This window comes from Hyla sarda, chromosome 2, assembly GCF_029499605.1.
Source record: "Hyla sarda isolate aHylSar1 chromosome 2, aHylSar1.hap1, whole genome shotgun sequence".
Lineage (NCBI taxonomy): Eukaryota > Metazoa > Chordata > Amphibia > Anura > Hylidae > Hyla > Hyla sarda.
This window is the reverse complement of record NC_079190.1, coordinates 283,492,199-283,613,385: the sequence shown is the minus strand read 5'-3', so window position 1 is coordinate 283,613,385 and position 121,187 is coordinate 283,492,199. Positions and strand designations below refer to the sequence as shown.

General features: G+C 43.9%; 2 protein-coding genes across 2 annotated transcripts; one reads left to right on the top strand and one right to left on the bottom strand.

Moving 5' to 3' along the window:
- Positions 1-22,353: 22,353 nt before the first annotated feature.
- LOC130357893 (uncharacterized) lies at positions 22,354-25,516 on the top strand. The gene is made up of 2 exons (XM_056560635.1): positions 22,354-23,203; positions 24,987-25,516. Exons 1-2 carry the CDS (start codon positions 22,616-22,618, stop codon positions 25,017-25,019), a joined length of 621 nt encoding a protein of 206 aa, XP_056416610.1. The 5' UTR covers positions 22,354-22,615; the 3' UTR covers positions 25,020-25,516.
- A 3,933-nt stretch (positions 25,517-29,449) lies between these two features.
- Positions 29,450-84,927, bottom strand: SMPDL3B (sphingomyelin phosphodiesterase acid like 3B). The gene is made up of 8 exons (XM_056560135.1): positions 84,831-84,927; positions 84,500-84,713; positions 73,497-73,594; positions 53,163-53,306; positions 52,911-53,083; positions 51,279-51,459; positions 31,476-31,609; positions 29,450-29,803 (listed from the first exon to the last, which is right to left on the bottom strand). The coding sequence occupies exons 1-8, from the start codon at positions 84,889-84,891 to the stop codon at positions 29,450-29,452; spliced, it is 1,359 nt and encodes a 452-aa protein (XP_056416110.1). The 5' UTR covers positions 84,892-84,927.
- Positions 84,928-121,187: the final 36,260 nt, after the last annotated feature.

The following is a 121,187-nucleotide window of genomic DNA, read 5'->3' as shown; positions in this document are numbered from 1 at the left end:
AGGCACAGAGGACCCCCGGTACCACAGTTTTGTACACCGAGGACCACCACAGTGGCCATGAAAAAGTCCAGACCAGCATTTCACCACACAACATCGTACTTGAATATATAATGGACAGAAACCACAAACAAGGGAGGGGGAACTAACAGTAGACACACAAAAACAAACACAACAACTATTATAACTATGATAACACCACAAAAGATGGGAAGGGAAGGGGGGGGGGGAGAAGAAAAAAAGAAATAGGAAAAGGGGAAGAAAAGAAAAATAGAAAGAAAGAAAGTCAAGGCGGTTGCCTATCAGTGAAACGATCCCAGGGCTCCCAGACCGACAGGAAGAAAGGGATGGTGTTATTAAAGGGGTTCTCCACTGCCTTAACCTACTTTTGGCAGTTAGTCGGCTCTGTGGCTATATGTTATTATGGCTTTTTTTCATGTTGCTAACGGTTCTGTATGTGGTGTTTTACTTACCTTTTTTCCAGACCCGGAAGCTGGTTTCTTCATTTGCTTCCAGCCTAGCCTCGACCACTTTTTTTCTTTTCTTCCGCCGCCATCTTGCCATTGGGACGTCACCGTGGAGGGTGGTGTGTTGGAGGCCGGCCTGCCCCTCGCTCCGTACGTGCCCGCCTCCTGCGCGACGGAATCCTCTGTCGTCATCAGCGCGTACCCTCCTTAGTTTCAGCTTCTTCTAAGCTGAATGCAGATTGGGCTGCTTTCGGCGAATCAGATGCCATGATGGGCGCATGCGCAGTTGGTCCTCGCTCCGGAGGATCATCTGCGCATGTGCCATAGTGATGTCAGCATCGGGCCTGACGCGCTGGAGGATTGTTAACCCTAACCTGGCCAGAGGTGAGTCCCGGAGCGCTGGACAGCTCCTGAAGGTTTGCTATGGCAGTGTTTCCCAACCAGGGTGCCTCCAGCGGTTGTGAAACTACAACTCCCAGCATGCCCAGACACCTGAAGGCTGCCGGCCTCCAACACACCACCCTCCACGGTGACGTCCCTGTGGCAAGATTGCGGCGGAAGAAAAGAAAAAAAGTGGCCGAGGCTAGGCAGGAAGCAAATGTAGGAAAAAAGGTAAGTAAAACACCACATACAGAACCGTTAGCAACATGAAAAAAGCCATAATAACATATAGCCACAGAGCTAACTAACTGCCAAAAGTAGGTTAAGGCAGTGGAGAACCCCTTTAAGGGAGGCTTTTAGGTGTTCCAGAGAGCGAATCTCCCTGATACAGGCCAGGAGAACCGGCTCAGAGGGAGGGAGAGTGTTCTTCCAATATTTGGCTATAAGGGTCTTAGCAGCCAAGACAATATGTTGAAAAAATTTGAAGGGCTTTTTAGATAGGGAAGGATGAGAAAGATGGAGGAGATAGACTAAGGGATCCAAGGGAACCATGACACTCAAAACATCACCCAGCAACTTCTGTACCCTAGTCCAATATTCTGACAAAAGGGGACAGGACCAAAAGGTATGAAATAGGTTACCCAGGCCCACCCCACACCGCCAGCACTGAGGGGGGATATCCGGGTTCAGCCTATTCAACAACTCAGGAGTGTGGTACCAGCCCATAATCAATTTATATTGGGTTTCTTTATGGACATATGGACGCCTTAGAGGCCCTCTTCCAGATAACCTGCCACTGAGGAAGGGTGATAGTAGTGTTGAGAGCAGACTCCCAGCGTCCCATGTACCGGTGAGAAGGAGGGGACCCCCAGGCGGGGGGAGAAGCAGGGAGTAAATATCAGAAAGGAGTCCTCGCACCTGAGGCCCACCTCTGCATAGTCGTTCAAAGCCAGTAGGCAGAGAAACCACCGTTGAGCCAGTTGAGGACAACAGGTAATGCCTGAACTGTAGGTAGTGTAAGCGCTCAGAGGAGGGGAGATCCCATCAAGCCATTAATTGGTCAAAGGGCAGAAGAGACCGAGAAAGGATCCACTACATCCGCCCAACAGAAAAGGCCCCGAGATCCCCATTCCCGCACCATAGCAGAAGACAGTCCAGAAGGAAAATCAGGATGGTAGAGAAAAGAACGGAGGGGAGAGGAGGGGGAGAACAGTTTGAACTTCACAGAACAGTAACCCCAGACGTACTTAGAGAAAGTCATGGGACCTAGCAGAGGGGAAAGAGAGACAGTGGAGGCAGGAAGAGACCAGAGGAGAGTATTGGGGTGTACAGGGGCTAGCCAGAGCTTTTCCAGCTCCATCCAGGGGCTATAAGCATGATAAGAACACCACGCAGCCAGATGGCGCAAGTGCGCAACCCAATAATATTTAATGAAATCCGGGACTGCCAAACCTTCCCCGCCCTACTAGCCATCATAACAGTCATAGGAAGGCGATGTCTCTTCCCATCCCAAATGAAACGAAAAACTGTCGATTGAAAGGAACGAAGAACAGACAATGGTACCCGAATCGGCAACGTTTCGAAAAAATAAAGGTGCTTCGGTAGAATCGTCATCTTAACCGCCGCTATTCGCCCAAAAAAGGAAATGTACTGTGTACACCACTTCTCCAAGAGAGCACGAAGTTCCAGAAAAAGAGGAAGGTAGTTAGTGGAGTAAAAGGATGAGTAACCCGGGGTAATATAAATCCCTAAATATTTAAGAGCAGAGGGAGACCACTTGAAAGAATAGTCAGAGCGCAAAAGAGTGGTGGTGGAGACAGGAAGATTGAGAGGGAGGGCTTCAGATTTAGAGAGGTTCACCTTGTAACCAGAAACCACCCCATAGTCATGCAAGGCTCTGTACAGATTAAGAAGCGAGAGCAGGGGGCGGGAAAGCGTGAGAAGAACATCGTCAGCAAACAAGCAGATCTTAAATTCTCTGTCATGCAAGGAGACGCCAGCAATGTCCGGGTTCCCCCTAATCATGGCAGCCAGAGATTCTATACATAGGACAAAAACCAAGGGAGATAAAGGACAGCCCTGCCGGGTGCCATTAGACAAGGGGAAAGTCAGAGAAGGAGCATGGGGTAGCTTAAGAGAGGCGGTGGGAGAGGAGTAGAGTCCCTGCAGAGAAGTAAAAAAATTACCCGTTATACCAAATTTTTGGAGGGTTGCAAAAAGGAATGGCCATCCCAGTCTATCAAATGCCTTTTCGGCATCCAGGCTAAGCAGCAATGCCTGCTCAGATCTCCGATTGACCAGGTCCACCAGATCTATTATCCTCCTGGTGTTGTCGCCACCCTGGGAGAAAGGCACAAAGCCTAATCGCCAACACCTTGGAGAACAGTTTCAAGTCAGAGTTAAGAAGGGCAATAGGTCGGTAACTAGAACAATCATGCGGATCTTTACCGGGTTTGGGTATCAAGGTAATCAAGGAATGTAAAAAGGACTGCGGGATCACCTCCCCCCCCCCCCCCCCATAAAAGAGTTAAAAAGTGGGACAAGCTGTGGCAAAAGGACATAGGAGAAGGTCTTATAATATAAATACGTGAAACCATCCGGGCCAGGGGAATGACCAGCAGGCAGAGATTTGAGGATCTCGGAGAGTTCTTCCTTTGTGAAAGGTGCATTGAGTCAAGCACTGCCGCACGTTCCACCGGATTGGACGGAAGCTGAGAAGGGAGCGAATAAAGCTTAGTATAATAATCAACAAAAAGACGGGAAATATCAGCAGGGTGATAGTGAAGAGTACCAGAAGAGTCTTTCAAAGCAGCAGGGGACTGAGTAACTGCACGGTCACGCAGGCATCTGGCCAACATAGTATGGGCCTTATTGCCCTTTTCATAAAAACGTTGCTTAGCAAACAGCAGCTGCCGCTCTACTTTGTGCAAGGCCAGATCGCCCAACTGTGCCCGAGCGGCCACCAGGCGCCGTAACAAAGGGAGAGAAGGGGTAGAAAGCAGGAGTGCCTCAAGGCGAGAAATTTCCGCACAGAGTTCTCGGGAGAGAGTCAGAGCATCCTGCTTGAGTCGAGCACCTAACGCAATACAGTGTCCACATACCACAGATTTATGGGCTTCCCATAGGACAGCCTGGGAGGAAACCGAACCTTCATTAGTGGCAAAATACTCAGTCAAACACCTCTGTATCGACTCCCGAGAAGGCAGCGATTTAAGGAGAGAATCATTCAGACGCCAATGGCAAGCCCGCAAAGAAGAGGGAAAGGGAGAAAAGGAGAGGAGAATGGGACAGTGATCAGACCAGGAGATGGGTTCAAGAGAGGAGGCAGTGAGCATGCGTACCATAGGGAGGTTGCCAAAGAAGTAGTCTAAGTGCGTATGCAGATTATGAGGGTGTGAGTAAAAACTAAAGGAGCGCTCCGTGGGGTGATTGATCCTCCATAAATCATACAATGAGGAGGCACGTATAACCCGAGGCTAAGCGCAATTGGTCGGGGGTAGGAGGAGCAGCCGAAAGAGAGTGGTGATCCAAAGAAGGAGAAAAGATCAAATTAAAGTCACCCCCCCCCCCCCAACAACCAAGCAGAGGAGGAGTATTTGTGAAGTTTGGCCAGCACCCTACGCAGAAAGGGGATCTGAGTAGTATTGGGGGCATATATATTACAGAGTAAATGTGGGACCCCGCCCATCACCCCCTCTAGCACCACACACCACCCCAGAGGGTCCAGAAATGAGGAAGAGACTTGCAGGGGACAGGACCGAGAGATCAAGATAGCCGCCCCTGCCGTATTCCTATCAGAGACAGCAGAGTACGTTTGCGGAAAAACATGAGTAAGAAATTGAAAGGAACCAGAATGGTCAAAATGTGTCTCCTGAAGGAAGACTATATCAGCCCGGAGGGCAACCAGCTCCTTTGTAACAAGCGTCTCTTAGACGGGGAGTTCAGTCCCTTAACGTTCAAGGAGACACACTTAACCATAATGGATAAAGGAGAGAACAAGAAGGCTTATGAGGAACCATACTCACAGAATAGTCCAGGGGGGTCCCGACTAAGCAAGACATCAGCATGCAGGGAGCCCGGGTCCAGAAAAGGAAAGGCGAGGAGAAGCAACCTAGATCCAAAAGAAAAAAGGAAGAGAAAGGGAACAAGGGAGGTAGGGCAAACTGACAACAAGTAGACAGGACAACAAAAACTACACACAAGTCAATACCAAACACATAAGAGAACCATTGACCAAAAAGCCAGTGCGGAGGCCAGTACCACCAGAGGAGGCCAAGGACCAAGGCATGGGCAGTCCATCGCCTCGGTGGGGAGATGGAAGGACACTAACAAAGAACAACCACCATAAATAAGGCTTCCAAATCTGAGGCCACAGCAAAAGACGACAGGTGAAAAAAGAAACCATTAGTGACCAAAACATGCAATATCAGAGTAGCAAGAAAAATATGCAAAAATAAAAACAAAACCAGCAAAGGGAGGCAGTCCCGTAGCAAGTAGAGCCCAACGAAAAATATCAGGAAGACTGTGGGCAAGTCCAAGCACCCTCTCAAGGGGGAGCCCGCTGAGGCGCCCCTAGGACAGGAGGGGAGGTCTTCTTCTGGGAGCCAGACCGGCGAGACTGGACAGGCTGCCAGATGGACGGCAGAGGAGGAGGTGGTAGGGATAGGTTACAATCTTCCAGCTGCAGTACAGGAATCTCCAGAGCAGAGCAGAAGGGTATAAGGTCAGAGTAGGAACGCAGAACAGCAGAGCATCCATCCCTTCTGGCAGGCAGAGCAAATGGAAAGTTCCAACGGTAGGGCACATTGTGGGAACGGAGGACCCCCAGGAGAGGCTGCAGCATCCGTCTTTTCCTGAGAGTAAGCCAAGATAAGTCCTGGAAAAGCTGTAAAAGGGCCCCATCAAAATCAAAGTTCCGCAGGGACCTGGCTTTAGCCATGATAGCCTCCTTGACTTGAAAATTATGGACACAACAGATAACATCCCGAGGAGTTCCGACAGTAGATTTAGGGCGTAGTGCTTGGTGCGCTCTGTCCAGCTTAATCTTGCGAGAGGCAGGTTCCCCCAAAATATTGTTGAAGATAGCTTCCAGAGTGAGAAAGAGGTCCTCATCCCGGGTAGCCTCCGGCAAACCTCGCACCCTGATATTGTTACGCCTCCCCCTATTGTCCAAGTCCTCAACATGAGCATGGAGATCACTCAGAAAGTCAGTTTGAGAGGCAATAGTAGATTAGAGCTGAGCAACATATTCCCTGGTAGCATCGTGCGCTTCTTCCAAACCGTCCACACGGTCAGAGACATGCTAGAGATCCTGGCGTATGGAGGCTATTTCAGCCCGGCAGGTGTCCTTAACCTCAGCTACAAGCACCCGGAAATCCTCTTTTAATGGAATTTGGGAAAACAATTGGCTCAGATCCGGCATAGCTGAGGGAGAAAGGGAATGGCCGGAGCAGGGAACATCAGAGTCCATAAGGGCCTCCCAGGACTGTAAGGCCACAACTGGAGCAGCCAGTGAAGCAGATCCAGGCTGGGGACAAGGCAGCCCCTGAGGAGATAGGCGAGGGACCACTGAGGACATCACGGCACTCCGCTGCAACCTCTGCGGCTGAGGAGAACAGGCCGAAGTATAGCAGGCAGCCAGGGGATTCAGCTGAGCAGAGTGGGGGGACACAGTTGAGGGCAATGCAGCACCAATTCAGGGAGGTTGTGTGGGAGAGCGAGGCCCTGAACTGCCTTCCTTGGAACCAGAGGAGGGGGAGGCTGAGCAAGGGGCAGCAGCTGGCAGCTGAGAGTGTGCTGGTGGGGAAGGCAAACCCCGCACCAGTGAGACCCAGGATGGCGTCCCCAGGTCTGGAGGAGAGGAGGTGAGGGGACCCTCAGTAGGAAGGGGTGGCGGAGCAGGCTTGCTGGGGTCCTCTAGGGAAGCTGAGGGGCTCAAGCAGGCACTCACCGCCAAATCCAGTGAAGCAGGTACAGGAGCAGGAGGCTCCGTCCGGAGGGGAGAAGCCGGTGGGGGTCCCAGGGGCTGCGCTGTAGTTGTCGGCAGAGACGGCCGGACCGGGTCCCCAGGGAAAGCAGTGGCAGGCAGCAGAAGAGGCGAGGGCGTCCCCGGCGTCTCCACCGGCAGGAGCCAGAAAGCAGAGGGATCGCCGCCGGTCAGCGACACCCGGCCTCTGAAACGTGAGCTCAGGCCCAGCAATGGTGGAGGGGGAGTAAAGTGCCGGAGCCTGAGGCAGCTGTAGAAATCGCAGGATGCCTCCGGGAGCTGCGAGGATCAGCCGGGTAGGTGCCGGGGACTGTTTAGCCCGACGGGAGGTCCTCCCCATGAATGAACAGGGTCACAAAGAGGGTGTCTGGCAGGTTTATGTGGCCACAGGAGCGGGAGCTGCCTCAATGTGCGGCCATTCCTGTGCGCGCCAAGCCACGCCCCTAAATTTTTCATTTTCACAAGGGAAAATAGGGGGGAAAAAAGCTAAATCAGAATTTGTCAAGGACCAGTTCAGTTTTGAAGTGGATATTAGGAAGCCCCTATGGTGCCAGAACAGCAACAAAAAAAAACATATGGCATACTATTTTGGAAACTACACCCCTCAGGGAACATCACAAGGGGTCCAGTGAGCCTTAAAACCTCACAGGTGTTTGACGACTTTTTTTTTTAAGTTGGATGTGTAAATAAACAAAAAAAATTCCCAGAATTTTACATTTTTACAAGGGGTAATAGGAGAAAATGTCCCCCAAAATTTGTAATCCCAACTCTTCTGAGTATGAAAATACCCCATGTGTGGACGTCAAGTGCTCTGCTGGTGTACTACAATGCTCAGAACAGAAGGAGTCACATTTGGCTTTTGGAAAGCAAATTTAGCTGTAATGGTTTTTGGGGGGCATGTCACATTTAGGAAGCCCCTATGGTGCCAGAGCAGCAAAAAAGAAAAACACATGGCACACTATTTTGGAAACTACACCCCTCAAGGAACGTAACAAGGGGTACAGTGAGCCTTAACACCCCACAGGTGTTTCGTTAAAGTTGGATGTGTAAATGAAATTATTTTTTTTTTACAAAAATGCTGGCTTTTCCCCAAATTTTACATTTTTACAAGGGGTAATAGGAGAAAATGCCCCCCAAAATTTGTAACGCCATTTCTTCTGAGTATGGAAATACCCCATGTGTGGACATCAAGTGCTCTGCTGGTGCACTACAATGCTCAGAAGGGAATGGGCGCTATTGATCTTTTGGAGAGAGAATTTTTTTGGAATAGAAGTCAGAGGCCTTGTGCGTTTACAAAGCCCCCCATGGTGCCAAAACAGTGGAACCCCCCCCCCCCCCACATATGACCACATTTTGGAAACTACACCCCTCACAGAATTTAATAAGGTGTGCAGTGAGTATTTACACCCCACTGGTGTTTGACAGATCTTTGGAACAGTGGGCTGAGCAAATGAAAAATTTAATTTTTCATTTTCACAGACCACTGTTCCAAAAATCTGTCAGACACCTGTGGGGCGTAAATGTTCACTGTAACCCTTATAACATTCCATGAGGGGTGTGGTTTCCAAAATGGGGTAACGTGGGGGGGGGGGGGTCCATTGTTCTGGCACTATGGGGGCTTTGTAAACACACTTGGCCTTCAATTCCAGACAACTTTTCTTGCCAAAAGCCCAATGGCGCTCCCTCTCTACTGAGCCTTGTAGTTCACCCACAGAGCACTTTACATCCACATATGGGGTATGTTCTTACTCAGAAGAAATGGGGTTACAAATTTTGGGGGGCTTTTTTCCTATTTTCCCTTGTGAAAATGAAAAAATTTAGGGTAACACCAGCATTTTAGTAACAAAATTATTTTTTTTTCGTTTTCTCATCCAACTTTAACAAAAATTCGTCAAACACCTGTGGGGTGTTAAGGCTCACTATACCCCTTGTCACTTTCCGTGAGGGATGTAGTTTCCAAAATGGGGTCACATGTGGGTATAAATTTTTTTGCATTTATGTCAGAACCGCTGTAAAATCATCCACCCCTGGGCAAATCACCATTTTAGGCCTCAAATGTACATAGTGCGCTCTCACTCCTGAGCCTTGTGCGCCCGTAGAGCATTTTACGCCCACATATGGGGTATTTCCGTACTCAGGAGAAATTGTGGTACACATTTAGGGGGTCTTTTTTCCTTTACCTCTTGTGAAAATAAAAAGTATGGGGCAACACCAGCATGTTAGTGTAAATAATTTTTTTTTTTTTACACTAACAGGCTGGTGTAGACCCCAACTTTTCCTTTTCATAAGGGGTAAAAGGAGAAAATGCCCCCCAAAATTTGTAATGCAAATACCCCATATGTGGCCCTGAACTGTTTCCTTGAAATACGACAGGGCTCCAAAGTGAGAAGGCACCATGCGCATTTGAGGACTAAATTAGGGGTATTTGAGGACATAGGGGTATTCTACTCCAGTGATTCCCAAACAGGGTGCCTCCAACTGTTGCTGAACTCCAAGCATGCCTGGACAGTCAGTGGCTGTGAGTTGTTGGTTTGCCACAGCTGGAGGCTCAGTTTTGGAAACACTGCCGTACGATACGTTTTCATTTTTACTGGGGGGACAGTGTAAGGGGGTGTATATGTAGTGTTTTACACTTTATTATGTGTTAGTGTAGTGTAGTGTAGTGTTTTTAGGGTACATTCATACGGGGGGTTTACGGTGAGTTTCCCACTAGGAGTTTGCGCTGCGGCGGAAAATCTGCCGCAGCTCAAACTTGGAGCAGGAAACTCACTGTAAACCCACCCGTGTGAATGTACCCTGTACATTCACATGGGGGGGGGGGGGGGGGACAAGCTTCCAGCTGTTGCAAAACTACAACTCCCAACATGCACTGACAGACCGTGCATGCTGGGAGTTGTACTTTTGCAACAGCTAGAGGCACACTGGTTGGGAAACCTTCAGTTAGGTTCTGTTATCTAACTCAGTATTTTCCAACCAGTGTGTCTCCAGCTGTTGCAAAACTACAACTCCCAGCATGTACTGATCGCTGAAAGGTATGCTGGGAGATGTAGTTATGCAACAGCTGGAGGTACGCAACTACAACTCCCAGCATGGCGAAAAAGCCGTTTACTGTTCGTGCATGCTGGGAGTTGGAGTTTTGCAAGATATAGAGGGCCACGGTTTAGAAACCACAGCACAGTGATCTCCAAACTGTGGCCCTCCAGATGTTGCAAAACTACAAATCCCAGCATGCACAGACAGCAAACTGCTGTGTGGGTATGCTGGGAGTTGTAGTTTTGCAAGATATAGAGGGCCACAGTTTAGAGATCACTGCACAGTGATCTCCAAACTGTAGCTCTCCAGCTGTTGCAAAACTACAAATCCCAGCATGCCCAAACAGCTGTCTTAGCATGCTGAGAGTTGTAGTTTTGCAACATCTGGAGGGTTACAGTTTAGAGACCACTGTATAGTGGTCTCCAAACTGTAGTCCTCCAGATGTTGCTAGGCAACTCACCGGCTTCCGTAGTCTGCAGCACGCCGCACCAGGGAGCCAGCCGCACGTCATCGCCGCCCACCGATCACCACCGCCGATGGTAAGTCGACCTTCGGTGCCGGTCACCGACGGTTCCCCCGTTCTGCCTGCACTACTGTGGGTGGGCAGAACGGGCGAACTGAACTTTAACCCCCTCCACCCCCGATCTGCTAATGGTCGGTCGCTTCTGACCGAACAATAGCAGAGATAGGAGGGGTGGCACCCCTGCCACCTCACTCCTTTCCCTTCAGGGGGATCATGGGTGTCTTGGACAACCCCGATCCCCCTTATTTTCCGGGTCACTGGGTCACCGGAGACCCGTATGACCCGGATTCACCGCAAATCGCCGGTGTGAATTCATGGGGGGGGGGGGGGATTTGCACGAGATGCCTGCTGATAGATATCAGCAGTCAGCCTGGTCCGGTCCCCGCCTGGCTTGTGGCAGGGACCGGAGCCAGGGCTTACCCATACACCCTTGGTCCTTAAGGGGTTAAGGGGAAAATGGGCTCTGTCCTTAAGGTTAAGACTTCCTTGTATGTATTTTTAATAAACTCCTTTACCCATAAAGGACACAGGTGGTGCACCAGAACGTACATGAGCGTCATGAGCCTTATCCGGACTATAATGTTAATGCAGGCGCTGTGCTTGCTTCATAGAACATGGGTCCGTTCTGCTGTCAGTAGACGGGAAATCATGTTGATGCCCGCTAATAACCCTGCTATTATCAATACTAATCACGGGTGCAATGCGATCACATTGTTCCAATGAGTCAAAATGGCTTCCATAGCTTTGTTCACCTGCTCCAGAGCCAAACCAGGGACCTTCTGGCAGACCAGACAAGTATATTGCCGATATCACTGATCAGCGCTCAGTCTGGCTCCCGTCTGGCCTGATTTCCCAGTGACTCATCTCCATGTGACCTGATCATGTGGTTTTACATGTGATGGTCACAGGACACGAAGTCGGACGCTCAGGGAAGCTGTGGGGACACACGCAAATGTAAGTCCAGGTGCAGTCTAACAACATTTTGTGGCCATCTGTTGAATGGTCCTGTGACATGTATATATGGTTAGAACATTTGGGATGCAGCCACCCCCGGTCGAAGGTCATGCAAACCAAAATACGTGTTGGGCATCCCGGGATTCTTGCTGTTACCTATTTCACTGTGGTTGGTAATGTTAGGAGCGTTTCTTGTACTTGCATGTATGTTTTGCTTTGCAGCTGCTACATTCCTCTTCTATCCTCATGTCAGCCCTTAGTGGTGATAATTTATACGCTTTATTTTAGTGTGGTTATCCGATCTGCCACCCTTTTTTTGCTTATTCCACCTTTTTAATATATATGATTTTATCTTATGGTATGTCAGTATGAATTAATAGTTTTGATATTTTTTGTGCAAATCATTTTTAGTGGCTCCATTTTCCTTTGTGTATTCTATGTACATGGGAGCATTCACATAGGCTAGTCCTACATATAGGGGTTATAGATTTTATATTGCTACATAGTTTGACATCTATACTTTTTGTCCTCTTTTTGCATGTTTGTGATTTCTCTATTAATCGCTTTTGTTTTATTTACAGATATCTTTCAAGCATGTATTACTTTACCAACATTTTAACGTTTTTTTTAAACTGATGATGACGGATTTGTATCTCGGGGGGAAGACGCATCTAATACAGTCTTGTGCAGGTTTACAGAACATTTGTTTGGCCTTAAAAGTTCTCTGGAAAATTTGTAATCAGAGATTGAAAATACACAGGCGCAATTGAAAAATAAATTGTCTTGTGTAGAAATGGATGCATTTAATCAATCTGATGCCTGGGAGAAAGAAATCTCTGATTGTAAAAGTAAAAAGAGATCTTCATGATGTGCAAATTATATGGGAGGTGCAAGACAAAGCATGGCATCATGGGCAGAAATGGAAGAAATGTTATCCACACCTGAGGAGCAAGCAATCTTATGTAAGTTGGACAAACTACTTCTGGAGCAGGATGTACCATCTGAGCAACTGGTACCTCAGTGTATTAGAAATTTCCTAACCTATGTACCTGCCCTCCTGTTAAATTAGTCTACAGAGAAATTGAAAAATGGCCAAATTTTGTGACTAATGACAATCTAACAAAAGAACAACGTATCAGCCTTAGGAAGTTAAGAAATTTCACTGACAGTGTATAAACCCGACGACAAAGGTGGGAATGTCGTAGTATGGCAAACATAAATGTCTGAAGCAGAGGCATACAAACAATTGTGGGATCAGGCTTGTTACAGGTAACTAACTTTCAATCCTCTTTCCAATTTTCAATCCAGGTTACATACTATATTGGAGATGGCTACATCATCTCAAGAGGCCTTGAGAGTACCACATCTCAACACTGTACTTCTTACCTAAAGTATACAAGAATCAAATTTGACCCCCATGTAGGCTGATTATTTCGGGCAGTGGCAATTTGACAGAACACAAACACATTTATTGTAAACCTAAACCCTTGCAGTGCCTCCCTTTTTAAAGGGGTACTCCACTGCCCCAGTGTCAGGAAGATTTTGTTCCCAACGCTGGGTGCGGGCTGCCGGGTCGTGACATCACCCCACACCCCCTCAATGCAAGTCTATGGGAGGGGGCGTGGTGGCTGCATTTAGGGGGCATGGCATGACATCACGAGGGGTGTGGCCGTAATGTCACGACCCCACAGTCTGCACCCAGCATTCGGAACAAAATGTTCTGGACACTGGGACACTGGAGTACTTCTTTATAAGATACCAGATTTACTCCATAGGATTGAATGGATGCATTTAGAACCAGGTACTCTGTTTATTGAGGCGTTATACACAAATATTAGCTATGTGTATGGCTTGGCACTAGTGGAATTTTTTTCTAAATTCCAGTAATCACAAACCTGAGATAGCACAATTTATTACAACTTTTAGATCTTACGTTAATACACAACTTCTTTACATTCAATGGGTCTCTGTTCCTGCAGCTCTGGGTAACAGCCACGGGAATGGCATGTGCACCTTCCTATTCTAATCTGTTGCTGGGGCTGTAGAAGAGGGACCTGTTCATGTCAGATTATGGGGACGTCACAATGGATCTTGTCCAGCTTTGGATACGCTTTATTGATGATGGCCTTATGATCTGGAAGGGGGATGATTCCCAACTTTCTACTTTTATCTAACAGTTTAATGAGAACACCAAAAATATTAAGTTAACGTGTCCATTAGTGTCTGGCAGGTATGAACTAAAATCCCCTTATGGTGGATAACCCCTTTAAGATTTTCTCTGTACTATTACCTTAATTAGGACTTTTTCCATGGGTCTGTTAATGGGTCTTTTCCTGATTTGGACTTTTGTGGACTAACAGACCTGGACTCTAACCTTCCTTTTATTCTTGTTACTTGGTCCGGCTCAGCTGAGTATGGTTGTATAATTGTGCATACATTTCTGTCTTTCCCAGCAGTAATGGCTGGCCTAGTTGACACAGTATTGAAGCACTGGGTCAGTAGTTAATACTGTCCAATATTTCTCCATACAGTCCCTAATGTGTGACCACTGTGTTTTGATATTGGTTACAAAATAAACCTTATCATTTGGCACACATAACTTTTTGGGTTGTCGAAGTTGCGGACGTGGGATCTGTTTAGCTATATTAAATGCTTCTTTAAAGTTGTGAAAGCTGTAAAATCTCCTGCAGAAGTGTTCGCGTACGTCGTCCACTCAATGTTTAAATATTGAATAGCTTTTCTGATGAACAGAATCGTCTAGTCCATAGGTACTGTCCATACTAAATGGCCTTGATGGAATGATGATACATATAGGTATGTACTGACCAAGGTCTGTTTATGGTGCAAATCAGTCTGAGTAAATCCCTGAGGATCATGCTGTATAGAGACATTGAGAAAATCCTCTTGGTTAGGATAACAAATGCTGTCTTAGAAAGGATCTGCGCTTGTCTTGGAGCTAAATGGCTGTGTTGTGAGATTACCATAACACTGGCTAGCTTTTTGTGAACTGGTATTTCCTGTTTGAGTTTTTCTTTTTTGACTATGCAGAAAGTAGTACAAGAAAAAACTTTTTTTGGGAGCGGTGTACTAATCCTTCCGTTGGTAACACTTTTGAACGAATAAAATTCACACTTACACTTGGTGAGTGGTTACTAGAACCACTCACACACTTTCAAAAGCCCGTAGATACAACCAGTGATCTCTTATATCAGTCCTTTCTCGTCACTCCGAATAATATAATGAAGAAACACAAAAACAAATATAGGAGAGCGGACAGGATCGATATTCATATGCAGCCACTTTACAACTTTCCAAGTGCAATTTTACTTACTTCGGTGGGAGTTTTTTTTTTCGTCCTTAAAACCCCCTCAATCCGGCTAGCCTTCGAACAAGTTTGTTTCCACCACGCCGTCCAGGTATACGACACACCGTCAATCGATCACTTCTTTTTCAGATCCGTCCGAAATTTTTCTTTAAAATCACTGCAATGCACTTCACTTCATTCAAAATAATAATTTATTTCATAATCCATACAATCCGACGCGTTGCGGGGAGAAAATTCCCCTTCCTCAGGGATACCTACTCCTAACACAATTACTACTTTTATATGGATCTATGACCCCATGTTCACCCGGAAACAATTGTCCATTGGACGAAACATTAAAATACCAAAAATTTCTATTTTCTTTATACTCGCTCAATACATTCATTAAAACCATTCGGAATCAATGTATTTAGTTTAAAAATATAAAAACTTTCTCTCCTACATAAAGTGGAGAATCTACGTAAACTTTCCGCTATCTGCTCCACGGGAATCACCCGTAGCAACCCTGGGTCTGCATTATGATGTGTTAAAAAATGATGGGAAACACTATGCTTTAAATATTTATGCTTGATATTAAATCTATGCGAGTTTATTCTTTTTCGAAGTGTTTGAGATGTGCGGCCCACATATTGGGTCCCACACGGACATTCGAGCACATAAATGACAAAATTGCTAGCACAATTTAATCTGGATTTTATAGGGATTTCCTCACCAGTGGACGCACTTTTTATTTTCTGTTTCCCGTTTTCTATATGTGAACAGGTACCACATCTCTTTTCGTTACATCTAAACGATCCTTTCAGTGTTTCTTGTTCTTTTTTTGTTTTTTTACTCATTATATTTGTATTTAATCTAGGGTATGAAGGTGCAATTTCTTGTGCAACTGTTTTTGCTCGCCTATAAATGAACTTTGGCCTGAATTTATTAGTTCCTAGAGCTTCTTTTAAAAAAGGGTCTTGTTGTAATATATCCCAATTTAAAAAAAAATGATTTCTATTTTTTTGGCATCTCTAGAATAACGAGATACAAATGCTGTACAATAATTTATTTTTTTCTCCTTTTTATCTTTTTTCTTATAGTTTAGACTTTGTTTTTTTATTTGATCTGTTCTTACGATAAGATCTGCTTTTTTTCTAGCGCCTTCAACAATTGATACGGGATAACCCTTATCTAGAAATCTATTCTCTATTAATTTAGCTTGATTTTCATAACTTTTATTTTCAGAACAGTTTCTTTTTATTCTGTTTAATTGTCCGAACGGAATATTCACCTTCCAATTTTTTTGATGACAGCTTTTAAAATGCAGATAGCCATTCGAGTAAATAGATTTAAAGTGCGTGCGAGTATTAATTTTATTTTCTTTTATATATATTTCTAAATCCAAAAAAGTAATATTTTCTTTATCTATATGTTCAGTAAATTTAAGGCCCCATTGATTATTATTTAATTCATTAAAAAACTCATAGAAACTATTTTTACTCCCTTTCCAAATTAAAATCAAATCGTCTATATATCTTTTGTAAAATTTTATATGTTTATAGTAAGGACTGTTCTCTATGCACATTTCTTCTACTTTTCCCATATAAAGATTTGCGAAAACTGGTGCGCATTTCGCGCCCATCGCAGTTCCGTGATGTTGAATAAAAAACTGATCCTCAAATGTAAAATAATTATGACTTAAAATAAAACTCAAACTTTTTACTATAAAATCCTTCTGACCATCCGGCATTAAGATATCCATATCCAACATTTCTTTGATGACTCTCACTCCTAGTCCCTGTGGGATATTCGAATAGAGAGATACTACATCCATTGTAATTATCCACAAATTTTCACTCCAATCATATTCCTGTAAATATCCCAATAATTGTCCTGAATCTCTCAGGTACGATGGGAGAGATGTGACATAATTTTGTAAGATGCGATCCACATATTCTTCCAACCTACTTGTGAGGGAATTTACTCCCGCAATTATAGGTCTTCCAGGGGGGAAAAGGGGATTTTTTTGCAATTTTGGGAGAAAGTGAAAATAGGGGGTAGCTGGATTTTGAATCAATATATAATCTTTATAGTTTTTATTCAGTACTCCCTTCTCTGTACCTTCCTGTATTAATATTTCTAATTCTTTTCTAAATTTTGGTAACGGATCTGAGGGTAATTTTTTATAATACATTTCATCTTCAATAATTCTTAGAGATTCATCGCAATAGTAATTTTTGTTCATTATAACAATTCCCCCCCCCCTTATCCGCTTTTTTTATTACTATTTCTCGATTTTCTTTGAGCGATCTTATTATTTTTCTCTCTTTTTCTAACATTTTATGTTCTTTCTCCCATCTGATCGTTGCACGAGAACCCTCATTTTCTACCTCCAATTTTCGTAAATCATTGAGCACCATCTCATAAAAAGTTTCAATAAAATTCCCTCTACTCTGTGTGGGAAAAAAATTTGATCTGTTTTTTAATCCAGACTCTAACGGCTCATTAAGAAGAGATTCTGTCAGAATCTCATAATCTTCTTTATATTGTTCTGTAAATTTGTCCCTATCTACTGAAAAAATTGGTATTGGATCCTTATTTCCTCTATTTTTTATTTGAAAAAACCTCTTTAAAGTCAATTTTCTTATAAATTAATTTAAATCCAAATAGACTTCAAATAAGTTCATTTTTTCTCCGGGACAGTAACTCAATCCTTTCTTTAACATATCTAATTCTTCCCACGTAACTATATACGTCGATAGATTAAAAACCCCACCTTTTTGTAAAATATCCTTATCTGGGACTAAAAGTTCCTCTCGTTGTTTTCTCCTCTTAATCTTTTGGACTTTTTTAAAAGAAGCTCTAGGAACTAATGAATTCAGGTCAAAGTTCATTTATAGGCGAGCAAAAACAGTTGCACAAGAAATTGCACCTTCATACCCTAGATTAAATACAAATATAATGAATAAAAAAACAAAAAAAGAACAAGAAACACTGAAAGGATTGTTTAGATGTAACGAAAAGAGATGTACCTGTTCACATATAGAAAACGGGAAACAGAAAATAAAAAGTGCGTCCACTGGTGAGGAAATCCCTATAAAATCCAGATTAAATTGTGCTAGCAATTTTGTCATTTATGTGCTCGAATGTCCGTGTGGGACCCAATATGTGGGCCGCACATCTCAAACACTTCGAAAAAGAATAAACTCGCATAGATTTAATATCAAGCATAAATATTTAAAGCATAGTGTTTCCCGTCATTTTTTAACACATCATAATGCAGACCCAGGGTTGCTACGGGTGATTCCCGTGGAGCAGATAGCGGAAAGTTTACGTAGATTCTCCACTTTATGTAGGAGAGAAAGTTTTTATATTTTTAAACGAAATACATTGATTCCGAATGGTTTTAATGAATGTATTGAGCGAGTATAAAGAAAATAGAAATTTTTGGTATTTTAATGTTTCGTCCAATGGACAATTGTTTCCGGGTGAACATGGGGTCATAGATCCATATAAAAGTAGTAATTGTGTTAGGAATAGGTATCCCTGAGGAAGGGGAATTTTCTCCCCGCAACGCGTCGGATTGTATGGATTATGAAATAAATTATTATTTTGAATGAAGTGAAGTGCATTGCAGTGATTTTAAAGAAAAATTTCGGACGGATCCGAAAAAGAAGTGATCGATTGACGGTGTGTCGTATACCTGGACGGCGTGGTGGAAACAAACTTGTTCGAAGGCTAGCCGGATTGAGGGGGGTTTAAGGACGAAAAAAACCCTCTCGCCGAAGTAAGTAAAATTGCACTTGGAAAGTTGTAAAGTGGCTGCATATGAATATCGATCCTGTCCGCTCTCCTATATTTGTTTTTGTGTTTCTTCTTTTTTGACTACAAATTCCATAATTCCATTTTCCTCCTTCCCACACACCAGCCACCCCACCCATTGAGACATAAATGAGCTGCATCCATTCAAAAGACCTGTGGTTTTCAATCAGGGTGCTCACAGCTGTTGCATTAGTTGCAGATTGACCTCTCCCACCAAACGATCCCTCCACCCATTGAAGCAGACAGGCTCCCTGTCATCAGCTTACTAGTGAGTCAGGTCTCGGCCGCATTGCAACCTGGGAACAATCTGAGATAAACAGTCATTTTGCATGCTGTTAAAAATAAATATTGGGGTGGAAATCACAGAAGAGTTGTGAGAAAACCGTCACACACAGGTACAGACACTATATTATGAACTACACTAACTTTACTGCCCCTGTAGCATAGTCAAATAAAAAAAAATTCTGGAATACCCCTTTAAGAAACTAAGAGGTAGCAAAGAAGACAATAAACAAGAAAGGAGGGCAAGACAGAGACAAAAAGAGAAAGAGGTTTAGAGTTTCTACAAACTACACCTTTGAAGATGGCATTGTGGATTTTCTAGTGCCACGGGATAACAGTCTTGGTAGCAAAAATGCCTCAATAAACCTATATTAGCCTTCAAGATGGAACCCGGGTAATGGGACAGTAGCGCATTCTTAGGAGAAGGGATGATGGAGTCTAAGCAAACCTGATGAAATAAGTCTAAGACAGATGTACAGAAAGGGTGAATCAAGGAACAATCCCACCAAATATGTAAGTAGGAATAGACCGTGTTGCCCCAACACCAACAAATATCCCATGCACCCATTCCGGATCCCTGTACCACCACCTTCTTCCCAGAACAAACAGAAGTTTAAGGCTAAGATGAAACATTCTAGAGAGGTCAGCTTCCACAAAGGACCTACCAGGAAAACATATGTGGCTTGGCATCAGTCTTTATCTCAAAAACAGCATGGGGGGGGACAAAAGGACACACTTCCCAAACAAAATACGCTGTCTATGAAGGTGGAAATAAGGAGAAAGAGAATAGTAGAAGTGCCGGAGTCTTCCATAGATGAACCATGATCCTGGTATCGAGGGTGAGAGGGCAGAAAGAGGGACCAGATCAGACCCCAAAAGGATCTGATGTAACTGAGGACTAGAGTCCGGAGGCAGACCTAACGAAGAACACAGGCGAGAGTCCATGGAGAATTGCTGATTACTAAATAGAGTTGTTAAGGGACTCTGCCTGGAGAAGAGAACCTTTTCTTTCAATAACAGAATGTCATAATAAATATGAAGGGGGGGGGGAGTGATATAAAACTTAGCTTTTAATTTGCTCAGTTAAAATAATACCACACATATAGTAAATGAAAATAGGGAAACCAAGATGATGGTTCCCTGAAGGACATCAAGGAAAGATGCAAAATACCATATAACACACTGTTAAATATGCAAAATATAATTAGCACCGCATATAATGCAATATCGGTCACACCAAACCTCTCCTTTCCCTGCGTGTTTCGGTACACAAGTGTTCGACCACATCAGGGGCTGAACAAGGGTGCTGCCAATACAGTCACAGCCCCCAAGTTATATGTCGTAGCAATCCTGGCACCTAAGCTCCAGATATGTAAGGAGCAGGTACCTATAACCAAAGATTCAACAAATGGAGCCATCCAGACCATGGTCTGTTATGGCAGTCAGAGTACCTCCTGTTTGCATCCACTGTGGCGGGGAGCTGTACGATACTGCCGGCTGCAATAATATTTATTCTTTGATTTGACTTGGAACTCTTCTTTATCTAGATGGGTAGACATTAGGGGAAGGTGAGAGAAAAGCGCTGGAGCGTTTAAAAAGATGGACGACATAGTCATTAAAAAAACGACAAAGGCGGCAATATTGTTATTATGACTTCCGAATATTATGCTTCTGAAGCATCTAGACATTTAAGTAATCCTCTCACGTACCAAAAATTGCAGAGTAATCCTGTGCCAAGAACAAAACAAAAATTGCACGGTTAGTTAAGGAAGGCAGTTGAGCATAATGTAATCTATAAAAAAAAAATGAGCAGAAAAACTAATTCCCCCGTTTCCATCAAGCCTGCGATGGTACTTCTTGCCGAAGGTTCATAAGACCCCCCCCGGGAGACCCATCATCTCGGGGAGGGGCTCAGTCACAGAGCCCCTCTCCCAATATCTGGAGTGGCTACTGCGACCCCTTCTGCAAGAAGTGCCATCGCTGCTAAAGGACACTAATCAATTTCTCCTGTTTTTACAGGACTTAGCCTGGTCAGAAAACATGCTATTAGCCTCAATTGATATCGAGAACTTATACACTAGCATTCCACAGGACAAAGGTGTAGAATGTATAAAATAAATTTTGTCACACTCAGGAAAATCAGAGAATGTCATCCAATTTATCTGTGAATCCCTAGCCTTTGTATTAAACAATAATTCCTTTACTCATCGAGCTAATAGTAGAATTTGAGGAAAACCTGTTGCAAGACATCACAACTGATATAAAAACAACTCAAGATAGCCTCAGACCGTTTATTTCAACTCATGAATTTATGGACTTTGACAAAAAATTAAAAGAAAAAAATTACTAAATTAGAAGATATCATCAAACAGGCCAAAAAAATCTAAATTCCAACGTGATATTCATGATTTTTGTACTAAAACTGAGTATAACTGGGGCCAGTGGGAGAATATTTTTTAAAAACCCAAAATCTATATTGAAAAAGGGCCAAAATAAATACCACAAAAAAAGAAGAAGCAATCATGTCAGTTTTACATCCACTGATCAAAGTTCTTCAGATAATACTACTAATATGTCCAAATTGTCGGATACCGGTGCGAAATCTGAATCCAATGTGAATACCTCCCAAAGAAATGACCGAAAAAAAGTGGTCAAAAAACGAATCCGGAGGGCCGGGAGAAAACATAAAAACAAGAACATCAGAACGTACCAAGACCAAAAAGAAAACATAAATGAAGATAATTACCAAGTGGTTAATATTTCATCTTGCATCATCTCAGAACATGAATTAAAATTATTGTCCAAAGGCTTAGGTTTTTCACCGACCATACAATTTGATGTCTATAAAACTATTCTCGACATTAATAAATTTGTTCAATTATTGACTGTCAAAAAGCATTTTTTGTCTGATAACAGCATGGATGAACAAGTCATGAATATGGATCAATTAGAGCTTAATCCACATGGTGTGGTTTCATCTGACCCGATTTTGAAGCCTTTGCAAGAACAAATGGCATTTCGAGATTTGCATATGCTTGAGTCTGATAGTAGGACTATCTCCATTAGTAAATCTTTTGACTTTAAAACATCTAACCCAGACTTTTATCCAATCCATGCTCGTCCACCTGTTTTGGACCGCTTTCAAGATCTAGTTATGAAAGATTTAATAACCCTAAAAAGTGAAAATGCATCTCACATCAAAGATAATTTGAGTAAGGGTGAAAGACATGCACTGTCTAATCTTCAAAAAAACACAGACCTGACAATAAGGTCTGCTGATAAAGGCGGTTCAGTTGTCTGCATGGACACAGGGTTATACATTAAATTATGTAAAGAATTGCTGTCTGATATAAATACATATCAGCCACTTTCAAATGATCCTACTGTCTCTTTTCAAAAGTCTTTGTTGGAGTTGCTAAGAGGTGCTTCTGGTTCTATTCTCAGTCAAAAAGAAATTGACTACATGTTCGTGGAGCAGCCAATTACTCCTATATTTCATGCTTTACCCAAGCTCCATAAGAACCGATTCCCGCCGCCGATGCGTCCCATCGTCGCGGGAATCGGTTCTTTGAACGAGCATGTATGTCAATGGCTTGATTCAGTTCTTCATCCTTTAGTTTCTAAATGTCCTAGTTTCATTAAAGATACAAAGCACCTCTTGGCAATCCTGAATTCATTTTCATGGTGTGAACAATACTCATGGCTAACATGCGATATTGAATCTCTTTATTCTTGCATCCCTCACCATCTAGCCATAACAGCTCTTACATATATTATTGAGAATTTTGCCAGTTATGATTTAGAATTAAAACAATTTATTTTGGATGTTACTACCTATGTTCTAAAACACAATTATTTTTTGTTTAATGGTGTTTTTTTATTTGCAAAAAATCGGAGCTTCTATGGGTGCGAAATCTTCACCTGCCCTTGCTAATTTATTTGTGTTCTGGTGGGAGAATTTTTTTATTTTTTCTGAACATAACCCTTATCGAGACAATATCGCATGGTTTGGCAGATACGTCGATGACGTCATTGTAATATGGAAAAATAATGAAAGCTCTGCAAATGTATTCATGTCTTACCTTAATGATAACCATTGCAATTTGCGATTCACCCACACTTGGTCTAAAACGTGTACACCCTTTTTGGATGTGCTCTTGGTTGATAACGGTGACAGCATAGAGGTGCGTCCTTTTCGTAAAGCCATTTCTGGCAACACATTACTTAGGGCCGATTCTTGTCATCCAGAGCACACCATCAAGGGCGTTCCTGTTGGTAAACTAATCCGTGGGAAACGGAACAGTTCTGAGGAGTCTGTGTATCAGGCGGAAGCTAATGCTATGTGCACACGCTTTAGGCAGCGCGGCTATCCAAACTGGATTCTTGACAAAGCCCGTAAGCGAGTGGACGTTATACAAAGATCAGATCTTCTCACCAACAAAGAACACACTCAGGTTAGTGATCCCATTACTTTTGTCACCACCTATAGTCCTCAGTTTAATAGAATCAGGAATATTATTCTAAAACATCTCCCCATATTGCATTTGGATTCGGGTTTGAGTACAATATTACACAAAGGTGTCAGGTTTTCCACCCGTAAAGCACCAACACTAGCTAGCTCCCTATCACCTAGTACAGTTGCTGATCGTGATACTCACAGCACTTGGCTTAAAACCAAAAGTTTTTTTTTTTTAAATGTTCAGAAACAAGATGTGTGGTCTGTAAATACGCTGTTAGATGTACCACCATTGAGGGCACCGTAGATAATAGAAAACATTGTATTGATAGTTTCATCAATTGTAACTCCCAACTAGTTATATACAAAATTGTATGTTCTGCTTGCTATTTGGTTTATATTGGTAGTACTATGCGCCCATTGAAAAAACGTATTCAGGAGCACATCCGTCATTCTAGTGGTCCCCTCGATGGTGGTATGTCTAATGTATCAAAACATTTCTTTTCAGTTCACAATGGTGATGTCTCGAGCTTTCAATTTAGTGCTGTTGAAAAAATCACACCCAGTAAAAGGGGAGGTGACAATATTAGACATCTTCGTAATAGAGAAGCTATGTGGATTTATTTATTCAATAGTATTTTCCCTCATGGCCTGAACAACAGGACTGATTTAATTCTCCATTATTGATGTGGATAATGCATAGGAATTTTTATATATATTTTTTTCCTTTTTTGCGAAAAAAGTAAATAACATGTATGGGAAATGTATACATTGATAATAACACTTTCATGCTTTTCTTGTACGGTATTTTTGTAATTTGCCCCTTTTTGTTTAGATTTGACTTATCCCTTGGTGCGCATATATATATATATATATATATATATATATATATATATATATATATATATACTTATACCAAATTTACTTTATTTTTCTTCTCTTCTACCATCTTCCTTATTTGTAATTGTTCCTCATTTTTATATGTTTTCTTTTAATGCACAATGGACAATAAAGTTTGTTGTCCCAGGTGATCAGTTCCGGTGTTCCCTCCCCTTGTGGGAGGTGAACACCTGAGCTATCTCAGTATATAAGAAAGTGCTGAAGTGACTATATGTATGCCATGATTAAGGGCTACATGGCCTGAAACGCGTTGGCGTTTGGGGACTCCTAGCTATACTCCATTGCACTTTTTGTCCTTGTTTACATTTTTTGCCTGCCATGGAATCTTAACCTTGGATTTCAATAAAGGATTACACTTTTTACTCAGTGCTGGCTCCACCCTTCGTTTGTACTTGAATAATTCCTTCTTGATTGATGAGGTTTGGTACAGACAAATCGGGGGTGTGGCCATGGGCACCCCCGTGGCCTGTACATTCGCAAACCTCTATGTCGCCGCTTTTGAACAAAAATATGTTTTTACATCTAAAAATCCCTTCCTGAAGTTCGTCCGGTGCTATCTCAGATTTGTCAATGACGTGTTCATCGCCTGGGATGGCACTGAGACGGACTTCAGGGAATTTGTTAAATTTCTCAACAAGCACAATTAAATGAATTTAAAATATACCCACAAAATTGATGCTGAAAAGCTCGAATTCCTTGATGTAATGGTAGAGGCAAAAAATGGTGCTCTTCAAACGTCTGGGTTTAGAAAGCCCACAGCTTCCAATTCTCTGCTTCAGTTTTCAAACTACCATCCTTTACATACAAAAGTGGCACTGCCCTATGGGCAGTTCTTACTTCTTAGATGTATAAATGATTCAGATGAAAAATTTCTTTTACAGCCTGGTGAACTGAGGCAGAGATTGGTGGCATGAGGGTATCCAGAAATCATTCTAAATGAGGCTCTCAATCAAGCGATTGCGCAAGAAAGACAAAATCTTTTGAAGTCCAATAGAAGAAAAAGAGAAAAAGAAAGAAAAATAGAAAATTTGTCTGATACGAGTCCATCTAGATTCTCTTTTTCCTTTAAATTCAGCCCCCTAGAAAAAGTGATTAAAACTGCAGTCCTTAACAACTGGCCCTTGATAAAAAATGATGTTGAACTAGGAAAACTAGTACATGACAGACCGTTAGTAACATTCAAGCGCAGCAAAAACCTTAGAGATGTGGTTACCAGTAGCAACTTCTGTTTAAAATAAAAAATGAATGATTGGCTAACAAGATGAGGCCCCACAGGGAACCATAAGTGTGGAACTTGTACCTGGTGCCCCAATATGAAAATAGGAAAGACTACATATATTGGAGGTGAATTCATACATATCAACACTTTAATCACCTGTAGAACCCAGTGGGTTGTTTATGCCATGATATGTTCTTGCGGCAGATTTTACATTGGCAGCACAAAACGCACTTTATGTACACGGTTCAGAGAACATGTCTACTCAGTTAGAACGAAAAAAGGCGCACCACGTTTCATTGAACATATGAATGCTACACATGGAGGTATCTGTAGTGATCTGTTCTTTCAGGGACTCGAGGTTGTCCACAGTAGAGAAAATGTAGATAAAAAGAAACTTTTGTTGCAAACTGAAGCAAAATGGATTATAAAATTAAATGCTGCGGGCAGCCTCGGACTCAATGAGAGAGTAGACTATAGTGTGTTCCTTAAGTTCACTGTTCATTTTTCATGTTTTGTATCCTAAGTAACATTATTATAATACTTGGTAGTCATCTTTATCGTGTCCTTTGCTTTATGGTATTGTTTTTATATTCACCTGATTAATTAAGCACGCACCTGTCCCGTGTGCGTCACTCGAGGGAGGATTCTTAAGGTTGCTGCATTACGGAACAGGTAGGGTCTGAAAAAGCGTGATACGCACGCGCAACAGCTGTAACCCAGTCTTTCGCTGATGAGCTTAGTCCTACCTGCTACGTCCGTGCTCCATGTTACTGCACCATTGAATAAAAGAAATTGCACAGTATCCTGGTGAGTGACGTCCCTGCTTTTTCTTATCTTTGTTTATTTTTTTTATGTTTGCATGTTTTTATATAGGAAAAGGGGGTGATTTGAACTTTTAGCATGGAAGGGTTAATGTGTTTATTTTAAACTTTTATTAAAATCTGATACAGATCAGTTCTATTGAACTCATTGATCTGTGTTCTCTGTGATCCATTGATAGAGCCTGGTCCAGACAGGCTCTAACAATGACAGAGCCATGGGATGGCAGGGAACAGAGGTAAGCCCTCCGGCTACCTCTATAGTGGATCCCCCCCCCCCCCTGCGATCACGCTGCAGGGGGGCGATCCACCCCACTAAACCAACAGGGAGCATTCACATGTCCCTTTAGACGCCGCTGTCAGCTTTGACAGCGGCGATCTAAAGGGTTAATAGCCAGCCTCGGCGATTGCCACATGCTGGCTATTAGCGGCGGCTCCCGGCTACTGAAAACAGCCAGGGGCTGCAAAGTATGGAGCGGGCAAGGAGTCCGGAGCCCTCTCCATACACCCCTCTGAGCGCCGCATGCTAGCTATTAGCGGCGGTGTGAAACTTGCACCCCGTGCAGACGTGCGACCGCTCCTCCCCTCAGCTCTCTGAAGCTAGAGCTGGGAAGAGGGAAGGCAGAGGACGTAGGTCTGCACGGGGAGCAAGAAGCCACGCCGCCTCATCTCCCCCTCGCACCGTCTGCATGGCATAAGAAGGCAGAGCAGGGGAGAGACAGCTTCTCATCTCCACTGCTCTGCTTCAGAGGACGCAAGTTTCCACAGCTGGGGGCTGCAGAGTATGGAGTGGGCACGAGTGTGGAGCCCGCTCCATACAGACTGCAGAGCGCTGCAGCGCTTGTCAGGTCCGGCCCTGCTTGCCCGAAGCCGGGCTAAGGGCCGGAAGAATTCACCTGCCCGGTGCCCGGAACTGCATGTATTTTTATTGCCACCATTTTGAAGTTCATATAACTTACTGTTTCATAAAAATATTTTACTGCATTGTCAATTAAAGATAAAACTTATGCCTCTCTCTTCACAGAACATGCAGGAATTTGCCAGGTATTTTTAATCCTTATATTCCACTCTCTCTTCTATAAAGTAAGAGGAGTGAGGATGAGGTTACTCACTGTATTTCGTCTGCAATTTGGCGCTCTAGGAAGGGCTGTGATTTCAGGGAAGGCACAGATGGCAGCGAGGTAACACCAATGGGTTTATTTCCAAGACATATAAACATAAAACAAGTAGGCAGACAACATGTTTTTCTGGAGGGGACCCTCGCTTCATCAGGTCTGCTTCTCCCAGACCTGATGAAGCGAGGGTCCCCTCGCGAAGCATGTTGTCTGCCTACTTGTTTTATGTTTTTATGTCTTGGAAATAAACCCATTGGTTTTACCTCGCTGTCATCTGTGCCTTCCCTGAAACCACAGCCCTCCCGAGAGCGCCGAATTGCAGACGAAATATAGTAAGTAACCTCATCCTCACTCCTCTTACTTTATGAATCGCAGCCCCATCATTTGATGACCGGGAATGGATGCAAGGCTGCCACGGGATATGATTGAGTATTGATTCATATGTGATAGGTGAGTGACTGTCTCACTATTGTTTCCACCACTGACCAAACTAATAGATCTGAAACAGAACACCTATTATATTGATTTAAGGGCACTTAGATAGTGCCTGTGTCTCTGTTCTCTCTCTCTGCATATTATCTCTCTCCCATAAGTCATGATGAGATGTCTATCTTTCTTACCAACGCAAACTTGCCCTCCCAGACTTGATTGGCCAACAACTCTGGTCCGGATGGCTTTGGAGCTCTCTATATAAATATATTTTGCCTCAAAAACTACCAGAGCAAGCACTATTGAGTGCCCTAATACCGGAGATGTCTAGGGGGAAACGAAAGCTAATTTTATCTTATCTCCTTGGCTGCCAAGATTGCCATCACCACAAGTTAATTGTTACGCCTAGCGCTCCGGGTCCCCGCTCCTCCCCGGAGCGCGTACGGCGTCTCTCTCTCCGCAGCGCCCCGGTCGGTCCCGCTGACCGGGAGCGCTGCCCTGTCCTGGCCGTTGGGGATGCGATTCGCACAGTGGGACGCGCCCGCTCGCGAATCGCATCCCAGGTCACTTACCCGTTCCCGTCTCCTGCTGTCATGTGCTGGCGCGCGCGGCTCCGCTCTCTAGGGCGCGCGCGCGCCAGCTCCCTGAGATTTAAAGGGCCAGTGCACCAATGATTGGTGCCTGGCCCAATTAGCTTAATTGGCTTCCACCTGGTCCCTGACTATATCTATCCCCCTCCCTTGCACTTCCTTGCCGGATCTTGTTGCACTTGTGCCTAGAGAAAGCGTTTTGTGTGTTTAAAGCCTGTGTACCAGAACTTCTGCTATTTCCCCTGACTACGAACCTTGCCGCCTGCCCCCGACCTTCTGCTACGTCCGACTCTGCTTCTGCCTACTCCCTTGTACCTCGCCTATCTTCAGCAGCCAGAGAGGTGAGCCGTTGCTAGTGGTTACGACCTGGTCACTACCGCCGCAGCAAGACCATCCCGCTTTGCGGCGGGCTCTGGTGAAAACCAGTAGTGTCTTAGAACCGGTCCACTAGCACGGTCCTCGCTATCCCTCTCTGGCACAGAGGATCCACCTCCTGCCAGCCGGCATCGTGACATTAATTATCTTAATCTATCCCTTGCAGGTCAGATAAATTTGATAAAGGTCAATAATAAATTAACTAGTATCCTTCAGGATTCTCAAAAACTTTTGATGCCACTTGTCAACAGTTTTTTTGTTTTCATTGTTGTCATGTAGTTTTTTTGTTTTCATTCTTCTTTCATATATATATATATATATATATATATATATATATATATATGTAGGGTTTTTCATTGACAGCCTCTTTGTATTACAACATTTTTATAGAATTATATGAAAGTACAATGTCAAGATTCATGACAGGTAATATTTTACTATTTTTTCAAATTAATGGCCAGTTTTACATAGCATAAAAACATTCAACAGCAACATTCATAATACGGCTGATAGCGTGAAACAATTGTTGCCCTCCAACTGTGTTCTCCTCCACCTCCTGTCCATGACCCGCTAGCCTGTACCTGTCCTGTGTTTGTCTATGTGCATCTAAGTTCACTGGAATAAAGACTATAAGAAGATAATTGTGGTGAGTGCTCCATCTTTGCTTTTCTCTATTTTTATGCAATAAACATTGATAATACATTTACCCCTAAAATTTTCTTATTTTAGCATAGATTTTTTGAATATATATATATATATATATATATATATATATATATATATATATATCTTGTGGGTTTAATTTAGAAATAGGCAGGTAAGTATCATCACCACCAAGGTGACATGAGGCTTTGAAGATGAACTTTCATTCTTCACACATTCATCATACTTTGTAAAATCTACTTCACGAATAGCACACACATGATCAATTTTACAAGACTCCCCACAGGTTTCCAAGTCATAGCTGACTGAGTTATATTCATAGTACTTTTGTAGAAAGCAGTGGTTGGTAGATATTTTCTCCAATACTTTATGCATAGACTGGGGAGATCCATCTGGTACTAAAAATGCTTCTGTTAGACGATACTCCTTCTCCCATCTGGGAGACTCTAAATTTGCAAATGTGAGGTTCAAGTAGTAAGTGACCATATCCTGTGAAAATAATTTTTAGGATATATAAATGGAATTTCAACATCTTTAGATAATAGGGTTATGATAATGACTTGTTATTATTGACACTGGTCCTAACCTTCATTTTATGCACTTTACATTACTAGATACTGCTAAAAAGTTCATCTGATTCAAAGGGCTGTGTTTTTAAAATACACTAATAAATGCTCATACAATAATATGTACAACATTCAAAATATTTTCAGATCATTTTGTTTCACATCAATCTGCACTCAGTTTCCCATAATGACAAAAGAAAAAAATGAAATCTTGCATTGACATAAGTATTCAGACCCTTTACTCACTACTTAGTTAAAACACCTTTGGCAGCTATTACAGCCTCATGTTTTCTTTGGGAAGATGCCAAAAGATTCTGCAGATCCTCTCAAGTTCTGCCAGGTTGGATGTGAAAGGTCGGTGGACAGACATTTTCAGGTCTCTCGAGAGTGGGTTCAAGTCAGGGCTCTGTCTGGGCCACTGAAGGACATAGTTTGTCCTAAGCCACTCCTGTGTTTTCATGGTAGTTTGCTAAGTGTCATTGTCATTTCCCTCAACCCTGACCAGTCTTCCTGTCACAGCTGCTGAAAAACACCCCATAGAATTATACTGCCACCACATGCTTCGCCATAGGGATGGTAATAGGCAGGTGATAAATAGTGCCTGGTTTCCTCCAGATATGACGCTTAGAATTGAGGCCAAAAAGTTGAATCTTGTTTTCATCAGACCAGAGATTTCTCGCAGTCTTAGAGTTCTTTAGGTGCTTTTTTTTTCTAAACTCCAGGTGAGCTTTAATGTATCTTTTACTGAGGAGAAGATTTAGCCATAAGGCCCAGATTGGTGGAGTGCTGTGGTGATGGTTAACCTTCTGGAAATTTCTCATATCTTTAAATTAGATCTTTAGAGCTCAGCCAGAGTGACCATAGATTTCTCTTACCTAGGCCCTTCTTCCATGATTTCTTGGTTTGGCAGGGTGGCCAGCTCTAGGAAGAGTCCTGGTTGTTCCAAATTTCCATTAGGGAGTCCACAGTGCTTTTGGGAACTTTTAGTGCAGCAGATATTCTTTGCATCCTTTTCCAAATCTGTGCCTCTGTTTGATTCTGTCTCTGAGCTATGAAAGTTGTTCTTTCCACCTCATGGCTTGGTTTTTGCTCTGATTCACTGCATTGTTTGTCTTTCTGAGCTGCAGTGTGACTGTTGCGCCTGGGAAGCACCCAGCCCTGTGTGTCACACTGCCTCTCAGCAGATTGCTGGCTGAGGCGGGACATCACCAGCGATTTGCTAAGGGGCAGTGTGATACACTGAGCCAGGGTGCTTCCAGGGCCTGACACCGCACGGTGCAGGTCAGGAAGATCACCATTGGGAGTGGAGCAAGACACTAAAGGCATCGTAGAGCTGGAGGTGTTTATTTTGTTATACTCCACACAATGGGCATACTTTTAAACCCCACCCCCAGCCGCTGGATAACCCATTTAATAGGAAAACAAGAGTTGTTTTATGCTGGGTCAGCTTTATGCTAGATAATATATTTCACAGGCCAGACCATTGACGGAAGGAGTGGTTATTTGCATAGATTTTCTAATATGTATGGTATTGAATAATTCAATGTTATTAATGTTAGGCTTGTATGCCATTTTTTAATATCAAGACTACTTACTAGAATTTTAAGGCTTTTCCGGTCATACTCAAACACTCTGATCCCAGGATTGTTAGCTCCATTATTTACCCCTGGTAGAGTGGTTTTCCAAGGAGATACTCCCGGTGCAATAAACATGCTTCCAATAGGATTACCTTGAACAAAAAAGTTATACACAGATGTGAACAGGGCTTATTTCCCAGAGCATTGCCTAGACTGCATACAGTTGTACTGACTTCTCAGCCAAGTGCTGGACTAGCCACAGTCATGAAGAAAAATTTAATTCTTAGAACTTCCTTAGAACATCTTAAAATTACATAAATACAAATTTTATGAACAATAATACATGACAAATTACACTGTGTCATTATTTATTTAACCACTTACGGATACAGCCCATTTTGGCATTGAGAACATAGCCAATTTCTTTTTTGCATTTTATTTTTTTCTTCCTTCCTGAATGGATGTCTGCATACGCCAGGGTAATTATTTCAGAAGACTTAAAGGTAGGCAGACAATGTAATAGAGCAGCAGGAAATGCTAGCAGACTGCTTGGGTGTATAGAGAGAGGTATAAGCAGTAGAGAGGGAAGTGCTCATGCTGCTGTACAGAGCACTGGTAAAACTTCACGTGGAGTATTGTGCACAGTACTGGAGACCGTATCTCCAGAACAATATGGATACTTTAAACAGAGTTCAGAGAGTTCAGAGCTACTAAACTAGTACATCGATTACAGGATAAAACTTATGAGGAAAGGTTAAAGGACCTTAACATGTATAGCTAGGAAGAAAGACAAGACAGGTGATATGATATAAACTTTTGAATACATAAAGGGAATCAACACAGTAAAAGAGGAGACATTTAAAAGAAGAAAAACAACCACAAGAGGACAGTTTTAAATTAGAGGGTCAAAAGTTGACGCAGTAATATCAGGAATTATTCCCTTACTGAAAGAGTAGTGGATGCAGAGAATAGCCTTCCTGCAGAAGTGGTAGGTGCAAATACAGTAAAAGAGTTTAAGCTTGCATTGGGATAGACAGAAGACTATCCTTTATATAAGATGATAATAGGCATAAGGCTATTTATTCTTCAAATGAGATAGGGCCAGGGACTATTGATAGTATTCAAAATATTGGGCAGACTAGATGGGCCAAATGATTCTTATCTGCCCACACATTCTATGCTTCTATGTCCTGCTGCTCCTTTACCTTGCGTGGTGCACTGCAGGTGATGGGCGGTGGAAACCGGTTCTCAATCACAGACGCGATCCTGCTGCAGTTGTGGAGATCGCGCTGGTCTCTGCATTTTTAACTCCATAGATGCCATAGTCAGTAGTGATCTGATAACAGCATCTATAGGATTCACAGGGAGGGGGCTGCCTCTGTCTTCCATCGGTGACCCCGCTATGCAATCTCAGGGTTTTGTTGGCAAAAGAAAGTCAGTTGATTGCCTCCTGTCTACCAAATATGGTAGCCTATGTAGATCCAGCCATAGGCTGGATCTCACAGGCAAACTGTCAGTATAATACTAACTGTTATACTATGTACTGCAGGATAGTATAACAGGTAAAATAAAAAATTTCCAGTAAATAAATTGTAAAAAATATATATAAATAAATGCTCCTTTCCCAATAAAGCCCTATATTATCTCAAAAACAAACATAATAGATATTGACAAGTTTGTAATGACTTGTATTATAAAATGATAAAAACTATAATTGTTAATTATCCTGCAGGGTGAACACCGTGAAAAAAAAAATGCAAGAAAGGTCTACCAAATATGGAATAAAATGGTGGAATAAAAATAATCAAAAGATAGCATATATCCCAAAAATATACCTGCCCCACAAAAAATAAGTCCTCACACAATGGAGTCGGACAAAAAAGAAAAAAGTTATGAACATGACAACACAAAAAAGGGGAAAAAACTATTTTGATGTAAAAAGAAAAAATAACTTAAAAAGCTATATAAATTTGGTATAGCTATAATTGTACCAACCCACAGAATAAAGATAACGTCATATTTACCACACAGTCAATGCCATTAAAAAAGACAGAAATTTCCAATTTTTTTACAATATTTTACCGTCACGCCCCCTCCCATAGACTTGCAATGAAGGGGCGGGGCTATGACGTCACGAGCTCCCGCCTCCAGCTTTCGGAACAGTTTGTTCTGAATGCTGACCAGCGGAGTACTTAACCCCTTACATTTACGTCCTAAGCATAACCGCGGGCATCGGAGCGATTCCCGTGTCATGCGCGGCTGATCCCGGCTGCTGATCGCAGCCAGGGACCCGCCAGCAATGGCCGACGCCCGCGATCTCGCGGGCGTCCGCCATTAACCCCTCAGGTGCCGGGATCAATACAGATCCCGGCATCTGCGGCAGTTCGCGATTTAAATGAGCGATCGGATCGCCCGCAGCGCTGCTGCGGGGATCCGATCATTCATAACGCCGCACGGAGGTCCCCTCTCCTTCCTCCGTGCGTCTCCCGGCGTCTCCTGCTCTGGTCTGTGATCGAGCAGACCAGAGCAGGAGATGGCCGATAATACTGATCTGTTCTATGTCCTATACATAGAACAGATCAGTATTAGCAATCATGGTATTGCTATGAATAGTCCCCTATGGGGACTATTCAAGTGTAAAAAAAAATGTAAAAAAATCTAAAAGTAAAAAAAAAGTGAAAAATCCCCTCCCCCAATAAAAAAGTAAAACGTCCGTTTTTTACTATTTTACCCCCAAAAAGCATAAAAAACATTTTTTATAGACATATTTGGTATCGCCGCGTGCGTAAATGTCCGAACTATTAAAATAAAATGTTAATGATCCAGTACGGTGAACGGCGTGCACGAAAAAAAAAAAAAAGTCCAAAATTCCTACTTTTTTAATACATTTTATTAAAAAAAATTATAAAAAATGTATTAAAAGTTTTTTATATGCAAATGTGGTATCAAAAAAAAGTACAGATCATGGCGCAAAAAATGAGCCCCCATACCGCCACTTATACGGAAAAATAAAAAAGTTAGAGGTCATCAAAATAAAGGGATTATAAACGTACTAATTTGGTTAAAAAGTTTGTGATTTTTTTTAAGCGCAACAATAATATAAAAGTATATAATAATGGTATCATTTAAATCGTATTGACCCTCAGAATAAAGAACAAATGTAATTTTTTCCATAAATTGTAGGCCTTAAAAAAAAAAACTTCCAAAATTAGCAAAATTGCGTTTTTCGTTTTAATTTCCACAAAAAAATAGTGTTTTTTGGTTGCGCCATACATTTTATGATATAATGAGTGATGTCATTACAAAGGACAACTGGTCGCGCAAAAAACAAGCCCACATACTAGTCTGTGGATGAAAATATAAAAGAGTTATGATTTTTAGAAGGCAAGGAGGAAAAAATGAAAACGTAAAAATTAAATTGTCTGAGTCCTTAAGGCCAAAATGGGCTGAGTCCTTAAGGGGTTAAAGGGGTTCTCCCTTGTTTATACTGTTTTTTGTTATTATGTTTGTGTGTTATGTGTGTATAAGTATGTGTTTTTTTATGTGTGTTGTGATTACCGTATATACTCGAGTATAAGCCGACCCGAGTATAAGCCGAGACCCCTAATTTCAACCCAAAATCTCAGGAAAAGTTATTGACTAGAGTATAAGCCTAGGGTGGGAAATACATCATCCCCCCCCTGTCATCATCCAGACCCCCGTCATTAACATCCTCATCATCATCACCGCCTGTCATCATCCAGACCCTCATCATCATCACCTGTCATTATCCCCTTGTCATCATCCCACACCCTCCCTTCATCATCCCCTTGTCATCATCCCCACCCCCATTCATCATCATCCCACACACCCCCCTTCATCATCCCCACCCCCCTTCATCATCCCCTTGTAATCATCCCACCCCCCCCCTTCATCATCCCCTTGTCATCATCCCACACACCCCCCTTCATCATCCCACACCCCCCCTTCATCATCCTCTTGTCATCATCCGCCCGCAGTGGTCTTCAACCTGCGGACCTCCAGAGGTTTCAAAACTACAACTCCCAGCAAGCCCGGGCAGCCATCGGCTGTCCGGGCTTGCTGGGAGTTGTAGTTTTGAAACCTCCGGAGGTCCGCAGGTTGAAGACCACTGCGGCCTTCGACATCATCCAGCCCCCTCTCGCCCCCCTTTAGTTCTGTACAGTACTCACCTCCGCTCGGCGCTGGTCCGGTCCTGCAGGACTGTCCGGTGAGGAGGTCGTCCGGTGGGATAGTGGTTCCGGGCTGCTATCTTCACTGGGGGCGCCTCTTCTCCGCGCTTCGGGCCCAGAATAGAGGCGTTGCCTTGACGATGACGCAGAAGTACGTTGGCAATGAACGTACCTCTGCGTCGTTGTCAAGGCAACGTGACTATTCTGGGGCCGGACCCGAAGCGCTTAGAAGAGGCCTCCCCGGTGAAGATAGCAGCCCGGAACCACTATCCCACCGGACAACCTCCCCAGCGGACAGTCCTGCAGCACCGGACCAGCGCCGAACGGAGGTGAGTACTGTACAGAACTAAAGGGGGTGAGAGGGGGCTGGATGATGTCGAAGGCCGCAGTGGTCTTCAACCTGCGGACCTCCGGAGGTTTCAAAACTACAACTCCCAGCAAGCCCGGACAGCCGATGGCTGCCCGGGCTTGCTGGGAGTTGTAGTTTTGAAACCTCTGGAGGTCCGCAGGTTGAAGACCACTGCGGGTGGAGAGTTCACTCGAGTATAAGCCGAGGGGGGTGTTTTCAGCATGAAAAATCGTGCTGAAAAACTCGGCTTATACTCGAGTATATACGGTATGTATATATGTAATTTCTTACCTTTTGTGAAGATCCGGAAGCTGGCCCCTTTTTCTTCCAGTGGCTTGCAGTGCACCTCGGCCTCCGCCATGTTGTGTTCGGTAAGTGGGATGTCGGGGGGTGTGTTCTTGCTTCTGTTCTTCCTATCTTCTGACGTCTTAGGCAAATCTTTTCTTCCTGTTTCTTCCGTGCCTCAGCGACGAATCTGCGACCTCTTCCGGCGCATACGCAGGTAGTTTTTTTGTTTTTTTTTTACCAATGAAGTTTTTTTTATCTAATTGACAAACTCTGCGCATGCGCGAGTACGCAAGTGCTACGCTAACAGCGTAGTGTACGTTAGGTCTACGCTAATAGGGTAGCTTCGCTCAAGCGCAGACAGTTTGTCAATTAGACAATAAAGTTTTTTTGTCTAATTGTAAAACTGTCTGTGCTTGCGCGAAGCTACGCTATTAGCGTAGACCTAACGTACGCTACGCTGTTAGCGTAGCACTTGCGTACTAGCGCATGCGCAGTTTGTCAATTAGACAAAAAAAATTTGGTAAAAAAAACAAACAAACTACCTGCGCATGCGCCGGAAGAGGTCGCAGATTCGTCGCTGAGCCACGGAAGAAACAGGAAGAAAAGATTTGCCTCGGACGTCAGAAGATAGGAAGGACAGAAGCAAGAACACACCCCCCGACATCCCACTTACCGAACACAACATGGCGGAGGCCGAGGTGCACTGCAAGCCACTGGAAGAAAAAGGGGCCAGCTTCCGGATCTTCACAAAAGGTAAGAAAATACATATATACATAATCACAACACACATAAAAAAAACACATACTTATACACACATAACACACAAACATAATAACAAAAAACAGTATAAACAAGGGAGAACCCCTTTAAGGACTCAGCAAATTTTCGTATTAGCATTTTAGTTTTTTCCTCCTTCCCTTCTAAAAACCATAGCGCTTTTTTTCTGCATACAGGGCTGTATGAGGGATCATCTATTGCGTCATCATCTGTAGTTTTTATTTGTACCATTTTTGTTTTGATGGGACTTTTTGATCGCTTTTTATTTTTTATTTTTTGCGGGATATGAAGCGACCAAAAATGCACAATTTTGGACTTTGATATTTTTTTACGTGTACGCCATTGCCCATGAGGTTTAGCTCACCTTATATTTTAATAGTTTGGGCATTTACGCACGCGGCAATACCACATATGATTATTTTTATTCTTTATTACATTATTTTAGTTAAAAGAATGGAAAAATGAGGGTGATTTAAACTTTTAAAGATTACCTCTCATCAACTAAACTGTTCCTAATCCCCCCATCTGTTCCTGACACTTAAAAATGACTATAAATACCTTTTTCTACCTCATTTAGGCTGCTTGTTTCTTACATTGTGTGCAGGGAGGAAGGGGGAGTGAACCGGCAGGCGCGACATCATCTGCAGCCTGGTCCGGCTCACTTCCGCCCCTCTTGCTGCGATCCCTTTCCTGAGGTATATTCACACACACATATATATATATATATATATATATATATATATATATATGTTCAAGATCAAGGCAAATCTGGTATTTACTATTAGCAGAGTAGCATTCCAGTGACTCAGAGCGTGCTCTGATGAAGTATGAGCACAACGCTCGCTCCGGCCTGTCTAATTGACAGGCGGGGAGCTGCGCTGAGCTCATACCTGTCCTGGCTGCAGTGCGATTTAGGACTCATGCTGTGAGTCTGAAATGCTTGCAGCCAGGACTGATAGGGAGACCCCTAGTGGTTAAGTTTTTAAAGTTAAAATACACATAAAAGGAGGCAACATTTTTAATTAAGAGCAATTACAAAGTTGTTCATTAGGGATTTATCTTTAATATTTGAAAAGTTTTTTTTTTATGAGAGGTACACTTTAATAGGGAAGGGGTTAATAAACTTATTAAACTTTTTAAGGGGGCTAAAACATGCAATCTATTGATTGCTTAGACTGATCAATGCTATGCCATAGAATAGCATTGATCAGTGTTCTCAGCGCTATGCTGCTCCTGCCTGCTGAGCAGACATGGAGCAGTAGATCGCCGATCGGGCGACAGAGGCAGGTAAGTACCCTCCCGTCGTCCGGTAAGCTGATCGGGACATCGCGATTTTGTCGTGATAGTCCCGATCCGCTCCGCTGAGCTGCCGAGAATCTTTCACTTTCGCTTTAGAAGCCGCAATCAACTTTGATAGCGGCTTCTAAATGGTTAATGCCAGGCATTGGCCCAATCATGGGTCCTGGCTGCCAGGGACCCACCGGGTTTAACCCATTCTCCGCTGGGGAGAACGGTTTAAACCCGGTAAACGGGAGAACTTCCTCCCTTACTCTGCAACCAACAGCAAACGGCAGTTAAGTGTGCGATGAGCTATGATTGGATAAGGCTGGACACACACCCCTCAGCACTCCAGACTGCATTTCCTGTGTTTGGACTTCTGCCAGGCCAGCAAGAGTCCAAATTCTGAGGAAAAGATGGGGGGAAATATGCTCTGGACAAGTAGGGAGACACCTAGTGGCATATTTTTTAACACAAATAAAACTTCATTTTTTTTAAACACAGTATATTAAAAAGATTTTTTATTTACCATAAGGAGTGCAATAACAAAAAGAATAGCAGAAGGAAAGAATTGCAGAAGGAAAGGACAGGGACTTTTAAAACAAGATCGTAAGCATGGAGACTAGAGGATGCTGCAATTAGATTTACAATATAGTAGACTTGCCCTAAATTACTAATATAGTAGTGAAATTGTTTTTAGTCCTTCATGAAGTTGAAGGTATAGCTGAAGTATGTTACCAAATGTATTCAGAATAGCATCAATAAGGGCTACCATTTTATGAATTATAATATCCTGTAACTTATATACACAGGATAACGACAGTCTAGATCATGTTTAAAAGTAACACACAGATAAAAGTGGTGCTCATCTTTTAGGCCGCAGACAGCTTCTTCCTGCAGCCCCTAGAGGCCTGGAGTGTCTCCATCCTTGGGGTGCACACACGTATGATGATATCACTCATTGTACATCTGTCCCCCCTCCCCCCCTCTAGTGACTGCAGGCATAAATGTCCCTGTGGCCTACATGCGAACCTATGACTATGGGGAAGCCAGAATTTCTTAGCCTACTGGGGGTCTGTCTACAGGGGGGGGGGGATACCTACTAGTGGCATATCTACAAGGGGGAACTGACCTAATGAGAACCTATTTGCAAAGGGAAACTGAAGAGGATCAAGAAATAAATTGGATATGAGTAATTAGTAATGGAGGAAGGTTTACATCTGGCTTATAGCAGGAGCGGGCCCTATATACTGGGAAAAACATAACTACCACAGGCCTATACACTTGGAGAAACTACCTAATGGGGCCTATAAACTAAGAAAACTGCCTACTGGGGGCCTATATACAGTACAGACCAAAAGTTTGGACACACCTTCTCATTCAAAGAGTTTTCTTTATTTTCATGACTATGAAAATTGTAGATTCACACTGAAGGCATCAAACTATGAATTAACACATGTGGAATTATAGACATAACAAAAAAGTGTGAAACAACTGAAAATATGTCATATTCTAGGTGGAAAGTGTCCCCAAGTGCAGTCACAAAAAAACACCAAGAGCTACAAAGAAACTGGCTCACATGCGGACCGCCCCAGGAAAAGAAGACCAAGAGTCACCTCTGCTGTGGAGGATAAGTTCATCCGAGTCACCAGCCTCAGAAATCGCATGTTAACAGCAGCTCAGATTAGAGACCAGGTCAATGCAACACAGAGTTCTAGCAGCAGACACATCTCTAGAACAACTGTTAAGAGGAGACTGTGTGAATCAAGCCTTCGTGGTGGAATATCTGCTAGGAAACCACTGCTAAGGACAGGCAACAAGCAGAAGAGACTTGTTTGGGCTAAAGAACACATGGAATGGACATTAGACCAGTTGAAATCTGTGCTTTGGTCTGATGAGTCCAAATTTGAGATCTTTGGTTCCAGGACCCCCACGGCAGGACCCCCACGATCAGACATCTTATCCCCTTAATGGCATCATCATGCTGTGGGGATGTTTTTCAATGGCTAGGACAGGAAGACTAGTCAGGATGCAAAGTACAGAGATCTTCTTAATGAAAACCTGACCAAGAATGCTCTGGTTCTCAGATTGGGCCAATGGTTCAACAAAACAATGACCTTAAAAGGGGTTTATCCAGTAGCTGGGGGGTTCAAAGGTATGCCCATTGGGTTGGGTGTACTTAAATAAACCTTATCTTACCTTTAGCACTCCAGCAATGCCTCCAGTGTCCTGCTCCAGTTCCACATAGCAATTGTCTTTTTGAGCAGCAGAGTGTCTGTCGGGCCCAGGAAGCACCTAAGCCCAATGTGTCACATCGCTGTGGTCAGCGATTTGCTGAGCAGCAGTGTGACACACTGGGCCCGGGTGCTTCCGAGCCCAATACGTCATGCAGCTCAAGAGAACTATAGCTGCGGGGACCAAAGCAGGACATCTGAGGCATCGTGGGAGCATTGGAGGTACGTAGAGGTCTATTTTGTTATACCCCACACAAGGGTCATACTTTTGAACCACCCCCTACCTGCTGGATAGCCCCTTTAAGCACAAATCCAAGACAACACAGGGGTGGCTTAGGGGCAACTTTGTTAATGTCCTTGAGTAGCCCAGCCTTAGCCCTGACTCTAATTGCTGCCAAAAGTGATTCAGCTGAGAACTGAGAAAAGGTACTTAATGCATATGGGACTGCAATATTTTAAATATTCCTTTTCAATAAATTAGCAAAGATTTTTAGCAATCTGTTTTACAACTATGAAGAGCACTAGTGTTAAGAGTGTAATCTAACACATCTGGACGTGGCCATTAACCCCATCCCGCTTCGTTATTATGGGGTATTGAGCACAGATTGACTGGGAAAAACCAACATTTATTTTTATTAGGGGCCACTACTGCAGCAGGCTCTACCAAATGATCGCAGAACACACAGATCAAGGAAGTTCTATGGATCTACTGATTCTTCCGAAAAGAACCCTAAGGGACCAATATAGTGTAAAAAAGTTTAATAAAGATAAAAAAACACACATTAACCCCTTTTAAAAGTTCAAATCACCCCCTTTTCCCATTTTCCATATAAAAAAACATGTAAACTTGCATAATTGTCCAAACTATTGGGCCAAATGGTTCTTATCTGCTGACACATTTTATGTTTCTTTGTAAATTCAAAGTAGAACAGATGTCCAGCTCTCCCTTTGTTGCCCAGAGCGTCTTGGAACGGAATAGGCCAATTCCATGCAATCTTGTAGAACAAACAAAATGGTCCAGCGCAGGTTCGGTGAAATAGCGAGGATTTTATTAAATAGAAACAGGTGTCACGATGCCGGCTGGCAAGTAGTGGATCCTCTGTGCCAGAGAGGGATGGGCGAGGACCGCGCTAGTGGACCGGTTCTAAGTCACTACTGGTTTTCACCAGAGCCCGCCGCAAAGCGGGATGGTCTTGCTGCGGCGGTAGTGACCAGGTCGTATCCACTAGCAACGGCTCACCTCTCTGACTGCTGAAGATAGGCGAGGTACAAGGGAGTAGGCAGAAGCAAGGTCGGACGTAGCAGAAGGTCGGGGGCAGGCGGCAAGGTTCGTAGTCAGGGTGGATAGCAGAAGTTCTGGTACACAGGCTTTAAACACACAAAACGCTTTCACTAGGCACAAGGGCAACAAGATCCGGCAAGGGAGTGCAAGGGAGGAGACTAGATATAGCCAGGGAACAGGTGGGAGCCAATTAAGCTAATTGGGCCAGGCACCAATCATTGGTGCACTGGCCCTTTAAGTCTCAGGGAGCTGGCGCGCGCGCGCCCTAGAGAGCGGAGCCGCGCGCGCCAGCACACGACAGCAGGGGACGGGAACGGGTAAGTGACCTGGGATGCGATTCGCGAGCGGGCGCGTCCCGCTGTGCGAATCGCATCCCCAACGGCCATGACAGAGCAGCGCTCCCGGTCAGCGGGACTGACCGGGGAGCTGCAGGGAGAAAGACGCCGTGAGCGCTCCGGGGAGGAGCGGGGACCCGGAGCGCTAGGCGTAACAACAGGTACAATCATGGTGACGCGTTTCAGCTGCTAGTTCAAAGCCTTAGTCATACAAAGATTAAAGCACACTGGAGATTATTATTATTATTATTGTATTTTTAGTAGAAGTATCACACAGATAGTAGAGAAGTGATAGAGGTAGGCAGTCTATCTCAGGTGTGATGTGTTACCTGATTGGTGACTCTTCTTCCTTCCCTATTTAAAGGGGTACTCCCATTGAAAACTTTTTTTTTTTTAAATCAACTGGTGCCAAAAAGTTAGATAGATTTGTAAATTACTTCTATTAAAAAATCTTAATCCTTCCAGTACTTTTTAGGGGCTATATACTACAGAGGAAATGCTTTACTTTTTAGATTTCTCTGATGTCATGACCACAGTGCTCTCTGCACACCTCTGCTGTCCATTTTAGGAACTGCCCAGAGCAGGAGAAATTCCCCATAGCAAACATATGCTGCTCTGGACAGTTCCTTAAATGGACAGCAGAGGTCAGCAGAGAGCACTGTGGTCGTTACATCAGAGAAATCTAAAAAGTAAAGGTAAGAATCAGTAAGAATCAGTCTAAGTCCAATTTGTTTAGCCTCCTGCTCAAAATCCTCCTGTCGGCTACAGTTCCTGTAGGGTGAGAATTTCGCACCCATCGATGCCCCAGTGACTTGCAGGAAAAACTTCCCATTGAACATGAAGAAGTTATGCGAGAGTAAAAACTCAATCGCTAAGATGATAAATTCCTGCAAGTCACTGGGGTAAGAGGAGTATGAATTCAAGAACCACTTAGTAGCAAGGATGGCCTGATCATGTGGGATCACTGAATAAAGCCGCGTCATGTTAGCCCTCCATTTTAACCCTTGCATCACTGCTAGAACACTCCTGGTTTCTTTAACCCCTTAAAGGCCAAGCCCATTTTCACCTTAAGGACCAGGCCAATGTTATTTTTGCGTTTTCGTTTTTTCCTCCTCGCCTTCTAAAATCTAACTCTTTTATATTTCCATCTACAGACCCATATAAGGGCCTGTTTATTGCATGACCAAGTGTACTTTGTAATGAAACCTCTCATTTTACCATAAAATGTACAGTGAACCCAAAAAAAAAAAATTTTAGGGAGGAAATTTAAATGAAAACCCAAATTTTGCACATTTTGGAGGGTTTTGATTTCACACTGTACAATTTATGGTAAAAATGATATGTGCTCTTTATCAATACAATACAATTAAAATGATATCCATGGCTAGATACTTTTATATTTTGTACCGCTAAAAAAAATCTAAAACTTTTTGTACAAAATCAGTAATTTAAAATTGCCTTATTTTGACCACCTATAACTTTTTCATTTTTCCGTATATAGGGCAGTATGAGGGCTCATTTTTTGCGCCGTCATCTGTTCTTTTTTTAGATACCCCATTTGCATGTATAAAACTTTTAAATAATTTTTTAGACATTTTTGTTTTTAATAAAATGTGACAAAAAAATCAGCATTGTGACAGGTATACCCTGACAGTTAACCCTATAGATGCCATGTTCAGTAAGACCCCCACATCTACAGTGCGGTCACCCATCAGATAGCCAGCAATGCAATTGTGGAATTCCGATGTCTGCCATAGCAACCGGAGGCCGAATCACAGCCTTTGGGATTGCCAGCTATGGTGGCCTGTAAGGCTCAGCCTCACAGGCTACATGTCAGTGTAACACTGACAGTTAGTTATGCTATGTTGCAGTATAGTTGTACGGCAGTATAACATAACAGCGAAGAGAAAGTAAAAGTGTAAAAATAAAAAGTTTTTCAATAAGTAAATAAAGTGTAAAAAAGATAGAAATTGTTCCTTTCCCAATAAAGACCTGTTAGTAAAACATATTTAAAAGAAATATAAATTGGGCATTGCCATAATCGTACTGACCCACACAATACAAATAGCATGTAATTCATACTGCATTAAAAAAAATTTTTTTTAACACTAAGAATATTTTTCTCATCTTGCCTTGTACAAAACAATTACCGTGTATACTCGAGTATAAGCCGAGTTTTTCAGCAGGATTTTTCGTGCTGAAAACACCCCCCTCGGCTTATACTCGAGTGAACTCTCCGCCCTCAGTGGTCTTCAACCTGCGGACCTCCAGAGGTTTCAAAACTACAACTCCCAGCAAAGCCCGGGCAGCCGATGGCTGCCCGGGCTTGCTGGGAGTTGTAGTTTTGAAACCTCTGGAGGTCCGCAAGTTGAAGACCACTGAGGGCTTCGACATAATCCAGCCCCCCCTCTCACCCCCTTTAGTTCTGTACTCACCTCCGCTCGGCGGAACGTTAGGGTGCGCTGGTCCGGTGCTGCAGGACTGTCCGGTGGGGAGGTCGTCCGGTGGGAGAGTGGTTCCGGGCTGCCATCTTCACCAGGGGGCCTCTTCTCCGCGCTTCGGGCCCGGCCCTGGAATAGTCACGTTGCCTTGACGACGACGCAGAGAGACGTTCATTACCAACGTCCCTATGCGTCGTCGTCAAGGCAACGCCTCTATTCCGGGCCCGAAGCACGGAGAAGAGGCCCCCCGGTGAAAATAGCAGCCCGGAACCACTATCCCAACGGACAACCTCCCCATCGGACAGTCCTGCAGCACCGGACCAGCGCACCATAACGTCCCGCCGAGCGGAGGTGAGTACAAGACTAAAGGGGGTGAGAGGGGGGGGGGGGCTGGATGATGTCGAAGGCCGCAGTGGTCTTCAACCTGCGGACCTCCAGAGGTTTCAAAACTACAACTCCCAGCAAGCCCGGACAGCCAATGGCTGCCCGGGCTTGCTGGGAGTTGTAGTTTTGAAACCTCTGGAGGTCCGCAGGTTGAAGACCACTGTATCAGACATTGACAAGCGGTGATGATGAAGGTGGGGGGGCTGATGACATGTGGTGATGATGAAGGGGGGGATGATGATGACAAGGGGATGATGAAGGGGGGGTGGGAATGATGACAAGGGGATGATGAAGGGGGGGTGTGGGATGATGACAAGGGGATGATGAAGGGGGGGAGGGGATGATGACAAGGGGATGATGAAGGGGGGGAGGGGATGATGACAAGGGGATGATGAAGGGGGGGTGTGGGATGATGACAAAGGGGATGATGACAGGCGGTGATGATGAAGGGGGGATGATGACAGGCGGTGATGATGAAGAGGGGAGGATGACAGGGTGATGATGATGAGGGTGTTAATGACGTGGGTCTGGACTTATGCTTATACTGTGTGAGCTCTGAACATTTCTTAAAGGACTGTCCTCTTCGTCCTCAGCGTCAGGGAAACGCTCGCACCTAGTGAACGTGGGAGAGGTGTCACTGGGTGTAAATGCTTCTTCTCCATGCCTGACTATTCCAGTACGGATTTCTCCAGCTGCTAAAGCCTCCTTCTCTGCGGAGGCCTTCTTGGACTCTGGTTCAGAAGGAAATTTCATTAAATCCTCCTTCATTAACCAGTTTAACATCCCTGTTATCTGTCTGGTCAAGCCCTTCTTCATTTCTTCGGTTAACGGAGAAAACCTGAATTGCACCGTGCGTTACCGCACAGAACCCGTGCACATGACAGTGGGGGTTCTCCATCAAGAAACGATTGAATTTTTTGCTCTGCCAAACTGCACCTCTGACATCCTTCTAGGCTTGCCCTGGCTCCAGCTACACTCTCCTACCCTCGACTGGACCACTGGGGACATTAAATCCTGGGGCTCTTCCTGCCACACACGTTGCCTTAAGTCGGTACCTACTAGCCAAGTCTCCATCGCTTCTCCATTGCTCGGCCTTCCGAAGGCCTATCAGGACTTTTCTGACGTCTTTTGCGAGAAGCAGGCAGAGGCCTTACCACCACATAGGCCCTACGACTGTCCTATTGACTTGCTCCCTGGTACCACACCGCCCCATGGCAGGATTTACCCTCTCTCTGCTCCAGAGACTAAGGCCATGAAGGAGTACATTCTGGAGAATCTCAAGAAAGGTTTCATCAGAAAGTCTTCTTCTCCTGCCGGAGCAGGATTCTTCTTTGTTGCCAAGAAGGACGGGTCACTACGCCCCTGTATTGACTACCGTGGCCTCAATAAAATCACTGTAAAGAATCGCTACCCTCTGCCTCTCATCTAGGAACTCTTTGACCGTCTGCGCGGAGCAAAGATTTTTACTAAGCTTGACCTCAGAAGCGCGTATAACCTCATCAGAATTCGTGAAGGAGATGAGTGGAAAACCGCTTTTAACACCAGAGATGGCCACTTCGAATACCTCGTCATGCCATTTGGTCTTTGCAACGCCCCTGCAGTCTTTCAAGACTTTATCAATGAAATCTTCCGGGACTTATTGTATACCTGCGTAGTGGTCTATCTTGATGACATACTAATGTTCTCCTCCAACCTAGAGGAACACCGCCTCCATGTTTGTCAAGTGCTCCAGCGCCTCCGTGTTAACCATCTCTACGCCAAAATTGAAAAGTGCCTCTTTGAACGTAGCTGTCTTCCTTTCCTGGGATACCTGGTCTCAGGACAAAGTCTTTAAATGGACCCCGACAAGCTCTCCGTGGTCTTGGATTTGCCACGCCCCTCAGGACTTCGCTCTATCCAGCGCTTCCTCGGATTCGCTAATTACTACCGTCAGTTCATCCCCCACTTCTCCACTATCATGGCTCCTATAGTGGCACTAACAAAGAAAGATGCGAATCCGAGATCCTGGCCTCCCCAAGCGGAAGAAGCTTTTACTCGCCTTAAGGCCGCCTTCGCCTCGGCCCCAGTCTTGACTGGGCCCGATCCTCTGAAACCGTTCTTCCTTGAGGTAGACGCCTCTTCGGTAGGAGCCGGGGCGGTCCTTCTTCAAAAAACCGCTAAAGGAAAAAACGTCACTTGCGTTTTTTTCTCTAAAACTTTTTCTCCTCCTGAAAGGAACTACGCTATTGGTGACCGTGAATTGTTGGCCATTAAGTTGGCACTAGAGGAGTGGAGACATCTCCTGGAAGGATCCCTTCACCCTATCATCATCTACACTGACCACAAAAATCTGTCCTACCTACAGTCCGCCCAGCGCTTAAATCCTCGCCAGGCCAGGTGGTCGTTGTTCTTTGCCCGCTTCAATTTCCAGATCCATTTTCGTCCTGCAGACAAGAATGTCAGGGCGGATGCCCTATCACGTTCCACCGATGCCAAAGAAGCTGAAGCCTCTCCTCAACACATCACAGACACCCTCCTGAGTGTCTGATCTCTGCTGCTCCTGCTTCTCTAGTGCCAGTTCCTCCAGGAAAAACTTATGTCCCTCCACGTCTGCGCCTCCGGACTCTCAAATGGGGTCATTCCTCCCACTTGGCGGGTAACACTGGAATCAAAAAATCCATTCAGTTGATTGCCAGACACTATTGGTGGCCTGCCTTTGAAAAGGATGTGACTGAGTTCGTACGGTACTGTACTGTCTGTGTACGTGACAAAACTCCTCGCCAAAGGCCTGCGGGTCTTCTCCTTCCTCTGCCAGTGCCTGAACAGCCTTGGTCCCACATAGCGATGGACTTCGTCACTGACCTTCCTGTATCCCATGGCAACACTGTCATTTGGGTGGTCATTGATTGATTCTCCAAAATGGCTCATTTTGTCCCGCTTCCTGGTCTCCCTTCTGCGCCACAGTTGGCGAAGGAATTCTTTTTGCACATTTTTCGTCTCCACGGACTTCCCACGCATATCGTCTCTGATAGAGGCGTTCAATTCATAGAGCACTCTGCACCCAATTGAAAATTAAATTGAATTTTTCTTCCGCCTACCACCCGCAGTCCAATGGACAAGTGGAGAGAGTGAACCAGATCCTTGGTGACTACCTGCGACTTTTTGTCTCCTCCCGCCAAGACGATTGGGTCGACCTGTTACCCTGGGCTGAATTCTTGTACAATTTCAAAAACTCGGAGTCATCCGCCAAGTCTCCATTCTTTGTGGTGTACGGCCGTCACCCGCTTCCCCCCCTCCCCATTCCCACTTCATCTGGAGTTCCTGCCGTAGATTAATTGACCCTGGACTTCTCTATCTGGAAAGAGACTCAAAAGTCGCTCTCCTCCTGTCTTTGCCCCTGCTGACAAAGTGTGGCTCTCTGCCAAATATATTCGGTTTCGTGTCCCTAGCTACAAGCTGGGTCCTCGTTACCTCGGGCCATTTAGAGTCAAAAGTCAAATCAACTCTGTCTCCTGCAAGCTCCAGCTTCCTCCTTCTCTTCGTATACCTAACTTCTTTCATGTATCACTTCTCAAATCTCTCATTCTTAACCGCTTCCCCCAAGGTCACCGTTCCTGCTCCTGTCACTGGGTCCTCTGACGTCGGTAAAAGAAATCCTCGCCTCCAAGTTCGTCAAAGGTAAAAAAAAAATTCTTGTTGACTGGGAGAATTGTGGCCCCGAAGAGAGGTCTTGGGAGCCCAAGGACAATATCCTCGACAAGGAGCTCATCCATAGGTTCCTGGGCTCCAAAAAGAGGGGGAGACCTAAGGGGGGGGGTACTGTAACGCCGAGCGCTCCGGGTCCCGCAGCTTCCCCTCAGCGCTCGCGGCGTTCGGCTTGTAGCAGCGCTCCGGTCACTGTCCCTGACCAGGAGCGCTGTCCCCCTGCCTGCGGCGGGGATGCGATCCGCGTGGCGGGCTGTCCCCGACCGCGGGTCGCATCCCAAGTCATTTACCAGTCCTGCTGTGTCTTCCTCCCGGCGCGCGGCCCCGCTCCCTCCCGCTCACTGAAGTTTAAAGGGCCAGTGCACCACTAATTGGTGCCTGGCCCAATTAAGTTAAAATGCATAAATACTCACTTCCTCTTCCTCCCCTTGCCAGATCTTGTTGCCTTGTGCCCTGAGAAAGCATTTGTATATTTGCCTAGCCTGTGTATCTGACCTTCTGCCGTTGCCCCTGACTACGAACCATTGCCGCCTGCCCTGACCTTCTGCTACGTCTGACCTTGCCTTAGCCTTGTCCTTTTGTACCACGCTTGTCTCAGAGGCCAGAGGGGTCGAGTCACTACTGGGGGATACGACCTGGTAGTTACCGCCGCAGCAAATCCATCCCGCTTTGCGGCGGGCTCTGGTGAAGACCAGTAACTACTTAGAACCGATCCCCCAGTACGACCCGCGCCATCGCCTCCCTGGCACAGAGGATCCACCTCCAGTGTCCTCACCAGCCGCTAGTCCGGATCCTGACAGGTCATATGTACCCCACTATAGTATCAATAAAATCTACAGCTCATCTAACAAAAAAATAAGCCCCCACACAACACAAAAAAAAGTTTCATTTTTTTAAATGATTTTGTTGTGCAAAGGAAGAAAAAGATTAAAAAAAACTATATAAATTGGGTTTCACCATAATTGTACCTACACGCAGAGTAAAGATAACATGTCATTTATACCACACAGTGAATGCTATAAAGAAAATATATTAAACACAATGACAGAATTTTTTTTATATCTTCTTCCCCACCCAAAAAAAAATAAAATAAAAATAAACACCCTGATAAAAAGAAGGCCCTAAAATCCATGTGTTGCTCCTTTATTTTTGAGGCCTGTGTCAGAGCGCACTAGGGCAACCCATGGGATATTTCTAGAAACTGCAGATTTGGAGTAATAAATATTCAGTTGAATATTTTCAGTTAATAAATTTGCTGTATTGCAAAAATAAAATTGAAAATTTGCAAGAAAGTTGAAATTTTTTAATTTCACCTTCACTTTGTCTTAATTCCTGTGAACCACCTAAAGGGTTAACAACATTTCTAAATCCTGTTATAAATTCTTCAAGGGGTGCAGATTGTAAAATAGGGTGACATGAGGAAGTTTCTAACATTCAGGCCTCCCAGATTCACTTCAGAATGGAACTGGTCCCATGAAAAATAGATTTTGGAAATTTTCATGAAAATGGTCCTCTGACATCCTTAAAAGTAGGACATTCAACAAATAACTAACATAAAGTAGACATATTGTAAATGTAAATTATTATCCACTAATGTGGAATGACTATGTTTCTGGGGCATCCGTGATTGTGACATCACGCCATGCCCCCTCTATTCATGTCTATGGGAGGGGGCATGACGGCTAGTAAACAGCCGTTATGCCTCCTTCAATAGACATGAATGGAGGGGGCGTGGTGGCTTTGATCGCCTGGGGGGCCTCAGCAGAGATCATGGGGGTCTCCTTTGGATAGGGGATAACATGTGTAGCGGCAGAGTACCCCTTTAAGTCAAAGTAGGCTTTTATTAAAAAGTACCTGTCACCAAATAAACTGTTCTAAACTAACTCAGGCTCATGTTCCCTAACTACCCCTAACACCCCTCCAGTGCTTAAAAAAAATTCATAGCTTTAAAAAGCTCTGTATCTTACCTTTCTTCTTGCTCACATAGTGCAATTTCCCATCAGGAGAAAGTGGGCATTTCCCAGCAGGTATGACATCAATGAAACCTGCTGGGGGGACCACTTCTGCCCTCACATGGTTGCAGTGTTATGATGAATAGAAGACCTCAGGCTCTGTGCATGTTTCAGTCTTGTTGCTATCAGTGAGGCTCTCCTGCAGCTTTCAGTCTGTGCAGCTCTCTGTGGAATCTGTGGAGCTTTCACTTTCTGTGTAGCTGTCAATGAAGCTCAGGGCAGAGAAGCTCTTCCTGAATTTGGACTCCTGCCAGGCCGGGAGGAGACCAAACTCACTGTATTAATTGTGACAGGGAACAGAACAGAGCAACCTAGTGGCCGTTTTGTATATTACATTTTAAACATATTTATGTTGATAATTTTAAAAGCAAGTGAATGGGAAAGTGTCTGCTAATTACACAAGGAACACTATATTATAATTTTTATTTGATGACACGTACTCTAAGGGGTTAAAGACCATATCTCCTAGGGATAAAAATAAACGCCTTATCAATTATACTGTAATACTGTAATTATATATGTAAATATATAAGACAATATAATATTCAGTTAAAATACTATAACTACCTGATTTATTGTAGAACATTCTGAAAGAATCTGTGTGGTGATGTCCAAAGAACTGTCCCTTTATCACTTCGTGATGTTTCTGAACTATCTCTATATAACGTTTGTTGAACCTCTCTCTAAACCAAGGCTTTCCACGTTTCTTTTCAAAATATCCTGGAGGCACATGTCCCACTATGTAAACCTGCAAAGCATTGATTATGTAATTATGTATAGTAAGTATACTGTATAAGTTTATTATGTCCAATTTTAACATATCTCATCCACATGCAATTTTTTTTTTTTATTAACTGGTGCCAGAAAGTTAAACAGATTTGTAAATTACTTCTATTTAAAAATCTTAACCCTTCCAGTACTTATCAGCTGCTGTATGATCCACAGGAAGTTCTTTTCTTTTTGAATTTCCTTTCAGTCTGACCACAGTGTTCTCTGCTGACACATCTGTCCATGTCAGGAACTGTCCAGAGCAGGAGCATATCCCTATAGCAAACCTATCCTGCTCTGGACAGTTCCTAAAATGGTCAGAGGTGTCAGCAGAGAGCAGTGTGATCAGGCAAAAAAGAAATTCAAAAAGAGTAGAACTTCCCGTGGAACATACAGCATCTGATAAGTACTGGAAGGATTGAGATTTTTTAATACAGTGATCCCCCGACCTGCGATGTCCCCGACATCCGATAATTTCAATATGCGATGGTCTTTCAGAGGCCATTGCATGTTGATGGCAGCATTAACATACGATGCTTTTGTATGTCGGAGCCATCGCATAAACGGCTATCCGGCAGCGCAGACTGCTTCAGCAGCTGCCAGGTAGCCGTTTAATGTGCCCCGTGTGTCACTCACCTGTCCCCGACATTCCGGACCATCCTTTTTGGGCTCCGCTGCATGGCTGTCTCTCTCCTTCGTTGTCATCATGTCGCCGCGCACACCGTCCCGTCATCCAATAGGAGCGGCGTGCTTAGCGACGTGATGACGGTGATGGCGAGTGATGATCCAGGGCAGCGGTGACGGTCCAGAGCGGCAGGGACACCCTGGGGACATGATGGCAGCGATGGAGAGTGACAATCCAGGGCAGCGGTGATGGTCTGGAGCGGCGGGGACACGTGAGTATAACTTTCTATATTATTATTGCACGGATCCCTAAACATCGTTACTTCAATGTTATGAAGTAACGATGGTTCATTTGGAACAAATTACATTGAGGGATCAATGTATAAGTAATTTACAAATCTGTATAACTTTCTGGCACCAGTTGATTTAAAAACATTTTTTTTTCCAGTGGAGTACCCCTTCAATTTTAGTGCTGATACTGCTGTAATTGAGCCCCTGAGAGTCCCCTCCATATAGTGGCTGTCAGTCAAACAGGGTAGGGGGATGCAAGTAAGCTGGAGGGCTGTGATAAAGAGGGGATGGGCTACCTGGGTTCTTGCTGAGAATGGCCCTTGGGCACTTGAGCCTCATTTGCAAAATAACAAAGAAGTTTATCTTGCAAACAGAAATAAAAAGGGATGCCTGGAATCCAGATGACTAGCCCTATCTAGCTATGTGCTCATTTACATTCCTGTTTTCCTGCTGACAGGTCCACTTTAAAGCAAATCTAAACACAAATCTTTTCCACTACATTTTGTATATAGTTACCTTTTCTCCCTTTTGATAAGCATTTGATAATTGGCTTTCTAACCATGCAAATTGGTCTCCAGGATCCTCCATATTGGCTGTGATATTGTTGGAATCATAGTATAAATTTGTATTTAGAACAATAATACGTCCCACATTTCCTATGCTCTCTAGCTGTTCACTGTAAAACGCTCCTAGAGGGATAAGGAGGGAAAGAAAATTTCAGTTTTTCTGTATGTAAGTTACTATTAATAAACACGCAAAATATATTACCTTTTTGAAAAGTCGGTATGGATTCTTCATTTAGCCAAGTCCTCCAAAGTTCTGACACTCCATAATAAATAGAATTATTCTGTGTCGGTAGTTGGTTTTTAGGGTGAAAATCATGATTTCCAAAAGCAGCATATACTTTGGTTGCTGAATTGGAAAAAATACAAACAGTGTAGTTAAAGACATAATTATCTGGAAAAAAAAATGTGTGTGTAATAAATTACTATCCTGTCTTGTCTGGGTTTGAAAACAGGAGATATTTGCTGTGCAGAGTGAATCTCTGGAGTTGGAGTGACTTGTGTGAGTATTTACAGCTGCACATAGAGGGATCACTGATAGAATTTTATACAACCTTTTCACTTTTGTTTTTCACTACTCTGCCTAGGGGAGGGTAGATTGGTCTCAGGTGAATAAATGTTAGTTTGGGACTCATTTCTGAGTGTGCTCTCTCTGAGTGTTGCTTTGGAAGAGAGGCAGCTGAAAAAGAGTTTTAAAAACAGGTGTTTGAGATCGCTGTGAGTGTTACTTTCCTTACACTGTAGGGACTTTGAACTCACATGGTCTACAGAGAATATAATTGTAATATTTACTGTCTGTTTTTGGCTGTTAATCTGTGAAATCCCCATAACTAGATAGCCTCCATGTTGGAAAATGCAGTCCGGTGTACATCTTGCGCGATGTATGCAATCCTTGAACAGCAGTTTGAGGGTACATATTGTTGTGCGAGATGTGTGCGAGTTGTTCATTTGGAAGCACAAATTCTGGATCTAGAGGAGCAACTGGTAACACTGAGACACATTGACAACTTGGAGAGGAGTCTCCTGCTCACTGAGCAAGTACTCTCTGGGGTAGAGGTGGGGGAGGATAGTGGAACTGTCAGTCAGCTAGCTGGGTTACAGTTAGAAAATGGGGTAAAGGGAAAAGGGTCAGGGAGGCTAGTCCTGAACTGGCACACCCCAACAAGTTGGCTGGTTGGCAGATGAGGGGGATGCCATTTCAGAGCTAGCAGTACTGCAGCAAGATACTGCCTCTGACCGCCAGGGGGGTGTCTGCTCCAGTAAGGAGGGAAGGAGGAGTGCAGGGAAGGCCAGACAGGTACTGGTAGTGGGGGACTCTATTATTAGGGGGACAGACAGGGCTATCTGTCATAAAGACCGGGATCGCCGAACAGTGTGTTGTCTACCTGGTGCTCGAGTTTGGCACATTGTGGGTGCAGCTGTGCTTGGGGAGAAGATGGCTAGAAGGGTGGAGGAGTGTTTAAACTAGGGACTTCGGGCGAGGGAACCTACAACATAGAGGGGAAGATAGTGTAGATAGAGAAGTGGGACTTATTAATGTACTTGGGGGTGGAGTGGAGGAAGGGGTTAGAATAGTTAATAGGGATAGGCTTCATCGAAAAAAAAAAAAAACATACACCTTTGAATTGCATTTTGACTAATGCCAGAAGTCTGACCAATAAAACTGCAGAACTGGAGTTTATAATGTCTGAGGAAAATTATGAGATGGGTATAACAGAGACATGGTTGAACGATAGCTATGACTGGGCGGTCAACATACAGGGCTATAGTCTGTTCAGGAAGGATTGGACAAAATGGAAAGGGGGAGGAGTTTGTCTTTATGTAAAGTCCAGTCTGAAGGCCGTACTGCGGGAGGAAAACGATAATGTGGAGTCATTATGGGTAGAATTATATGGAGATAAAAATAAAAAAAATGCTGATAGAGGTTTGCTATAAGACACCAAATATAATGGAAGAGGCAGAAAATCAATTACTGAGGCAAATAAACAAGGCAGCAAATCAGAATGATGTAATAATAATAATGGGGGACTTTAACTATCCTAATATAAACTGGGAGAGACAATAGCTAAAGACAATTTTCTGTCCCAAATGGTGCAGGGCCCGACCAGAGGGGGCGCACTACAAGACTTAATATTAACCAACAGACCTGACAGAGTAACTAATGGGCAGGTAGATGGATACCTAGGGAATAGTGATCATAATATAAAACAATTAACCTTAGGAAGGCAAAGTTTGATCAACTCAGAGAAGCCCTTAACAATATAAAATGGGATAATGTCCTCAAAAACAAAACTACTGACACTAAATGGGAGACTTAAGAATATTTTAAATTCTCACAGTAAGAGGTATATACCTTATGGGAATAAAAGAGTCAGGGATAAAAGAAAACCAATGTGAATGAATAAAAATGTTAAAAGGGCAATAAATGACAAAAATAAAGCATTTAAACTACTAAAACAGGAGGGCAGTAAAGAAGCATTAAAAAGCTATAGAGAAAAATGTAAAATATGTCAAAAACAGATAAAAGCCGCAAAAATAGAGACAGAAAGACTCATTGCCAAAAAGAGTAAAACTAACCCCAAAATGTTCTTTAACTATATAAACAAAAAGGTATGAAAAGGAAAGTGTAGGCCCTTTAAAAAATTATGAGGAAGAAATTATAGAGGGGGATCAGGAAAAAGCAAATATATTAAACACATTATTGCCCACTGTATTCACCGAGGAAAATGAAATTCCAGGTGAAATACAGCAAGATAAGATAAACTCCCCAGTACCGGTCACCTGTCTAACCCAGGAAGAAGTACAGTTCCGCCTACAAAAAATCTAAATAGACAAATTGCCAGGTCCAGATGGCATTCAAGTGATATAATAGACAGAACCCTAGATTTAATTTTCAGGGACTTTATAGTAACAGGAACTGTTCCCCAGGACTGGGACATAGCATTTGTGGTGCCAATATTTAAAAATGGCTCAAAAGGTGACCACGGGAATTATAGACCTGTTAGTTTAACCTCCGTTGTATGTAAATTGTTTGAGGGTTTTCTAAAAGATGCTATTTTGGAGTACCTTGATAAAAATAAATGTATGACATTTCAGCATGGGTTTATGAGGGATCGGTCCTGTCAAACTAACCTGATCAGCTTTTATGAGGAAGTGAGCTCTAGACTGGTCCAGGGGGGATTGCTCGATGTCGTATATCTGGATTTTTCCAATGCATTTTATACGGTGCCACATAAAAGATTGGTACATAAAACGAGAAGGATTGGGCTGGGGGAGAATGTGTGTAAGTGGGTAAGTAACTGGCTCAGTGATAGGAAACAGAGGGTGGTTATTAATGGTACTTATTCTGATTGCGTGACTGTTACTAGTGAGGTACCACAGGGGTCAGTCTTGGTCCTATTATATTTCATATATTCATTAATGACCTTGTAGAGGGGTTAAATAGTAAAGTAGCAATCTTTGCAGATGATACTAAACTCTGTAAAGTGGTCAACACAATAGAGGACAGTGAACTTCTACAAATCGATCTGGATAGGTCACAAGTTTGGGCTAGGAAGTGGCAGATGAGGTTCAACACTGATAAATGTAAGGTAATGCACATGGGGAAGAAAAATCTGGGCTGGGATTATGTATTAAATAGGAGCACGCTTGGGTCGACTGACATGGAAAAGGACTTGGGAGTCTTAGTTAACAGTAAATTTAGCGGTGATCAGTGTTGGGCAGCTGCTGCCAAGGCAAATAAAATCATGAAATGCATCAATAGGGGCATAGATGCCCACGACAAGGAAATAATTCTATCACTGTACAAATCACTAGTCAGACCACACATAGAATACTGTGTACAGTACTGGGCACCATTGTACAAGAAAGATATAGTGGAGCTGGAGAGGGTTCAAAGACAGGCAACCAGGGTAATACAGGGAATGGGAGGACTACAGTACCCAGAAAGATTATCAGAATTAGGGTTATTTAGTTTAGAAAAAAAAGGCTTAGGGGCGACCTAATAACTATGTATAAATATATCAGGGTACAGTACAGTGATCTCTCCCATGATCTATTTATACCTAGGACTGTATCCATAACAAGCGGGCATCCTATACGTTTAGAGGAAAGAAGATTTCTACACCAGCACAGACTGGGGTTCTTTACTGTAAGAGCAGTGAGACTATGGCACTCTTCCAGAGGAGGTGTGTCACGATGCCGGCTGGCAGGAGGTGGATCCTCTGTGCCAGAGAGGGATTGGCGTGGAACGTGCTAGTGGACCGGTTCTAAGTTACTACTGGTGTTCACCAGAGCCCGCCGCAAAGCGGGATGGTCTTGCTGCGGCGGTAGTAACCAGGTCGTATCCACTAGCAACGGCTCAACCTCTCTGACTGCTGAAGATAGGCGCGGTACAAGGGAGTAGACAAAAGCAAGGTCGGATGTAGCAGAAGGTCGGGGCAGGCAGCAAGGATCGTAGTCAGGGGCAACGGCAGGAGGTCTGGAACACAGGCTAGGAACACACAAGGGAACGCTTTCACTAGGCACAAGGGCAACAAGATCCGGCGAGGGAGTGCAGGGGAAGTGAGGTATACATAGGGAGTGCACAGGTGAAAACACTAATTGGAACCACTGCGCCAATCAGTGGCGCAGTGGCCCTTTAAATCGCAGAGACCCGGCGCGCGCGCGCCCTAGGGAGCGGGGCCGCGTGCGCCGGGACAGGACCGAGGGAGAGCGAGTCAGGTACGGAAGCCGGGGTGCGCATCGCGAGCGGGCGCCACCCGCATCGCGAATCGCATCCCGGCTGGAGGCGGTATCGCAGCGCACCCGGTCAGTGGATCTGACCGGGGCGCTGCCGTAGCGAGGATGTTGCGAGCGCTCCGGGGAGGAGCGGGGACCCGGAGCGCTCGGCGTAACAGTACCCCCCCCCCCCTTGGGTCTCCCCCTCTTCTTAGAGCCTGAGAACCTGAGGACCGGACTTTTATCTAGGATATTGTCCTCAGGTTCCCAGGATCTCTCTTCAGGACCACAGCCCTCCCAGTCCACTAAAAAAAAAGTTTTCCCTCTGACCTTCTTGGAGGCCAGTATCTCCTTTACGGTGAAGATGTCTGAAGAACCGGAGACAGGAGTAGGAGAAATGAGTTTGGGAGAGAAGCGGTTGATGATGAGTGGTTTAAGAAGAGAGACATGAAAGGCATTAGGAATACGAAGAGAAGGAGGAAGAAGAAGTTTGTAAGAGACAGGATTAATTTGGCACAAGATTTTGAAAGGACTAAGATAGCGTGGTCCCAATTTGTAGCTGGGAACACGGAAGCGGACATATTTAGCGGAGAGCCATACCTTGTCTCCGGGAGAAAAAATGGGGGGAGCTCTTCTTTTCTTATCAGCAAACTTCTTCATGCGTGATGAAGCCTGTAAGAGAGAATTTTGGGTCTCTTTCCATATGGTGGAAAGATCACGAGTTATTTCATCCACAGCGGGCAAACCAGAGGGCAAGGGAGTAGGGAGGGGGGGAAGAGGGTGACGGCCGTACACCACGAAAAATGGGGATTTGGAAGAAGATTCAGAGACTCTGAAGTTGTACGAGAATTCGGCCCATGGTAGAAGATCTGCCCAGTCATCCTGGCGGGAGGAAACAAAATGTCGTAAATAATCACCCAAGACCTGGTTAATTCTTTCTACTTGTCCATTGGACTGAGGATGATAAGCAGAAGAAAAGTTTAATTTAATCTTGAGTTGTTTACAGAGAGCCCTCCAGAATTTTGACACGAATTGGACGCCTCTATCCGAGACGATCTGCGTAGGCAACCCGTGAAGACGAAAAATGTGTACAAAAATTGTTTTGCCAACTGAGGCGCTGAAGGAAGACCAGGAAGAGGAATAAAATGTGCCATCTTGGAAAATCGATCAACGACCACCCAAACAACAGTGTTGCCACGGGATGGGGGTAAGTCAGTAATAAAGTCCATACCAATCAGAGACCAAGGCTGTTCGGGGACAGGCAGAGGATGAAGAAGACCAGCAGGCTTCTGGCGAGGAGTTTTATCCCGGGCACAGACAGTGCAGGCCCGCACAAAATCAACAACATCCGTTTCCAGAGTCGGCCACCAATAGAAACGAGAGATAAGTTGCAAGGATTTCTTGATGCCCGCATGGCCTGCGAGATGGGAGGAGTGACCCCATTTGAGGATTCCGAGGCGTTGGCGTGGAGAGACGAAGGTCTTCCCTGGAGGAGTTTGCCTGATGGAGGCTGGAGAAGTGGAGATCAGGCAGTCAGGAGGAATGATGTGTTGCGGAGAGAGCTCTACTTCCGAGGCATCCGAGGAACGAGAGAGAGCATCGGCCCTAATGTTCTTATCGGCAGGGCGAAAGTGAATTTCAAAATTAAACCGGGCAAAGAACAGAGACCACCTGGCCTGGCGAGGGTTCAGCCGTTGGGCAGACTGGAGATAGGAGAGATTCTTGTGATCGGTGTAAATAATAACCGGAAATTTTGATCCCTCCAGCAGATGCCTCCATTCCTCAAGTGCTAATTTAATGGCCAGTAGCTCTCGATCCGCGATGGAGTAGTTCCTCTCCGCCGGAGAGAAGGTCCTAGAAAAGAAACCACAAGTAACAGCATGCCCAGAAGAATTTTTTTGTAGAAGAACCGCTCCCGCTCCTACTGAGGAGGCATCTACCTCTAATAGGAAGGGTTTAGATGGGTCAGGTCTGGAGAGCACGGGAGCAGAAGAAAAGGCAGACTTGAGCCGTTTAAAGGCGTCTTCCGCTTGAGGAGGCCATGACTTAGGATTGGCATTCTTCTTGGTTAAAGCCACGATAGGAGCCACAATGGTGGAAAAATGTGGAATAAATTGTCTATAATAATTGGCGAACCCCAAAAAACGTTGGATGGCACGGAGTCCGGAGGGGCGTGGCCAATCTAAGACGGCAGAGAGTTTGTCAGGATCCATTTGTAGTCCCTGGCCAGAGACCAAGTATCCTAGGAAAGGAAGAGATTGACATTCAAACAGACATTTCTCCATTTTGGCATAAAGTTGATTGTCTCGAAGTCTCTGAAGAACCATGCGGACATGCTGGCGGTGTTCTTCTAGGTTGGCAGAAAAAATCAGAATATCGTCCAGATACACAACAACACAGGAATATAAGAGATCACGAAAAATTTCATTGACAAAGTCTTGGAAGACGGCAGGGGCGTTGCACAGGCCAAAGGGCATGACCAGATACTCAAAGTGTCCATCTCTAGTGTTAAATGCCGTTTTCCATTCGTCCCCCTCCCTGATGCGGATGAGATTGTAAGCACCTCTTAAGTCCAGTTTGGTAAAGATGTGGGCACCTTGGAGGCGATCAAAGAGTTCCGAGATAAGAGGTAGAGGGTAGCGGTTCTTTACCGTGATTTTATTAAGTCCGCGGTAATCAATGCAAGGATGTAGGGAGCCATCTTTTTTGGATACAAAGAAAAATCCAGCTCCGGCAGGAGAGGAGGATTTGCGGATAAACCCCTTTTTTAAATTTTTGTGGATGTACTCGGACATAGCAAGAGTCTCTGGGGCGGACAGAGGATAAATTCTGCCCCGGGGTGGAGTAGTGCCCGGGAGGGGGTCAATAGGACAGTCATAAGGCCTGTGAGGAGGTAGAGTCTCAGCTTGTTTCTTGCAAAATACGTCAGCATAGTCCATATAGGCCTTAGGGAGACCGGTTACAGGGGGAACCACAGGGTCACGGCAGGGAGTACTGGGAACCGGTTTAAGGCAGTCCTTGAATCAAGAGGTACCCCAGCTCTTGATCTCCCCTGTGGACCAATCCAGGGTTGGGGAATGGCGTTGGAGCCACGGTAGTCCAAGGAGAATTTCGGAAGTGCAATTGGGGAGGACCAAGAACTCAATTTTTTCATGATGAGGTCCGATGCACATTAGAAGGGGCTCCGTGCGGTAACGTATGGTACAGTCCAATCTTTCATTGTTAACACAATTGATGTAGAGGGGTCTGGCGAGACTGGTTACCGGGATGTTGAACCTGTTGATGAGAGAGGCCAAAATAAAGTTTCCTGCAGATCCGGAATCCAAGAAGGCCATAGTAGAGAAGGAGAAGGTAGATGCAGATATCCGCACAGGCACAGTAAGACGTGGAGAAGCAGAGTTGACATCAAGGACTGTTTCACCTTTGTGCGGAGTCAGCGTGCGTCTTTCCAGGCGGGGAGGACGGATAGGACAATCCTTCAGGAAGTGTTCGGTACTGGCACAGTACAGGCAGAGATTCTCCATGCGGCGTCGTGTCCTCTCTTGAGGTGTCAGGCGAGACCGGTCAACTTGCATAGCCTCCACGGCGGGAGGCACAGGAACGGATTGCAGAGGACCAGAGGAGAGAGGAGCCGGGGAGAAAAAATGCCTCGTGCGAACAAAGTCCATATCCTGGCGGAGCTCCTGACGCCTTTCGGAAAAACGCATGTCAATGCGAGTGGCAAGATGAATGAGTTCATGTAGATTAGCAGGAATTTCTCGTGCGGCCAGAACATCTTTAATGTTGCTGGATAGGCCTTTTTTAAAGGTCGAGCAGAGGGCCTCATTATTCCAGGATAGTTCAGAAGCCAGAGTACGGAATTGTATGGCGTACTCGCCAACGGAAGAATTACCCTGGACCAGGTTCAGCAGGGCAGTCTCAGCAGAAGAGGCTCGGGCAGGTTCCTCAAAGACACTACGAATTTCCGAGAAGAAGGAGTGTACAGAGGCAGTGACGGGGTCATTGCGGTCCCAGAGCGGTGTGGCCCATGACAGAGCTTTTCCAGACAGAAGGCTGACTACGAAAGCCACCTTAGACCTTTCAGTAGGAAACTGGTCCGACATCATCTCCAAGTGCAGGGAACATTGTGAAAGAAAGCCACGGCAAAACTTAGAGTCCCCATCAAATTTATCCGGCAAGGATAGTCGTAGGCCTGAAGCGGCCACTCGCTGCGGAGGAGGTGCAGGAGCTGGCGGAGGAGATGATTGCTGAAGCTGTGGTAGTAGCTGCTGTAGCATCAGGGTCAGTTGAGACAGCTGGTGGCCTTGTTGCGCTATCTGTTGTGACTGCTGGGCGACCACCGTGGTGAGGTCAGCGACAACTGGCAGAGGTACTTCAGCGGGATCCATGGCCGGATCTACTGTCACGATGCCGGCTGGCAGGAGGTGGATCCTCTGTGCCAGAGAGGGATTGGCGTGGACCGTGCTAGTGGACCGGTTCTAAGTTACTACTGGTGTTCACCAGAGCCCGCCGCAAAGCGGGATGGTCTTGCTGCGGCGGTAGTAACCAGGTCGTATCCACTAGCAACGGCTCAACCTCTCTGACTGCTGAAGATAGGCGCGGTACAAGGGAGTAGACAAAAGCAAGGTCGGACGTAGCAGAAGGTCGGGGCAGGCAGCAAGGATCGTAGTCAGGGGCAACGGCAGGAGGTCTGGAACACAGGCTAGGAACACACAAGGGAACGCTTTCACTAGGCACAAGGGCAACAAGATCCGGCGAGGGAGCGCAGGGGAAGTGAGGTATACATAGGGAGTGCACAGGTGAAAACACTAATTGGAACCACTGCGCCAATCAGTGGCGCAGTGGCCCTTTAAATCGCAGAGACCCGGCGCGCGCGCGCCCTAGGGAGCGGGGCCGCGCGCGCCGGGACAGGACCGAGGGAGAGCGAGTCAGGTACGGAAGCCGGGGTGCGCATCGCGAGCGGGCGCCACCCGCATCGCGAATCGCATCCCGGCTGGAGGCGGTATCGCAGCGTACCCGGTCAGTGGATCTGACCGGGGCGCTGCCGTAGCGAGGATGTTGCGAGCGCTCCGGGGAGGAGCGGGGACCCGGAGCGCTCGGCGTAACAAGGTGGTCATGAAGAACTCTGTAAAAGAGTTCAAAAGGGGTCTGGATGCATTTTTGGAGAAAAACAACATCGCTGGTTATGGATACTACATTTATAGGGACAGATCGTTGATCCAGGGATTCATTCTGACTGCCATATTTGGAGTCGGGAAGGAATTCTTACCTCTAGTATGAGTTTTTTTTTTGCCTTCCTCTAGATCAACTCAATAGGGACTCATTAGGGATATAGGTTGAACTTGATGGACTCTGGTCTTTTTTTCAACCTTATTAAAGGGGTACTACCACAGTGCTCTCTACTGACCTCTGCTGTCCATTTTAAGAACAGGAGAAAATCCTCATAGCAAACATATGCTGCTCCAGACAGTACCTAAATTAGACAGCAGAGGTCAGCAGAGAGCACTGTGGTCATGACATCAGAGAAATCTAAAAAGATAAGCATTTCCTCTGTAGTATATAGCCCCTAAAAAGTACTGGAAGGATTAAGATTTTTAAATAGAAGTAATTTACTAATCTGTTTAACTTTCTGGCACCAGTTGATTAAAACAAAAATAAAGTTTTCCACGGTAATACCCCTTTAACTATGTTACTAATAAAGCAGAGTGAAGAGAACCAAGAGACCGGGCTAAGAACCATGTTTTGAATTGTTGTTAAACCAAAATCAGGAGACACATAAATAATATTTGTATTATTCAAATTCATACAGTAATGGGGAAGATTTATCAAAACTGCCTAAGAATAAAACTATTTTATTTGCAACCAATCAAAGCTGTGCTTTCATTTTACCAGAACAATTTGAGAAATTAAAGCAGAGTTGTGATTTATTGCTATGGGCAAATCAGACAGTTTTTGTCTCAAGCAGTTTGATTAAATTTGCTTTAGGCTATGTTCACATGCCAGAATCTTCATGCAGAATTCTGCACAAAGATTCCACAGCTATAGAGTCCCATTGATTTCAATAGGATTCTGCTGCTCTGTTCACATAGCAGAATTTCTGCGCCGGAAATTAAAATTTCAGTGTCCGCAGAAAGAATGGACATGTCCATTCTTTCTGAGGACTCTGCAGGGAATACATTTCCGTCTATGTGCACAACTAGTGCAGGACCCAACAAGGGGGGAGGGTCACTTCTTGACCTTATACTAACTGATAGACGAGACATAGTGACCACAACATTATGGGGGATATTTATCAAAACCTGTGCAGAGAAAAAAAGGTTTAGTTGCCCACAGCAACCAATCAGATTGCTTCTTTGATTTTTCACAAGGCCTCTTAAAAAATAAAAGAAGCGCTCTGATGGGCTGCTATGCCAGCCACCACGCCCCCTCCATTCACATCTATGGGAAGAGGTGTGACAGCTATGTACTAGCCATCACGTTCCCTCCCATAGACATGAATGGAGGGGGTGTGGTGTGATGTCACGAACGTGGATGGTGCATGCTTCCGTGTTCCGGACCCGGACATTTCTGGAACCACGGGATCCCTGTGATCTAACATCTTATCCCCCTATCCTTTGTATAGGGAATAAGATGTTTTCAGCAAAGTAACCCTTTAAGGGGTTAGGTAATTAAGACATTAAGCTAGTGCATTAGAGGTTGTCTATGAAAGCAGCATTCAATCCAAGATACAGTGATTAGTATTGTTCGAATCTTCATAAATATATATATATATATATATATATATATATATACAGTCATGGCCGTAAATGTTGGCACCCCTGAAATTTTTCAAGAAAATGAAGTATTTCTCACAGAAAAGGATTGCAGTAACACATGTTTTGCTATACACATGTTTATTCCCTTTGTGTGTATTGAAACTAAACCAAAAAAGGGAGGAAAAAAAGCAAATTGGACATAATGTCAGACCAAACTACAAAAATGGGCTGGACAAAATTATTGGCACCCTTAACTTAATATTTGGTTGCACGCCCTTTGGAAAAAATAACTGAAATCAGTCGCTTCCTATAACCATCAATAAGCTTCTTACACCTAGGCTACTCTTCTTTTGCAAACTGCACCAGGTTTCTCTTATTGAAAGGGTGCCTTTTCCCAACAGCAATTTTAAGATCTCTCTACAGGTGTTCAATGGGATTTAGATCTGGACCCATTGATGGCCACTTCAGAACTCTCCAGCGCTTTGTTGCCATCCATTTCTGGGTGCGTTTTGACGTATGTTTGGGGTCATTGTCCTGCTGGAAGACCCAAGATCTTGGATGCAAACCCAGCTTTCTGACACTGGGCTCTACAGTGCGACCCAAAATCTGTTGGTAATCCTCAGATTTCATGATGCCTTGCACACATTCAAGGCACCCAGTGCCAGAGGCAGCTAAACAACCACAAAATATAATTGAACCTCCTCCACCATATTTCACTGGAGTTACTGTGTTCTTTTCTTTGTAGGCCTCATTCCATTTTCGGTAAACAGTAGAATGATGTGCTTTACCAAAAAGTTCTATCTTGGTCTCATCTGTCCACAAGACTTTTTCCCAGAAGGATTTTGGCTTACTCAAGTTCATTTTGGCAAAATGTGGTCTTGCTTTTTTATGTTTCTGTGTCAGCAGTGGGATCCTCTTGGGTCTCCTGCCATAGCATTTCATTTCATTTAAATATCGACGGATAATTTGCGCTGACACTGATGCTCCCTGAGCCTGCAGGACAGCTTGAATATCTTTGGAACTTGTTTGGGGCTGCTTATCCACCATCCGGACTATCCTGCGTTGACACCTTTCCTCAATTTTTCTCTTCCGTCCATGCCCAGGGAGATTAGCTACAGTGCCATGGGTTGCAAACTTCTTGATAATGTTGCGCACTGTGGACAAAGGAAAATCTAGATCTCTGGAGATGGACTTGTAACCTTGAGATTGTTGATATTTTTCCAAAATTTTGGTTCTCATGTCCTCAGATAGTTCTCTTCTCCTCTTTCTGTTGTCCATGCTTAATGTGGCACACACTGACACACAATGCAAAGACTAAGTCAACTTCTCTCCTTTTTATCTGCTTTCAGATGTGATTTTTATATTGCCCACACCTACAGTGGGGATCAAAAGTTTGGGCACCCCAGGTAAACATTTGTATTAATGTGCATAAAGAAGCCAAGGAAAGATGGAAAAATCTCCAAAATGCATCAAATTACAGATTAGACATTCTTATAATATGTCAACAAAAGTTAGATTTTATTTCCATCATTTACACTTTCAAAATAACAGAAAACAAAAAAATGGCGTATGCAAAAGTTTGGGCACCTTGCAGAGTTAATATCTTGTACTGCCCCCTTTGGCAAGTATCACAGCTTGTAAACGATTTTTGTAGCCAGCCAAGAGTCTTTCAATTCTTGTTTGAGGTATCTTTGCCCATTCTTCCTTACAAAAGTCTTCCAGTTCTTTGAGATCTCTGGCCTATCTGTCACGCACTGCTCTTTTAAGGTCTATCCATAGATTTTCAATTATGTTGAGGTCAGGGGATTGTGAAGGCCATGGCAAAACCTTCAATTTACGCCTCTTGATGTAATCCCCCATGGATTTCCATTTGTAGAAGCCATCCTCTCTTTAACTTCAGCTTTTTCACAGATGGCATCAAGTTAGCATCCAAAATTTGCTGAAATTTTATTGAATCCATTTTTTCCTTCTACTCGTGAGATGTTCCCTGTGCCACTGGCTGCAATACAACCCCAAAGCATGATTGATCCACCCCCATGCTTAACAGTTAGACAGAGGTTCTTTTCATTAAATTCTGTTCCCCTTTTTCTCCAAACATACCTTTGCTCATTCCGGCCAAAAAGTTAAATTTTAACCTCATCGTCCACAGAACTTTTTTTCAAAATGCATTAGGCTTGTCTATATGTTTATTTGCATATTTCAAATGCTGATTTTTGTGGTGAGGACGTAGAAGAGGTTTTCTTCTGATGACTCTTCCATGAAGACCATATTTGTACAAGTATCTCTTTAAAATGAAATAGTGTACCACAACTCCAGTGTCTGCCAGATCTTTCTGGAGGGATTGTGCAGTCAAACATGGGTTTTGAATTATTTTTCTCACAATCCTGCAAACTGTTCTGTCTGATATTTTTGGTCTTCCAGATCTTGCTTTAACTTTCACTGTTCCTGATGACTGCCATTTCTTAATTACATTCCGAACAGAGGATGTTGACATCTGAAAACTTTTTGCTATCTTCTTATAGCCTTCTCCAGCTTTGTGAGCATCAACTACTTTCTGTTTCAGATTTCTAGACAACTGCTTAGAAGAACCCATGGTGCTGATTGTTGGGGCAAGGTCAGATGAGTCTGGGCATTTAAAACCAGATGATGATTGAGAACTAACCATGACACTGGCAAGTCTCAGCTTTGCAAAGGGGGCAGTGCATGCTATAAATTCTGTAGGGTGCCCAAACTTTTCCAGATGCCATTTTTTTGTTTTCTGTCATTTTGAAAGTGTAAATGATGGAAATAAAATCTAACTTTTTTTGACATATTATAAGAATGTCTAATCTGTAATTTGATGCCTTTTGGAGATTTTTCCATCTTTCCTTGGCTTCTTTATGCACATTAATACAAATTTGTACCTTGGGGTGCCCAAACTTTTGATCCCCACTGTATTACTTGCCCCAGGTGAGTTTAAAGGAGCATCACATGCTTGAAACAATCTTATTTTTCCACAATTTTGAAAGGGTGCCAATAATTTTGTCCAGCCCATTTTTGGAGTTTGGTGTGACATTATGTCCAATTTGCTTTTTTTCCTCCCTTTTTTGGTTTTGTTCCAATACACACAAAGGGAATAAACACATGTATAGCAAAACATGTGTTACTGCAATCCTTTTCTCTGAGAAATACTTCATTTTCTTGAAAAATTTCCAGGGTGCCGACATTTATGGCCATGACGGTATATTTTTCATGCAATACGTGAAGAGATAAGGTTACACGTTAACCGGTCACAACCACTTTAGCGGATCATAGACAATTGTAAGTTAGAAAAATAAGGTGCCGTAATACTTAACTTTTGATAGTGATCAATATAAAATACACCCAAAAATTGTGTTCAATTATAGATCTATACAGATCTATATCAATATAGAACCAAATTATATATAACATAATAATATAGTTAACCCCTGTGCACATTTCCCAACGCGTTTCTGTTGCGGCCTGATTATTAACAGTGGCCGAACGTCCTCAGGGGTGTAACTAGCATAGGGGTATTATATAACGAAAACATTCAGAGAGCAAGTGTAAGTAAAGAGCAGCCGAAGGTCAGGTGAAAGGATAGCTACAGTCGTGCACTCAGTTACTAGTTGGGTAATGATAACCCATACTGAGATAGATACACATTATTATAGCAAACTTATCCTACATATTACAAAGTGGGTTCCCGGATAGAGTCAGTCTGCAGATTTCAGCAATGCCTACAATGTAAAACAGGCAGAGCACAAAATTTATGAAAAGAGACGCTTACCCCCTTCTGTCGTTAATGAATGAGGGCTGAAATCACTATGGGGAGCCACTGACTATATTCCGTCTGCCTAGTAAATCCAGATTCTTGGAGCGAGGATATCCTGATTACACACTTACCGTTGAGCTTACGGATTTGCTTTAGAACAAGATCGATCACAACTCTTGGTACCAAAAGTTAAGGGGGTATTCCAGGAAAAAACTTATTTTTTTAATATCAACTGGCTCCAGAAAGTTAAACAGATTTGTAAATTACTTCTAAGAAAAAATCTTAATCCTTTCAATAATTATTAGTTGCTTGTCTCTGCTTGTCCCGGGAACTGCACAGAGTAGAAGGGGTTTGCTATTGGGATTTGCTTCTAAACTGGGCGGTTCCCGAGACACGTGTCATCAGAGAGCACTGTCACGTGTCATCAGAGAGACAGAAAAGAACAACTCAACTTCAGCAGCTCATAAGTACTGAAAGGATTAAGATTTTTTAATAGAAGTAATTCAGCCAGAATTCTTGAAACTTTTGACGCCCACTCCAGTACAGTGAGGGAGATCATTAACCAACACTGGAATATTTTGAGATTGGATCCTGATCTGTCTGATGTTGTAGGTGATAGGCCGGCGATCACATTCCGAAGGGGAAGAATAACACTCCCATCTAGCAGTGAAACAAAATAAAACGTGGTTACATACTCTCTCCTCTTTGGGATGTTATCGCTGTGGCCACTGTAAGGCTTGTGACAACATAAAGAAAATAAAGTACTTTGTGAATAATGAAAGGGCAGCAAATATGAGAGAAGGAGTTTCATCAATTGCAGCTCTAAGGGTATTGTATATGTAGCTTCAAGGAGATGTAGTTTGGCTTATGTGGGCAAAATACTGCGGGAGTTTAGATGCAGAGTTTTGGAAAATCTAGGAGATGTTAGGCACAGGAGGGACCCCTTTGTGGGGTTGGAGCAAGTACACCCCTATCCAAGAGGAGGCGACCTAAATAAACTTTTACTCCAACATGAAAGCCGTTGGACATTTAAATTATCCACCTGGTCCCCCTCTGGCCTAAATGAGCAACTGTCGTTTGCTCCATTCCTATGATATAGCCAATTTTTTACTGCATCCACATACCCAATTTTTTCTTCCCTCCCTATGGCAGAGAAGTCCCCCCGCCCCCTTTTTTTCTATGGGTGGGTTTTATTAGGTAGATAGGGATGGTAGTAGTGGACCAATTGTCTAGCTCCACCCCTTGATTAGGGTACAGCAGGGACCGTCAGGAGGTTCCAGATCTACGGTACCGCCCTTATAAGGGCGTCCATGCCGTTTAGGCTTAGTGGGTGTTTTAGGGAATTTTAGGGTTATCTAGGTTCCTAGGCCCATGTATTTATATTTCCCTATTCCTGATTGGTGGGGACTCTCTGCCTAATATAAGGGAGAGTTTTTAGCATTAACCCCGTATGTTGGGGTGATGTTCCCCTTGTCCCATAATTTGCTTAAATTTTTGCCATGCATATACAAGATTGTATCTCTACACTCCAAATAGTGGGTGGTGTGTCACATCTTTCTTTTTACATCTTTATTATCACCATACCTGTTTGTATTATTTATGGATATACTATTGCCCATCCTTTTTTCAATTCCTTCCCACTGAATGTCATTATTTCCATTTTGTATAAAATTAATTTGTACCCCATTACATCTATAGATTCTAAAATCAGGGTTTGGTATAGTCCGTGTCGTCAATACCTGACCTGTTACTTTAACAAACTGGCTGGGCACTTGTTTTCATTAATTCTCTTATTTCCCTGTAAGCCTACCTAGAAACCAGCTTTGTTTTCTTAGTAATACTAAACTGTCAGCGATTCACGTCATGGTTTCAGTATCCGGAGCTCTACAGCTCCATTCTGTGGCCGCGCCCCCGTTAGTGTCATGTGGGACGTGGTCACATGACGGGTCCTGGAAGCGCTGCGCAGTTATAGGAGACGCTGGCGTGCACATGTGGCATGCGTCTCCCGGGATCAGACGGGTCTCCTGCCACTGCGGGACCAGCGTTTTCTTCATTTAACCTACAACTAACTAGTACTAGTTATCTGCTATCAGCAGCATTGTATCATAGCTGCATGTATGAGCCATTAGGGCTATATTTATTCTGTATGTACCCTTGTTTATTTACTAGGCAGCCAGAATATGGTCAGTGGCTCCCCATAGTGAGTATTTCAGCCCTCATTTATTTACGACAGAAGGGGGTAAGCATCTTTTTTTATTAAAGGGGTATTCCAGGCAAAAACTTTTTTTTATATATCAACTGGCTCCAGAAAGTTAAACAGATTTGTAAATGACTTCTATTAAAAAATCTTAATCCTTCCCTTACTTATCAGCTGCTGAAGTTGAGTTGCTCTTTTCTGTCTAACTGCTCTCTGATGATACCTCCGGAACTGTCCAGAGTAGGAGCGAATCCCCATAGCAAACCTCTTATGCTCCGGACAGTTCCTGAGACAGACAGAGGTGTCAGCAGAGAGCATTGCTGTCAGACAGAAAAGATCAACTCAACTTCAGAAGCTGATAACTATTGGAAGGATTAAGATTTTTTTAATAGAAATAATTTACAAATCTGCTTTCTGTAGCCAGTTGATCTAAAAAATAAAAAAAAGATTTTTCCTGGAATACCCCTTTAACCCCTTGAGGACGCAGCCCATTTTGGCCTTAAGGACGCAGAAAATTTTATTTTTACGTTTTCATTTTTTCCTCCTCGCCTTCAAAAAATCATAACTATTTTATATTTTCATCCACAGACTAGAATGAGGGCTTATTTTTTGCGCGACCAGTTGTCCGTTGTAATGCCATCACTCACTTTACCATAAAATGTATGGCGCAACCAAAAAAGTACTATTTGTGTGGAGAAATTAAAAAGAAAACCGCAATTTTGCTAATTTTGGAAGGTTTCGTTTTCACGCCATACAATTTATGGTAAAAGTGACATGTGTTCTTTATTCTTTGGGTCAATACGATTAAAATGATACCCGTGATAACACACTTTTCTATTACTGTTGCGCTTAAAAAAAATCACAAACTTTTTAACCAAACTAGTACGTTTAAGATCCCCCTATTTTGAAGACCTATAACTTTTTCATTTTTCCGTATAAGCAGTGGTATGAGGGCTCATTTTTTGCGCCCTGATCTGTACTTTTTATTGATACCATATTTGCTTATATAAAACTTTTAATACATTTTTTATACATTTTTTTGGGAATAAAATGTTATAAAAAAGCAGCTATTTTGGACTTTTTTTTTTTTACGTTCACAGTACGGTATCATTAACATTTTATTTTAATAGTTCAGATATTTATGTACGCGGCGATACCAAATATGTATATAAAAAATTTTTTAACACTTTTTGGGGGTGAAATAGGGAAAATGGGGCAATTTACGTTTTTATTGGGGGAGGGGGGTTTTCACATTTTTTTTACTTAATTTTTTTTACTTTTTTTACTTTTATTTTTACACTTTAATAGTCCCCATAGGGATTGCTAATCCTGTTCAGTGCTATGTATAGGACATAGCACTGATCAGAGTTATCGGTCATCTTCTGCTCTGGTCTGTGGGAAGGCAGATCAGAGCAGAAGACTCCCGGAAGACAGCGGAGGCAGGTGAGGGGACCTCCGGCTGCCGTGCTGGATGATCGGATCGCCGCGGCAGCGCTGCGGCCGATCCGATCATCCAATTAAGTGACCGCGATGCTGCAGATGCCGTGATCAGTATCGGGATCGCGGATGTCCGCCATTACCGGTGGGTCCCTGGCTGCGATCAACAGCCGGGACCTGCCGCCCATGATCCGGGCATCGCTCGGATGCCCGCAGTTATGCTTAGGATGTAAATGTACGTCCTGGTGCGTTAAGTACCGCATCACCAGGACGTATATTTACGTCCTTCGTCGTTAAGGGGTTAATTTAGTGCTCTGTCTGCTTTACATTGTAGGCATCGCTGAATGCTGCAGACTGACTCTATTGAAAAGTTGATTAAAAAGATTCTGACTGCCGATCAATATATATCTTAATACTTATATATTTATATGTCATTTCTAATGCTGAAAAAAGATATTTGTTACCTACTCTTAACCTATATAATCCAGCTTGCTATGTGCTTGCAACTAAGATAGAGAGCTCTGAATGTCGCCAGGAGGCCCAAGAGGAGACGTCAGAAGACAAAACATTTGAGGAAGATACAGATTGTATGGAAGGACAGCGATCTGGGTTTTTCCAGTTCTGAGTATAAATGAACTTTGGCCAAGAAAGAAATAAATGCTTAAATATGCTAATATATACAGAGATAAAGCTCAACTAACCAATCAAAATGTAACATGCTTTATACAGCAGCAGTCATGCACATTTAAAGGCCTCTTCCTCAACCATCCTTGACAGTTAGTGTCAGAAGTGGGATTCTCGTTCCCTGGACCACACTCGAGGGAAGAGCCAAGTCTGGTGGGCCGACACCTCTAGCCATCCAGGGCAATCTAGGGCTGCTCAGGCACGGGGCCTGATCAACTCCACGAAATGCGGTAAGTCTGCTGATTTCTTTATAATTCTGTAGCCTATCTGTGTTCAATGACCGGCTCTACAAGCCTGGAGGATGGTTTATGTCGACCCCCTAGGACTAGCCCAAGCGACCGGGTATCTCCCCGCTTTGTGTGGTCTCAATTTCTGAGAGTTCTGAGAATATTTGGTCGTCAGTGACTGACTGCAGCTGTTAAATCTAGTTTAGCAGGGAAAATTTTTCTGCAGCCTTGTGTACACGACCCCCTCTTTCTCTGGCTCGCTGTGAACTTATCAGTATCACAAGGCTAAGCATACCAAAACAAAGTGAAATGCACGGTTTAATAAGATTTCTTTGGATTTTTGACCTTTAGGAAATCTAACAGACATTCTAGATTCAGAGAATGTCTTGATTGGATTTTGATTTTAGATTTTTGACATTTTTAGAACAGCACTCAGCGTCCCAGGCCATGGAGTGCCGATGAGGTTAGTGTTATATTCAATCAACAGTTTTATATGTATTAACAGCAAGGACTTTTTTAGTGAGTTGCTACCTTTTCTTCGGATCTGCTTAACATATCAGGGACTACTACTCACATCATACCAACCCACTCATCACCCCCTGGGTCCCACGTGAACATACCCTAAAGGGCTTCTTGTGCCCATACCACCTTAGAATATTAAAATTAAATGCATGGAAAGCTTCAGAGTTTGTCAGTATCAGTGTTAAAACCTGCACACATTTAATAAGTATTCTTGGCATCTTACCTGGAAATGCTTGGAGGATTAGTGTTGTCAACCATTTCATTATATCTAATACAGCATTCTCACTAAGTTTTTCATTAGGTACATGTGGGGTGTCATCCCTGAAACCAAAAGGTGAAATGACATTAGGATATAATGTCTGTGACTTTCTTCTGCTGAAGCCGTCTGCTGCATGATCATTAGAGCAGGGTGCCTAAAATATCCTCAAGTACAGATATATTTGTTATTGTAATTTTGGCCATCCGACAACTTTGAAGTCACAATATTCAATGCTAAAAATCATAAGGGGTCTGAAGGGGGCAGGTTCTGAGAAATATGTTGCATATCACATTTTAATTTCTGGTTTGATTTCTTTTACAATCTCTGCTTGCATCCAAAGAATACAAATGTTCTTGTTTACCGGTACAGGCTACAAACCCATACAGACCTAATACTTTTTAGAATTGTTTGCTAAATTTGTATTCATCTGAGGAAATTGTAGACAATTTATTATAATTTAGAATTAAATATAGGCTGTTCAGCTTGCAGAATATTGCCAGCATTGCATACAGGTGTAGTAAACTCTGATCTTTTAAACCTGTCATATTACAAAAATAATGTTTGTATATGGTTACTCACTAGGGCATGCTGATCCTTTACATATCTCTGTTAGGTGTCTAGCTTCTGAACTTGGCTCACATATCCCTCTGTTCTGCTGCTTACTTACTCTGCCATCCACTGCTCAGGAAGGGGCATGCCCAAGGCAAGCACTGAGCCCGCCATGGGTCTGCTGTTCTGTGCTAGGTCTCTTCATCCAATCACTGCAGGCTGCTCTGTAACCCCCTCCTCTCTGTTTTCAGACTGCAGTCTGATAGACAGTACAGGAGTGAGCATAGGGGAATGGTAGTCCCACCCTCTCTTACTGAAATTTGTCCCAGCCTGTGCTTTAGCTGGGACAAAGATGATGCTGTAACCGGACAGGATTATGTTCTGGACAGTATGGGGACCACTAGTGGTCCTTTTTGCAAGCCATGATTTCTATAAAAAGGAGATACATTTTTTTATGAAGTATATAAGAAGGGTTAATGTTTTGTCAAGGTATGAAACATCCAAAAAGTTTTTGATTGACAGTGCCCATTTAAATGTATTAGGGTCTGTATGGCTTATGGGAGGAATTTATCAAAGATCAGCATATTACATGACAATCTTAAAGGAGTTATCCAGCATTATTCTTTTAATAATTATTATTCAACCGGGGCTGCCGCAATAAAGAGAAACTCTGGGTAACTGGGTAACTGTTTGTGCACCACACGCTAAAATCTACATCAGTTGACACAAATGTATGGCAGATTTTGATGCAATGGGGGAGATTTGCGAATTAGCCTGAGGTGTGGTGGGACAAAGATGATGCTGGTGCCACACAGGATTATGTTCTAGACGGTATGGTGAGATTGGTTGCTATGGGAAAAACCAGACAGGGTTTCAGGCTGATTGATAAATGTGGGCCAATATCTTCCTTCTCCTCCTGCTTTCTAAAAGTAAACATGGAGAAAACTATTATCTTTCATCTTTCCCCCATCTCGCTCCCCCCTCCCCCCAGTCTAGCAATCACATTTAGTGGTCTTGTATATCTTCTAACAATTGCTCCCACAGTTGCTTTCTTCACACCAAGCTGCTTGCCTATTGCAGATTCAGTCTTCCCAGCCTAGTGCAGGTCTACAATTTTGGTTTTGGTGTCCTTCGACAGCTCTTTGGTCTTGGCCATAGTGGAGTTTGTAGTGTGACTGTTTGATGTTATGGACAGGTGTCTTTTATACTGATAACAAGTTTAAACAGGGGCCATTAATACACGTAACGAGTGGAGGACAGAGGAGACTCTTAAAGAAGTTACAGGTCTGTGAGAGTCAGAAATCTTGCTTGTTTGTAGGTGTCCAAATACTTATTTTCCACCATAATTTGCAAATAAATTCTTTAAAAATCAGACAATGTTATTTTATGGATTTTTTTTCTCATTATGTCTCTCATAGTTGAGGTACACCTATGATGAAAATTACAGACCTCTCATCTTTTTAAGTGGGAGAACTTGCACAATTGGTGGCTGACTAAATACGTTTTGCCCCACTGTATATTTAAATGTTCCATAATTCTTGTTTTCAATTTTCTGGAGGTACAACCTATGCACTGTAAATCACATTCTCGGCAAACGACTGAGTAGAACACATGTGTGGACTGACAGTTAATGTAACTTATTATTTTATATTTCTTGCCAGTATTATTAGATTTACTTATAGAACCATTGGACATATATTTACATAGTTTGCACCTCAGCCAACCACATTTTTAATTCCCTTTGGGGTTGGCAGATGAGAGAAGCAAAGTGATATGTGGATTAATGAGGAAGCAGAGTTGAGAATGGATTGGATGGGAGCCAGAGTGTTTGATAGAAGGCCATAGTGGAAGATGTTTTAGTAGTCCAAACAGGAGATAAGGGCATGTACCAGTAGTGTAGTTGAGTCAAAGTTGAGGAATAAGCAGATTTGATAAATCTTTCTTTAGGGTGAAAGCGAAGGTGGTAAGGGACAGGATGTGTGGTTTAAAAGATAGCACAGAATCGAAGGTGACCCCAAAGCAATGGACTTGTGGGACTGAGGCGAGAGTGAAGCCACTAATAATCTCCCTCGATCTGGGGCTCCATGAAAGATCTCACCCCGTGATGTCAAAATGATCACAAGAACAGTGAGCAAAAATCCCAGAACCACACGGGAGGACCTAGTGAATGACCTGCAGAGAGCTGGGACCAAAGTAACAAAGGCTACCATCAGTAACACACTACGTCGCCAGGGACTCAAATCATGCAGTGCCAGACGTGTCCCCCTGCTTAAGCCAGTACATGTTGGGGGCCCATATGAAGTTTGCTAGAGAGCATTTGGATGATTCCAGAAGAGGATTGGGAGAATGTCATATGGTCAGATGAAACCAAAGTAGAACTTTTTGGTAAAAACTCAACATGTCGTGTTTGGAGGCGAAAGAATGCTGAGTTGCATTCAAAGAACACCATACCTACTGTGAAGCATGGTGGTGGAAACAACATGCTTTGGGGCTGTTTTTCTGCCAAGAGACCAGGATGACTGATCAATGTAAAGGAAAGAATGAATGGGGCCATGTATCATGAGATTTGGAGTGAAAACCTCCTTCCATCAGCAAGGGCATTAAAGATGAAATGTGGCTGGGTCTTTCAGCATGACAATGATCCCAAACACACTGCCCAGGCAACAAAGGAGTGGCTTCGTTAGAAGCATTTTCAAGGTCCTGGTGTGGCATAGCCAGTCTCTAGATCTCAACCCCATAGAAAACCTTTGGAGGGAGTTGAAAGTCTGTGTTGCCCAGTGACAGCCCCCAAACCATCACTGCTCTAGAAGAGATCTGCATGGGGGAATGGGCCAAAATACCAGCAACAGTGTGTGAAAACCTTGTGAAGACTTACAGAAAACATTTGACCTCTGTCATTGGCAACAAAGGTATATAACAAAGTATTGAGATGAACTTTTGTTATTGACCAAATACTAATTTTCCACCATAATTTGCAAATAAATTCTTTAACCCCCTCAAGGACGCAGGGTTTTCCGATTTTGCATTTTCATTTTTTCCTCATCACCTTCTAAAAATCATAACGCTTTAAATTTTGCACATAAAATTCCATATGATGGCTTATTTTTTGCGACACCAATTGTACTTTGCCGTGACATTAGTCATTTTACCAAAAAATCCACAGCGAAACGGAAAAGAAATTCATTGTGCGACAAAATTGAAGAAAAAAATTTAATTTTGAAATTTTTGGGGGCTTCCGTTTCTATGCAGTGCATTTTTTGGTAAAAATAACACCGTATCTTTATTCTGTAGGTCCATACGGTTAAAATGATACCCTATTTATATAGGTTGGATATTGTCGTACTTCGGCAAAAAATCATAACTACATACATGAAAATTTATATGTTAAAAAATTCTCATCTTCTAACCCCTATAACTTTTTTATTTTTCCGCGTACGGGCCGGTATGAGGACTCAATTTTTGCACCATGTTCTGAAGTTTTTATCGGTACCATTTTTGTATTGATTGGACTTTTTGATCACTTTTTATTCATTTTTTCATGATATAAAAAGTGACCAAAAATACGCTATGTTGGACTTTGGAATTTCTTTGTGCGTACGCCATTGACCGTGCAGTTTAATTAACGATATATTTTTATAGTTAGGACATTTCCGCACATGGCAATACCACATATGTTTATTTTTATTTACACAGTTCATTTTTTTATGGGAAAAGGGGGGTGATTCAAACTTTTATTAGGGAAGGGGTTAAATGACCTTTGTTAACTTTTTTTTTCCACTCCGATAGGGATCTATAACACTGCACACACTGATCTCTTATGCTGATCCCTGCAAAGCCACAGCTTTGCATGGATCAGCGAGATAGGGGCTCGATTGCTCAAGCCTGTAGCTCAGGCTTGGAGCAATCAAACGCCAATCGGACGCGACGGAACAAGGTAAGGGGGTCTCCGCTCGCGTCCTAGCTGATCGGGACATCGCGATTTTATCGCGATGTCCCGATCAGCCCGACTAAGCTGCCTGAAAGCATTTACTTTCATTTTTAGATGTGGCGATCAACTTTGATCGCCTCATCTAAAGGGTTAATAGCGCGCGGCACAACGATCGGTGCCGCACGCTATTAGCCCAGGGTCCCGGCTATCGTTAGCAGCCGGGACCGACCCGGTGTGATGTGGGTCACAGTGTGACCCCGTTTTAAACCCTGGGACCGGGCAAGGGGCATACAGGTATGCCCTTTGTCCTGAAGGAGTTAAAGAATCAGACAGAATGTGATTTTATGGATTTTTTTTCTCATTATGTCTCACATAGTCTCATTTTTAAGTGGGAGAACTTGCATAATTGGTTGCTGACTAAATACTTTTTTGCCCCACTGTACCTGATACATTTAATCCATCACAAATTGAATCAATTTCTTTCCTCTGTGTAATTCTAACCATTGATTTTGTGGGATAATGTACAATGAGTAAGTGAGTAATCAAGTATGCATATGCGCGTACGTAGATATAAATCAATAATAGCACTAAAATATGGAGGGGCTCAGCCTAAAAAATGTAATGCTTTGTAATGTATTTGTTTACAATAAAGATTGTCAATATTTTTCATTATAGGTGTGTGCTCCCTTTCAGTAATTACTTTTTTCTTTTGTTGTGGTAGACATAAATCTTGGGTGTTATGCTGTATGTTTAAGCCATGACTAAGATCTGTTAGATTGAAACGTGTTGGAGTTTTGTGCACATGTTTTTTCATCTGATATGGTCCATTTTATGCTTTTAACTTTTTTGGAATAAAAATACAATATTTTTACAGGAGCTGGAACCATTTATTCTGTTTTTCTGGCTTATCTATGGCGGCACAAGGCCAAGCAGTTTCTCTTTGGGCTTTCGATCCAGACACAAGTGCTCTGCTATTTGCATTGAAGGCATCGTGAGGTGGTGAGGTGACGTTGCATCTTTGTATATAATACATATATTTAAGGCCAAGCCCCCTCCCACAAATTCAGGTTAATTAGCCTTCATTTAACCTTCCACCCATACACTCACTGGCCACATTACTAGGTGCACCTTACTAGTACCAAGTACCAGGTAATACCCCCTTTTGCCTTCAGAACTTGCTTAATTTTGCACAGCATACTTTCTACATGGTGCTGGAAACATTCTTCAGAGATTTTGGTCCATATGTACATGATGGCAGCACACACAGTTGCTGCAGATTTGTCATCTGCACATCCATGAATGCAAATCTCCAGCTTCACAACATCCCAATGGTTCTCTACTGGATTGAGATCTGGTGATTGTAGAGGTCATTGGAGTACAGTGAATTTATTGTCATGTTAAAGAAACCCAGTTTGAGATGCTAATTTAAAGTGACCATGGGCCTGTCATTGACGCGCCGTGTGTGCCCAGTCTGGGGCAGAGCAGCCAAACAGAAGGACATCAGGGCCGGCCAGTGAGTGAAGCGCTAGGCCTGAGCTTTCCAAACTTTTCATGTTGGTGACACCTTTCTTACATACAGGTCAAGTTTATTGAAACGAAATATAGCATCTAATGAAACATTTTACCTGGGTCACAGCCCAGAGTGGACAAAGAAAACATACAGGTAACAAACAAGAACCAAAACAGGCATACAGTGTGATGCATGAAAGACAGGTAATGGTAGGGCAAACAACCATAGAAAAAAAAAAACAGTAAACCAATTTAAGTATAAGGAGAGGGAATATCTAATATCAGGGCAAAGGGCGAAGGACATCTAGGGAGCCCAGAACCTCTCGAAGTGATCAACATCTCTGATGGCATTCATTTTTTCAGAGAGCATAATTAGATTGACTCTAGCAATAACCCTCTCTAGGGAGAGGGAAGTTTGCTTTCAATTGGTGGCAATATGTATACGGGCAGCTAACAAAATGAATTGCACTAGACGGAATATTCTACTTGGCATGGTGACATTTCTTCGTCGTGCATAGTTTGGTGACAGACCCCTTGCCACACCTCCAATTGCACGTATCATGTTGCGTGTCCAACAATGTGAAACCAGTATCAGCATTACAAATGTGGCTGTTGAATTTCATTACCCTGTAATTACCCCCTGTGCCATTTCATTCCCCCCCTTATAACCCCCCCGATCCCCCTGTGCCACATAATTTGCCCCCCTCTGATCTCCCCTATGTCATTTTATTTCCCCCCCTTTCATCCCCTATGCCATTTTATTCCCTCCCCTGATCCCCCATTTCATTTTATTCCCCCCTTTGCTATATCATTCCCTCCCTCCTCTCCTTCCTCTGACCCACTGCTACACGCTTCTTACCTGTCCCCCGTGCACTCCGGCAGGCTCAGGTGCAGGGACTCAGTGTCTTTAAAAGTTGGATGTCCTCTGCGCTGAGAAGTAACGTCCCAATCTTATTGCCTAGCAATGCCACTGCATGCAATTGAACAGTAAACCTAATAAAGTGGCCAGCATGTGTGGTGTGTGTGTGAAATAATATATATTAAAACACATAACCAATATTGAGCGCCCCCTTGAATAGAGAACATAATACAGCATAAAAAAAACATTTATATTGTAAACAAGAGAACTCATAACACCTCAATTTGTCCAATCAACATTCATGAAGAACCAACCCAATTGCATAATTAATAGTAGCATACTTATTCAAAGTGGTGACTTCATAAAGACCAGCAATTTATACACAACTAAACAAACCTGTATTAACAGGCACACTGGTCCGGTGCTCGCATCATGTATAGGACATAAATGTACATCCTGGTGGGCTAAGTACCAAGGCGTCAGAACGTACATATATTTGTAAATGACTTCTATTAAAAAATCTTAATCCTTCCAGTACTTATTAGCTGCTGAACACTACAGAGGAAATTCCTTTCGTTTTGGAACACTGATGTCATCACGAACACAGTGCTCTCTGCTGACATCTCTGTCCATTTTAGCAACCATGCATAGCAAATGCATAGCAGATGTATGCTAAGGGCAGCATGGTGGCTCAGTGGTTAGCACTGCTGCCTTGCAGTGCTGGGGACTTGGGTTCAAATCCCACTAAGTACAACAATAAATAAAGTGTTATTATTATTATAATAACGTCAGCAGAGAGAACTGTGGTCGTGATGTCATCAGAGAGCATTCCAAAAAGAAAATAATTTCCTCTATAGTATTCAGCAGCTAATAAGTACAGGAAGGATTAAGATTTTTTAATAGAAGTAATTCACAAATATGTTTGACTTTCTGCCACCAGTTGATTTAAAAGAAAAAAGGTTTTCACCGGAGTACCCCTTTAACCCCTTAACGACGCAGGACGTATATTTACGTCCTGCGCCGGCTCCCGCGATATGAAGCGGGATCGCGCCGCGATCCCGCATCATATCGCGTCGGTCCCGGCGCTAATCAACGGCCGGGACCCGCGGCTAATACCACACATCGCCAATCGCGGCGATGTGCGGTATTAACCCTTTAGAAGCGGCGCTCAAAGCTGACCGCCGCTTCTAAAGTGAAACTGAAAGTGACCCGGCTGCTGAGTCGGGCTGTTCGGGACCGCCGCGGTGAAATCGCGGCGTCCCGAACAGCTGACCGGACACCGGGAGGGCCCTTACCTGCCTCCCCGGTGTCCGATCGGCGAATGACTGCTCCGTGCCTGAGATCCAGGCAGGAGCAGTCAAGCGCCGATAACACTGATCTGTTAATACACGCCTTTGATCTGTATAAAAGATCAGTGTGTGCAGTGTTATAGGTCCCTATGGGACCTATAACACTGCAAAAAAAAAGTAAAAAAAAAGTGTTAATAAAGGTCATTTAACCCCTTCCCTAATAAAAGTTTGAATCACCCCCCTTTTCCCATAAAAAAAATAAAACAGTGTGCATGCGTAAATGTCCGAACTATAAAAATATATAATTAATTAAGCCGTACGGTCAATGGCGTACGCGCAAAAAAATTCCAAAGTCCAAAAAAGCGTATTTTGGTCACTTTTTATACCATTAAAAAATGAATAAAAAGTGATCAAAAAGTCTGATCAAAACAAAAATCATACCGATAAAAACTTCAGATCACGGCGCAAAAAATTAGTCCTCATACCGCCCCGTACCCGTGGGGTCAGAAGATGACATTTTTAAACGTATAAATTTTCCTGCATGTAGTTATGATTTTTTCCAGAAGTGCGACAAAATCAAACCTATATAAGTAGGGTATCATTTTAACCGTACGGACCTACAGAATAATGATAAGGTGTAATTTTTACTGAAATATGCACTGCGTAGAAACGGAAGCCCCCAAAAGTTACAAAATGGCGGGTTTTTTTCGATTTTGTCGCACAATGATTTTTTTTTTCCGTTTTGCCGTGCATTTTTGGGTAAAATGACTAATGTCACTGCAAAGTAGAATTGGCGACGCAAAAAATAAGCCATAATATGGATTTTTAGGTGGAAAATTGAAAGGGTTATGATTTTTAAAAGGTAAGGAGGAAAAAACGAAAGAGCAAAAATGGAAAAACCCTGAGTCCTTAAGGGGTTAAGGACCAGGCGGTTTTCCGTTTTTGCACTTTCGTTTTTTTCCTCCTTACCTTTAAAAAAATCATAACCCTTTCAATTTTGCACCTAAAAATCCATATGATGGCTTATTTTTTGCGCCACCAATTATACTTTGTAATGACATGAGTCATTTTACCCAAAAATCTACGGCGAAACGGGAAAAAAAATCATTGTGAGACAAAATTGAAAAAAAAACGCCATTTTGTAAATTTTGGGGGGTTCTGTTTCTACACAGTAAATTTTTCGGTAAAAATGACACATTCCCTTTATTCTGTAGGTCCATACGATTAAAATGATACCCTACTTATATAGGTTTTATTTTGTCGTACTTCTGAAAAAAATAATAACTACATGCAGGAAAATTTATACCTTAAAAATTGTCATATTCTGACCCCTATATCTTTTTTATTTTACCGAGTATGGGGTGATATAAGGGCTCATTGTTTGCGCCGTGATCTGAAGTTTTTAGTGGTACCCTTTTTGTATTGATCAGACTTGTTGATCGCTTTTTATTCATTTTTTCATGATATAAACAGTGACCAAAAATGCACTATTTTGGACTTTGGAATTTTTTTTGCGCGTACGCCATTGACCGTGCGGTTCAATTAACGATATATTTTTATAAATCGGACATTTACGCATGCGGTGATATCACATATGTTTATTTTTATTTACACTGTTTTTTTTTTTTAAAGGGAAAAGGGGGGTGATTCAAACTTTTATTAGGGGAGGTGTTAAATGATCTTTATTCACTTTTTTTTTTCACTTTTGTTTTGCAATGTTATAACTCCCATAGGGGCCTATAACACTACACACACTGATCTTTTACATTGATCACTGATTTCTCATAGGAAACCAGTGATCGATGATTCTGCCGCTTGACTGCTCATGCCTGGATCTCAGGCACTGAGCAGTCATTTGGCGATCGGACACCAGGAGGCAAGGTAGGAGACCCTCCTCGTGTCCCAAAGCTGTTCGGGATGCCACGATTTTGCCACTGACATCCCGAACAGCCCTCTGAGCTAACCGGCATGGTTTTACTTTCATTTTAGAAGCGGCGTTCAACTTTGAACGCAGCATCTAAAGGGTTAATAGTGCGCTGCACCGCGATCATTGCCGCGCGCTATTAGCCGGGCCCGACTCGCTACGTTATAGAAAGGGAAAGGACTTAGAATGTACCGGTACGTCCTTGGTCCTTAACAGGTTAAAAAAAAACTCTCTCTGTATCTTTAATTTTTCAAACAAACTCTGGCAACCAAGTCTTTTTGGTCAATCAACTAGATATTTTGGGGGTTCTCTCCCTGCTGTGCCTCAGAGCAGAGTAGAGTCCAACTATCATCAGTATGAGCTGTACACCTATGAGATCCAGCCAAGATCCAGACAGCTTGCAGTCTTTTCAGAAGAGGGCACAGACAAGCAGATACAAGGTGCTAAATTATTAGTTATATGCAAAATGGTTTCTCTCTGGTCATTTTATGACCTTATTTCTTGTGTATTTTTACCATATAGGTTCACATGGCTGCTTTAGAGTTATTAAAAGCATGTACTTTAGGCACAAAGCTTTGCAAATGTAAAAATGTTTGTGTAGACACTGTCCCTGGCAAGGGACAGGGTGGGGGAGGAAAGGAGCTAATCATGCTCCTGAAGAAATGCTCCCAGCCTTCAAGAGGTGTGCAAGCAGAGTGAGCATAGTAATACATAGATGAGAAGGTATTTTTTTTTTATATAACATGCATATTATTATGCATACAGGTCTTAAGGCACCATTGGCTTGAGCATTTTTTTCTTCTTAGAACTCTTATCCCACAGATAACAGATATAGAAGTGAGTACTATCATAAATAGAACACTGAAAAGGGAATGTAAAATATTAAGACTGCATGCACTTTGTACTCACCCAGTCCACAGTATGAAATCTGGATCAGGCAAAATAGTTTTCATTGCATATATAGATGAGTTAATAAGAGAACCTGGAGAGTCGCATAAATAACTCCCCCATTTCCCTGCATCTGTAACCAGCTGGTCGCCTGCAGATGGACATACTTTGCCTGGGTCAGTGGTCACTGTGTAGTTAGGGTCTAGGTGCAAGTCTGTCAAGTGCCAAAAATATCCTAAGAAAAAGGCAAATCAATCAGATTTCGACATGCTTGAAGTTCAGTTTCAAATAATCCCAGTTTATTCCTTAAAGTTATTGGTCAACCTTACTGTATATCTGTTACACTGCTTACCTCTATCTGAGGAGGTGAAAACCGTGTAGGCTGCAAGAAGCTGAAAGATGATAGATCTCATGGCAGAAGAAAGTTGGCACAAGCTTGATTCTGAGCTTCCTCCTTCACTCTGCCCTCACTGCCTTTTTCAGGAAGTGTTAAACATTAGTTATGAAAAACTAACTATTCTGTCATTTACAACCTAAAGGTTTGTACCAAAGGACAATAGATATGGCAAGTTATGTTATACCATTTACAGCTTTATTAGCTATAAAAGAAGAACTGTTTATCAGATAGCTTGTTTGTCGATCAACTTCTTTACATCATACATTTGGTCAGCAGAGAACCTCACACTAATGGTGCCCATACAAATAGTAACTATAAATAGTACAGTGTAATCCATACTAAAGCTGCATGCCAAACTAACAGGACGTTAACTAATGTTCTTATTTCCGAGTGCTTATTTACAGGACATACTTTGGATATAGCTTTACTAATGGGAGGGCCTGAAAGGGTACATTCAGTACAATGTGGTCTTTTTTGCTGCATGTTATTTATTGGATTACATTTATAGCTTTTAACAAACAACACAATTGAAAGTAAAAATAACATTAGAATTAAGTTTTACAAGCACAAGAAACATAACTATATACCTTAAGTCCTAACAACCCCTTCAGCCCCAAAATTAGACCAGTTTCGTTTTTGTTAAACATTTTCAACAAATTCACAAAGAAAGTAAAGGACAAACTTTCCCAGTCAGGAAACAATTCACTAAGGTACAGAACTGCCACCTAGGAACAAAAAAGAACATTACTGAAACATAAAATGTATGGAACAACTATAAACAATTACAAACAAGTATGTCAAACATAGTCCAATCTAGTTACCCTTGCGCTTAAAGGGGTACTCCAGCCCTGAGACATCTTATCCCCTATCCAAAGATGTCTCAAGATGCCGCTGGGGACCCCCGCAAACTTGTATTTGCCACCCATCTGTTTGAGCTGCATGCCGTGGTGCCAGCTCACAAACAGCCGGGTGGTGACCACGGGGCCGGAGTATCATGACGTCACAACTCTGCCGCCAGGGGTGACTTCTCATGGAGACGTCACGATACTCCGGCCCTGTGGTCGCCACCCTGATGTTTGTGAGCTGGCACCGTGGCGTGCAGCTCAAACAGATTGTTGGCGAATACAAGATTGCGGGGGGGGGTCGTCATGGCCGGATGCTGAAGAGAGCAGATGCAGGGCTAAGGCTCTCTCCCCAGCACCGTGAACACAGCGGCTCACACTGGCTTTCTGCCCGACATTTCATGCTCCCACCCCCAGAATCTAAGGAGCAGTTTGGTGCCTCTCCCAACCAGATTCGGGACCCAGGAAGCCAGAAGAGACCGCCTGGAGCTCTGCAGCACCACGAGGGAGCGGGCACCATCTTACCTCCTTCTTCTTGCAGCGGTCCCTGCCTCTGAGCACTATGCCACACGGCTCCTCCATTGCAGCACTACTTGTATCGGAGGGTATACAACCTTACCCTCAGTGATCTCCTGCTACCCTGAGGTAGGAACGGGACAGGGACTCTTTTCTGGCCCCTGCTACCATACAGGGGCTGAACCTGGAAACTCCCTCACAGACCGGGATGACAAACGGCCGTCAGCCCTGCTTACTACAGCCTCCCCTAGTCATCCCGCTCCCTGCTTGCAACCTGCAGCAGGAATTGATTCGGCTGTATTTTTGCTCTCACTAGCTGGGTGCCATTTGCTATTAAGACTACCTCAACCGTTCATATAACATACCAGGTGTCTGCCACAAAGTATACAGCCGCTCTCTCCATACTCTGCAGAGTACACCATATAAAGGCATCTCTGCTGCTGAAAAACAATGCCAGTGGAACCCTTAGACATAGCTCAGCAACTATCTACAAGGACTCTCATTTTTTCTACTGCTTTTATACTTTTATTAAGAGTACTCCCTAACAGAAACAAAGTTTTACTACTATACTCACAGTGTACTTTCCTGCATATATCTATATACTCCAGTGAACACTGAAACCTGATTTTTCCACAAGAGGGCGACATTGCTCTACTGTTCCTTCTCTTCTCACCATATCAGAGTTGGTTCTCTACCTTATCAAACTTTTCAGTGCAAGTTAATATCTTTATGCTTCAAAAAAGCCGCCTATATATTACTTCATTATTTGGAGTCCCGAATTATGTCCAATAGACACTCCAAAAGACAACAACCTCTTAAACTTATTCCGCTGACATACCATCTGAGGAGGACTTTCCCACCCCAAACAATTCTGCTGAGTTAAGTGACGACTTACCTGTTCGTTCCTCTTTCATTGACTCTCATTCTTACTCTGAGTGCTTGAAGGACTCTTCTACTACAATACAATTTTCTATTCCTGCCGTGATATCCTCACAAAGCACTGACAAGCTCAATCCTGTCGATAAAGCTGAAGCCTCCTCCAGAATGGAAACAACACTCAGGTCATTTTTTCAGGAAATCAGGGAGTCCTTACAAAATTATTTTATGTCCTCTCTAAGTGCTATAACAAAAGAGGTGACAAAACGGCCCACTTGGAGGACAAAATGGAGAAGTTCACGGTGGCCCACAAAGCCCTTGTTGACCGCCAAAATGAAACCACAGATGATCTTTGCTCTATCCAATTAAAACTAGCTGACCTGGAAGACAGGTCAAGAAGAAACATTAATTTAAGAGGCATACCCGAAACAGTGACTAATTCAGACCTTAGAGAATTCCTAACAGATTATTTCAGTGTACTCCCACCTGATGCTGACCATCGAGACCTGCTAATGGACAGAGTCCACAGACTCACAAAACCATCTCAACTCCCCTGCAAAGTACCTAGAGATGTCCTAGCAAGGCTTCACTTCTACCATATTAAGGAAGACATTTTTAGAGTGGCAAAAAAACCTCCAAAGCATGGTTTTCTAAGATATCCCTCTATGCTGATTTATCAGCCGCAACCCTGCGGAGGCGAAAAACTTTTTCTACTTCCACGATCATCTTAAGGGACGAAGGAATCCCATACAGGTGCGGATTTCCCGTCAAATTGCTAGTGACCAAAAATGGAACCACTCATGCTTTTCTTACACCTAAAGAAGCTCTTCATGCAATTAACAAGTGGTTCCCTGACTTTATCAAATCTTCCATGTTGGACTCACCCAAAGACAAGTGTCCTCTCACCATGCACCAGGAATGGACAACCGTGGGAGCCAAACCACCAAGATCCTCCACTCATACCTCGAACGGATCTCAGCATCAATCAAGATCTCCGACCTGAAAGTCCTCGCTGTCAGGGTATAAAGCAAACGCGCTTTATACGGGAAAAGAAGGACCAAATAAAGATATCAACAGGGTTGATCCTATAAGGTGGACATAAAAAAAACACCTCAAAAAGAGTACATTTGTAGGTAATTTATGTCGTACAATAGTAAAACCCACTACTAACGGTTAGATAAAATATAACAATTATTTATTAGATTCACAATATTAAAACAGTTGAAATTATTGACACAAAACAATATAATTATCTATAAGTATGCAATATTCAGATTTGGCCACAAGATAACTCTATACTAAACACCAAGTACCTTATCAACTAAACAACACTGGAGGGCAGCAGAATCACCCTGAATACGGCAAGAAATATTTATAACTTCAATCAATTGCACCCAAGGAGACAATAGTAATTTTATGCACACAACTATTTGCTCTGCACGGATTATAACCAATTTTTAGATATCGGGTAATATAGTATCCCCAACTTACCTGCCTTGATATTAACTCCCCAGAATATGGATTCTAGGGCAGAGATTTTCCTCTGAGTCAATTTAGTAACAATAGTCGGTAAGATGCATTTTTACCGAATAGTACTATATATATTGACTTAACAACTCTAACAGTACACCTCCGCAATAAAGCAAGGCACGACTAAATTTCAAGCCAGTAAATGTATTCATATTTTGGATAATTAAATCTATACATTACCAGATATCTATGTTTTCAGCCTCCAAGGTAAAGGGTTGCTAGGAAGCTTTATGATGAGCCCTGCATCTTGTGATGAGATTTTCCGATAGGTTCCCTCAGAGATCGATCAGAGATTTTTTTTCCTTCCCTTGGACACAGCTTTTTAATTTATTTCTTATCTGAGTTATCCACCCATAACAAATATGATGTCATTTGGTGGGTGTGACTATATTATTTATACATTGGTTTAATGTCATTGTCCAATTACCGTATTTATCGGCATATAGCACAGACTTTAGGCTAAAAATTTTAGCCTAAAAAGTGCATCTGCGTGTTATACGCCAATAAGCCGCTGCAGTTCAATGATTTAAAGCGGGCTCTTTAAATCAATTAACTGCAGCGGATTTGCAGGTGCAGAGACCTGCCGTCGCTGCCGGCTTCTCTGCCCCTGCCTGTCCTGGGGTCTAGAGCCCTGCTGCCGGCCCTTCTCTCCCGCTGGCTATCGGTGCCGCTGCCCGTTCTCTCCCCCTGGCTATCGGTAATGGGGCAGCGTGCCGCTGCCCGTTCTCTCCCATCGGCAATGGGGCAGCGGCACCGATAGACAGGGGGAGAGAAGGGGCAGCGGCACCCATTGCCGGCGCTGCTGCCCCGTTGCCTCCCCCATCCCCGGTTGTATAATTACCTGTTGTCGGGGTCGGGTCCGCGCTGCTTCAGGCCTCTGGTGTGCGTCCCCTGCGTTGTTGCTATGTGCTGCGAGACGCAATGATGTCACTCGTTATTGCGCCGCGCCGTGCATAGCAACGACGCAGGGGACGCACACCCGAGGCCTGAAGCAGCGCGGACCCGACCCCGGCAACAGGTAATTATACAACCGAGGATGGGGGAGGCAACAGGGCAGCGGCGCCGGCAATGGGTGCCGCTGCCCCTTCTCTCCCCCTCGCTATCGGCGCCGCTGCCCCATTGCCGGTGCCGCTTCTCTCCCCCTGGCTATCGGCGCCGGCACCGATAGTCAGGGGGAAAGAATGGGCAGCGGCGCAGATAGCCAGCGGGAGAGAAGCGGCGGCAGCAGGGCTCTAGACCCCAGGAAAGGCAGGAGGAGAGAAGCGGGCAGCGACGGCCTCTCTCCTGCTGCCTTTCCTGGGGGCTTTTGCGGGGTCAGAAACAGTGTATCGGGGTATACGCATGCACACACACGCACCCTCATTTTACCAAGGATATTTGGGTAAAAAACTTTTTTCCTTGGTAAAATGAGGGTGCGTGTTATAGGCCGGTGCGTGGTATACCCCGATAAATACGGTAGATTATATCCTTACCCACAGATTAATTTCCTAGTCATCTTAAATAGATGACTGGAAGTTTTCTAAAATGATGTATCAAAATATAAACGTTGTATCCACATGTGTTTTAAATCTACATGGACAATATCTTATTGGATGCTATTATAAGAAATGATATGAAATATAAGGTACTATCTATCATGTGTATATAGAAAACACTCTGCTAATCATCTTAATATTACATTGATCACAGCCTAAGACTTTTAATTTAACGTCTTGCTGACTTCATACATTTCAATTGAAGTTTGAAAAGACACTATGTAAATGCTGACATACATGTTTTGCCATCCAAAGTTCTGAGACCATAGGATAAGTAATGTTTCAGCTCAGCTCAAACATGCACTTTAAATAAATAAATTACATGTTAAAATACACACAGATGAGCTTGTTAAACAATAGTGGCTTATTTGTAAACTCTTATATTGTATTAGCAGACATTTAGCCTAGGATTTTCCCATTGTTCTCACTACCCTGGTAAAACCAGCTTTATTATTTGTCTACCTTGAAACAGAGAGCAACAAGTTGACATCAGCATTATACAAAACCTGGCAGAAAAGAGGAAAATTCTGGCTTCAGAGCCATGATTTAGGTATTTCATAAGCAAGATAAAATTATATCTTGATTTATATTTATATTTGTGTATATGCCTAACATCGCTTACTTCTGAGAAACTGTTCAGCCCTATTCCAACTTGACTGGAGGCGACTTGCTTCCGGAGGAGACATTGCTCTGATTGCTCTTTCGCACTCTACTACCTACCCCTTTCCTCCCCTTCCCTTCATGTTTCTTCACCTCTTTTTACTTTCCTACTCATACCTCTCCACCTACCTCTACCTACCCACCAACCTTTTTCCCCTCCCATGGCAATCCTTTTTTCTGGTCCTAGTGCTAGGAGGAACAATGATACTGTAGTGTATGTATTTTTGCAATTCTTCTGTTTTCTTACTAGGGTCGCTGACTTAAGTTCCTCATCCTTTGGCAAAATGGACTTTCAAGCGCTATGAACTGTACCTCAACTCATCTTCCGCTGTCGGGTGGGAAATGTAATGTATTACACTGTTTAATTAGGATTGGGCTAGTATATTAGTCAGGGTGAGATAACTGTTTATGCTTAGTGTTCTCTATCCTCCCGTGACTATGACTATGATTATAATTTATATGTCCAACCCCACGCTGGCCATGGTAAACCCTCGGGTTCGGGATGGTTCTACTAGAACACAAATGTTTATTGTTTCTTCATTATTTCTAATTTGTTTTGCACTAGTGATGTACGACATCTGGATGAGTGGAATTCACCGGGCTGTATATTTTGATTCACAAATCCTCTGGCATGGAGGCGGCATTCAGGGGATGGGTCTCCTTGCAACAAATCCCTGTATACTTCAAATATGGTCTTTAAAATATCTACTTTAAATGTAAAGGGTCTGAACAGCCCTTTTAAACGTAGTTTATTCTGGAGAGAATGCCACAAACTTAATTGTGACATCATGTGTGCGCAGGAGATCCATCTATTGGAGAGTGCTTATAGCCATCAGAGACACAGTTGCATTTAAATTTATCAATGTCATATACGACACCTATTCTAGGTATATATTATTGAACTGCAAAATCAATTCACTGAAATACACCATTGTTGCATTATATGCCCCTAATAAGAAACAAGGCAAATTTCTTTCTCATGTCCTACAGGTAGTTTCTAAGAACCATTACGGGGCCTTGGTACTAGCTGGGGATTTTAATAAAATATTCTCCCTCATTAGATAAAAGTCCAAATAAGCTGTATGACAACCACACAGACATCTATAACATTCTATTTAAGGAAGATCTATATGGCTCATGGAGAGCCCTAAACGCAAATGACAGAAATTATACTTTTTTCTCCCATTCCCATAATATATACTCCCGTATCGACATGATAATAGTTAAGTGGCTACTTCAGAGGGTGGCGTCTTCCTTTATTGGAGTGATAAGCTGGTCCGATCATGCACCGGTGACAACTGCTATTACGGAAGACTTTAGCATTCCTCCAACTTCATTATGGAGAATTAATAATTCCCTCCTTTCTGATCTGGTCACTTGCAACACTATTGAAAGGGAACTGGTCGAATTTTTTACTTTAAACGTCCCCGGCGACACTACTGTCTTTACTAACTGGTACGCCCATAAAGCAGTATTGAGAGGCACATGTCTCAAATGTGCTTCCAAAACAGCCGATCTCAACAAAATCAAAACCTAAGAAGAAGTGCACAAATCGCAGAGGGACCCGAAAATGTTGAAAGACCTGACCACCCTCCGATTTCAATTGCACCAAATTTTCCACTACAAATATGATTTCTACCTTAAACCTGACTTCATACATTTCAATTGTAGTTTGAAAAGACACTATGTAAATGCTGACATACTTGTTTTGCCATCCAAAGTTCTGAGACCATAGGATAAGTAATGTTTCAGCTCAGCTCAAACATGCACTTTAAATAACATGTTAAAATACACACATAGTGCATTTCCCAGCAGGCATGATATCACTGAAGCCTGCTGGGGAGACCACTTCCGCCCCTCACATTGTTGCAGTGCTGTGATAAATAGAAAACCTCAAGTTCTGTGCAGCAGCTTTCGGTGTGTATCTTTCAGTGAGGCTCTTTGCAGCTTTTAGTCTGTGCAGCTGTCAGTGAGGCTCTGTGCAGCTGTCAATCAAGCTCAGTGCAGAAAAACACTTCCTGAATTTGGTCTGCTGCCATTACACGCAGGAGACCACAATCTGAGATTTTGACCAGACGGAATGTGCTCTGGCCAAGAAGGGAAACCCCTGATGGCCAGAAGTATACAGCACTTATGGAAGTCAATTACAAAAGTCATTTATTTGGCATAAGGAATCAAATATTAAAAAGAATGTTTAACCCCTTAACAATGTTGGACGTATATTTAGGTCCTGCGCCGGCTCTCGCGATATAATGCGGGGTCATGCGGTGACCCTGCGACCTATCAGGTCGGTCCTGGCGGTTAATACCCCACATCACCGATCGCGGTGATGCCCAGTATTAACCTTTCAGACATGGCGATCAAAGTCGGTCGCCGCGGCAGCTCAGTCAGGCTGATCGGGAACTCCGCGGTGAAACCGTGGTGTCCCGATCGGCTGTATGGACACGAGGAGGGTCCCTACCTTCCTCCTTTGGCGTGCGATCAGCGATTGATTGCTCCAAGCCTAGAATCCAGGCTTGAGCAATCGACCACGGATAACACCGATCAATGCAATGCTATGGCATAGCATTGATCAGTGCCTGCAATCAATGTGCTGCTTGTTATAGTCCCCTATGGGGGCTATAACATTTAAAAAAAAAAGTGTAAAAAATTTTTAATATATGGGATTTAACCCCTTCCCTAATAAAAGTTTGAATCATCCCCCTTTTCCCATAAAAAAAACTATGTAAATAAAAATAAATATAAACATGTGGTATTGCCACGTGCGGAAATGTTCGAACTATAAAAATATATTGTCTGAACTATAAAAAATATACACATAAAAAAATTCCAAAGTCCAAAATAGCGTATTTTTGGTCACTTTTTATACCATAAAAAAAATTTATAAAAAGCGATCAAAACAAAAATGGTACCAATAAATACTTTCGATCACGGCGGCAAAAAAAAAAATAAAAATTACCACTAATACATCCCCGGATGCGGAAAAATAAAAAAGTTATAAGGGTCAGAAGAGGACATTTTTTATTAAATTTTTTGGGGTTTTGCAGTAGATGTTTGGGTAAAATGACTGATTTCATTACAAAGTAGAATTGGTGGCACAAAAAAAAAACTGATTTTTAAAAGGTAGAGGAGGAAAAATCGAAAGTGCAAAAATGGAAAAACCTTGAGTTCTTAACCTGTTCAGGACCCATGACGTATGCATACGTCTTCACACCCTGGGTCTTAAGGACCCATGACGTATGCATACGTCATGGCGTTTTCCGGTCTCTGCCGCTCGCCGGGCAGAGATCGGAACTGGATGCCTGCTGAAATGCTTCAGCAGGCATCCAGGGCAAACGCCGAGGGGGGCCATGTAGGCCCCCCATGTCGGCGATCGCCGCAAATCGCAAGGGAAATCGCCCTTGCGATCTGCGGCGATACCGGGCTGATCGGGACTCTGGGACCCGACCGCCCGGTAATTTCGCATGATCCCGGCTGTCACAGACAGCCAGGACCATGCTAACGTATAGGAGCAAGGTGGCAAGCCTGCCACCTCCTCCTATACCCTGCGATCTGTCGGTTAGTTAACCGACCAATCGCAGGAGGGGGGGCGGTTACTTCCTCCCGTCCTGCCCGGCCCCTGAAAGTCCGGAGAGGACGGGAGGAAGACCAGAGGACGCGGCGGGGGACGGGGGAGTGCTGGGGACCGGCCCCGGTACTTACCTCGTCCCTGAAGACTCGGATCCAGACGATGAAGACGGCGGCGGCGGCGACAGGTGAGTAGATCTTCAGCCGCGGTCGGGCCCTTTACAGCAATGCACGTCGCCGTAAAGCGACGTGCATTGCTGTAATAGGACCCTGTAAACTACAACTCCCAGCATGCCCAGACAGCCCTTGGCGTCTGGGCATGCTGGGAGTTGCAGTTTTGCAACATCTGGAGGTCCACAGTTTGGAGACCACTGTGCCCTTCCAGATGTTGCAAAACTACACATCCTCAGCATGCCCTTACTGTCCAGGCATGCTGGGAGTTGTAGTTCTGTAACATCTGGCCCTTCAGATGTTGCAGAACTACAACTCCCAGCATGCCTGGACAGTTTTGGCATACTGGGAGTTGTAGTTTTGCAACATCTGGAGGGCTGCAGCTTGGACACCACTACACAGTGGTCCCCAAACTGTTCTCCTCCAGCTGTTACGTAACCACTACTCCCAATATGCCCTTCGGCTGCCTGGGCATGCTGGGAGTTGTGGTTTTGCAACAACTGGAGGCACACTGGTTGGGAAACATTGTTTCCTAATTCAGTGTTTCCCAACCCGTGTGCCTCCAGCTGTTGCAAAACCACAACTCCCAAACATTCTCAGGCATGCTGGGAGTAGTAGTTTTGCAACAGCTGGAGCCCCCCCCCCCTGTGAATGTACAGGGTACACTCACATGGGCAGGGGGCTTACAGTGAGTATCAGGCTGCAAGTTTGCGATGCAGCAAATTTTGCGCGGCAGCTCAAACTCGCTGTAATCCCCTGCCCGTGTGACTGTACCCTAAAAACACTACACTACACTAACACAAAATAAAATAAAAAGTAAAAAACACTACATATACACATACCCCTACACAGCCCCCCGCCCCTCCCCAATAAAAATGAAAAACGCCTGGTACGCCACGGTTTCCAAAATGGAGCCTCCAGCTGTTGCAAAACAACAACTCCCAGTATTGCTGGACAGCCGTTGACTGTCCAGGCATGCTGGGAGTTTTGCAACAGCTGGAGGCACCCTGTTTGGGAATCGCTGGCGTAGAATACCCCTATGTCCACCCCTATGCAAATCCCTAATTCAGGCCTCAAATGCACATGGCGCTCTCTCACTTTGGAGCCCTGTCGTATTTCAAGGCAACAGTTTTGGGTCACATATGGGGTATCGCCGTACTCGGGAGAAATTGACTAACAAATCTTGGGGGTCTTTTTCTCCTTTCACCCCTTATGAAAAGGTGAAGTTGGGGTCTACACCAGCATGTTAGTGTAAAAAAATAAACTTTTTACACTAACATGCTGGTGTTGCCCTATACTTTTCATTTTGACAAGAGGTAAAAGGGAAAAAAGCGCCACAAAATTTGTAATGCAATTTCTCCCGAGTACAGAGATACCCCATATGTGGGCGCAAAGTGCTCTGGGGGCGCACAACAAGGCCCAGAAGGGAGAGTGCACCATGTACATTTGAGGCGATTTGCACAGGGGTGGCTGATTGTTACAGCGGTTTTGACAAACGCAAAAAAAACAAAACCCCACATGTGACCCCATTTCGGAAACTACACCCCTCACGGAATGTAATGAGGGGTGCAGTGAGAATTTACACCCCACAGGTGTCTGACAGATCTTTGGAACAGTGGGCTGTGCAAATTAAAAATGTTGTACAGCCCACTGTTCCACAGATATGACAGACACCAGTGGGGGGTAAATGCTCACTTTACGTCTTGTTACGTTCCTCAAGGGGTCTAGTTTCCAAAATGGTATGCCATGTGGGGGTTATTTTGCTGTCCTGGCACCATATGGGCTTCCTAAATGCGACATGCCCCCCGAGCAAAATTTGCTCTCAAAAAGCCAAATATGACTCCTTCTCTTCTGAGCATTTTAGTTCGCCCGTAGTGCACTTCAGGTCAACTTATGGGGTACCTCCATACTCAGAAGAGATGTGGTTACAAATTTTGGGGGGTATTTTCTGCTATTAACCCTTGCAAAAATGTGAAATTTGGGGGGAAACACACATTTTAGTGATTTTTTTTTATTTATTTTTTACGTATGCAAAAGTCGTGAAACCCCTGTGGGGTATTAAGGCTCACTTTATTTCTTGTTACGTTCCACAAGGGGTCTAGTTTCCAAAATGGTATGCCATGTGTTTTTTTTTTGCTGTCCTGGCACCATAGGGGCTTCCTAAATGCGACATGCCCCCGAGCAAAATTTGCTCTCAAAAAGCCAAATATGACTCCTTCTCTTCTGAGCATTGTAGTTCACCCATAGTACACCTCAGGTCAACTTATGGGGTACCTTCATACTCAGAAGAGATGGGGTTACAATGTTTGGGGGGTATTTTCTGCTATTAACCCTTGCAAAAATGTGAAATTTGGGGGGAAACACACATTTTAGTGAAATTTTATTTTTATTTTTTTACATATGCAAAAGTCGTGAAACCCCTGTGGGGTATTAAGGCTCACTTTATTCCTTGTTACGTACCTCAAGGGGTCTAGTTTCCAAAATGGTATGCCATGTGGGGGATTTTTGCTGTTCTGGCACCATAGGGGCTTCCTAAATGCAACATGCCTCCCAAAAACCATTTAAAAAAAACGTACTCTCCAAAATCCCCTTGTCGCTCTTTCCCTTCTGAGCCCTCTAATGCGCCCGCCGAACACTTTACATAGACATATGAGGTATGTGCTTACTCGAGAGAAATTGGGCTACAAATATAAGTATACATTTTCTCCTTTTTCCCCTTGTAAAAATTCAAAAATTGGGTCTACAAGAACATGCGAGTGTAAAAAATGGAGATTGTGAATTTTCTCCTTCACTTTGCTATTATTCCTGTGAAACACCTAAAGGGTTAAAACGCGGACTGAATGTCATTTTGAATACTCTGGGGGGTGCAGTTTTTATAATGGGGTCATTTGTGGGGTATTTCTAATATGAAGACCCTTCAAATCCACTTCAAACCTGAACTGGTCCCTGAAAAATTGTGAGTTTGGAAATTTTGTGAAAAATTGGAAAATTGCTGCTGAACTTTGAAGCCCTCTGGTGTCTTCCAAAAGTAAAAACACGTAAATTTTATGATGCAGACATAAAGTAGACATATTGTATATGTGAATAAAAAAAAAAATTATTTGGAATATCCATTTTCCTTACAAGCAGAGAGCTTCAAAGTTAAAAAAATGCAAAATTTTCAAATTTTTCATAAAATGTTGGGATTTTTCACCAAGAAAGGATGCAAGATACCACAAAATTTTACCACTAAGTTAAAGTAGAATATGTCACGAAAAAACAATCTCGGAATCAGAATGATAACTAAAAGCATTCCAGAGTTATTAATGTTTAAAGTGACAGTGGTCAGAATTGCAAAAAATGGCCGGGTCCTGAGGTGTAAAATGGCTGGGTCCTTAAAGGGTTAAGGAGTTAATGAAAGTGCCCATTTAAATGTTCCTGCTAAATGGCTGTGTTCTCATATAGGGCTGCAGCTTCTGTGTGGGTACCCTTAATTGCAGGTGGCAACTGGACAGGTGTATCCCACAATTATCAGTGAATTGCAGTTGGTGAAAGACTGTTCTAATGAATGTAGTGTTGCAGCCTTAGAATGAACAAAGTCTCTGTGTAGACTGCGTAAAACGCCCAACTGTGGATTTTCACCGTCTGCACATTAGGTACATGTATAAGCAGACATGGGCTGTACACTTAGTTCAAATGAATTCCAGCACTCACTGTTAGATGATTCATATTTTCTTATTTATTCGGTGTTGCAGCCTGTTTGTATTTTCAGCAATTAAAAAATGCAATGTAACCTAAGAACTCTTACATAAGGCGATATTCAGCTATGGCTGCTGTATGCAATCCTGCATTGAAGACAGCACCTTGACTTGCTGCTTTAAACCAGGGGCAAGTCCAGGTGCTGCTACTATTGGAGTTTAACCCCTTAAGGACCAAGGACGTACCGGTACGTCCTTGGTCCTGCTCTTCTGATATAACGCGGGGTTACACAGTAACCCCGCGTCATATCACGGCGGGCCCGACGTCATAGTGAAGCCGGGACCCGCCTCTAATAGCGTGCAGTGCCGCGGCTAAAAGTGAAAGTGAAAGTTCCCGGCTAGCTCAGTCGGGCTGTTCGGGATAGCCGCGGCTAATCGCGGCATCCCGAACAGCTGACAGGACAGCGGGAGGGCCCCTACCTGCCTCCTCGCTGTTCGATCGCCGAATGACTGCTCAGTGCCTAAGATCCAGGCATGAGCAGTCATGCGACAGAATCGTTGATCACTGGTTTCTTATGAGAAACCAGTGATCAGCATAGGAGATCAGTGTGTGCAGTGTTATAGGTCCCTATGGGACCTATAACACTGCAAAAAAAAAGTGAAAAAAAAAGTGAATAAAGATCATTTAACTCTTCCCCTATTAAAAGTTTGAATCACCCCCCTTTTCCAATAAAAAAAAAACACAGTGTAAATAAAAATAAAAATAAACATATATGGTATCACCGCGTGCGGAAATGTCCGGATTATAAAAATATATCATTAATTAAACTGCTCGGTCAATGGCGTGCGCGCAAAAAAATTCCAAAATAGTGCATTTTTGGTCACTTTTTATATCATTTAAAAATGAATAAAAAGCGATCAATAAGTCCTATCAATGCAAAAATTGTACCGTTAAAAACTTCAGATCACGGCGCAAAAAATGAGCCCTCATACCGCCCCATACACGGAAAAAGAAAAAAGTTATAGGGGTCAGAAGATGACAATTTTAAACTTATTAATTTTCCTGCATGTAGTTATGATTTTTTTCCAGAAGTCCGACAAAATCAAACCTATATAAGTAGGGTATCATTTTAATCGTATGGACCTACAGAATAAATATCAGGTGTCATTTTTACCGAAAAATTTACTACGTAGAAACGGAAGCCCCCTAAAGTTACAAAACAGCGTTTTTTTTTTATTTTGTCGCACAATGATTTTTTTCCCGTTTCACCGTAGATTTTTGGGCAAAATGACTGACGTCATTACAAAGTAGAATTGGTGGCGCAAAAAATAAGCCATCATATGGATTTTTAGGTGCAAAATTGAAAGAGTTATGATTTTTTAAAGGCAAGGAGCAAAAAATGAAAATGCAAAAACGGAAAAACCCCCGGTCCTTAAGGGGTTAAGACTACAGCTGTAAAATGACAAACACTAGCAATGTAGCTTACTTGGTCTACCACTAAAACATATCCTCTCAGTCCTTGTATGTTTGAATTGACCCCGCCTGACATAGATGGCTACATTGAACCTGTGTAACCTTACAGTTCAGCAGAACATTACATGCTACCGGGAGCCTAAGAATATACAGTGCTTTTCCGCACTACCAGGCAATTACACTGGTAGTAACTTCGCTATAGAATGTGAGCTTGTATAATTCTTAGAAATGAGATCCAGGCCTCAGATTTATTTTGTCTATATTACTTACTTGTGTTCTCTAGCAACTCTTTTATTGTATAAAATCAGGATTTATATTAATTGAATGGGACCTGTTCATGTAAATACTTTGTCTCAGAAGCCTAAAATACATCTACTCTAGTATTTACTGTGTTCATACATGTCCTGTTATTATTACTGTCACTGATAATAATAAATGGCATTATGTATTATACCTATATAACATCATCAATATAGTATTTTCTTTTAGTTTATATGTTAGCAATATTTGTATGATTGGATTTATTTTTTTCCTTAAATGTGGAACAATACCTGGTTGCAATGTATATTATTGGGGGTACCTAAAGCGCTTGTAACTGTAAGTTGTGAACTTTGAGACTATCAGAAGACAAAGAAAACAAAACCCAGAATGCTCCAAAGGGAAACATAGTAACAGTTTTTAAGGTTGAAAAAAGACAAGAAGCCGTTGAGTTCAACCTAGAGACACAATATTTGGCAGTGTAGCACGAAAAGAAAACAGAGAGATATTGCACTCACCATCCACGAGTTTAATTCACAGAAGTACAGGCATCTGTAACGGAGGCAGGGGCACAACGGGACAAATTGTTTCGCGCGGATAGCGCTTCTTCGAGCTGTTTTCTTTTCATGCTACACTTGCTACTTGTCTTGAGCTGCACCACCAAGATCCACTTCTATGCCACACCTGCAACGACATTAACCTGCATTCCTACAACACACCCTCGTTCTGCAGTGCCGGCTCCACCACACTCCAGTACAATATTCGGCAGTGTTATTAATAATATGGCTGATGAGGCATAATATTAGGCCTTGGTATTAATATTATAGCTGCTGGGACACAATATTAGGCAGTGGTATTCATTTTATGGGTCACGGAATGCTATATTAGAAGGCGGTATTTATATTACGGCTGATGAAACCTATTAGGTGGTATTCATTTTATGGCTGATGGGGCACAATATTAAGAGGTAGTATTAATGTTGTGTCTGCTGGGACACAATATTAGGTGGTGGTATTAATGTTATGCAATGTACGATACTATAAATGATCTGTTATAGCTCCCACACTAAAATAATTCAAGATCCCTTACATAGAGGCATCATTGATATAGCCCCTACATACACAGCTATGTTACGTTTATGAGTGTCTAATGTGAGAAATAGGGGGATTGCCTGTTGGAAACCCCTTTGTTTATACAGTTGTTCGTGGATATGGCTATGTACGCTGCTTTAGAACAGTTTTTAAGGGTGTAATAGAAAAAACCTGCCTGTACCCAGTTTGTGCTTCTGCTGGAAAACTCTGTTTATACAGCTTGGTTTGGATATATTTATTTTCCTTACATTTGGAACAATACCTGGTTGCAATGTATATTATTGGGGGTAATATTTTTCTGAATCTTTGTCATGTAAACAGTACCTAAAGCGCTCATAGAGCGGTGTAAAATAACTGTAACTAAGTTGTGAACTTTGAGAATATCATGGTTTACAGAGAAAGAAAAACAAAACCCAGGATGCTCCAAAGGGAAACATAGTAACAGTTTGTAAGGTTAAAAAAATACAAGAGGCCGTCGAGTTCAACCTAGACACAATATATTAGGCAGTGGTGTTAATATTATAGCTGCTGGGACACAGTATTAGGAACTGGTAATTATGTTATGGAGGAAACATCTTCGGCGGTGGTATTAATGTTATGGCTGCTGGGACACAATATTAGCGGGTGGTATTGCGGTTATGTATTTCTCATGACTCTGGTGAAATATATACACCGACTGAAATGTATACCATGACAGATTGTTGTACTACTATGCTCCCTGTGCTATAATTAAAGGGGTATTTCAGGAAAAAAAACTTTTTTTTACATCAACTGGCTCCAGAAAGTTAAACAGATTTGTAATTTACTTCTATTAAAAAATCTTAATCCTTTCAATAATTATCAGCTGCTGAAGTTGAGTTGTTGTTTTCTGTCTGGCAACAGTGCTCTCTGCTGACATCTCTGCTTGTCTCGGGAACTGCACAGAGTAGAAGAGGTTTTCTATGGGGATTTACTTCTAAACTGGGTGGTTCCCTAGACACATTTCATCAAAGAGCACTTAGACAGAAAAGAACAACTCAACTTCAGCAGCTCATAAGTACTGAAAGGATTAAGATTTTTTTAATAGAAGTAATTTACAAATCTGTTTAACTTTCCGGAGCCAGTTGATCTATAAAAAAAAGTTTTTTCCTGGATAACCCCTTTAACAGCTGGAATGCATTTACCGTATTTATCGGCGTATAACACGCACTTTTTAGGCAAACATTTTTAGCCTAAAGTCTGTGTGCGTGTTATACGCCGATACACCCCCAGGAAAGGCAGGGGGAGAGAGGCCGTCGCTGCCCGCTTCTCTCCCCCTGCCTTTCCTGGGGTCTAGAGCGCTGCTGTCGGCCCTCCTCACCCCCTGGTTATCGGCGCCACTGCCCGTTCTGTCCCCCTGACTATCGGTGCTGGCGCCGATAGCCAGGGGGAGAGAAGCGGCGCTGACAGCCAGGGGGAGAGAAGGGGCAGTGGCACCCATTGCCGGCGCCGCTGCCCCGTTGCCTCCCCCCATCCCCGGTGGCATAATTACCTGAGTCGGGTCCGCGCTGCTGCAGGCCTCCGGCGTGCGTCCCCGGCGTCGTTGCTATGCGCTGAACGGCGAGGCGCATGACGTCAGTGCGCCGCACCGTGCATAGCAACGACGCTGGGGACGCACGCCGGAGGCCTGCAGCAGCGCGGACCCGACTCAGGTAATTATGCCACCGGGGATGGGGGGAGGCAACGGGGCAGCGGCGCCGGCAATGGGTGCCGCTGCCCTTTCTCTCCCCCTGGCTATCGGCGCCGGCACCGATACTCAGGGGGACAGAATGGGCAGCGGCGCCGATAACCAGGGGGTGAGAAGGGCCGACAGCAGCGCTCTAGACCCCAGGAAAGGCAGGGGGAGAGAAGCGGGCAGCGACGGCCTCTCTCCCCCTGCCTTTCCTGGGGGTATATCGGGGTATACACGCGCACACACACACCCTCATTTTACCATGGATATTTGGGTAAAAAACTTTTTTTACCCAAATATCCTTGGTAAAATGAGGGTGCCTGTTATAGGCCGGTGCGTGGTATACCCCGATAAATACGGTAATTGGAAATCAAGAGAATGTTCAGCCTATGGGGAATATTTTGTGATATTTGGGGTTTTAAGGGTATAATAGAAAAACCTGCCTGTACCCTGTTTTCACTACTCTTCGGAATGTGTAGCTTCTGTACAGAAAAAATATGCTTCTGCTGGAAAACTCGGTTTATACAGCTTGGTTTATAAAATATTATTCAATAACTATGAACTGTATGTATCCCTATAAATGTAGAAACAATGCTTTGAAACATGTTTGAATATATGAATAATTCTATTAATAAAGCTTTATCAAATGATACATTGCTGTCTGTTTTTCTACTATAAGACATTCTGCTAGGCAGGCTTGTCGGGACATGTTTACATATTACTCGGGGTGGGGGGGGCACCCACACTATAAACATTCCCATCCATTTAGGAGACTACATCAGTGACTGTGGGAGAAAGGGGGCGAAGCTATGCAGGGAAGGGGGCATGGCCTAGTGCTGGGAAGGGTGCCTGGCCTAGTGCGGCTCTGTTAGAAAAGGGTGTGTGGCATCTGTCCCTTTACTTCTGGTTGGCGGTTTGACGAAAGGAATCCTTCCTTCACTACTGCTGTGTTTGCACATTTTAACCTCTCCTTTTGTGTATACATCTTTTTAACATAGATCCAATAAAGCCTGAAGGTTTATAACTATTTCCCAAGTGCGGACTGCAGTGCTGTTTTTTTTCCTTTGACAAAAAGGATTTCTTCCATTAAAATATAACATCAAATATCCCATACAATAAATGACGTTGATGTAAATAAAAAATAAAAAAAATAAAAAAAGACAAACCACAGTATTGCGTTTTTTTTTATAACATCATATCCCAGGAAAAATGAAGTAAAAAGGGATCAAAAAGTCCAATCAATACCAAAATGGTACAGAATCAAAACTCAGATTATGGTGCAAAAACTGAGCCCTCATACAGCCCAGTATATTGAAAAATAATCTACAAAAATGTATAAGAAAATGTTTAATTCGTAAAACATGACAAACTAATTAACTGTAATTAGGCCGACCTAAAGTATCAAAATAATATGTTCGTTTGACCACAAGGTGAATGGCATAAAAAAAAAGAAAACTAGCAAAATTGCTTTTTTTTCAATTTCAAGTAACAATTTTTTGTTGTAGAATTACAATTGGTCGTGCAAAAAACAAGCCTTCATATGGCTCTGTAGATGGAAAAATGGGAATTATGATTTACCGATAATTCTGTTTTCTTGAATCATCACATGAGCACCACAATGAGATTGATCCTAAAGGAACAGGAAGCACAAAGAGGTTAAAAGGCCCCTCCCCAGACAACCCCTCAGTGTTTACAAATTGCTAAATACTATATATATATATATATATATATATATATATATATATATATATATATATATATAAACATATGTACACTACTTAGGGAGGGGTTAAAGTCCGTCTTGAAGAAAATTTTGAATTTGAGGGATATCAAGGTTCAAGGGATTAGGAGGACAGGAGCCGCACCAAGAGACACATTTTTCCATTGTTTCCAGTAAATAGCAGGAGTTGTAGGTTTCTTGTTTTTCAATAGAGTCTGTATCAATAACTCTGTGAGATAGACCCTTCTGATTCAAAATTGACTGCTCAGAAGCCAGGCTGTCAACTGCAAGTTTGATAGATCCTTGAAGAATAGTGGGCCCTGCAACAGGAGATCTTCTCTTACTGGAAGAGGGTAAGGGTAATCTATGGACAGTTGCTGAAGCAGGGTGTACCACCCTCTTTTGGGCCATCTTGGAGCTATGAATATGACTTTGGACCTCTCCATCCGTACCTTTTGTAGAGACCTGCTGATCAGAGGGAAAGGAGGGAACGCATAGGCCATGTTGAAGTTCCAACTTTGTTGGAGGGCATCTACTCCATCCGGGAGATCGCCTGGAAACAGGGAAAATAATTTGTTTACCTTCTGATATTTTCTAGTGGCAAATAGATCCACTTCTGGTATGCCCCACTTCAAGACCAGTTCCTCAAAAACTTGTGGATTGAGTTCCCATTCCCCTGGATTGATCTGGTGTTGGTTTAGGTAATCTGCCTGAATATTCTCGCTTCCTTTGAGATTTACTGCAGAAATTGACAATAACTTGTCCTCTGCCCAAGAATTTTTTTTTCTGTCAGTGCTTGTAGAAGGCTGTGTCTTGTTCCCCCTTGATGATTTAGAACAGCTACTGTAGTAACATTTGCACCTGGTGGGTGATGAGAGGAGACGGTGTGTTACAACTACCACCTTCAGAAAAAGTACTGCGGTTAACTCCATTCTGCACGCATCCTCTTGTCACCCACTACATGTAATCAGGAACTTGCCGGTGTGTGAGATGATCAGAGCCCACAGAAATTGTTCTGCGGACTCTGACTTTCAGCTGGAGGCACGAGATATTGAATTCCGCCTCAAGGCTCGTGGTTGTCACACTCATGACATTAAGGAGGGTATTGATATTGCCTCGAATAAGGTGCGGGATAGGCTTATCTCCCCTAAAGCAAAAAATTCTGGGTTTCCCAAAACAGACTCTCCAATAATTTGCTCCACGAGATATAGTCAGGAATACAAGCAAATACGTGACATTATTCACAAATACATGCCAGTTATTACCTGTGACCCAGCTTTACATGGGGTTTTTTCAGCAGGGTATAAATGTATCTCGAAAAGGGCTCCTACAGTCGGACAGCTTATTTCACCTAGTCTGTTTTTGGAACAGACTAACAAACCGCAACCTACTTGGTTGCGTTACAATGGGTCATTCAAGTGTGGACACAGCAAGTGTGTGTGTTGCAGATATATGCACAGCTCGGATTCGGTTGTGTCGACTTCTACTGGCGACACACATAAGATAGCCAAATACATTGACTGCAACACATCACACGTTGTATACGTATTTACATGCCGGGATTGTAGATTACAGTACATGGGGTGCACAACCACACCCCTAAAAGTGCGCATCCGTAGACACATTACAGATGTACCCCATTTCAATTCCAGGCATGTGTCTATGGTTTCAAAACACTGTGCGGAGATACATGCAGGGAATACTTCCTCTCTCATGCTGCAGGGTCTTGAACGTGTTACACCACCTATTAGGGGCAGCAATACAAAACTCAAATTACTAGACCGGGAGGTTTTTTGAATTTTAAAATTGGATACTCGTACCACTAGAGGTCTTAACCCCTTCCCGCAGAATGTCATATATAAACGCCGGGTTGTGCAGTGCGTTCGCGCATCCCGGCGTTTATAAATGACATTCAGTTAACCCGGCGATGCGCAGCATCGCACGGGTTAACTGGCAGAAGTCCCGCTGTTTCCAGCAGGGGACAACTTCTGCTTCACCCCCAGGACCATCCATTGATGGACCTGATCAGCGATCACTGTGATTGGTCCCTGTGGACCAATCACAGTGATCTGGGGTGAAAGTTCAGATCCCCCGCACTGCCCGCCCCTGGAAGTCGGGCAGAACGGGGGACGATGGCTGCGGGGGCTCGCGGGGACCTGCGGCATAGGGGGGGAACATCAGGGGACCGGCGGCCTTACCTGGCGGGACCGAGGAGCAGCGGCAGGACCGGCCACGTGGAGGAGCAGCGACTGGACCGGCAGGTGAGTATATGGTCCTCAGAAGCAGCAGTGAAGATCTTCACTGCTGCTTCTAGGAGTCTGAAAACTACAACTCCCAGCATGCCTAGACAGCCTTTGGCTGTCTGGGAATGCTGGGAGTTGTAATTTTGCAACATCTGGAGGGCCCCAGTTTGGAGACCATTGTATAATGGTCTCCAATCTGTGCTCTTCCAGCTGTTGCAAAACTACAACACCCAGCATGCACTGACTGTCCAGGCATGCTGGGAGTTTTAGTTCAGCAACATCTGGCCCTTCAGATGTTGCCGAACTACAACTCCCAGCATGCCCTTCAGCTGTCTGGGCATGCTGGGAGTTGTAGTTTTGCAACAACTGGAGACACACTGGTTGGGAAACATTGTTTCTAACTCAGTGTTTCCTAACCTGTGTGCCTCCAGCTGTTGCAAAACTATAACTCCCAGCATGCACTAACAGACCATGCATGCTGGGAGTTGTAGTTTTGCAACATCTGGAGGGCCCCAGTTTGGAGACCATTGTATAATGGTCTCCAATCTGTGCTCTTCCAGCTGTTGCAAAACCACAACTCACAGCATGCACTAACAGACCATGCATGCTGGGAGTTGTGGTTTTGCAACAGCTGGTGCACCTCCCCCCCCCCTGTGAATGTACAGGGTACATTTACATGGGCGAGGCTTTTACAGTGGGTTTCTCGCATCTTGAGATGCAGCAAATTTTGCGCCGGGAAACTCGCTGTAATCCCCCGCCCATGTGACTGTACCCTAAAAACACTATACTACACTAACACAAAATAAAATAAAAAGTTAAAAACACTACATATACACATACCCCTACACAGCCCCCCTCCCCCAATAAGAACGTCCGGTACGCCACTGTTTCCAAAGCAGAGCCTCCAGCTGTTGAAAAACAACAACTCCCAGTATTGCCGGACAGCCGTTGACTGTCCACGCATGCTGGGAGTTTTGCAACAGCTGGAGGCACCCTGTTTGGGAATCACTGGCGTAGAATACCTCTATGTCCACCCCTATGCAAATCCCTAATTTAGGCCTCAAATGCGCACGGCGCTCTCACTTTGGAGCCCTGTCGTATTTCAAGGCAACAGTTTAGGGCGACATATGGGGTATCACCGTACTCGGGAGAAATTGCGTTACAAGGTTTGGGGGGCTTTTTCTTCTTTAACCCTTCATGAAAAGGAAATGTTGGGGTCTACACCAGAATGTTAGTGTAAAAAAATTACATTTTTTACACTAACATGCTGATGTTGCCCTATACTTTACATTTTCACAAGAGGTAAAAGGGAAAAAAGCCCCCCATAATTTGTAACGCAATTTCTCCCGACTACAGAGATACCCCATATGTGAGCGCAAAGTGCTCTGGGGGCGCACAACAAGGCCCAGAAGGGAGAGCGCACCATGTACATTTGAGGTGATTTGCACAGGGGTGGCTGATTGTTACAGCGGTTTTGACAAACGCAAAAAAAAAACAAAAACACATGTGACCCCATTTTGGAAACGACACCCCTCACGGAATGTAATGAGGGGTACAGTGAGAATTTACCCCCCACAGGTGTCTGACGGATCTTTGGAACAGTGGTCCGTGAAAATGAAAACTTGTACAGCCCACTGTTCCAAAGATCTGTCAGACACCAGTGGGGGGCAAATGCTCACTGTACCCCTTGTTACGTTCCTCAAGGGGTCTAGTTTCCAAAATGGTATGCCATGTGTTTTTTTTTTTTGCTGTTCTGGCACCATAGGGGCTTCCTAAATGCGACATGCCCCCGAGCAAAATTTGCTCTCAAAAAGCCAAATATGACTCCTTCTCTTCTGAGCATTGTAGTTCGCCCATAGTGCACTTCAGGTCAACTTATGGGATACCTCCATACTCAGAAGAGAAGGGGTTATAAATATTGAGGGGTATTTCCTGCTATTAACCCTTGGAAAAATGTGAAATTTGGGGGGAAACACACATTTTAGTGAAAAAAAATAAAAAAATTTTTACATATGCAAAAGTCGTGAAACACCTGTGGGGTATTAAGGCTCACTTTATTCCTTGTTATGTTCCTCAAGGGGTCTAGTTTCCAAAATGGTATGCCATTTGAGGGTTTTTGCTGTTCTGGCACCATAGGGGCTTCCTAAATGCAACATGCCCCCCAAAAACCATTTCAGACAAACGTACTCTCCAAAATTCTCTTATCGCTCTTTCCCTTCTGAGCCCTCTACTGCGCCCACCGAACACTTTACATAGACATATGAGGTATGTGCTTACTCGAGAGAAATTGGGCTACAAATATAAGTATACATTTTCTCCTTTTACCCCTTGTAAAAATTCAAAGATTGGGTCTACAAGAACATGCGAGTGTAAAAAATGAAGATTGTGAATTTTCTCCTTCACTTTGCTTCTATTCCTGTGAAACACCTAAAGGGTTAAAATGATGACTGAATGTCATTTTGAATACTTTGGGGGGTGCAGTTTTTATAATGGGGTCTTTTGTGGGGTATTTATAATATGAAGACCCTTCAAATCCACTTCAAACCTGAACTGGTCCCTGAAAAATAGTGAGTTTGAAAATTTTGTGAAAAATTGGAAAATTGCTGCTGAACTTTGAAGCCCTCTGGTGTCTTCCAAAAGTAAAAACTCGTCACTTTTATGATGCAGACATAAAGTAGACATATTGTATATGTGAATAAAAATTTTTTTTATTTGTAATATACATTTTCCTTACAAGCAGAGAGCTTCAAAGTTAGAAAAATGCAAAATTTTCTAATTTTTCATCAAATTTTAGGATTTTTCACAAGGAAAGGATGCAAGTTACCACAAAAATTTACCACCATGTTAAAGTAGAATATGTCACGAAAAAAACAATCTCGGAATCAGAATGATGACTAAAAGCATTCCAGAGTTATTAATGTTTAAAATGACAGTGGTCAGATGTGCAAAAAACGCTCTGGTCCTTAAGGCCAAAATGGGCTTGGTCCTGAAGGGGTTAATAAAAGATTGGACACTATCCTGCATTATTGAGGGTCTTGTCCCTTCTTTTTTGACCCTCATCCCCTGCATCTGTTATTATAGCTGTACCATAGACTAATTTTGCTCTTTTTTCTTCTGCTTTTTTCTATCCTAGTTTTTATCTATATTGTTCATCTATTTTGTGTGAGCTATACAATCCCCATGTAGATTCGTGATAAATACTATTTTACTCAATATTATTCAGATATATGTCTATGGTAGGAGTCCGCACACACTCTTCCTTGTTCATGTTTTTCTTGTATATATGTATTTGGTGTCATCACTGTTTGGGGGAATTTATACCAGGTTATCGTCTGTTGTCTTCTAGACAATATCTACTCTATTTGATATGGATCTAGTATATAATCAGTATCCTATTTACCCCCAAACAGTGATTGAGCAACAGGTTATATATATATTTTTTTTATATAAACATTTTATTTGGTTTTTCCATATATTGTACACAAAATTGCCCTGTCGGGAATTCTTCCCAACAGACAGTAGCCAATATGTAAACAATCCAACAATAGAGAAATAGGAATTCCAGGATTCTCATATACATAACAAGATATACTCAGTGGCCCATTATCTCGACATTCAGGAAAGTGAATAATCCATTGAAAACTCTCCTCTATTCCCCTCCCCCAAACCCAATAACAGTTAACCCAACATCTCCAACCAATTACTCATCCAATTTGCTAAGCATTACCTTAGAGTCGCCTTCCACCCGTGTGACAGCACCTGTTCAAGAACTCACAGAAAATATTAGGTCTCCGGTCTCCTCACCCACATCAAGGCTACATAGCAGGATAGCCACATCAAGGAAGTCTCAGTCTCCCTAGGGTGCCCGCTATTTCTCTCATGAAGTACCAAGAAGTCTCCCGAAACGAGGACATAATGTGAGCTATTTCCGTGTCAGATAGGAAGGACACCATGAATGTCCTCCATTTTAAAAAAAAGGAGTTTGCTGACCTCTCTTTAGTTCGTACTATTTCAAGTTGAACCAGATGTAGGTACTTTTTCATTTGTAACAACAGTTCGTCCGCGGTGGGCATATGCAGTTGCAACCAGTGTGCCAGTAGACACCTTTTCGCTACTAGTATAAAGGTATGAATAAGACGAGTTATGTCAGGCTGATCCGGAGCAATATGTAATAATATCAATTTTGGATCCAAAGGTAAGTGTATCTTCAGGTGTCTAAGTAGAAGTTCCTGTATGCCAATCCAGAAAGCCCTTGTTCTGGAGCAAGTGAAGAGTCCATGGTATAAGTCTGTCCCTCTCTCACTACAATTCGGGCAATTTTCTATTCTGTCGGGGCGTGCTGGAGTCCTGGGCAAGGTAAACCTGTACAATGCATGATGCATAATTTTAAATTGTGTCTCTCTCCAGACTTCATTCACCACCGCCTTCCTGACCTTCGCCCAACCCTCCAGCACCGAGACAGTGGACACTTCTGTTCCCAATACTTAAATAAGACCTCCCCCTCGCCTGCACCACCCTTACGGAGTATTCTCCTATACAAAAGAGAAAGTGAGTGTGAGCTGTCAGATGATGATATTAATGGGTCATAGGATGTAGCTCTGTGTTCCCTTGACAGGTCAGACAACCTCGGGTGTAGGAATGCCATGATCTGAGAGTACTGTAGCTCCTGCCCGGCTCCTAACTGGAATTGTTCTCTCAGTTCCCTAAACGTTAAGTAACGGGGTTCAGATGGGTGCAAAAGATCACCTACTCTATGTATGCCCGAGTCTTTCCAAACATGAAATAATCTGTTGTCTTTACCCTGAGGGGACTCTGGGTGTGCCCACAACGGCATATGTTTACTCACCGAAAATGGAAGCCCCATCACAGCCCTACTCGATTTCCATGCAGCTATCGTGTCACCTAATAGAAGGCTATTGCGCACATGTTTAGGGAGGTGTTCATATTTGGTGTGTAATAGTGCCCCCAAGGACCAAGGCCCCACCATTTCCGTTTCAATGCCCCAGTTAGAGTACACACTCGTCCCCTTAAGCCAATCGATCCCGTGTCTACAGAGACACGTCATGTTATAATGTCGGAGATCAGGGAATCCGACCCCCCCCCCCCCCCTTTATCTCTAGGTAACATCAGTTTTCTGAGGGCAAAACTAATACTGAGTTCAGTTTCGTTACATCTGAGCGCTTGATCAGGACTGGAATGGTCTGCATAGGATATAACAGCTTCGCAAAGCTCATCATTTTTAGTAAATGGCAACGCGCGAAGAGAGGCAGAGGTAACGATTTCCACCTTTCCAGCTCTGAACAAATGCGCTGTATCAATGGGGGATAATTCAAAGAATATAGGGATTTCGGGGTCCTACCTATCCAAATACCCAGATATTTCAGTGAAGTCCTCGTTACTTGTATTGGAACATCTTTATATGCTAACGACATTCCCCTATTCCCAGCCGGGAGATCCAAGAGAGTACTCTTGGAGACGTTGATCCGAAAGCCAGACACTAGCCCATAGTCTTCTAGGTACTCCATAACCGTAATCAGATCTCTCTCCGGGTTGGCCAGGAACAGCAGTAGGTCATCCGCAAAAAGGGGCTACCTTAACTGCCGACCTACCTATAGGAATTCCCTGGATGTCCGGTGCTGATGCAAGAACTCTAGACAGGGGTTCCATAGCTAGGTTGATAAGGAATGGTGATAACGGGCACCCCTGTCTGGTCCCCTTCTGCAGAGTAAAAGCCGGCGATGTGAACCCTGGGGTATGATTCCTGGCTACCGGGGTCGCGTACAGCGTCTGCAAATACTGTACAAAAGGGCCCCCAAAACCCATATGACCCAGAACCCTCCACAGCCATCCCCATACCACATTATCAAATGCTTTCTCCGCATCGATTGAGAGGATGGCTGGGGAGGGGTGCACATCCGGTCTGACTTGTAATTTGTCCAACACTGCCGCTACTTTACGTAAGTTTGCAACTGCCGACCTCCCCTGAATAAAACCCACTTGGTTTGGAGAGATGATCCTCGGAAGAATCATCGCTAAACCGTCTGCCATGATCTTGGAGATCAATTTTATATCTAAATTGATCAACGAGATGGGCTGATACCCTTCCGGACGGAGAAGATCCTTCCCCGGCTTAGGAAGCACCTTTATATAGGCTGTATTTGAGTCCAGGGGTATGTGTGCGCCTGTCAGGTAAGTATTGTATAAGGACAATAAAGTGTGAGAAATCTCTGGGTACAGGATTTTATAAAAATCCCTGGGATACCCAACAGGGCACAGCGCCTTCTGAGGCTTCAGGCCCTTCACCACTCTTTCCAGTTCCTCTATAGTCACCGGTGCATTTAATCTGGCCCTATCATCTTCGTCTAAATGAGGGAGATTTGCCAAAGACAACCAGTCCCGGGTCGGTGGAGTGTCATTCTGAGTATGAGGGTAGAGGTCTCCAAAGAAATCCTTCAGAATTTAATTTATTTTTTTTGCCTCTGTGTGTGACCATCCCGCCCTATCTTTCAAAACCGGAATGAATGTAACCGGAAGATTGCCTTTAGCAAATCTGGCCAGGAGGTGTCCAGGCTTATTTCCATATTTAAAGAGGGAAGCCTCAAAATGGGATCTATGTAAATTTTCCCGCTTGTCCACCCACGCCTCATATGCTGACTTTGCCGCTACCCAGGCTTGCTTATGTATGAGTGTGGGGGCCTCCTCAAACAGTGTATAAGCTTTCCTCAGTGCAAGACCTAATTGATGGATCTGATGTTTAGTCTTATTCTTCAGTGAATTCACATATACCACTATGCGGCCCCTCAAGACCACCTTTGCAGTATTCCAATACAACTGTGGGGAATCCACATGTTGGGCATTATCCTGGGCGTATTCCATCCACCACCCCTTTAACAGTGAATGAAATTGTTCGTCTATCGCTAAGCCTACTGGGAATCTCCAAAGAATGTCAGATCCCATAGGGATTCTATCATAAAGACAGCAGGGGGGCGTGGTCTGAAATTACCAAGTCTTCATAACTGATTTTCATTACTTTGGGGACTAGAGCGGAAGATGTGTAACAGATATCAATCCTGGACCAGGAATCCTGGGAGTGAGAATAATGGCTAAACTCTCGAGCCTCCGGGTGATGCACCCTCCAACAATCTTCTAAATGAGTCTGATTGGACCCCTGGTCCAGGATTGAATCGCCACTTCTAGGAGGTACCATTGGCTTACGATTATTCCTTCTGTCCTCTACTAGGTTAGGTACCGAATTGAAATCTCCCATTACAATTTTCTGACTACCCGTGCTCGCCACAACCCTACCTGCCAATGCAGCGTAAAACTGACCCCCCCCCCTTACATGTGGGCCATAGACATTGAATAAATTAATATCCTCAGACGCTGTCCTAATCCTCACACTACACAGCCGTCCCTCCCCATCCGACCAAACCTCTGAAAGTTCTCCTTGGAAGTTTTTATGAAAAAGGATCAGGACCCCTGCCGTCCTACCTACTGCCGGTTACCCTTCCACCCGCCCGACCCACCACTTCTTCATTCTGCTAAAATCTTCCTGACCCAGGTGGGTTTCCTGCAATAGTACTACATCTAGCGACATCCGTTTAAGATGCCTCAGGACCATACCTCTTTTGTGGGGAGACCGGAGACCCTTCACGTTCCAGAATATAATCCGCATAAAGTGGTTGTAAGTTGTGGCCGTACACTTAGTAGAAAGCGAGAAAAATGATGAGTAAACATAGCAAAAGATACCTGAGTAGCGTATATTAATAGCCCCTTCCCCACCCCCTCCCTCCTCCCCAAACAAAACAAGAAAAAATCACACCCAACATCAAAAAAACGAGCACGCCCAGAGGCAGTGATATCTACCCTCTGCAGCCCTTCCGCTCTCTGGACCTCCATATTCTCATACGACAATTGCAACAGCTACAGTAACCACAATCCCTCAAAGTAAGGGGCGACCCAGTCCCTGTATGCAACGCATTAGTAGACAGAAAGGACATAGAAAGCAGCCGCTTCCTAGACAAGACCTCTTCCTCCCCTCCTCGACAAACAGCACCTAACTTGGTAAGATGTCCTTCCACCCCCCCAGGCTGACTATGACCCCCCCCCCCATCTGAGCAGAGCTAGTGTAACATCCTCTCTACGACTGTACTGAGGTATGATATTAGGCAACTGCTACCCAGTCCAGCGAGGAATATAACCACAGTCGCAGGTGAGGCCCACTGCTATCCTGGACCCCGTAGCCTAACTCATTCCAGCAATTTAAGCAGGGATCTAACCCAATAGGCCTTGTCAGCTAGATCTCCCGATCGACCCCCATTCTGATAAGTGAAGAGAACTGATAACAAGACAGTAAAACAGATACCACAGATAATTTTTTTCCCCCCTCCGTCCCCCCCATCACCCCCCCCCCCCATCTTTTAACCTCTCCAAACCCCTCCCCTGTGGTGGCCATGGGTGAGGTCCGCAGCCACCGCTACGCTTGGGGTTAGCTACTTGGTTCTTGGGGGGGTTATGAACCCTGGGTCGGATGGTATTAACCCTTCATGTCACGTGACGCCACTGTAGTCTTGGTATCTCCCGGGGTACTACAGGTCCGGGGAACTCCGTCTCCCCACAGGCTAGCAAGGAAAGAATTGACTCCACACTAGGTTGCAGTTTAACGGAGGCTTTACTAACTTGAAGATAGGTGGTACAATCTCCACAGCGCTCAACCAAAGTCTCCCAAAGGTTTAACAGACAGTCTCTAGAGAACCACACAGCTTGCAGTGCCTGGACTTGATATTGCATATATGCTTGGCTCTTACGGCCGGACTAGGAGTTTTAGGTCTGCGCTATATTAGGCTTGAGATTAAAGTCACTTACTGAAGTGTCGGTAGATTTGTGGCTTTTTGCCGGAAGATACTGAATTGTCCTTTAGGAATTCTCTGATCAAGGCTGAAGTAAAGGCTTGCTATTAGTTGGGGTTACTTCATGCTTTTTCTTATCTTCCTCTCATCTTTGATTTCACTCCTCTGCGGATTCTTCACTCTGAACTCCACTCTGTACTCTGAACTGAATGAACTGCTTTACTCCTCTACTCCTCCACACCTACTCTCTTTCACACAGGAAATGCCACCCCTTATAAGGGAAGGCTAAACTAAAGCCCATTGGCCAGGCAGCTGTGGATCATAGAGTTGTCTGTATTCCCTTTAGGATTTACAATAAAGTTACATACAAGTAATAACATATTATAACACCTTACACAAAAGTTTAGTCTAGCCCTCAGTCCTCCACTCTCACATACCCTGACTGAGCATGAGGTTGCTAGGTAACATACTTAAAGCTACAGATACCTAATAACAGATTATTAAGTTATAACAGTGCAAATACACATTAGAAATGGTTGAGTCCTGCAGGGGAGCCCCCAGGACACTGGAGGTCTCAATCTGACAGGGCCTAAAATACCTTGACACAATGTACCTGTACTGGGATACCACGACTCCCCTTCTTAGCAGTCATAACAGGCTACCCCCAGCAATCTAACTGAACTCATCTACCAACCCACCCCACCCTCCTATTGGTCCCCCCCACTTGCAGTGCCCTCACACACAGACTGGAAAGATAGCATAAAACATATAACTCATAAGTCAATGGGTCCAAATAGGACTGAGTCAGGGCCTAGAGGAACAGGGAGTCCCCGAAACAATCGCAAACCCCCTAGGGTATGATACAGCAGAGTCCGACCACCAAGTGGATGCTTCCAGTATAGTCCGCCAGACCCTCAGCTACAAAAACGCGGATAGGTACCCCTACGCTGGTGGGCTTGGGGATCCCGATCTCCTACGTGGCAAGTCTTGGGAGTGTTCAGGAGTCCTTTCTAGTCCGGGGGATCTGGGAGCCCGCTGGGAATTAAATAGCCTCTCCTCATCTCCACCATCACGATTCCGTGATGGTGACGCCCGGGTGTCGGTCAAGCTGCAAGACTGTACCGGCGGATGCGTCTCCCTGCTCTGTGGTGAAGGCATGCCAAGGTCCAAGCCAGTTCTTGCTTCTTCAGGGGTACGGTACGTAGCAGAGGAGCCATCTGGGAAGAACACTCTCAGTACTGCTGGATACATCAAGGCAAACCGTAGTCGCTTGTGATACAATTGCGTGCATTTCGGGGAGAATTGTTTTCGCTTTATTGTCACCTCCGCCGAATAGTCCCCAAAGATTAACAGCTTGGCGTTGGCCTAGCGGAGCCCATTCCTCAGGGTGTGAAACGTACGCAGAATCTCCACTTTGTCGGTGAAATCCAAGTATTTCACTATCACTTGTCTGGGAGCTCAGTGACCGGGGTATCAGCAGGGGATTCCCTACCCCTTCCCTGTCTCAGGTCGGGGCCCAGCCGGTGTGCACGTTCAACTTTGCAGGGATGGCCCAGGCCCAGCAAACGTGGTAGTGTGAACTCGCAAAATTTATGTAAGTCTCTGGGCAGAACCGCTTCTGGTAGGCCTACAATACGCAGGTTACTTCTGCGAGACCGGTTCTCCAGGTCCTCAACCCGATCCCACAGCCTGCGGCATTCAGATTCAAGAGCCAGTACCTTAGGGCCGGAGTGATCCCCAGTCTCTTCCAATGTGAGTACTCGTGACTCCAGGTCAGTCAGCCTCTTGCCATGTTGCGCCGTCACACTCTGCATGTCTTGCAAAGATGTTTGTACTGGTACCTCCAGAATCTTCCGCACTCTAGGCGCCATATGTTTAGCCATTGCCTCCGCCAGCCGGTCGTAGTCAATGTTCGGTAAGTCCTTATCTGCATCCTCCGTCTCCCCCTCAGGACCCCCGCTTCCCAGTGAAGATGCTCTGCTCGGAGCGGGAGAATCCGTCATGTTGGTTCTCTGGCTGCGGCGCTCAGGGGAGAGTCTGCCGTCCTTCTGCCAGTTCTTGGTGCCCGTTCACAGTAGATAACGATCCATGCACACCCCAGATGTAGCCGTGATAGCTGAGGGAGGTGGAGATTCAGTCTGCGGGTGAAAAAAGCTCGGTCACAGCTTTCAGGAACGGAGCCGCTCCTCACCACGTCTCTATCGCATGAGGCCGGAACCGGAAGTCTCAGGTAGTGTTTTTTCTAGGATTATCCTCAACATGATTTTACATTTTTGTTTTAAAATAAGGATATGGAATATTAAGATATGTTCACTTATTTTCGTGGGTAATATGTTTTTTATTACACGTTTTATATTTCCATGTCTCTCCCCTCTGATCAGGTCTCCCGCACCTGGATTGGAGGTTGCGGCACACATGTACAGAATTAAAGGGGGAGGAGTCACCTCGCGGTCCCGATCATTTGATTGGAGGACTGGAGAGGTGTACTCCGTATTTAAGACCTGTACCTATACATACATTTTGTATGACTAAAGCCCAACACTAGGGCCGAAATGCGTCACTTTGTGTCTATGTCATCCATGTGCTGAAGTTTCACAATAAAGAATCCGTTCCTGTACCTGCGCTGGACATTCCTTTTCTTTGTACTGCTGCATTTAAGGCGCAGCCCATGCCAGTCCAGGCACTACGGGTTTGGGAGTGAGCTGGACTTTCTCTCTGTTGGTAGTAGCATTGTCGGTGTAAATCTTCATATGATGATTCAGGATTAGATGTTGCGAATCCTTCAAAGCTTTGTACACTGCGTTCAGTTCCCAGAAATTGGAGAAGCGCAGACGAGTTTCCTCTAACCAGGTGCCCTGTAGACAAATATCTTGAAAATGTGCCCCCCAACCTTTCTGGCTGGTGTCCATAGTGACTGTCACCGAGGGAAGGGGAACCCAGGATACCCCCTTTTTTTTAAGTTTTTTTCTCTTCATCCACCATTTGAGGGAATTCTTGACAGAAAGAGGAATCCTCATCTTCTTTTCCAGAGAACTCTGTGAACGGTCCCAGACTTTGAGGACTTGATTCTGAAGGCTTCTGGAGTGACTTTGGCTCTATGGGACTGCTGGAATGCAAGAGGTCATGGAACCCAGCAGAGACATTGCATTCCTGATGGTAGAATAGTTTGCTTGAAAATTTTGATTTTCTGGATTAGTGCAGATATCTTCTCCTTCAGTAGAAAAGTAATTTTCTTGTCTGAGTCCAATATCATCCCTAAAAACATTTTCTGTTTTGCAAGAAGGAGATTTGACTTCTGGAAGTTTATGGTCCAGCCTAAATTCTGTAAAGAGAGAATTGTTAAACTGACATTTTGGGACAAGAGTTCTTTGGACCGGGCAATAACCAGGAGATCGTCCAGATATGTAATAAGTAGGATTCCTCAAGGATGCCACTACTTCTATTATCACTTATATTCTGAGGGCAGAGGATATCCCGAACGGTAGAGCATTGAATTGATAGTGGAAGGTTAGATGGCTTTTGGTTACAGCAAATCTCAGAAATTTTTGATGCTTCGGAAAAATGGGTACATGAAAATAAGCATCCCTTAGGTCTATAGTTGCCATCCAGGCATTCTGAGGTATTAGGGGGACAGCTGTTCTGAGTGTTTCCATCTTGAAGCGTTTGTAAGTTATATAACGGTTCAGATGTTTTAAATTTATTATTGTTCTGAAATAACCATTCGGTTTGGGAACAAGAAAAAGGCGTGAATAGGGGCCCTGTTCTTGTTCCTCCAGGGGAACAGGAATGATTGCTCCCAGAGCTACCGTGTTTCCCCGGAAATAAACCCTACCCCGAAAGTAAGCTGTCACGATTCGGCTAGCTGGATGTGGATCCTCTGTGTCAGCGAGGGATTGGCGTGGACCGTGTCGGTGGACCGGTTCTAAGATGCTACTGGTATTCACCAGAGCCCGCAGCAAAGCGGGATGGTCTTGCTGCGGCGGTAGCAACCAGGTCGTATCCACCGGCAACGGCTCAACCTCGCTGACTGCTGAGAAGGCGTGGGACAGAAGGACTAGGCAGAGGCAAGGTCAGACGTAGCAGAAGGTCGGGGCAGGCGGCAAGGTTCCTAGTCAAATGGAATAGCAGAAGGTCTGGAACACAGGCTTTGGACAACCCTAAACGCTTTCACTGGCACAAGGCAACAAGATCCGGCAAGGAAGTGCAGGGGAAGTGAGGTAATATAACCAGGGAGCAGGTGGAAGCTAATTAGGCTGATTGGGCCAGGCACCAATCATTGGTGCACTGGCCCTTTAAATCCTAGAGAGCTGGCGCGCGCGCGCCCTAAGGAGCCGAGCGCGCCAGGACATGACAGCCAGGGGCTGGGACAGGTGAGTGACTTGTGATGCGATTCGCGAGCGGGCGCGTCCCGCTATGCGAATCGCATCCCCGTCGGCAGTGTCAGTGCAGCGCTCCCGGTCAGCGGGTCTGACCAGGGCGCTGCAGAGATTGAAACGCCGCGAGCGTTCCAGGGAGGAGCAGGGACCCGGAGCGCTCGGCGTAACATAAGCCCTAGCAGGATTATGGGGTAGGGCTGAAAATAAGACCTATTGCAGGGGTAATCAGCTGGTGGACCGCGGTTCAGATGCGGACCGCGGACGTCAGTAATGCCCACAGACCCCACATGGCCGCCACAGTAATGCCCGCAGAAACGACCCCCCCGGCCACCACAGTAATGCCCGCAGACCCCACACACCCCCAAACCCCCCCCCTCCCCGGCCACCCCAGTACAGTAATGCCCACAGACTCCACCCCCCCGGCCACCCCAGTAATGCCCGCAGACCCTACAGCCCCCCTCGGAGACCCCCCTGCCTCCTTTGGCTGGTCTCGCGGCACCCGGGGCAAGTTACCTTACCGCAATTCAGCCGGGACAGGGGCGCTGTCATTTTAAAACGTCGGCGCGTATGCACGGCCGACATCACGGACGCGTCCCTGCCCCTGGCTGCTAAGCAACAGAAGAAGGAGATCTCGCCGCAGAGTATGAAGGTAAAATGTGTACCAGTACCCTAGTTTATTATGGCAGAGGGGTGGGGGGCACTGTATGGTACGCTAGGAGTGTGGAGGACGACAGGGGAATGGGAGGATGGGGGGCTGCAGGAGTGTGGAGGATGGGGGGCTGCAGGAGTGTGGAGGATGCCCCCCATCCTTCACACTCCTGCAGCCCCCCATCCTCCACACTCCTGCAGCCCCCCCATGCTCCACACTCCTGCAGCCCCCCCCCCCATGCTCCACACTCCTGCAGCCCCCCCCCCCATGCTCCACACTCCTGCAGCCCCCCATAAATAAATAAGCCCTAGTGTGTTTTTTGTGACTAAAATTAATATAAGACCCGGTGTTATTTTTGGAGAAACACGGTACCAAATCTTGAACCCCCTGAAATAACTGATTGTTTAGACACTCGGAACTGAGATTTGTTGTGCGAAAGGTTTGAGGTGGAGGGGAGACAAACTCTATCCTGAATCCGTTTTTGATGGAATTTAGAATGAACTGGTTTGTTGTTATATCCTTCCACTGATGGTAGAATCGAGTTAGTTGCCCCCCACCGGAGGCAAGTATCTGTTTTTTGTCTGGATT

What these genes read in the sequence shown, in the direction of transcription:
- SMPDL3B (XM_056560135.1), bottom strand. Translation starts at nt 84,891, where the DNA reads ATGAGATCTATCATCTTTCAGCTTCTTGCAGCCTACACGGTTTTCACC. An exon ending in CATACCGACTTTTCAAAAAG is followed by an intron (nt 53,084 to 53,162) that starts GTAATATATTTT and finishes TTATCCCTCTAG; the next exon opens with GAGCGTTTTACAGTGAACAG. An exon ending in CTTATCAAAAGGGAGAAAAG is followed by an intron (nt 51,460 to 52,910) that starts GTAACTATATAC and finishes AATGCTTTGCAG; the next exon opens with GTTTACATAGTGGGACATGT.
- LOC130357893 (XM_056560635.1), top strand. Translation starts at nt 22,616, where the DNA reads ATGGTGTTTTTTTATTTGCAAAAAATCGGAGCTTCTATGGGTGCGAAA. An exon ending in CCAACAAAGAACACACTCAG is followed by an intron (nt 23,204 to 24,986) that starts GTTAGTGATCCC and finishes TTTCTTTTACAG; the next exon opens with CCTGGTGAACTGAGGCAGAG.